General features: G+C 40.2%; 5 protein-coding genes across 9 annotated transcripts in view; 4 read left to right on the top strand and 1 right to left on the bottom strand.

Moving 5' to 3' along the window:
- Positions 1-2125, top strand: part of LOC117487494 (high choriolytic enzyme 1-like) — a 2968-nt gene extending 843 nt beyond the window's left edge. Inside the window, exons 3-10 of the mRNA XM_034136120.1 lie at positions 30-33; positions 139-198; positions 286-441; positions 770-890; positions 973-1151; positions 1531-1612; positions 1807-1931; positions 2021-2125. Of these exons, the coding sequence (XP_033992011.1) occupies positions 30-33; positions 139-198; positions 286-441; positions 770-890; positions 973-1151; positions 1531-1612; positions 1807-1931; positions 2021-2022 (729 nt within the window). The 3' untranslated portion in view covers positions 2023-2125. The remainder of the gene's footprint in view (positions 1-29; positions 34-138; positions 199-285; positions 442-769; positions 891-972; positions 1152-1530; positions 1613-1806; positions 1932-2020) is intronic.
- Positions 2126-22710: 20585 nt separating this feature from the next.
- si:dkey-190g6.2 (coenzyme Q-binding protein COQ10 homolog A, mitochondrial) lies at positions 22711-30434 on the bottom strand. The gene is made up of 5 exons (XM_034136131.1): positions 29750-30434; positions 28077-28220; positions 27250-27442; positions 25428-25529; positions 22711-24190 (listed from the first exon to the last, which is right to left on the bottom strand). Exons 1-5 carry the CDS (start codon positions 29887-29889, stop codon positions 24023-24025), a joined length of 747 nt encoding a protein of 248 aa, XP_033992022.1. The 5' UTR covers positions 29890-30434; the 3' UTR covers positions 22711-24022.
- A 760-nt stretch (positions 30435-31194) lies between these two features.
- ankrd52a (ankyrin repeat domain 52a) lies at positions 31195-75622 on the top strand. Of its 2 annotated transcripts, none has more exons than XM_034136130.1 (30): positions 31195-31380; positions 33263-33346; positions 35365-35443; positions 36639-36709; positions 38701-38901; positions 40301-40388; positions 41340-41482; positions 42041-42199; positions 42780-42992; positions 47475-47553; positions 47630-47744; positions 48706-48788; positions 50461-50578; positions 50676-50744; positions 52195-52335; positions 53553-53615; positions 55477-55588; positions 55696-55767; positions 57011-57212; positions 58332-58419; positions 58528-58645; positions 59774-59993; positions 61049-61136; positions 62873-62956; positions 63396-63541; positions 64057-64139; positions 64311-64393; positions 64589-64680; positions 65807-66063; positions 68353-75622. In XM_034136130.1, exons 1-29 carry the CDS (start codon positions 31354-31356, stop codon positions 66058-66060), a joined length of 3375 nt encoding a protein of 1124 aa, XP_033992021.1. In that variant the 5' UTR covers positions 31195-31353; the 3' UTR covers positions 66061-66063; positions 68353-75622. The 2 variants fall into 2 exon arrangements, with proteins under 2 accessions (XP_033992021.1, XP_033992020.1); XM_034136129.1 differs by having other exon boundaries at positions 42041-42208.
- Positions 75623-79422: 3800 nt separating this feature from the next.
- rnf41 (ring finger protein 41) lies at positions 79423-90131 on the top strand. Of its 4 annotated transcripts, none has more exons than XM_034136135.1 (7): positions 79423-79561; positions 81144-81235; positions 81329-81444; positions 84386-84657; positions 85598-85733; positions 86574-86677; positions 87268-90131. In XM_034136135.1, the coding sequence occupies exons 3-7, from the start codon at positions 81355-81357 to the stop codon at positions 87620-87622; spliced, it is 957 nt and encodes a 318-aa protein (XP_033992026.1). In that variant the 5' UTR covers positions 79423-79561; positions 81144-81235; positions 81329-81354; the 3' UTR covers positions 87623-90131. The 4 variants fall into 4 exon arrangements, with proteins under 4 accessions (XP_033992026.1, XP_033992024.1, XP_033992027.1 ...); XM_034136133.1 differs by having other exon boundaries at positions 81144-81244; XM_034136136.1 differs by having other exon boundaries at positions 79435-79561; positions 81173-81244.
- A 4639-nt stretch (positions 90132-94770) lies between these two features.
- dgkaa (diacylglycerol kinase, alpha a) overlaps positions 94771-135000 on the top strand; it is a 51982-nt gene continuing 11752 nt past the window's right edge. The window contains 11 exon segments of the mRNA XM_034136127.1: positions 94771-94925; positions 109482-109558; positions 112393-112469; positions 118960-119086; positions 122185-122259; positions 122575-122624; positions 122711-122785; positions 125194-125310; positions 132904-133021; positions 133663-133751; positions 133842-133961. Of these exon segments, the coding sequence (XP_033992018.1) occupies positions 109483-109558; positions 112393-112469; positions 118960-119086; positions 122185-122259; positions 122575-122624; positions 122711-122785; positions 125194-125310; positions 132904-133021; positions 133663-133751; positions 133842-133961 (924 nt within the window). The 5' untranslated portion in view covers positions 94771-94925; position 109482.

Raw genomic sequence — 135000 nt, 5'->3', positions numbered from 1 at the left:
TCTCCTCTAATCCCACGCTGAACCTGCAGGCCGGTATGTATCTGCTCTAAAGATCAGACCTCAAGTCTCTACATGCTCAGTTTGTGCTGCTGTGTTTTTACACAAAATACATTTGTGTTGTTGATGTCCTCTCTGCAGAGAAGGAATCAGATGGGCTTTCTGTGTCTGAAATTCTGGAGAGAGCCAACACACATCTGGGTGAGTGTGAGCTGCTGCACCTCCATGCTACTCTTTCCATCAGTCTCTCCTCAGCAGGAGTTTGAGCTGCGGTGTGATGTGTTTCAGTTCGCTCCGACAATGAGCCCATCCTGACTGAGCTGGACATCGCCATCGACAACGAGGCAGAGAGAAACGCCGACCCCTGCACCAGCCGTGGCTGCAAGTGGTTAAAGAGCAGTGATGGAAAGGTCTACGTTCCTTATTCCATCACCAACCACTTCTGTAAGTGTCGCACAGCCAGGCCATCAGACACTCCTCTCATTTCAACTGGAATCACTGTTAATGCTGAACAACTCTCAATAACTACAAGTAGCTCAATTAAAGGGAACATGTTGTGCCGATTTCAGGTTCATTATAAGATTTGATGTTTCTACTAGAAAATGTTTCCATATTTTGTTATCTAAAAAACACATAATGTTCCTCATAGTGTCTGTTGAATAATACCTGCATTATACCTCCGTCTGGAACGCACAGTTTTAGCGATGGATGTCTGTACTTCCTTCACTGTTGGTTTGCAAAAGCTAAGTATTGTGTGCTATGCTCCTCCCAGCCTCCCGCGAGAGGGCCATCATCACCCGTGGACTGGAGTCCTTCTCCTTTCTCTCCTGCATCCGCTTCAGACCCACCCACAGCAACGACCGCGAATGGCTGCAGATCGAGTCCCAGAATGGGTGCGAACATAATAATGTGGTTTGAGACCTGAGCTTTTCCTCACACCTCTGCATGCTCTGACTCAACTCTCACTCTGTCCAGCTGCTGGTCCTACGTCGGCCGTCGTGGTGGAAGGCAGGTGGTGTCTCTGGCCCGCAGCGGATGTCTTTACCACAACACCGTCCAGCACGAGCTGCTCCACGCTCTGGGCTTCAACCACGAGCAGACCCGCTCCGACAGAGACAACTACATCAGAGTCCTGCTGCAGAACGTCGTGTCTGGTAATGGAGCGGTTTGTTCTTCACCATGATGGAAGAAGTTAGAGAGGAGAGTCAGTAAAGCTTGTTTGAGGTTACAGTGGGTCCTCCTAATGGACAAAAAGGAACACAATTCAAGGGACCATAATTACCAACTCATTTATAATGTATTCATTGTAAAGAACAAAGGCTGTTTTTGGCCTCACACATTTGGAAATGTGATATTTTCTTCTGTTTTATATTGTGTTAAACCAGGGTTTCTACAGTTCCTATAACGTCCTAAAGGCATTGAAATACTCTTTCTCCAGCAGCGCGACTCCTTCCGGTCCACAGTCAGTGTGAATTCAAACCACACAAACGTTACTTTAACGTTAAGTAATGTTGTTCTTGTGGTTTATTTTAGGTATGGAGTACAACTTCAACAAGATTGCCACCCTGAACCAGGGCACCCCCTACGACTACAACTCTGTCATGCAGTACTACAGGTGAGAACAAGAAGTCACTTCCTCCCTGCTGCTGTGTGTGTGTGTGTGTGTGTGTGTGTGTGTGTGTGTGTGTGTGTGTGTGTGTGTGTGTGTGTGTGTGTGTGTGTGTGTGTGTGTGTGTGTGTGTGTGTGTGTGTGTGTGTGTGTGTGTGTGTGTGTGTGTCTCACTGTAACTGCTTTCTGTCCTTTTGTAGGACCGCCTTCTCCAAGAATGGCCAGCCCACAATGATCCCCATCCCTAATGCCAACGTGTCCTTTGGCAACGCTAAGGAGATGAGCCGCAATGACATCTCCAGGCTCAACACTCTCTACCAGTGCTGTGAGTTTCCACCAGACCACTTTATCAATCGTGTCTGTATGCTACACACTCACTTTGACCTAATGCAGCTCTTTGTGGTTCTGTTACAGAGGAAGCTGTTCACATGTGCTGATAGATGATCCGAGTCAACAACAGGAGCAGCAGCATCAGCTACAGTCAATCATCATCAATAAAGTTATTTTACTGAGATGAAACCCTTAATCTGTTCTTTTTGAGCCACTTAAAGGGGACCTATCATGCAAAATGCACTTTTGTACGTCTTTTCTACATGAATATGTGTCCCTGGTGTTCCAGGGAACTCACCAAGTGTCAGAAAACACAACCCTCTCTATTTTCCTCCATACCCAAATCTCTAAAAAAGGGGCTGCAACGGATCTGATAAAAACTGATCCAGATTTGAACACTGTCCTGACGTCAGGACGGTGGCGCTACGGCTATTGGGCCAACTCCACCAATCAGGAGGAGACAGCCACGGCCATTGCCGTTCGAAAGCGCTGGAGACGCTGTAGTACATATGCCAGGCCTGTAGGTGGTGCTGTTCTCACTGAATCTGCCCTTACAAACACAGAGCTAGAAATGGTCAAATTGAGCAAAATGAGGCATGGCTAAAATGCATGATCTGTTTGGTATTTTGAAAAAAAAAAAGTATAAATATGCCTTATATAGGTATGGTCCTACACTATATTATTCAAATATAGCATGATAGGTCCATTTTAACAGAGTATTCCTACACTCTGGTACTTTTTTACTTACAAGATCTGAGTACTTCTCCCACCTCCGCACACCTGGTGTGTTAACGTTACTCGTAATTGGGGCAACAGAGCTACGAGTTAAGGGAGTCGAAAAAAGTGACTATATCTTTTGCTCTTTTAATAAATAGTTGAACTTAGAAGTTGTTTGTCTTTCCTGGAATAAAAGAACACGACGTAAGCCCGGTTGCCCCGCCGGTGTGTGGCACGAGCCATTTTGTGTGCGTGCGCGAGCGAGCGCACACTGGTACCGGAGATTGTTGTTGTTAGCATCTGGTGCTAGCTAGCTATGCTAACGGATATGAGCAGCATAGCTCTTAGTCTGACAACACAAGACTGAGAGTCTCAGATAACCTCAGCTCAGTGAACTAAAGGACTCTCTCAGTGTTTAGATAGTTAACTTTAGTCTAAGTTATCTCAGTGGGTCTCAAACGGATTGGTCACCATTAATGTAAACAATTATTTCCGAGGCACACGTTTATATGATCATTATAGTTATAAAATAATAAGAGAATAAATGAAAAACTGTTATGAAATACTATATGACAGTAAAACAAGAATACAGTTTAAAAGGGGAGTGATTTGTAAAATATCCATAAAGAAAAATCTGTTTTCAGTTCTGTTTCATATGGGTGTTGAGAGATGTATCCATAGATCTCCTCATGTTGCTCTCAAAGTGCACCAGATTGATGCTTTTAACTTCAACATTTAAAAAACAAATCCCGGACCCCCCTAGAGGACGCGTGGACCCCCCTAGGGGAGGTTAGGTCCACCACCCACTTACAAAAATAGCACTTCACCCCAGCTTACACCTATATGGCGTGAGCTGATTATCGAGCCTTCATTAGGCGCGTTCACACCAAGTACTTTGCCGTATTTAGTGCCCCGGCACTTATTACCCCAGGGCATTTAGTACAGATCGCGTTCACACCGAATCGCCAGAACGCCGACACCTCCTCATCTCCACCGCTCCCATGTTTTATTTTGTGTTGCCATAAGTTAGTCTCTCGGCGTTTGTGCGCTGGGCGAATGCTAATGCTAATAATGCTAATGCCAGGATAATAAAATGGCGGCTCTACAAAACATTTCAGAGTTGTACGGGGCGTGGTTTGCAATTCGCCCAGCCAATCAGAACTGGGGCACTTTTTCCCCCAGGAAAGTACCATCTCTCAGCAGGCACTAAAAATGGGGGTAAAAGTTCCCGGCATTAAGTGCTCTTTTTGGTGTGAACGCGACATAAGAGGTACTAACGGAACTAAACGGGAAAAGCACGGTGAAAAGTACTCCGGTGTGAACGCGCCTATTGTAACAGTCGCGGGTGCACTGTGTGTGTGCGTGTGGGGAGTGTGTGTGTGTGTGTGTGTGTGTGTGTGTGTGTGTGTGTGTGTGTGTGTGTGTGTGTGTGTGTGTGTGTGTGTGTGTGCGTGTGTGTGTGTGTGTGTGTGTGTGCGTGTGGGGAGTGTTGCAGTAGAACATTCAAATGTAGCACCCTCTATGAAACGTCAAACATCAAGCTACCCCACAGCACCCCCAAAAGAACATCTCTGGCGCCGCCACTGATGTGGACCGGAGGGAGAGGGTGATGATATTATTTCAATTCCAACTTTGGTCATGAAGAATATGTTTCTCTGTTGTCCCCGTTCATAAAGCATAAAACAACAGCATCAGAGCACGGTGCAGAATCTCTAGATGAGTTTACAGTAGTCCCTTGTTCTTATTAAACATCCATGTTGTAGTCCGCTGTATAGAAAACTGTAGTTTCCATAGTTTCCCCACAGCAGCAGACGCACATTTATGACCTCCGCTGGCGCATCATAAACACGTCGGATAGTGAAAGGAGTAGTATGAAGCTGCAGCGTCGGAGGCTGCAGTCCCAGGACCGCACTCATGGGCAATATGGTCTAGCTGCGGCCGCGGCCAGTACACGACACTACACGACACGCCCCCTACACGACACGCCCACCTGACACGACACTACGGTGGCTGAGAGACATTACCGTACATGGCAGATTAAAAGCGAATTGACGAGACTTATTATTGAGATCGTACATGGCAGATTAAAAACGAATTGCAAATGTTATTGTAGCATTTTAAGCAACTATTAGGCAAATAAATTAATAACCTAGTCTATCCGTTTGAGACACAACAGTATAACTTTCAACCCAAATCATTTAGTCAACAAACGGTGGTTTAGTAAACTTTTTTTTAATATATAAAATAGGTATTAATGAGATGATCTATTGATTATGTTTGTCTAACTGCTACACATGTATTTTATACATAAATGTAGATATTTGTGAACATCTAAATATAGTTGTTAAAGGTTTTAAGATATACATAATCACATCATGGGGTCATTAAGGAACAAATTAGGAGGGCCAGTCAGGCCACTAATGAGCTCAATCATTCACATGTATTATTACTTTATAAATTAAAAGTACTAGGGGTCTATTACAAAACCTTTGAAGGAATCACATCAATTAAAATAAATGTATGGCAAGTATGATCAAATTAACATAATGTCAAGATATAGCCAATAGACAATCAACATGCTTTGAATATAAAGGAAGAAGAACAATAAACAGATGAACATTTAGGTTTTATGTGTAAATTGTGAACAAACCATCTTAATACATCTGGCAGTCTAAGACAGCAAACTAAGCTTCTTTAACTGCTGCTTGAACACAGTTTTACCATGGGGTATTTCTAACAAGACCAAAAAGATATACAAGGCTTCCAAAACAGAAGAAACCAACTCAATACAGTATTTTAATTTCCTTCAAAACGACAAAAGCACTAATAAAAACCAAATAACAATAACATAAAGGAAAAGTAATTGAAGTGGTTGCCTGTTGTAAATACCTTGGTATCTGGCTTGATGATTGTCTCTTCTCTTGCGTTCGGTCATACCCCCCTTCCCATACTATTATCGGTCAAAATTGGCCGGTGTGTTTTGCACAGTGATATTTCTGGAACCCCTTATCCCATTTTGATGGTTGACATCTCATTTGAACAGTCAAAGCCAGAATGACAGCAGGGTGAATTTCATTTTATAATTTTGCAATAAGTCAAAGATATGTTTACTGTATATTATAAAAATGCTTGTCATGTAGGCATACTGGAGATGGGAAGGCTTTAGTCAGTGTTGTAGCTGAGATTCTTACCGTTCCAATGATGTATTAATAATAACTTGGATTTATATAGCGCCTTTCATGAGACCCAAGGTCGCTTTAAAAAGAACAGGAGTAGAAACAAACATAACAAAAGGCAGTCAGACAAACAGTTAGACAGACAAAACAAATAGATTTGGGGCCAAAGACCTTGGCAGACTTGAGGGCCCTTTTGAAGGCGTCAAGCGTGGGGATGTTGCAGATCTCCGCAGGGAGAGCGTTCCAGAGAGTGGGGGCTGCCATACTGAAGGCTCTGTCCCCGAAGGATCGCAGGTTGGTGCGGGGGGCCAGAGTCTGAAGACCGCAGGTTCCGGGGTAGGGCATGTGGGAATTGTATTGATTTGATACAAGCAAGCCAGTGTTTCATTGTGTACTTTCAACTACAGTATATGGTCCGGCAAGTTCAGCATTCACTGTGATGAATATACAATAAGACACTGATACCGTTTTCCTCAATGAACATTTATTGAACAGAACATCATGTGGAAAATCAGAGGGGCACTATTCAAGCTGATCTGCTTAAAAAAAAAAAATAACCTTTTAAATTGATCCCAACAGTAAAATCAACATGATTTTAAATAAAAATGTAAGCAGCCAGGATTGACCTGCAGGAGGTTAAAGCCTATTTAAATTGGTAGAGAACATTTTGTGTCTTGATATCTTGTTGAAAAAAAAAAAAAGTGTAACTCCATCTGATTCAGCCAGCTCTACCCTTTTGGTTGACATGTTATGCACAAAACAACCTCTAGATGTCACTGTGGTTCGAACAGAAAGCCCTTCAGCTAGTTTAAATCTTTATATATACGGTCTATGGTTTAAATGTCAGGCCTACAGCATGGCCACAAACCCCATCTAAAAACAGAGGCCTGATTGCATCCACCTGGGTTACTTGGCTCTACCCAATAACTATATATCATTTAACTTTAAACCACACTTAAAATAATAATATAATTATACATATGTGCATGTCAGTATAGCAGCTAATACATGTTTTGTTTTTTTAAAACATTCAAATGTGAAAGACACCTTCAATGAATATTTAAAACTTACACAAAATCAGATTCTTGTAAAAATGCGAGTACATTCCATCTGTCAAGCTAAAATATATACATATATCTTAGCTCTTAGCTTGACATGCTAACTGAACGAGCATGTTCAGTTACCTGTACTCGGTGCGCCATATTGTTTGTCTGTTCTCTGTAAACCTCATGTCTCCTTAAATATCCTTGCGTCAGCGTCAGTGTCGTCAATTCGCTTTTAATCTGCCATGTACGGTAATGTCTCTCAGCCACCGTAGTGTCGTGTCAGGTGGGCGTGTCGTGTAGGGGGCGTGTCGTGTAGTGTCGTGTACTGGCCGCGGCCGCAGCTAGACCCTTCTCCTCATGGGACCGCACTCTCAGGACCCTAGTTGTTTTGCAACATCGCCACCTAGTGAGCAGGAGACATGAATATGAACGACAACGCAGAGAGTGTGAGTAGTGTGAAGTGCTTTTAAAGTTTTATTTGTTTAACATTAATAACAATTCCGGTGTCTTGAAATGAAGTATGATTAGCTAACATTAACTATGATAGTCTTAAGGCAATACAAACAAACATCTGTTAGCTTATGATAGCTTCTAACAGTATTAAAGGCACTAAAAACAATTATTTGTTAGCTATAGCTTTCGGCAAAAGCTAATGCTAATAGCATTAGCTTCATTAGCATATTTGATTATTTGTTTAATGAAACTGTAGCGTGATTTTGGCAAGCCCAACTAGGTGTCCTACATTAATTGTTGATTTAATCACTAATTACAGTAAGAGTGTGAGTAATGTGAATCATGTTGTTTGTTTAAAGTTAACAACTATTCTGGTGTATTCAATTGGACAGCAATACAAGCAACACGTGCTAAATGTCATCTGTTAGCCTATGATGATGACTCGCTGCAAAACCAACTGTTAGCCTTTTTGTTTATTTGTTTAATGAAACCGTATGTTATGGTTATGTTATTTAGCAGAGGCTTTTATCCAAAGTGACTCACAAAAAACATAAAAGAACCATAATTAACATTAGATTATCAATACAAATAGTTACATAGTCAGTTACATTACGTATTACATTTTTAACAGGGTAATTAGTCATCTGTAAACTACTACATTTAAAAAAAGTAAACTTCCCAACCCTGATCATTAATTATAGTCAGCTAATTAATTAAACTTCAAAGGATGACAAAAGCATGTCAATATGATCTGTCTGTCCGCTACATTAAATCAGCAGTAGCCTAATATAAGTTCTGTATTCAGTGTAAATGCTTCTTTAATAGTCATTGTATTACTATTTGAATTCATTGTAAATAATCGTAACTGTGCTGACTGCCTGTTTACTGTTTATCAGACAGTCGCATCATTTTGACATGTTTTGTAATATTGCATGAGGTGTTTTAGTCAGTTATTATGTCGGTCTATTCTGTAGGTTAGAATCTGTCGTGTCAGAATCTAACAATTAGGCCTAATTTATGTCTGTCTGTGAAAGTATTTCAAAATGTTCAGTTTGACCAATTAGGCTCTCTCTTTTTCAAGATGCATATTTCAATCCAAGAGGGGAGATCCTTGCCCGACTTACAACGATGCACTACATGTTGCAAAGTCTTTCACTGCCCGTTCTGTGCCTCAAATGAGTTCCACCCAGCCAAACTGAGCAAGGTCCAAACCCATTTAGAGAGCCACTTCAACCGTGCAGTTCTCCATGAAGGTAAAGTTTGCAAACATTCTCTTGTGAAATGCAAATGGAGTTGCAATGTGTCTGCATTAAAAGCAGCCTGAATGTTATGATCAGTTCCATTTGAGCAATAAATCAAAACAAGTCCTTCTATGATTTGTTTGTGGTGACCAGTGGCGTTTTTCTATGTACAAAAGTGGTGGGGCACAAAAAACTTAGATGTCTATATATAAGCTTCTGCAGTGACGTGCAGTGAGGTTCATGGCTGCTGAGGCACTGGCACTGACTCTTCAGGTTTACAAATATTACATTTTGACCTAAACCAAAATATAATATTATTTTCAAAAGCTTTTTTTGTCTGATGCTCTAAACAGCTCAATAGGCACACACTGTAGACACTAATTAGAAGAACACAGACTAAAACAGCAATGTACAGACGAATCAGATGATTAACCATGATCTTAAAATATATTTTATATATATTTTTTTTTTTTTTTTGCATTTTTTGTAATCATTATTTGTAATACTTTCTGCTGACACTAGGTGGGGCTGTGCCCCACCTGCCCCTAATGACCAGTCGCCACTGGTGGTGACCAGTTACTTGATTCAGATGTTTGGTATTCATAATTTACACTTTAAAATAATATGATCACAAAATAATAATACTACAATTCTATGTTCTTATGTTTAAGGGTATACCATTCACAGATGTGCATTAAATTGCAGACCAGGATTTCATTTCCACTGCTTCTACTGCCAATCAATGCTGACGCGCAAAGCAGACTTCATAAAACACCTGGCTTTGTGCAAGGCGAAGCCCTCCGCCATAACCCCCATCATCCCAGATCCTTCCATCCCCATCATCCCAGATCCTTCCATCCCCATCATCCCAGTTCCATCAATCCCCATCATCCCAGTTCCATCAATCCCCATCATCCCAGATCCTTCCATCCCCATCATCCCAGATCCATCAATCCCCATCATCCCAGATCCTTCCATCCCCATCATCCCAGTTCCATCAATCCCCATCATCCCAGATCCTTCCATCCCCATCATCCCAGTTCCATCAATCCCCATCATCCTAGATCCATCAATCCCCATCATCCCAGATCCAGCCATCTCCATCATCCCAGGGGGAAAGATGCAAAGGGTCCGTGTCGAGCCTGTACTGAAGAAGAAATGTCCCATATGCCATGTTCTCATAAATTAAAAAAATGTGAAAAGGCACATGGAAAGAAAGCACTCTGCCAAACAAAAGGACATAACCGCAAGTTCACACCTACAGAGTGAATGCATAGATCCTGAAAATGGAGTCTATGCTGTCCACAAAGCCTTCCATGGAACAAGTACTCCTCTGCATGTTCAGAATAAAGTGTGGGGAGAAAATCAGCATGTGTCTTGTGAAAACAATGAGTGCCAGGTTAACCTGGAGTTGGCATGGAGGAGTGGAATCAAAGCCTATCAATGTACACATTTAGAATCCATAACCTACTGTTCATCCTATGCCTCCCCTATTGAGCTTGATGAAGAAACTCTAACGGAGATGGTGAACAACAAATGGTTTGGTGAAGATAAAAAGAGACTCTGCCTCGTTCGGCAAAACCTTGACAAATGTAACCACGTCCCTTTATCTGTGTACTCGAAAACTAGAACCCCGAAGACAACTATATATATATCCATATATGAGCCTACTGTTTCATATTACAGTCGATTGGGAAGAGTCATGGTGTCGTACGACACAAAAAAATGTTTGTGGCACTGTCCTTGTGCAAGGACAAAGATATCATGCCCACACAAATACATTGCAAAATGGCACTTATTTCAGACACACCGTGAACTATTCAGGAAAGTCAGAAGCACAGAGGAGGTGGAGTGCCTGAGTACAGCAGCATCAACAGAGGACGAACACAGTCACGATGTGGCTGATCTGGGTGATATACCATATCCACCAAAAGGTGTCGAACAAAATGTTACTTGCTGTTCTGCCAGAACATTTGCGGCTTCCATCAGTGGAAGTGCAATATTCAAGGCACCTCATTCCAGAGGAGATGATGTGCCAGCACTGCCCAGGCAATGTGCCCTTGTGACCCAGTCCTCATTACACATAAGGCCAAAATCCTCACCAAGTCACGTATTGTTAACGGTAGGTCAATGATGTTGATTTATTGATTTCTTATTATAATACACTGTGATAGATTTGTTCTACTTTCAGTAATCATTCAATGTGTTGTAAACTGTCATTTTTGTTTAATCTTTTGATTTCCAGATGTTTCTACCTACTGTAAATCTTGCCATCAATGTGGAGCCCACTCCCGGTACCAAGAGTGGAAAGACGGCATTCACAATTTGAATGACCGGATACTCCTAGATCTCCCTTTATGCCTAACCATAAGGAACATGCTTCAGGTCATTCTTAATCTATTTTAATAGAAGTATAATCTGTGAATTCATCATTTTATTTGGTAAATGTACAACTGAAATTTGACAGTACATTTATTTTGTTTCATTTTGTTTCTCTCTTAGGTCCATACTGCAGTGAGCAGAGTGGTGGAGTATTTGGAATTGACTTCAGGAGAACAGTTCCCCTCAGCTGATACAGTTCTACACGGGTATCTTCACTTCGAAGCCCTTACAGAACATGATTACCAGTATTCTTGTGTGAGCTGTGGTGATCATCCACCAGTGCTCATCATGGACCTCCATAGGAAGGGGGCCTTCCATTTGTCAGGTGAGAATGCTTTCATGGAATAGACTTGTTTAGATCATACTACTACATACTGGATTATCCCCTGTCTTTAGTAAGTGACCTTCCACAACCTCCGGTGGACTTCAATGGAGAGGTTGATATGGAATGTTTTTGGGACGCACTTTCACTGGAAAGGATCGGTCGAGGATTTGTAAAAAGTAATGCAAGACAAGATTAACAAGCAATTAATAAACATTTCACACTTTACAACTAAAGAATTATGTGACGAACAACAAACTAACTAACACGTGTAGATAGATCCATAACCTGTTTACATTTATCAAGATGTCACTTAACTTCAACTCCAAGATGTATTGATATATTTGTGTTTTGATATTTCCAAAGGCCAGCAAAAAAATCCATTTGCAGTACCACCCACTTTACACTTTTGGGCACCATGGATAGGCAAAAATACACGCCGCTCAAACCATGTCCTCAACACAGAATTTGCAAAAGTCCGTCCACAAAAACCAGCTGAGGTCCAGGAAATAACAGTCACAGAAGACCGACTGAGAGAGGAACTGTACAAGCAGAAGGTAAAGACACTATTTATTATATCTTTCTCTTTAGGAGAGATTATTATTTTCCCGGAAAACATGCGGCACCTCACACATTTAATGTATTTTATTGGATAGGTTGAAGTGGTGAGGACATTATGCAGGGAGTGTGGATTGGATTCCACTGACCTCCTCCTGAGATTGTCCAATGAAATGCAGTTAAGACAAACCTACGACAAGGTTTTTCAAAAGATTTGGGCGGCCTCAGGTAAGCTAAATGTGGGAGCTACCGTTTTTGTAAAGTTAAACATACATTGTTTAATGTGATCTCATATCGACTCTGTGGGGATGAAAACATTTTTAGCAGGATAAACTGCGGTTGTCTTTTTCTCATCTCAGGTGGTTGGGTTGTGATCATGTGCCCGTGCAGCATTGTATACAGTATTAAGTGTAACATTCGAGCGGAAAGCCCACGTGACTTCACAGACATCCTGCTTTCTTGGAAACACATGCCAAATATTGTCATATATGACTTTGCACGTGGACTAGCAACACACATGAATCTCAGAGAACCAGAAAAGTTGCCCTTTACACCATTTGAAGGACGGTTACTGGCCCCAACTCCAGATAACATCAAACAAGCGAAAGAGGGAAAACTGAAGGTGTCACTACCTTGGCTGAACTGCAAAAAACTGGTCCCAGACCCTGAATGCCATCCAATAACCGGTTCAGCAGAGCATTATGCTCTGTATGCAGTGGCGTTTTTATATGTACAAAAGTGGTGGGGCACAAAAAACTTAGATGTCTATAAGCTTCTGCAGTGACGTGCAGTGAGGTTCATGGCTGGTGAGGCACTGGCACTGACTCTTCAGGTTTACAAATATTATATTTTGACCTAAACCAAAATATAATATTATTTTCAAAAGCTTTTTTTGTCTGATGCTTCGATTAATTTTAAACAGACAGTTCAACAAAATGATACCCAAAAAATGTAATTTTATCATTTAAATATTGAATTGTTCTCTCTTAGTAAGATCCCATTTTCAATAAAATGGCGGTCTTACCTTGACTTGAAGATGAAGTCCATTTGCCTATCCTTCTGGACAAAAATGTCTATTACTTTTTTGTAAAAGTCCTCCTTATCTTCTTGTAGTTTCAAAAGTCTATCATAAATCTAATCCATAGATTTATGATAAAAAAATTATATAAGTAGGGTAGACATGTGGATGTTATCCGGCTGAACAAAACGTGCATTTATCTAACAGGTACGTTTCCCACAGATCTTATTTTGAGCTATTTTCTAAAATCCTCTGGAGAAATCTCATTGCTTTTTTGTGCTTACTTCCTGGTTTTAGGACGCGTCACTGCAGCTCTCTCGTCTCCTCTTCACACAGCACACTTTTCGCGGCACACGTACTTACAGCCAATCAGCTCTGAATGATTTGAGATGACGTATGGTGGGGATGGTAGCTCCGTGCCCCTCTGGTCATTATTTTTTTGCCACACACATTACATTACAAAATACTCTGAGCATGCGTAGTGTAGTTTTTACAGTCACCGTTGACTTCACAGCGAGAGGAAGGGGCATAATCAAAGGGGGAAAGAGTGATCATGTACTGGCATAATCTTTAGTATGACAGTAGTTACATAGCATATCAGGATTAGGAACTTCTTTCACCTGATGGTTTAGCTTTCTTAAAAATCACTGACATGTATGACTGGTATTGGGTTTTTCTACTTTAGTTTCAGCAGATGCAGTGCCCCCGACAAAAGCCATCGCCGTGCCCCTGACAAAAGCCATCGCCGTGCCCCTGACAAAATCCATCGGCGTGCCCCTGACAGAAGCCATCGCCGTTCCCCAGACAGAAGCCATCGGCGTGCCCCTGAGAGAAGCCATCGCCGTGCCCCTGACAGAAGCCATCGGCGTGCCCCCGACAGAAGCCATCGCCGTGCCCCCGACAGAGGCCCTCAGCTATTCGGCAACAATGAAGCCCTGGGAAAAAGACAGGAATCATATCCAGGACCAACTGGTAAGCTAATTAGTAGAAATATTAATTATTTGTCATAGCACACACTATTATCTGACTAATAGCTGTTATTTGCAGCTCAATTACGTGTTGGACACTGCAAGGCCTGGGTCGGAGATCCTTGTGAAAGAAGGGCACACATGTATCACACGAGAAGAATTCTGGAGCCTGGGGTTGGGAAGAAACATGGACGCTCATGTGAGTACCGGTAGTGAGAAGTTTGTTAATACTAGGATTTCTTTTTTTTTGCTTGTTCATTGATGAGTTTTGATTGTGTGTTGTAGATTGGGAATGCCTGCATGAAATGGATTCACGAAGCAGCTCGGCAACACGTATGTAACGTATATAAAAGACTAAAGCCTAAATTAAGCAGAATAGCTGTAACTACAGTATATTCTGTTATACTTTAGTCTACTTTCAAAGTTGTTGTTTTTTCCAATAGGGCAAAGACATTTATATAGAGGACATGTACATTGTTCCTACATGGAAGAACAGACAAAGCAACATGTTTGCCAACTTTCCGGTAAGTCTATATAAAATAACAAAATATGTATGCGGTCACAAAATTGTATATTTACATAATAACAAGATGTTGTTTCATAAATGTTAGGAGGATATCAACAGGAAAGACTTCTTAGTCTTTCCGGCATGGACCAATGCAAATGGGCCAGGACACTTTGTACTCTGTGTCAGGACATTTTACTGTAACTAAACTGTTTACTGACACTAGTGTCTATAATAATACTGGTAATTAGTTAGTAACAGGTAAACAAAACAAAGACCGACCATAAATGTCAGTCATTTCTCAGTGTTGGTCACAACTTTTGCATCATTTTAAATGTAATGTTTTTGAACATTTTCATGAACTTACACATATTACTGAAGACTATTTCATAATTTGACTCCTTTAAATGTCAACTGTTACCTGTTAATTCATGTGTATTCCAACAGTCAACTACAACTCTACTCCCTGTCCTAATGACTTGTAAACTCTTGTGCATCTCTTTACTCATTACCATATTATAGATCATGAAGCCACTCCGGAGAGAGATGATCTTTTTAGACTCGCAGTACACCTTGCACGAGTCTGGGTTTGGTGATGCTGAGTACAGAGCCATTTTTAGGTCAACAGATGAGACATACTGTTCGCCACGTTCATATGGCACATTACATTTTGGCTACGTTCCTATAGCCTGTACTGGTATGTTTTGGTTCCTAATGTCTCAGTGGTTGTCACATATATCTGTTTGAAATGATTAATATTGCTTTTCTCTGATGTGTGAGCTTTTCTCTGATTTTAGGAAATAATTGCTATCTTTTTAAAGATCTGTTCATGCCGGTATTTTGACAAAGATATGTGGCAGCTACTGTAGACTTATGTGCACAAGTACCAAATAACTTTAACATTATGAATTCCAACATTTCTTTTTGTTAATCTTTACATTTTTGTCTTGTAGAAATCTTGCTCAGCAGATTGATCCAGGGAGCTGGACTGAGAAGACTGGGCATGATATTGCGGTGAATGCACAACAAATATTAATAATAAATCCATAGCTACTGCAAAGATAAATTGCTATTGCCCGTACTCTGCACATCATGTAAACATCATCATGTGACGGAGAAGACTTGGGGTTTATCTATCAGTCATGTATTTAATGTTATCTTTTTTTGTTGTTGTTTTTAGGGCTTGCCACGCCAGAGGCCTGTACTACGAAGCTGGTTCAACTTAACCTGGATATGTTTGAGTTAGCCGGTTGGCCCAATCCAAAACATACGCGCTCTCGCTAAGCTGTACTACGACGCTGGTTATCAAGTGGATCGCTCAAGCCAGCCGTGTCCTATCTAGTTAGGTGCGCGTTCACATGAAAGGGGTGGTATTTGGAGCATTCGACCAATCTCAAACACGGACAAGCGTACTGACAGCGCAGCGTCATACTTCCTGAATGAAAAGTCAACTTTAATATTAGTCAAATATGAAGACGTTAAACTTTAAACATCCATGATTTAAACACTTTATCCAGGATCAAAGCCACATAGCTGCACCTGCAAGGTGAATACAGCTGGTAACAGAGAAAGTGTTTGAATGCGTACATTAACAGGTTTATGAAATCACTGCCCCGTCCAAGACACGATCTGACTTTAATTACATTTGACTCCAGTGTTTCGTCAACTTAATGTGTTGCTTAAAATAATACTTCTGCATACAGTATGTGACACTGTGAGTGTTGCACGGCCAGATACGGCTCAGCTGACTCAGATAAGGAAATATATGATACATTATGATGTGATATGATATGAATGATAATGGGACACATCGACGTCTGCACTCACAGTGCCGCGGACTGTACGTAATGTTACTCTGATCCGGTTACTTATGTCGTGGCAGATATTTAAGTAAGCTTTATTAACGCTAATGTTATAATAGTCAGATTGCTCTGAAGATGGGAGGGGATATTCTATTAATTTTCACGTTCACACAGTCAATTGATTTTTGCCGGCCGTCTTTCCTGCAACGGCAGTTTTTCTGTATTTCCTCTATCCTGTAATATGAATTGATCGCTTTAAACTCCGCACACGGAGCTCTGATTGGTCAGCAGGCGGTGCTTTCACTGAGTTGATCTCTTAGCCTGCAACCAAACCTCCTCCCGAGGAGGTTAGCCGCTCAGCATAAGTTACCATGGAGATCTAGCCCGCTAAAAAGAGAACCAGCGTCGTAGGACCGGAAAGCCAGAGTTTTCCCTGAAGTCAGCCGGCTAAGAGAAAATCCGGCTTCGTAGTACAGGCCTCTGGTCTGTGGAAATGACTGCGGGATTTTTATGCTTATGGTAGGGTATCAGTTGGTACGTTTGCAGGCTTCTGTAAACATTGTAAATATAATGCTTTGTTTTCCATCTTCTTTGTTCCAGTATACTCTATCCATTGTTACAAGCGCCGGGTTTGAATTCCAGGAGGTTAGTTTATGATTTTTTTTTTACCAAAGAAGTAAATGCCTAATTAAAGTGTTGCTTATGTTTCATCATACTGTTCATCTTGAAGAAAAATGATTTATTATGGACATTGTGAATCAAAAAATGTCTTTGTCACTTTCACATTTCATTCAGATGGACATGCCTTTGATTCGGAAGTGGTGGTGTCTTCTTCTCATGGAGCGTTTTGAAATACAAGGGTATGAAAGCCCTTAACAATATGTGTGTTTTAATTTCAGTAACACTTTATTTTGAGGGTCACTTGTAGATTATCTACAATCTCTCAACAAACTCAGTAGCATGTCAATAGAACATCTGTTAGTTATATTAGGTTAACCATCTACAGATCAGTAGACCATCAGTAACAAGAGCTGTAAAACTCTGGATGGCAATATCTGTTGAGATTATTAATGCATATCAATTGTGCACCAATGCCTTAGCCTTTCCCTATGCAATACTTTAGATTACATCTTGTTCTTATTGTTTCAAAGGCATGGCCAAAGGTTTGCCTTCTGGACTCTGGAGGCCAGAAGCTTGCTCAAGGGAACCCTTCAGCCAGTGTTCAGAGTGCCACGACAGAGTGCCACGACAGAGTGCCACGACAGAGTGCCAGAATGGATATCTCCCAGGAGAAGGTGGCCATTGGCATATTGCAGGTATGTATTTACAATTACTTTAGTTTTGACAGTAGAGACAATGTAGCTTGAAAGGATTTCGTATTAAATCGTGTTTTATATCTACAGCTGCCTGAAGTCATAATCCGCAGGATCCTTACGTTTGTCGTTCTTGAGGATGGTGATCCTGCAATCTGCACGCTAGCCCTTACCTGCGAGAGCTTTAAATACATCGTGAGCCAGGGGTCATTCCAAAAGGAAGCCCACTTCAACTGGCTTGACAGTAAGTTTATAAAGTGTCTTTACTTTTGCCTTCTCCTATCCTAGTATTATGAAGTTGATTGACTAAGAGTAAGGTCAGCTAAATTAAGGAAGGTTTTGTTCTTTTTCTGTCTGAATTGTAATTTTCTTATGACATTCTACTTCAGGTGTCGTCAACTGGAATATCTTCACAGAGGGACACAAACAGGAATTTAGGAAGGCCTACCAAATTTCCAGATGCTTTCAGTGTGACAACCTGTATAAGGACGTTGGCACAGGCTACCGGGGAAGTGGACGGCGAGGAACATTACAGGGTTTTTACTGAGAAGAGGGCTTCCCGGGGTACTGCAGCTGGAGCTGTTGTCTGGTGGTTGAGGGAACAGCAGACCCCGCCTCACCCCAGTGAACAATCCACAGTGTGGAAATTGTGCCCAATAAATACAAATGTATTCTGCACTGAAATGCCTCTCGTCAAATTGCATGTTTATCTTTTGCAGCCTGGTGCATAAACACACTAACAGTTGTTTTTGAGTAATCTAGCACCTCTTCAAAGACACATTTGATTTGATTTATTTCGAACGTGTAATACAATAAAAAATATATATATAATAATGAAATGAAACAAGAGAATTATGATACTGTAGAAACATAAGCAGTATCAAATTGATTCAAAGGAGTTTACACTTATTTAACCCCACCCCTTCTCCCAAAAACTAAATGAACAGTTTTGTTTTGTTTTAACAAAATATACTATATATATATCTAAATGTATGTCTACATACAATATACATTTACAATTATAAATAGATTATATCATTATTACTACAATATATATATATATATATATATATATATATATTTATGTTGTAGACAAATATAAAAGACTATCTTTTTACATCTGACATACAAAATACATTTGTTATTAAAAATCAAAAACATATTAACAACAACTTGTTAATAATAATAATTTAATTTCAGTAAGAAAAACATATTTTCATGCATTTTTAGATGGTTAATAACAAGCATTACAATGTCTAAAGAGACTCGCTGTTACGATATCCGATAGGACCCAAACGCAGGACACGGCAGAGTGTTGGAAAAAGGTTTATTGTGAGGTGGAGGAGCGTGGAGAGTAATCCTGTAGGAATGAAGACTGGTGAGTGTGGAGAGTAATCCGGTTGGAATGATGACTGGTGGCGGCAGGTGATGGTAACAAGGCGGCTGGATAGTGATCCTGGAGCATAAGAGAAACAGATGAGAAAAGTATTCCGTGTACAGAGAAATAGTTTTAAATCGGCTAAGAAGGCTGAGAGTTACCACTGGGGTTTAAACAACGATCTGGCGCTGACATGTTGTGGAGCCTCTGCTGATATACCATTAGTAAATGGCTGAATGGGAATCAGGTGTGTAAAGCTGATTGCACCAGGTGGAGATTTGCAGCAGGTGGAGATTGAGCCGGGAGCCAGGAGTGACAGCCACCACGCCCACATAGACAGGGAAAGGGAACACACACTCACAAGGGAGGTGGCTGAAGAGTAGAGCCACCACACTCGCTGTGTATGAGACTCAATACTCGCTGGTTGTACTTGTGCGGTCATCCAATCCGCTAGGTGGCGATGTTGCAAAACAACTAGGGTCCTGAGAGTGCAGCCTCCGACGCTGCAGCTTCATACTATAGAGTGGCGAAGTCACGCCCATCTACTTCCGCCCCATGGGACCTTATTTCGGAAAAATTATGCATTGAAGTCAATGGGGAGAGAAAACTTATCTTTCGATCCCGTTTGAATTGTGCCATGAATTACACATATGATGTTTGTCAATCTTAAAAAATCATTTCCATGTCAAAAAAGTCACAGTTTGTCGTAAAACTGTTGAAATATAAGACTATGAAAAATACGCAACTAGAAAGACTACAAATCCCAGAGTCGCGTAAGTGATGTCACAATTGTTTTCCTCCACCATTCAGATACCTAAGATCAGCGCCATATAGATAGAATCTATCTATATGGCGCTGGCTAAGATAAGATAACTTTAACAAGATGCCTGTGTGCTTAGTACCAGGTTGTTATCATATCAGCAATGGGTCTTGCTCGTTCTTTCGCTTCCCGTCTGATGAAAGGACCAGGAGTACTCTGGATCAAGCTAGCTAGTAGCTAGCACGTTAGTTAGCATTACAGCCTTGTCATTTTTATTAGCCTTAACATGAAGTAACATTAAGTAACCCAAAATGTTAAACAGTAAGAGTAGTAGTCATATTTCGTGAACCCTTTGAATAGTACTGTCACCGGTGTGATCATTCTATAATACACCATTTAAGCCCGGGGAGAAATGCTAACGCTAACGTTAGCATCGGCGATCTTCTCTACTTCATGCTATCTGCACAAATGGTTGACATTAAACATTAAAACGACCAGGCAGTTCAGAGAGAATCAAAGGAAGGCAGGCAGGCAGCTTTGCATGACATTCTTCAGGACGTGTTTCATTGTGGTGATTGTGAGGGTAGTCAATCGTTTTGTTGACAAGACAGTAGTGACGGCCATCTTGGTGACGTGTGTTGTTGACCAGAGATGTAGTTCATTGAGCGTTTCACACAAACAAATGTGTTACTTCACAGTTTTACGACACATTTTTATTTTTTTGACTTGCAAAATTATCTTTTAAATTGACAAACATCATATGTGTAATTCGTGGCACAATTCAAACGGGATCGAAAGATAATCTTTCTCTCTCCATTGACTTCAATACATAATTTTTCCGAAATAAGGTCCCATGGAGGTCCACCGGAAGGGGAGGGACTTCGCTACTCTATTGCATCTGTGTGCGGTGGGCAGGTTCTCTCTCTCTCTCTCTCTCCTCTCTCTCTCTCTCTCTCCTCTCTCTCTCTCTCTCTCTCTCTCTCTCTCTCTCTCTGTCTCTCTCTCTCTCTCTCTCTCTCTCTCTCTCTCTCTCTCTCTCTCTTCTCTCTCTCTCTCTCTCTCTCTCTCTCTCTCTGAAGAGACTGAATTGGTTTAAAGAGAGAAAACATTTTGCCTAAAAGTTGACTAAAATGTAATAATTTTTCATCGACTAAAACTATGAAGGATAAAAAGGACTAAAAGTTGACTAAAACTAATAACCATTTTCGTCTAAAGACTAAGGCTAAATCACCAATAGCTGCCAAAATTAACACTTGTGTGTGTGTGTGTGTGTGTATGTCTGTGTGTGCGTGTGTGTGTGTGTGACATTAACAGTTATAGATTACCCACAAAGACAAGCTGTTACACACGACATGCATCCTGATCAGAGCCACGAAGAAACAGCATTTGACACAGCGAGGACATGAAGGAGAGAGGGTGTGTGTGTGTGTGTGTGTGTGTGTGTGTGTGTTGTATTAATAACTGTCCCACATACCTGCTCCGGTGTCTCCTTTAGCTGTGTCCTCGTCACGGGACTCAGAAGGTCACTAAAACTATAAAGTGTGTTTCCATTCAAACCTTTTCTCTGTCACATCAGCTTCACATGTCAATATATATATGATATGTTTAAGTAAAAGTAGAAGTACTCAGAAACTGTACTTGAGTAGAAGTACTCAGATCATGTACTTGAGTAAAAGTAGAAGTACTCAGATCTTGTACTTGAGTAAAAGTAGAAGTACTCAGATCTTGCACTTGAGTAAAAGTACTCAGATATTGTACTTAAGTAAAAGTAGAAGTACTCAGATCTTGCACTTGAGTAAAGTAGAAGTACTCAGGTCTTGTACTTGAGTAAAAGTAGAAGTACTCAGATCTTGTAGTAAAAGTAGAAGTACTCAGATCTTGCACTTGAGTAAAAGTATAAGTACTCAGATCTTGCACTTGAGTAAAAGTATAAGTACTCAGATCTTGTACTTGAGTAAAAGTAGAAGTACTCAGATCTTGTACTTGAGTAAAAGTACCAGAGTGTAGGAATACTCTGTTACAGTAAAAGTACTGCATTCAAAATGTTCCTCAAGTCAAAGTAGAAAAGTATTCTCATCAAAATATAGTGAAAGTAGCGACAGTAAAAGTAGTCATTGTGCAGATTGGTCCATTTCAGAATAATATATATGATATGTTTTATAATGATTGATCATGAAAGTGTTCTCAAAGCTGGTAAAGGAGCAGCTAGTTTGAATGACTTTGTATACTGCAGGGTAGCTGGTGGATTTACTCCAGGTGGAACTAAAGTCTGATTTAACACTTGATTATATTTCACATCATTCATCCACATCTGTGAAGTAACTAAAGGGATTAAATACATGTAGTGGAGGAGAAGTACACCATTTACCTCTGAACTGTAGTGGAGTAGAAGTACAAAGTAGCATAAAAGGGAAATACTCAGTACAACATGTACCTCTGAACTGAAGTGGAGGACAAGTACAACATGTACCTCTGAACTGAAGTGGAGGACAAGTACAACATGTACCTCTGAACTGTAGTGGAGTAGAAGTACACCATGTACCTCTGAACTGTAGTGGAGGACAAGTACAACATGTACCTCTGAACTGTAGAGGAGTAGAAGTACACAGTAGCACAAAAGTAAAGTACCTCAAAATTGTACTTAAGTAAATGTACTTACTTTACACCACTGCTCCAGAGGCATTATGTAAGCATACTCTATTTAAAGGGTTAAAACTCTTTAAAATATATATATTTTGTATTTAAAATCAGGACTGGAGTTGGTAAGAATATTCAACTCAGTGTATTAGTGAAAAATAATATTATTTTCTACTCAATGAAAGTGAAAACAATATATATATTTATTTCTTTACATGTACTGAGTGAAAGTGGAAAATAATACATATTTTATTTTAAAGCACAAGACGTAAAGGTTTGTGTTGAATTAAATGAAAACACAGAATACATTTCACCAGTTTCTTTATTTAAAGAACACCTAGATATTCCATAATTCCTAAAAATGGCAGATTACAATCTTTTACGAAGCATTTTAAATAGAATATACGAAACGTAAATCCCCCAAATTAAATATATATGTATTTCCCGATCAATGCATCGTCTGCCTCGTGTAGATACATGAAATAAAACACCAGAAAGGAAACCAGACATGAGATATGTTTTATTCTACAGCCCAGCACTTCATCACACAGTACACACAGAAAGTACGAGATAAATATAACATATTTATAGTTTTACAGCGTGTTATCTAGGCAGTGATTATTATTTAATCTGATTATCAATAAAATGTCCAGGATTTTCAGTAAATAGTTATTCGTGATAATTGTGGTAATAATTGCCTTTTTTTCATTTTTTTTATTCAACGAGCAGGCGGTTGTGTTTCGTGGCAAACAAGCAGGAGTTAAATATCAGTGAATTTTTATATATTTTCTAAACCTGTGCGGCTGTGTCGGTGTGCGCTGGGCTGTGAAATAAAGCGTTATTAAATCTGGTAATGTCTCAGAGACCAAAAAATATAATTCCTCACAGCATCAAGAGGAAGCCAGAATAATATACATTCAACTTAATTAGAAGTAACATTTCCCTTCTTCTAAAGTTTAATTTAAATCCTGATAAAACTGTCCGAAAACGACCGCTGATAAATAAATTAAATGGAGTTGTTGTTTTTGCATCAGATTAACTAAAAATGAATAGATTTAGATAATTCAATTAAAGGCAGATTTGAGCAGCAGATAAACGTGGAAACACTCTGAGGAGCAACCGTGCTCATAATTCATCTTCAAGGTCCTTTTCTGCTGGTTAAATCTTTGCTAATGGCTTATTTTCGGGGGGGTTTTTGGACACTTTAAAGCAGGCACTTCTTAATATCTTCTGACATTTCACACACGATCGATGACCTATGACCCGCTGATAAATAGAGAGTCCTTCCAGCGGAGGTAGAGACGCAGTTAAAGGGACGCTTCATTTATTCTGTGACTGATGGGGACACGTTTTCAAAAAGAGAGCGCGGCAGCCATTAGCCCCAAAACAACCTTTAAAGAGTCCCTCAGTGTGTCGTGTCTCTCCTGGGACATGTCTCCATGCTGCAGCACCTCCTCTGTCTGAAACCAGAGCTGCTCTGATTGGTTAGCTGGCCGGCTCTGTTGCGATTGGTTAAACCGCTTAAGAAATGTCCCGCCCCTTTAGCCTATCACGTACAATGCGTTTGAGCGCTAGCCAATAGGAGCGCGAGTAGTGGTCATTACAAAGCTAGCTGCAGCGCTCTCTCATTATTGGACATGTTTTTAAAAATAAAATCGTCCCCCCTTTGAGACACAGAAAGATGGTTTAATCCAGATTGAAGAGACCCTTTATCAGAGTATTTTAATGAGGCGGGGGGTTTCAGGAGTTGGATGTAAGTCTTCTAAAGCAGCATCATGCAGGTGGAGGTGGTGGGGGGGGGGGGCTCTGATCACGTCTGGTGCACCTCGTGGAACATCAGCTCTCGGGGGATGCGCGTCTCGGGGCCGTACAGTGTTCCCGCCCGACGCTCGAACGCCGCCACGTTCTGCTTCACCGACTCGTCGAAGAACATGGTGGCCAGCTGAGAGTGGAGCAGGGAGCGGAACTCAAAGGAAATCTGCATCAGAACAGAGGGGGGGGAGGGGGGGAGAGAGGGGGGGGGTGGGGAGAGAGGGGGGGGGGGGGATCATTACAATGTGTTTAGAGTAACTACAAGCAGAGAGAGAGGCGGGACCAGTGATCGTGCTGTTATGTTAAATGTTTGTTTCTCATGCATTGTGTCTTGTGTTGATGTTACACACGGAGCTGCTGTGATGCAAGGAGCATGTCAGACCTGATCTGACCCAGAGTCAGAACTGAACACGGAGAAGTTCAGTTACTATGCTCCAAACATCTGGAACAACTTGCAGGTCCGCTGCAACTCTTACTACTTTTAGATCCAGGCTGAAGACTTTTCTGTTTGCCGCTGCTTTTAATTGATTGACTTTCATTCATGTACCTGTTATTCATGTTCTATTATCTTTGCTTTGAAATGAGCCATTTTATAATATGTTTCTTAATGCTCTGAATGTCTTTCATTTTTTATAAAGCCCCTTTATAAATAAACTTGTCTTGCCTAAAGAGTTATCGTATCGTATCCGGGCAGATCTGTTAGAAATATGCAAACCCACAAACGTAGAGATGAGATCCCTAAATAAAAGTCCTGATGGAAGGAGATGTAGGAAATATATTTAAAACTGCTTTTCATGAACTACTTAAACAATTAGATGTATTCAAAGATTTGTATTTTGTTTATTTCACTTCTTTTTGTATATTTGCAGATTTCCAAATCGTCGTTATTTGCAAATCTTTATTTGAACCCTCGTGTGAACCCTGTTTTTCACTCTGACCCCGTTGCTGCTACAAATGCCTGACTCTCCCCATGGGGATCAATAAAGTTCCATCTTATCTTATCTCAAATGAAATGCAATGATTATTGTTATTGATACCTACTTTACAGAGGTGAGATATTTGGTTCATGTGATGTTAACTGTCGAGTGGGAACTAAGTATTTTTGTTAGTAAGTGTTTGTGTTTCTCTTGTTATCCTACGATGCTGTGATGTGTGGCTGTGAATAAGAACATATGAAGGACAGACCATCTATTTCTATTTCTTTAGAAAGGGGCAGGTCATATCAGATTATTTTCTTCTCCCAGCTGCTTTTCGGTCAACGGTGTGTTCATAGAGACATGTTTTCTAAATATTAGTTCTACATGAAGTTGTGCATACCATGAACGGAACAAATACAAATGAAATGAAATGTGGAGATCGTCCTCTAACGCTCGTTGAGAAAGCACTTAGGGGGGTTCACTCACAGAAAAGTCTACGGTGCAGGTTCGGGGGTATCCGGGGATCCCAGGGCTGAAGCGCCAGATGGTCTCCAGATGATTGAACAGCTTTCCGTCTGTGCACACCGCCTGGAGGACAGAGAGAGGGGGGGGGGGGGGGGGGAGGGGTCAGGGGTCAGAAGTGAGACGCTGATTCAGAGTCTTTGTTTATTCAGGGGGGAATTAGGGTTTTGTGAAAGCTGCTGTATTTTAGAATGAAATAAAATAAACATGTGTTAAAAAGTAAGGCAAGAATGTGCAATATTTTTTTCCTACAAAATATTCAAGAAAAAGACACATTTAGTAAAATATTAAAAAAAAGAACAAAAGAAGTTAAAAACGTCAATAAAATAGTCAAATTAAATACTTTAAAATTAAATAAAGATTTTTTTGAGACATAAAAGTAAATGTTCAATAAAAGACAAAAATAAATAGAATTTCTTTTTAAAATCCTAAGAAGTTAAAGTAAGAATGTGCAATACAAATATTCTAAAACAAATGAGGGATGCAGCGATACATCGACGCTGGCTGTCTTTGACGAAGCATGCGTTAGGACTTCTTACAAATATGCAGTTATTTTGGCCGGTTTGGATCAAACTGTTTCTATACAATTAAAGCAAACGGTAACATGGTTCATACTAGGGATTAGGGCTGCGCGATATATCGTGTTGTGGCGATAATCGCGTTATGCGCAGGACGTGCGATATTGACATCGACGTGCGATTTTTTAGTTTTAGTTGTTCGGTCTATAAAAAGGTCAGAAAATAGTGCCGTCACAATTTCCCTAAAGTTGAAGGTGATGTCTTTAAAATGACTTGCTCTGTCAAAGATATTCTCTTTAATGTGATATAAAACCGAGGAAAGCCGGATCTCCATATCTGAGAGGCCGCTAACAGCATTTGAAGAATATGAGAAGAGATCATTTTTCTGTCAATTGTTTAGCCGACTTATTGAATCAGATCTACAAAAATGTCCCAAAAATGTGTCATATGTGAGAAAAATGTTTGAGGACGTGCGATATGAAGTAGGCAAATGAACTCAAACACGTCATGTTACATTTTGCTGCTTGCTACAAAAGGAAAAGTCGCGCGGCTCTCATGTCAGCGGTTCTTGAGTGAGTGACATGCCGGCTCTGCATGCACAGCTAACCACCAATCACAACCCTTCTTGATCAGATCACAGCAGGATAACCGAGATAGCTCAGCTTGTTGCTCTGATGACTTAAGATCCAGAAGTCCGTGACTAAAATCCTTCATCCGGTTAAATATTGTTAAAAAAAAATACCAATTATATAGCATTAAAATTCAAGAAAGGACGGTTTGGGACAAAAAAACTGTCTTTTCTTCAATTCCTGTATTTTTTCATATCGCAGAAAATAACGCAATGTCAGTTTTTTCCAATATCGTGCAGCCTTACTAGGGATGCACGATACATCCGTGTACATTCACCTTTTTCCACCATCGGCACATCGGTAAATAAGGTGACATGCTCCGATGGCAGTCGCCGATGTTTACGTTTTGCTCGGTGAGCGGGAGACGTCGCGTTGTAGATCGGTGCATCCCTAGGGTTTATATATTTTATTAAGTTTCTATATATACATGTCTCTCTTCTATATAGACTATTCTTGCACTATTTCTATTGTATTTATTTGTATTTACTTGCACTATTGTATCTGTGTTATTGTGTCGCTCTGTTGGAGGAGGAGCCTGTGACCTCAGAGCTTCATTGTCATAACCACACCGTAGCTCTGCACACGGCACTGAAAGCCTTGAACCTTGAAGCAGCAGCGGTGTTGTTCTGCAGGACTCACCTTGACCAGGTGCGGCCTCACGTTGGTGATCATGGAGGTGTAGCGCTCCACCACGGGGGGGAAGCCCACCTCCAGCTGAGCCTTGGCGTGCCCCGCTCTCTTCATGACGGTCGTGGACTTCTTGCACCACGGGACGAAGTGTTTGTAGTCGTCCACGTTGGCCACCACGTCGTACATCTCCTGCATCGAGAAGCTGAGGAGTGCACAATAGGATTCAAATATATATAACTTTATTTATACAGGTCTTTAGATACACACAAATATAAACAATAACAGAAGTCGATAAACAATGGATGGAATAAAACAAGAATCAAAAATGTTAATATATAAATAAAATAAGAATAATAAGGAATTAAAAAATATAAAAAAATAAGGACAAAACAATAAATAAAATAAGAATAAAATAAATAATATATAAAATAATAAATAAATAATATAATAAAAAAATAAGAATAATAACAAAATAAAAATAAGAATAAAATAAATAAAACAATAATAAAATAAATAAATAAAATAAGAATCATATGGAATTAAAATATATAAAAAAATAAGGACAAAACAATAAATAAAATAAGAATAAAATAAATAAATAATATATAAAATAATAAATAAATAATATAATAAAAAAATAAGAATAATAACTAAATAAAAATAAGAATAAAATATATAAAACAATAATAAAATAAGAATAACAAAATAATAAAACAAATAAATAATACAATAATTAAAAAAATAAATAATTAAAAATAAGAATTAAAAAAAGGACTAACATAGTAATCAATACCCCTCAATTTAAATGAGTAATAACGTCGTTGTGGATGAATTACCCGAGTATCCTGCGCTCTGAGTACTCCTTCCTCTTGTTGGTGAAGCTGAGGAAGTTTCTACTCGGAGGAACCGTCGTCATCGTGTCCTGAAAGCAAAGCATTCTGGGAGTTCTGGTCATCAGAATGCCGCATGACGACAGGTGTCTGAAAGGTGAGAGGAAACGTCCCGTTAGATTCACTCTGGAAAGAGGGAGTCTCTGCGACAACAACAACAACAACACACACAGCTTCCAGAGACTGAAAGCAGAGGACAATCATAGCCGTGTGTGTGTGTGTGTGTGTGTGTGTGTGTGTGTGTGTGTGTGTGTGTGTGTGTGTGTGTGTGTGTGTGTGTGTGTGTGTGTGTGTGTGTGTGTGTGTGTGTGTGTGTGTGTGTGTGTGTTGGAGGTTTCTGAGTTCTCTTATGAACGGTGAAAGCTTTGTCCCCTGACTAAATCACAAGAGCAGGATCCTGTGTTTACTCCACCTTTCCATTTCTACGGTGAATCCACAGGTGCAGGCATGAGGTATTTCTGTGTTGTTTTCTAAAGGCAGCCTATCTCTGGTGCAATCAGCCTTTCAATGATAACGTGATGTGATGATAAGGTCTGTCTCTAATATATGAGACAGTGGACTGGGGAAATAAGACATGTGAAGCCAGTTAGAGCTTTAACGCTGAGGGGTTTGCTCAGTGTGGGGTATGTTCTTTAGGTAAGGTGTCCCATTTCACACGTCTCCAATATGTCTTATGATTGTATTTCTATGGACGTTTTCCTCTGTTTTCCGGCATGTAGACCACAGACTAGTCAACAATAACTCAGCGCAGGCCTCGTTGAGATGTACCACCATATGTATTTGAATCCCTGAACCCTACACCCTCAGAGTTTCCTTTTCATGTCTTTAGACAGTGATATCTTTACGGTAGCTATTTAGCATTTCATTCACATCACTAGATTAGCATGTGAGATCCCAAGATAGCCCTCGGACATCTCACAGTGTTTACATTCAGAATAAAGGTGACCCTTTTCCATGACCGGCTGCAAGTACTGTACTTCAGTAAAGATATTAAGGTACTTGTACTTTCACTTCACTACATTTATTTGACATATTTAGTTACTTTGCAGATCAAAGTACAAAATACATACATTACATAATCCTATATTATTAAAGGTTAAGCTACCCAGCTGTAGATACAGTAATTCAAATAAACCCTAACTTGATATGTATGGTGTTTAAATGGGCCATTCTGCAAAACGAGTACTTTTACTTTTGATACTTTAACTATATTTTGATGATAATACTTTTCTACTTTTACTTGAGGAACATTTTGAATGCAGGACTTTTACTGAAACAGAGTATTCCTACACTCTGGTACTTCTACTTTTACTCAAGTACAAGATCTGGGTACTTCTACTTTTACTCAAGTACATGATCTGAGTACTTCTACTTTTACTCAAGAACAAGACCTGAGTACTTCTACTTTTACTCAAGTACATGATCTGAATACTCCTCTCCCCTCTGATCAGTTTACACCTTATTGATATTTAACTCCTTTAAAGACAGTCTCCTTATTTCTTTAGGCAGAGAATTCTCCACACTAGCTTTTGACCATTTTCTCACATGACTGGTTGAGTGTGTCCAAAGATAGCCCTCACAGATCAGACTTTAGGTGACCCTTGGCCGGCTTCAGTTACCTGATGCTCTGTCTCAGGCCTCCTCTTGGTCCCCCTGCTGAGAGCACTGACCGGGGGGAGCCCACCGAGGCGATCTGCAGGAAGTCACTGAAGGTCCGCACCCCCATGGGGAACCTCCGGGCTCCTGCCGAGGCTGCCATCCAACCAGCCGGGAGAAGGAGCTGCTGGGACCGGGGTTCAGAGGACCGGAGACCGGGTTTCAGAGGACCGGAGACCGGGGTTCAGAGGACCGGAGACCAGGCGAAGGAGCTGCTGAGACCGGGGTTGTGATCACCTGAATCCGGGGTTTGAGAGCCTCTCACACCGGTCCAACTAAACCGGGAGTGCAAACACTCTGCTTCTTCCGGTGTAATAGTTCCCACGTTAGTCACTAATCCCGACCGACCAGAATAACATGTTATTTATTGATTACCGTAACTATGCGTCGCTTCTATAGCCGTTGCGTTGCTAACGTTAGCTCGCCGTTAGCATTGTTTCATAACGAGTCCTTACTAAACGCAACCTTCCGCGGCGCTTTGTCTGTCCCTTTTTTTAAACGGCAACGCTCACATCCCTCCGCGTTTGGAGAAATAGTTCTCTATAAAGTTGAATTAATGGGTGATTTTTTGAGGTTTCGGTTGTTGTTAAACACCGCCCGGCCGAGAACGACCTTCTGATTAAACCAGAGCCGGTGGGACAGACTGTTCTTCTTATTCGTCTTCGTCTTCTTTGGTGTTTATTGGCGGTTGGCAAACCAACGTGTAGGTGCATTATCGCCACCAACTGGACTGGAGTGTGGACAGACTATGCAGACAATAATAAACAAAAGAAAGAAAAGAAAAAATAACTAAACCTCTAGAATAGATTATTTTAAATTGACCAATTTCTCTTAGAAATGTAATAATCTCACAATTTATATTGCCTGATGTTTTCGACAGACTGTTCTTCTGGCAGTTGGTCAAAACAGTCCCCCCTTGTGGACTGGAGAGGAACCGCTTCTTCTTATTTTGTTTTAATGGCGGTTCCCTTGCAGTACCTCCTCCCTCCACACGGGGGTCGTTCCCCTGGAATACCACCTCCTTCCACATTGCAGTACCTCCTCCGTCCACACGGGGGGCGTTCCCCTGCAGTACCTCCACCCTCCACACTGTAGTACCTCCTCCCTCCACGCGGGGCGGTCCCCCTGCAGTACCTCCTCCCTCCACACGGGGGCCATTCCCCTGGAGTACCTCCTCCCTCCACACGGGGCGGTCCCCCTGCAGTACCTCCTCCCTCCACACGGGGGCCATTCCCCTGGAGTACCTCCTCCCTCCACACGGGGCGGTCCCCCTGCAGTACCTCCTCCCTCCACACTGCAGTACCTCCTCTCTCCACACTGCAGTACCTCCTCCCTCCACAGGGGGCGGCCTCTCCGCTCAGCTCCCCGGCCCCGCCACGCCTGTAGGCGGACCTTCAGATCCGTCAGACCACAGACCGGACTATCGACAACAACACTGACACATCGGAGCGCATTTCTGTTCGCAGCCGGCTATGGGTGTAGTCTATCCGCGGACTCAGTAGCTCCGCCGGTAAAACCTGCAGGTTTCCTCCTCATGAAGGAGCTCCGTCCCGGCTGAGTTTGGGAGATGGGAGTCCAAAACATCGCAGACCAGGTACAGGCTATTTCCTGGAGCAGTGTTTGTGGCGCAGGCTATTTGCTGGAACAGCGTCTGCTATAACAGTGTTTGCTGGAAACAGTGTTTGTGCTGTGGCGCAGTCTATTTCCTGGAACAGTGTTTGTGCTGGAACTGTTTTATGGTGCAGGCTACTTGCTGGAACAGTGTTTGCTGGAACAGTGTTTGTGGCGCAGTCTATTTGCTGGAACACTCCTGCTCTTCAACATACAACGTCTAATACACGAACCGAGCAGTTTCATGTTCACCTTATTGGAAGTGCATGCTTATTAAATAGGAATCACACTGTTACCATCCCCCATTAATTAGATTGTTGTCACATGAACTAATATAATCTGCTGCTCTAGTCGAGGCCCAGCTCTGGGGCTCAGCTGCAGCCTGTATAGAAGACAAGGCCGCAGCCAGGGCTCCGTCTATTACCTGGAGAGAAAAACAAGAATCGGCTGCTTAACGCTACATCAAACCTGCTAAATGCATTAATTAACTGAACTATAGCATATTTAACCATTGCATTAAAGAGTTAAATGCTGCAGCTGAAATGTAACCTGCTTAGATTAACTGTATGTTATGAAACGTTATTATCAGGCTTTAAAATACACTTTTAGTTAAAGTACTGATTGTGCAGAATGGCCCATTTCAGATTAACAAATATAACATGTTTGTATTATTATTATTGTTAATGCATTAATGTCAAGGTTGCACAAGGTAAAGATGGGGATTATTTAAATACAATACATGACATTATAGCAAATTACTTGCTATACTGCTGGGTAGCTTAACCTATAATAATGCATAATGATTCATCGGTTGATTTATATTCTGTATTTTAAATCCATACCTGCAAATCGGCAAATAACTACATTTAAAAAATAAATGTATTGGAGTAAAAAGTGAAATATCGTGTGTATTCAAGTATAAAGCACAACGTGAATTGTATGCAACGTAACTTAGCAGGTGTTTCTCATTAACAGTTGTTTTTATTCAGTTCTTAAGCAGAATACATAGAATACCTTTCAAAGTGTACATCCACAACCCAGACCCTAAACCCCACAGCTCGTCATCAGCACACACACACACTGCTTGTCAACATACATAGGCTCCATTATGCACATATTTGGGAAGTATTTAACCTCATGCACCGCTACACGTAGAAGTCATGCATTTCAACCCTAACCTAAATCAAAGTATGTTTACTCTTGCAGTAAAATGATCCCAGTCAGTGTTTATTATCATGTATGTTACTGATGCATTCATGTGTGTTGCATGTCACTGCTGTAGACGTGCTGACTCCTGTATGTATGTAGGGTGGTTTAATCTGCAGCATCACATGTTAGTAGTGTCCTCCTGTGAGAAACGCCTCTCTGTCAGAATACAGCCTGTGTTGAGACTGAACGCTGCTCCATGTGGACTTTGGGGACAGAAGGCAGTCCTGAACCAGAAGATAGTTTCCTGCGTTTAGCTTTAAGGACGTCTAGAAGATTGCATTTATTAAATATTAACGGATGATAAGAGAGGCAGAGATGTAGTGAGCGGATCATTTCATAATCCAACTAACTCCAGATATCATTGAGAGCAATCCTCCTCCTCCTCTGTGTTTATTGTCAGATGTAAAACCAGCTTTAGAGTTAAGTGGATAAAAAGCTAATTGACTTCATTTTATCGCCTTTTATTGACTAATATATATTGATATAAACTCCCCATTAGTGGCGGATGATTGAACAGCCATCAGTGCATCATTGGTCCGGTCTCACACATCCCAAACTTTGTCACATGATCACAGTAAACAGGAAGTAGGTAACCTAAGGGACTCTTGATCTGGAGGGAGTCAAAGTGAAAGTAAATCTCTCTTCCTGTGTTTCAGCCTCCTCTGGTCCAGGCTGTCTTCAATCGTAATGCTGAAGAAGTTCAACTACTATTGCACAAAAAGGAGGATGTCAATGCACTGGTACGTATCACGCACTCTTTCAGGTGCACTGGTACGTATCACGCACTGGTACGTATCACGCGCTGGTACGTATCACGCGCTCGTTCAGATGCACTGGTACGTATCACGCGCTGGTACGTATCACGCGCTGGTACGTATCACGCACTGGTACGTATCACGCACTGGTACGTATCACGCACTGGTTCGTATCACGCGCTCGTTCAGGTGCACTGGTACGTATCACGCACTGGTACGTATCACGCACTCTTTCAGATGCACTGGTACGTATCACGCGCTGGTTCGTATCACGCGCTCGTTCAGATGCACTGGTACGTATCACGCGCTCGTTCAGGTGCACTGGTACGTATCACGCGCTCGTTCAGATGCACTGGTACGTATCACGCGCTCGTTCAGGTGCACTGGTACGTATCACGCGCTCGTTCAGGTGCACTGGTACGTGTCACGCGCTCGTTCAGATGCACTGGTACGTATCACGCGCTCGTTCAGGTGCACTGGTACGTATCACGCGCTCTTTCAGATGCACTGGTACGTATCACTCGCTCGTTCAGGTGCACTGGTTCGTATCACGCACTGGTACGTATCACGCGCTCTTTCAGATGCACTGGTACGTATCACGCGCTCTTTCAGATGCACTGGTACGTATCACGCACTGGTACGTATCATGCGCTCTTTCAGATGCACTGGTACATATCACGCGCTCGTTCAGGTGCACTGGTACGTATCACGCGCTGGTTCAGATGCACTGGTACGTATCACACCGCAGTACTTTTCCCACAAAGGTTCATCAGAACTCTTTAGTTCTGATGAACTAAGTACAGATCGCGTTCACACCGGAATAAGTCCCTGGGGGAGGATTAGGCGATTCCCAGCAGCTTCTACTGAAGCCTTCCGAGTAAATCGCCAGAACGCCGACACCCCCTCAGTCTCTCTGCGTTTGTGCGCTGGGCGAATGCTAATGCTAATAATGCTAATACGAGGATAATAAAATGGCGGCTTCACAAAACCTTTTGGGAGTTTTACGGGGCGTGGTTTGCAATCCGCCCAGCCAATCAGACATAGGAACCTTTTTCTCCCACGAAAGTGCCTGCTCTCTAGCAGGGACTGAAAAGGGGGTAAAAAGGTTCTCATTGACACATTTTTAGTTCCGGCTCTTTTTGGTGTGAACGCGACATTTCGGAACTATATCGGAACTAAAGTGGGAAAAGTACTGCGGTGTGAACGCGCCTTAAAGGGGACCTATCATGGTATATTTAAATGATATATTGTAGCGCCATACCTATCTAAGGTATATTTATACGTTTCTGTTTTCAAAATACCAAACAGATTATGCATTTTAGCCATGCCTCATTTTGCTCAATTTGCACTTTTTTTTAGCTCTGCTCTGCAAGGGCAGATTCTGTGAGAACAGCACCACTTACAGGCCTGGCATATGTACTACAGCGTCTCCAGGGCTTTCGAGCGGCAATGGCCGTGGCTGTCTCCTCCTGATTGGTGGAGTTGGCCCAATAGCCGTAGCGCCACCGTCCTGACGTCAGGACAGTGTTCAAATCTGGATCAGTTTTTATCAGATCCGTTGCAGCCCCTTTTTTAGAGATTTGGGTATGGAGGAAAATAGAGAGGGTTGTGTTTTCTGACACTTGGCGAGTTCCCTGGAACACCGGGGACACATATTCATGTATACAAGACGTACACAAGTGCATTTTGCATGATAGGTCCCCTTTAAGTTGGCGTGACGTTGAAGTCGTGCTGCTGGACTCGCCTGTCGTTCCTTTATAGCATAACGTTAGCATTTTGCTTCTGGCCATTAGATTTATGATTAGAACATTATAAAAGTAGGGTAGACATGTGGAGATTATCCGACTGAACAAAACGTGCATTTATCAAACAGGTTCGTTTCCCACAGTTTTCCAAAGTCCTCTGGAGAGATCCCGTTGCTCTTTGTGGAGGGAACCAGCAGCTTCCTTCAGGGTCGAACTACAAAAACAACTCCTAGATTTTCTACTTTTTCTATCCCGCAGGACCAAGAGCGGCGTACGCCACTGCATGCTGCTGCCTGCGTGGGGGACGTCCATATAATGGACCTCCTCATCGAATCAGGTGAGCGCGCTGAATTCAGAAATGATGCTTTAAATCCTCCGTGTTTAACTGTCTAGTAGTGTCAGCTAGGGCTGTGCGATTATGGCAAAAATCATAATCACGATTTTTTGGGTCAATAATTGATATCACGATTATTAAATACGATAATCCATTTACTTTGAAAACATCCATTTATTGAAAAATAAAATTGGAACAGTATGTTTTTAACAGTTGATTACCCTGAACTTTAAGTATAATTCAACTGAAAAACCAATAAAAAAAAATATTTAAAAAAATAATAATTACATTTCTTTCTTTTTTTAATAAAAATAATAATCGTTTTATTTCGATTACGTTGTTTTCGTAATCGTTGCAGGCCAAAATCGTAATCGAGATTAAAATACGATTAATTGCACAGCCCTAGTGTCAGTCCTAAAGTGTTTATTCAGAATCAGAATATCTTTACTCGTCCCACAGAGGTGACGTTTACATTAGTTACAGCAAGTAAAGAGCCAAAGACAGCTTCGTGTTGATTAGGAAGCACGCATACACATATTAAATAATATTAAAGCAGTAATTATCTACATTAGAAAAGCTGGAAACAGTATTTTCTGACGATATTGCTTCAATTAAATTAAATTAAAGAATTGTCTACAGAATTGACTTCTCTGGTTGCTTATGTAAAAACCTGTGAGTTCTCTGTGAGTAGACGAACATAACGAGTCAAATGTCTCGTAGATGTTCATGTTAGTGACTAATTCTGATTCTTTAAAACAGGACGGATTCACACAGATTAGAGATTAATACAATTAAAGATACAATTACAATGATATACATTAAGTCACTTTTAAAATAAGAAATTAATGAAATGAACATATATACATATTATAATTTTTATTTCAGTTTCGTTGTACAAACATTTTCACACTTTTGTCAAACGTACAAGAAGTCATACATATAAAAGTCGAGAAATATATATATATAAAGAAAAAACATACGGACAAACGAATAAGTAAATATAATTTTAAAAAGTATAATTACATTTAAAAAAATATATAATAATAAAAAAGGTAAAAAAAAGATAGTTAAACAAATAAAATTACTTTAAAAATAATAATAAATTAATACAAAATGTATAAAAGATATCATATATATACATATCATAGCGTCCTATCTGACTTCTGACCCCTTGTTAACGTTGCTCCTCTGTCTCCAGGTGCCACTGTAAATGCTAAAGACCACGTTTGGTTGACCCCGCTGCACAGAGCGGCCGCTTCCAGGAATGAAGTAAGAAATCCTGTCGTTATGTTACTGTCGTGTCAAATGATCATTTAATCATTTCAAACATACAGTCTGATACTCTGTTAACTTGTATGTGTAGTCGTGTATGTGTTCAACAGAGACGTGTGTTAAGGGTTGACATTTCAGGAAGTGTAGAAGGTGGATTTGCAAATGGTTAAGGACTGTCTTCTGTTTTAATGATGGGATGCAGGACCAGCTGTTTCCTCTCATGAATATACAGAGAGACTGTTCCTGCATTTCAGATCCATGTCTCTTGTGTATTGACTTTCTTTATTACTTTATTAAATATAACAAAAGAAAAACTTTGTCCACGAATCATTTCTCAGTTTCTCTGAAGAATTTCCTCCACAGTTACAAAGTGCTGACTGCAGCAGATCTGTGTTGAAGGTCCCCTATCATGCAGAATCCTCTTCTTCATGTCTCTTCTTCATCAACATGTGTCCCCTCTTCTTCATGTCTCTTCTACATCAACATGTGTCCCCTCTTCTTCATGTCTCTTCTTCATCAACATGTGTCCCCTCTTCTTCATGTCTCTTCTTCATCAACATGTGTCCCCTCTTCTTCATGTCTCTTCTTCATCAACATGTGTCCCCTCTTCTTCATGTCTCTTCTACATCAACATGTGTCCCCTCTTCTTCATGTCTCTTCTACATCAACATGTGTCCCCTCTTCTTCATGTCTCTTCTTCATCAACATGTGTCCCCTCTTCTTCATGTCTCTTCTTCATCACCATGTGTCCCCTCTTCTTCATGTCTCTTCTTCATCAACATGTGTCTCCTCTTCTTCATGTCTCTTCTACATCAACATGTGTCCCCTCTTCATGTCTCTTCTTCATCAACATGTGTCCCCTCTTCTTCATGTCTCTTCTACATCAACACGTGTCCCCTCTTCTCCATGTCTCTTCTTCATCAACATGTGTCCCCTCTTCTTCATGTCTCTTCTACATCAACATGTGTCCCCTCTTCTTCATGTCTCTTCATCAGCATGTGTCCCCTCTTCTTCATGTCTCTTCTTCATCAACATGTGTCCCCTCTTCTTCATGTCTCTTCTTCATCAACATGTGTCCCCTCTTCTTCATGTCTCTTCTTCATCAACACGTGTCCCCTCTTCTTCATGTCTCTTCTACATCAACATGTGTCCCCTCTTCTTCATGTCTCTTCTACATCAACATGTGTCCCCTCTTCTTCATGTCTCTTCTTCATCAGCATGTGTCCCCTCTTCTTCATGTCTCTTCTTCATCAACATGTGTCCCCTCTTCTTCATGTCTCTTCTTCATCACCATGTGTCCCCTCTTCTTCATGTCTCTTCATCAACATGTGTCCCCTCTTCTTCATGTCTCTTCTTCATCAACATGTGTCCCCTCTTCTTCATGTCTCTTCTTCATCACCATGTGTCCCCTCTTCTTCATGTCTCTTCATCAACATGTGTCCCCTCTTCTTCATGTCTCTTCTTCATCAACATGTGTCCCCTCTTCTTCATGTCTCTTCTTCATCAACATGTGTCCCCTCTGTGGAAAGAGACTCTGAAAGTTTCAGGAACAAAGATTCTCTCTCTTTTTGATCCATTTCTATAAAAACCTGTCTGAAAATGAGCTGATCAGATTTTGGCCACTTGATGATGTCATAACGATGTTTAGTCTTGTGTAACCATTAGCCAATCAGCAACCAAGGTAACCCCCCCCCCCCCTTATCACCTGAATCTCCTCCTAGAGCACCATTGAGTTCTTTGTAACCAAATCTCTCTCAGAGGGGCGTGGGGAGGGGCTCCTTATTTTCATCTAAAGTAACAGACAGAGAATCAGCACTTTGGAAACAGGGCTGAAACAGAGGGGATTATGGGTAATGCTGCAATGATCTGTTTGGTGTTTCAGCCAATCAGAGACAGGCTCTGGATATATCTGAGACCTGTGATATATTGATGAGAAACAGTATAATAGGTGACCTTTAACCTCCTGCTGCTCTCTTCCTGTTACCCAGAGGGCCGTTGGGCTGCTGCTGCGTCGCGGTGCTGAAGCGACGGCGCGGGATAAGTTCTGGCAGACTCCGCTGCACGTGGCGGCCGCTAACCGCTCGACACGCTGCGCTGAGGCGCTGCTCGCCACGCTCAGCAACCTCAACATGGCCGACAGATACGGGAGGACGCCGCTGCACCACGCCGCGCAGAGCGGGTTCATGGAGGTCAGGAAACACATGTACACTATTTCAATCAAACAGGATGAATCAGGGTTACATTACATTCAAGATTTCATAACACCAAGGGATGAATTGGCAACAAAATTGGACTTAAATGAGATAAAACCAATTCATACTTCCAACTAATCTTTTCAAAACAACCAAACACCGACCAGACCTCCCCTTCACATCAATGATGAGACCCTCTATGCTTCCTGTAGATATTAAACTGCTCTTTTCACTACACTGTTAGTGTACAGTTTTATTATTATTGTGCTGGTATTACTCTTTGTTTACGACCGTTACGTCCACAATAAGGTCTAGGGCAGTGGTTCCCAACCTGTGGGCCTCGGCCCCCTAGTGGTCCTCAAAGGCATTGCAAGTGGGCCGCCAAATTATTTAAATGTATTTAAATTTTGTACAGGCTAAAGACACACACATGGACATAACAATAACATATAGGAGATGATATTCCCATCTCAGACCAAAACAGAAGAAATAAAGATACAGTCAGTAGGATCACTTCAACTTTTCACAAACAGAAATAGGTTGACAACCAAAATAATAATTTTTTCCAAAATAAATTTTATTTTTAATCTACTCTTCAAACACCTTAAATGAAGATTACTCCTTGATTGACTTTTAAAAATATGTATTTTAGCCAGAAGAATAGTTCTATTTATTAACTGTGTGCGGTCTTCATCTAAAAGCCAAAATAACATATTAAAGGGTGTAAATGTAAATTCAATAATTGCCGCCAAATAATTTGCAAAACATGATTTGTGTGGAAACATTTTCATTATTAAGATTTTTTTTTTTTTTTTAACCTCTTTTCCTTTCTCTTTCTCGATCCTCCTTAGCAACGGTCCTTACAGTCCTTAGCAATGGTCATTACAGTCCTTAGCAACGGTCATTACAGTCCTTAGCAACGGTCATTACAGTCCTTGGCAACGGTCATTCCAGTCCTTGACAGCGGTCTGTTCTACTGGATTAACAACGTGTCACATGTTCTGAATCGACCAATCAGAACTTTATTTAGCCTCCGTATTGTTGATGGTTGAATACGGGGCGCGATAATGTTTTTGATTCTTATGTGGGCCCTGAGCTGGAAAAGGTTGGGAGCCGCTGATCTAGGGAAAACTGGAGACTGTCACATACAACAACCAATACTATTAAACACATTTTTACACTAAAGTATTATCTTATTCTCACTACACTATGAATAGTTTTATTTTTTATCTTATTCTAAAAATAGAATCTGGCATCTTGACTCAAATATCAGCTCAAACACACAGAGCAGACGTGCAACATGTGCACATATCAACCTTATTTAATCAGTATGTCCTTAAAATGAGACCTTAATGAGTGATTTCTTTTCTCTAAATGTGTGTTATTTGTCCCACAGATGGTGAAGCTGCTGCTGAACAAAGGGGCCAACCTGAGCGCCATCGATAAGAAGGAGAGACAGCCCATCCATTGTGCTGCTTACTTGGGTGAGACAGTCTCTCTTACTGCCAAAACTGCACAAAAAAACACATTTTATTGTGAAAAATCTGAAAAAAGCTCCTTTTGTTTGAGACGAGTCTGACTCATAAGAGGGGCGACAACACGGCCAAGTCCTGACGTAATGAAACGAGAAACAATGAGACCGACTGTTGGCTCGTAAACACTGTGGACTTATTGCTTTAAAGGTCCCCTATTATACTGTTTTTCATCACTATAGTACAGGTCTCAAATATATATACAGAGCCTGTCTCTGATTGGCTGAAACACCAAACAGATCATTGCAGCATTACCCATAATCCCCTCTGTTTCAGCTCTGTTTCAAAAGTGCTGATTCTCTGTCTGTAGCTTTAAATGCTAATGAACTGCTGCTGGCCACGCCCCTCTGAGAGATGATTGGTTTAAAAAGAACTCAATGGTGCTCTAGGAGGAGATTCAGGTGGTGCTTATTGGCTAATGGAAGAAGTGGATTTTGCAGAATAGTGTACCTTTTCATTTTGATTTCAGTTTCGTTGTACAAACATTTTCAGACTTTTGTCAAAAGTCTATGGAAAAAAAATATATATATATAACATTTAAAAAAAAAAGATAATTAATTAAATTATATAAAAAAATTATAACACATGAATAAACATTGTGGTGTGTGTGTGTGTGGTGTGTGTGTGTGGTGTGTGTGTGTGTGTGTGTGTGTGTGTGTGTGTGTGTGTGTGTGTGTGTGTGTGTGTGTGTGTGTGTGTGTGTGTGTGTGTGTGTGTGTGTGTGTGTGTGTGTGTGTGTGTGTGTGTGTGTGTGTGTGTGTGTGTGTGTGTGTGTGTGTAGTGTGTGTGTGTGTGTGTGTGTGTGTGTGTGTGTGTGTGTGTGTGTGTGTGTGTGTGTGTGTGTGTGTGTGTGTGTGTGTGTGTGTGTGTGTGTGTGTGTGTGTGTGTGTGTGTGTGTTGCAGGGCATTCGGAGGTGGTGAAGCTGCTGGTGTCTCGCTCTGCAGATAAGAGCTGTAAGGATAAGCAGGGCTACACTCCTCTGCACGCTGCTGCTGCCAGCGGACACCTGGACATCGTGAAGTACCTGCTGAGGATGGGCACAGAGGTGAGACACTCGCTATGAAATAATGTTTAAAACTAGCTATGTTATCTGTTTCATAAAACCAGCAGCCTGAGGGACTTTATTTCACTCTCTGTGGCCTCGTAAGGCATTTGATTACATCATATTTCTCAATGCTTAAATATCGTCTCTAACTCAAGTGATATTGAATATGTTCCATGTGGCCCGGCCCTCACACTAGAGGCGGTTAATAGGAATCTGATTACTTGATATATACCGAAAAAGATTGACTTTACAGTTTTGTTATTGCATTACAGTTTTCATATGATAATTACAAATAGAATAAATAACTGTGTTTAGGATTTTGTGTCTTTTAATATCTCACTATTTTGTTGTGTTTTAAAGTCTGCATTTCAGTAAACTATTTGTCTTTACCCACTAAGTCCTTCTAGGCTCATACCTGATGATTACGTAATATTTTTCAATGATTAACCCTTTAATATCGTCTCTAAATCAAGTGATATTGAATATGCTCCATGTGGCCCGGCCCTCACACTGGAGGCGGTTTTTCTGATAGGACAGTTTTGATTTGAACATGGACAGATTGGTGCGGTGTCGGATGTGTTTGGGGAGAGAGCTGCAGAGGGGGGTGGAGGAGGAGGCTCCGCCCCCCCGGGCCCGTCGCTCGGCCCCGTGAGGTGGAGACAGGAAGTGAGCGTCAGAGGAGCGAAGGCAGCAGGAAGGAGTGTGGTGGTGGAGCAGGTGGGCGAGGTAATAAGAACTGCATACTGTGATGGAAACTTCTGCTGAAGCAATGGAGACGAAACTCAGAGAGACACGGGGAGAGAGCAGGAACTATGAGTGAAATGAAATCGGGTATTCACACCATGGATGTTTAATAAGAACTGGATACAGCGTCGGACAAAACCTGCTGACTTTTAGACGAGGAAATGAATTTACTCATATCTTATGTCAGAAAAGTACAAAACACTGTGCAAATAGCTGGTAAAACCATAACCAGAGTTTTCCCTTTATGACGTCACTTTCTTGCAAACACAAATCAGGTGACCTTAGGACGTAAACAAGAGGGTAGTTTAGTTTGTCGTGTCAACTACAATAAACAGTAAATGGGGCAGCTTTAGCCAACATTGCTAATTTCCAGCTGTTGTCCCCGACCAGATGATAATAGACACCTTTTTAAAATCACAACACATCAACAGCATTAGTTATAAAGAAAGGATGAAAGACAAGGCTCCGATCATCTGTGTGTTAGTAGAGAAGACCTGTTCCCCCTGAGGTCTTCCTGTCTGATCTGGTGTGTCTCTCTGTGTGTGTCCTTCAGATCGACGAGCCGAACGGCTTCGGGAACACGGCGCTGCACGTGGCGTGCTACACGGGGCAGGAGGCGGTGGCCAACGAGCTGGTGAACCACGGGGCCAACGTGAACCAGCCCAACCGCTGCGGGTACACCCCCCTGCACCTGGCCGCCGTCTCCACCAACGGAGCGCTGTGTCTGGAGCTGCTGGTCAACAACGGGGCCGACGTCAACCAGCAGGTAGGAAACTGTGATGGATCCGAAACCTTAGACACTCGAGACATAACAAGTTATAACAAAAATAGAAACACAGACACACCGCTGATTGAAGGATTTATTATATTGTTGTACAACAGTATACGAGCCAGAATACTTGCGTCAAGTCCGCTAAGAGTATGTGTCTGTCTGAAGAAGAACAGAATCTTAAAGGTTTACACAACACTACCTTTGGACCTTTTACAATCACATGTTACACCCTATGCTCAATAACACGCTGATAACAGACGTGTGCACATTCATGGTACAAATGTCTCTTAGAGGTTCAAACTGAGAAAAAGTGCACAAATTACTGACTCTTTTTCTGGGATAAGTACAGCCGCACCATTTGGAAAATTGCGATATGTTTTCACGATTTAACCTGTTAAGCCCGAGAGACCGGGGTACTGCCGTAACATCTTGCAGGAAACAGTGTCTGAGGGCATGTTCATTTAATAAACTATGAATGTTTTATATCCATGTAACGGGAAGAAACTCATCTAACTGATCATCTTTATTTTTTTTTTCAAAAGAAAACCCACAATGCTAACACTGAGCCTCTGAATTAGCAACGAGCGAAAAATGCTAACACCTTACTGCACCGAAAATCACTCATAAAACCTTATTATTTATCTTTTCACCACATCCAACACATCGTTTCACATCGTGAGGTGACACAGAATCGATGGGTACCCTCATTATCACTGAATTATACGGATTTGCGACGTTATAAGCAAAAACAGACAACAAAACGGGTGACGCTCGGTAGCTAGAAATGCTAACATTTTTACCTTGGCTCTGTAGTCTCTCCAAAGTGGTCTTCAATGGCATTAAAACGATAAAAACGCTGCTGAAGTTAATCCATAGGTTAATCCAATGTGTCTGTGTCCCTTTGAAATGATTTCTGATAATCCATGATCAATAAAACGGATAATCCATGCCTTTCCGTTTCTAGATATCAGAGCTAGAGTGTAGCTTCACTCTAATGCAAAATTACATGCGCAAAGCCCCCACCTTTTTGTTTTACAACGAGTGTGTGTGGGGGACTCCCCCTTCGATTCTATTGTCTCTAACGGTCAGAAAGAGGTGTCAACCATCAAAATCGAGCAAGGGGGGCCAGAGATATGGAAAATCCACCCAAATGACCCCAGAAGTGGTTTCTTTTTTGCTAAATCTCTCTGAAAAGGTCAAATGTCACTTGTTTTGCATCAATCTTGATACAGGGTACTTATCATATGTTGTACTTTGGATTCCTAAAGCTTTTAGTCTACTAACCCATCATCCAAGGGTAGTTTTCACTATAAGTAAAAAAATATTTTTGGACGGACACTATAATTTACAGTTTTTTTACTATGTAAAATCTGAATTTTCTTTAAAATAAAAAACATCTATATTGATTCTGACTTTTTTACATCCAACTCACAGGTTTATCATTACTTTGAGAATAAAGATTATTAATTTAACCCTTTCAGAAGGGAAGATATGGTCATTTGTTCTGGGAATGTCATTTTCGAGCCTGAGACCTGAAAAACAGGCTCAGAGCTTAACAGGTTAAGTGAATGCTAATTAAAACAAATATTATCATTTTAGAATATATTGAAATGATTATCCTCTTATTTGGCGATAATATGTGTACAATGCTGTGTTGACACATAACTCACTTACTTGTGCAAGTTTGACTGTGGGATCATTTGAGTTTAAAAAACATGAATTGTTATCTGTTGCAAACATGCAGAAACAGACTTAGGATAATTATAGGTTGTCAAACCCGCCTCCTTCACCGTGGGCTTAGCAGCTTTCTTAAGCTTAATCAAATAAATCTCACTAAGCATGGAATACTAATGTCCTCTGAATAAACTCCAGATTAAATAACTTGATTAAATATTCTGGCCTGAGAAGGATATGGCACAAAGACCTTGGTAGTGAGAGTAGAGAGGATCTATGACAGGATGTAGGTTTGGCTACAAGGGATGCGAGAAGCAAGTTTATCCATTATGAAATTGTGCATAGATATTATTTTACAGCCCTGAAATAGTTTAAAATGGGCTTAAATCCAGATTCTCCAGATGGCCAGTCCGCCCCTGCTCACTAACTGAGTCTCTTCTCGGTCATTGTAGACCGAAGGCTTCTCGTTGTACGCCGTCCCGTTCAAATGACAATCACATTTCCATGCTCGCGCCTGGGCCGGGGGGGAGGGGTTACAAGGCTCGCGTCTTGTGCTGCATTCACTTGCACTCGGACATTAGGCAAAGCAAGTTTATTTATATAGCACTTTTCAGCACGCGACAATTCAAAGTGCTTTACAAAACAAATGAAAATACTTTTTATGAATAAATACAGTAAAAACACATTTATATAATGGCATTTTATAACAGGCATTACAAAGCAAAGATAATAAAATAATAAAAATAAACACCACAGGTATACAATACATGTTTAAAAGGCATACTGTAGTTCGAATATGAGCAGCTCAATTAAAAGCAGCGGCAAAGAGATATGTTTTTAGTCTCGATTTAAAAATGGTAAGCGTTTCTGCGGACGTGCACGATTTGGGTAGTTTGTTCCAGAGTGTCGGGCATAATAGCTAAATGCTGCCTCTCCATGATTTGTTGTTACCCTCGGAACCGATAGCAGACCCGTCCCAGAGGGGTTTTCTCTCATAAATGTCCGAAAAAAAAAACGTTTCTTTGAAAACAAAGCTAATTTTTCGGGCCAAGTATTATTGCTGGCGGGCCAACAATGTCCCGTGGGCCGCCTGTTGCCGACCCATGCTCTATGGCAGGGGTGTCAAACTCAATTTCATCACGGGCCACATTAGCATCATGGTTGCACTCAAAGGGCCGGTTGTAACTTTAAGACTATATAAAAATACATATATAAATATTTAATATATAAAATAATGTATTATATTACATTATTGCCTCTGCATTGGGTTATTATCGGTCTACGTCTGAAAGCAGAAGTCTAGGGCAAATAATTGCAAGTCTCTTCAGTAAGAATGTCACAAAATGATTTAAAAAGAAAAGCCACATTCTGGAAAAACTAAAAAAAATAAGTAACATTTTGGAAAAAAAAGTGAAATTTTGAAAAAAATGTGAAATTTTGAAAAAAAAGTGAAATTTTGAGGAAAAAAATGTAATTCTGAGAAAAAGGCAAATTCTAAGAAAAAATGCATATTTTGAAGAAAGAAATGCATATTTTGAAGAAAAAAAATGCATATTTTGAAGAAAAAAAATCAAATTCTGTGAACAAATTTGAGATGCATTGTGGGACATGTAGTTTATGGGCAACGTGCTTCTGTAAAGTAGCATGTAACCGTATAATAAACATATTATATTCTTTGCAAGCTCTTATGGGGCCACAGAAAATGAAGTCGCGGGCCGGATTTGGCCCCCGGGCCTTGAGTTTGACACCCCTGCTGTATGGGATTGCCCAATGGTACTGCCTTTTTGGAAGGTGGTATCAACAAAGCCTTGAAGGGTGCTGCCTTTGAGTTGGATGCCTTTGGTTAGGGTTAGGGATGCCAGAAACTGACCATGACCAAAATCGAAGATCGGACAGCCCTGGCGAATATTAATCGATTAATCGCCACCCCCCCTCCCCCTCCCCCCTCCCGGGAGGAGGAAAAAAAAAACACTGACAAATGGTATTCCGTTGTTTTCTTTTACTGGAACGTGTACATGGTACAAAAGGGCTCTTCAGGTAGAACAGTATTAATAATAGCATCATTGAAATAAATTAAATAAATAGCCTACTTTATGTGTATGTATGTATGGGTGTAGGCGAGAGCGCAGCCGGTTAAGGATTAGTCCTGCCGCCGAAAAAACCCTTTCCGAGGGCACAGAGCACTGCGGAGCCCCTCAGCTAAATTAACCGCACTCTTCATCTCCCATTCACTATCGATATAATGGCAGGTTATGGTAAAATAGGATTTAGTTGTAAGTGCCGTCCACCCGTCGGTGGTTATCGACACCTTTGAGACAGTTGATAAGAGTACGGCCCGGGACCCTGTAATCTGGTTCCACGCTTGCCATAAACTCAAGGAAACCGCCTCCTTCCACGACGGAGGGGGCGGGGCGGGGTCGGTGTGTACCAGGCTGCAGCAGCAGTCTGCACTCTGCGCTGCTGGCTTCCTCCAAGTTTACAGTAAAACAAACTGGTGGTGTGATCAATGGTCATTTACAATTATTAATACTATTACTATTATTAGCATTAGTCTATATTTTGGTTGAAACCAAACCAGGAAAAAAAAGAAAAACATAAATATTAATAAAAAAATATATTAATAAAATCGATTTTTAAAAATAATATTCGATTATGGAGACTGTAACGAATAATCGAATAATCGAATAATCGCTGGCATCCCTAGTTAGGGTTATGTTTGTTCTGCATTTATGTATAAAATATGAAAAATGTAATAAAAATCTTAAAGACCAAAGAAACATGATTTTATATTCTGTCTTTCAGAGCAAAAAAGGGAAGAGCCCCCTGCACATGGCGGCCATTCACGGACGCTTCACACGCTCCCAGATCCTCATCCAGAACGGTAAGCATCACTGAGACGAGAGGAGATGAGGCCGCCTCTTTCAGCTGCTCTCTAAACGCTCTCTGCTCTCCGTCAGGCGGGGAGATCGACTGCGTGGACAAGTACGGCAATACTCCTCTCCACGTTGCTGCTAAGTACGGCCATGAGCTCCTGATCAGCACTCTGATGACCAACGGAGCAGACACGGCCAGGTAGAGAAAACACCTGAGCTGATGGCACTGAATAGTAACATGAGGGTGGACAAGGAAAAGAAACATAGCATTTAAAGGTCACAGAGGGGATTATGGGTAATGCTGCAATGATCTGTTTGGTGTTTCAGCCAATCAGAGACAGGCTCTGTATATATCTGAGACCTGTGATATATTGATGAAAGACAGTATGATAGGGGACCTTTAAAACACAGATGCATTAATGGGAGTGGTCTAAGTGTGTTAGTTTGACATATTTCTGCACAGGGTTAAGGTTATCCAGAAGGAAGCTAACGATGAACCGCTGTGGACATATTTTACACACCTGAACATTAAAAAAAAATTGAAGTGCACTCACATTTTTGAATATTTACATTGATTTATCTTCCTCACGTTTATAGTGTAATGCAAGTGAGCAACCTGAACATAGGACCAATGAAAAGGCACATTGTTATATGCATGTAAAGACAGCTCTTTCTGACGAGGAACTAAAGCCCATTTCATCTTCAAAAGCCACCCGTCTCCATTGACACCTCAATCTCTTAATGAGTTCTCTGTGTTGTGTGATGTTTAAAAGTGGCGCTCAGTCACACAGCGCTGAAAATATTCCAAATATTCAGTTCCTCGTCAGAAAGAGCTGTCTTTACATGCATATAACAATACGACGTTTGAGACACAAGTGCCGTTTCATTGGTCCTACTTTCATGTTGTATTACACTATAGACTGAACAACTATAAATGTGAGGAAGATGGAGCGATGAGAATATTCCTAAATTAAAGCACACTTCAACTATTATAGATTTCCAGGTGTGTAAGATACGTCTACAGCGGTTCATCGTTAGCCTCCTGTCTGTTTCTACGAGCTGCATCTACTCCAAACTAACTGTCGTGTACGTCTCGTGCTATAAGACAGTTGAAATGGTTTTTACTGTAATAACATTTTAATGTGCCGTGTTTGTTCCAGACGTGGGATCCATGGGATGTTCCCTTTGCACTTAGCGGTGCTCTACGGGTTTTCAGACTGCTGTCGCAAGTTACTCTCCTCAGGTTGGTCTTTGGTATCATCATCTATGCTTTTATATACAGTTGGACGTCGTGGAGGAAACTGATAAATGATTCATGGATGAAGTTTGTCTTTTGCTATATTTAATAAAGTAATAAAGAAAGTCAATAAACAAGTGACATGGATCTGAAATGCAGGAACAGAGCAGCTTCATCCTCAGAGGAGAGAGAAGTTCTGCTGACAGTCTCTCTGAGGAAACAGCTGCTCCTCCATCCCATCATTAAACCAGAAAACAGCCCTTAAAGGTGGGGTAGGTCATTTTGGAGAAACCGGCTCGAGATCGCTAGAATTTGAAAATACACAACCGGAAGAAATCTGCCACTTCCTCACAGAGCCCCTCCTCCAACACACACGAACACACACATGACCAATGAGGGCACGAGATAAGTGTGTGCACAGATGGAAGGCTGACAGGCAGGTAGGCCATCCAGTTATTTTAGCCGGGCCGGCTCAGATGATTGGTCGTGCTTTTTACAGTACTACAGCTTCCACAGATGATATTTTTTATGGATTTATTGTCAAAGCACTTCAGATATTCATTGCTATCGGGATGTTAAGAGCATTCCATGGAATATAACAAAAAGTGTATCTCGAGCCGGTTTCTCAAACTTACCTACCCTACAATTCACTTCAGAAACACTTTTTGTTATATTCCATGGAATGCTCTTAACATCCTGATAGCAATGAATATCTGAAGTGCTTTGACAATAAATCCATAAAAAATGTCATCTGTGGAAGCCGTAGTACTGTAAAAAGCACGACCAATCATCTGAGCCGGCCCGGCTAAAATAACTGGATGGCCTACCTGCCTGTCAGCCTTCCATCTGTGCACAAACGTATCTCGTGCCCTCATTGGTCATGTGTGCGTTCGTGTGTGTTGGAGGAGGGGCTCTGTGAGGAAGTGGCAGATTTTCTCTGGTTGTGTATTTTCAAATTCTAGCGCACTCGAGCCGGTTTCTCAAACTTACCTACCCTACCTTTAACCATTTGCAAATCCACCTTTTACACTTCCTGAAATGTAGAAATCCTTAACACATGTGTCTCAGTTAAACACATACAAGACTACAAATACAATTGAACAGAGTAAAAGGCAATCAGAGTATAAGACTATATGTTTTAAAGCAGAGGTGTCCAAACATTTTTCACTGAGGGCCACGTACAGAAATATCAGAAGGGCTGGGCCGCTCCCTAGAGGAGAGGTTTATTGCCTAAATGTAGGTAAATGATTCTTGATACTTGGACATTCTTCACAGCGTACATCCCAGCTCTCCATAGGGTTAGTTTATCTTGTTGGCAGCTCATTCCTTCAAACAGAAGCTTCAGATTGCTGATAAAAAAGCAAATATGAAAGGTTGATTTCAAGCTTGTTATGTAAATAAGTCATTCGGCTTTTCAAACTAACATTTGTTTTAAAATGTTTCCAAAATGAATTGACTGATTTTATTGGAAAAGTGGGCCTTTTAGTTTGAATACTGTGTAATATATTTGTACGTATATATTTAAGAAGTACAATATATGACAAGCGCAAGTTTCATTTGTGGGCCATATTCAGAATTAGCTGGGAGCCGATTCAAAATGGACACCCCTGATTTAAATGATTGTGATAATTTGACAGGACTATCTGCTCACGCCAGCTGTTCCTCCTCCTCCCTGCAGGTCAGCTGTACAGTATCGTTTCCTCCATGAGTAAGGAGCACGTTCTCTCCGCTGGGTTTGACATAAACACCCCCGATAACTTTGGGAGGACCTGTCTACACGCTGCTGCCTCCGGAGGGTGAGACGCACCGGCTGATCTGGATCATAAAAGACCCTAAATGTGGTGGTGGTGGTGGTATCACATCCGTAACCCTGATTTCCTTTTGTCTTCACAGAAATGTTGAATGTCTGAACTTGCTCTTAAGTAGCGGGACCGACTTGAATAAGAGGGACGTAATGGGAAGGTGAGTTTATCGATGTGTGACTCTTTAAAGTAGAGACACTACATACTGATATACACCTGAACATCAGCAGGAGAGGACTCTTTAAAGTAGAGACACTACTTACTGATATACACCTGAACATCAGCAGGAGAGGACTCTTTAAAGTAGAGACACTACATACTGATATACACCTGAACATCAGCAGGAGAGGACTCTTTAAAGTAGAGACACTACATACTGATATACACCTGAACATCAGCAGGAGAGGACTCTTTAAAGTAGAGACACTACATACTGATATACACCTGAACATCAGCAGGAGAGGACTCTTTAAAGTAGAGACACTACATACTGATATACACCTGAACATCAGCAGGAGAGGACTCTTTAAAGTATAGACACTACATACTGATATACACCTGAACATCAGCAGGAGAGGACTCTTTAAAGTAGAGACACTACATACTGATATACACCTGAACATCAGCAGGAGAGGACTCTTTAAAGTAGAGACACTACATACTGATATACACCTGAACATCAGCAGGAGAGGACTCTTTAAAGTAGAGACACTACATACTGATATACACCTGAACATCAGCAGGAGAGGACTCTTTAAAGTATAGACACTACATACTGATATACACCTGAACATCAGCAGGAGAGGACTCTTTAAAGTAGAGACACTACATACTGATATACACCTGAACATCAGCAGGAGAGGACTCTTTAAAGTAGAGACACTACATACTGATATACACCTGCACATCAGCAGGAGAGGACTCTTTAAAGTAGAGACACTACATACTGATATGCACCTGAACATCAGCAGGAGAGGACTCTTTAAAGTAGAGACACTACATACTGATATACACCTGAACATCAGCAGGAGAGGACTCTTTAAAGTAGAGACACTACATACTGATATACACCTGAACATCAGCAGGAGAGGACTCTTTAAAGTATAGACACTACATACTGATATACACCTGAACATCAGCAGGAGAGGACTCTTTAAAGTAGAGACACTACATACTGATATACACCTGAACATCAGCAGGAGAGGACTCTTTAAAGTAGAGACACTACATACTGATATACACCTGAATATCAGCAGGAGAGGACTCTTTAAAGTAGAGACACTACATACTGATATACACCTGAATATCAGCAGGAGAGGACTCTTTAAAGTAGAGACACTACATACTGATATACACCTGAACATCAGCAGGAGAGGACTCTTTAAAGCAGTGAAGAGGAACATAATCACGGCATGGTGACAGTTCTGCCTTCCAGCTGTGAAAACGCATTCATTCTAAGAACAGAATATTTAACAAAGAAACGTCACATTGCGGTGCACATAATTAAGCCAGAGACACATAGTGACACTTTAGCGTTCTTACACAGTGTGTCTGTAACATGACTGTTTCCTCCCCCCTCCTCCCCCTCCCTCCCCCTCCTCCCCCCTCAGGACCCCGTTGCACTATGCTGCTGCTAACGGGAGGTACCAGTGCACCGTGACGCTGGTGAGCGCCGGAGCTGAGGTGAACGAGCCGGACCAGACGGGCTGCACCCCGCTGCACTACTCCGCCGCCTCGCAGGCCTTCAGCAGGTAACACACCTCTTCAGTTTCTCCATTAGCTCCAGCGTTAGTGTTAGGAAAGTCTCACTCGTCACCGGCTTGAGCTTCAATCTCAGGATCCATGTATCTCTGATCCTCTCCAGAATGGAAGGAGTCAAAATCTAAAAAAATCAGACTTTTTCTCAAAATCTCAAAAATCTGACTTTTACACACAAATCTAAAAAATGCTGACTTTTCTCAAAAAATATGAATTTTTCTCAAAAATCTCAAAACATTTGACTTTTTCACAAAAATCTCAAAAAATTGACTTTTTCTCAAAATCTCAAAATGTTGACTTTTTCTCAAAATCTCAAAATTCTGACTTTTTCTCAAAAATCTCAAAAATCTGACTTTTTCTGAATACTTCAAAATGTTAATAATCACTGGTCCCCGGCTTGAGCTTCAATCTCAGGATCCATGTATCTGTGATCCTCTCCAGAATGGAAGTAGTCATCACATCCAGAGCATCAACTAGTTCCTGAACAGTGTCCTTCACATGCTGATATCCAAGAGAGGGAGTTACACAGTCACAAGATGGAGGAATAGAAAGCAGTATTCAATGTTTACTTCAGATTAGCTCCACGTCAGAAATGAGCATGCTTGTCATATGTCTATCTCCATAGAGGCTGAATCATCATGTTAATCACATAGCTATCATATGCCTCAAACAGTCCTGATGCTCTTCTAGGTAATCACACATCCTGTCATGTACACAGCTACAGTTGGGATACCTTTGTTATCATGTTACTCTCATGTTGGAAGAGGACGTTCAGGATTCTCCCAACAGTTAGCGTTGGTTATTCTTATTTGATTTATTTAGAACGTGTAAAACAATAATAATGAAATGAAACAAGAGAATTATGATACTGTTCAAACTTAAGCAAATTGATAAACCCAAATATTATGGACTTACATCCGAGAAGGAGTGTGAAGAAGTTTACAATTATTTAATCCACCCCTTCTCCCAAAAACTAAATGCATGTCTACGTACAATATACATTTACAAATAGATCATTATTACTACAATATATATATATTATTCTTTTACGTTGTGTGTGTTATTTGATAAGACAAATATAAAAGCCTATCTAAAGGTTTACTCTCTCTTTTCTGAAGGCGTTACGTCGACTCGGGCCTTTTTATATTTTTTCTTGTTGCACTGACCTTGAGAACGTTTATTGAATCAAAGCTTTTCTTCTTCTTTTCAGAGTTGATCGGCATTTTTCTGCAAACCATCAGAACGATGAGGACGAAGCCAAGGAGTCGTACTTGTGAGTTTGTTTCTCGTTTATATAGTCTTTCTTCTCGTGCTTCAGCATGCTCACGAATTCTGGTCACAACACCATCTCCACTAAAGCAGCAGACGGACACTATCTGTCATTAACCAGTACAGATACATCTTTAAAAACCTAAGCTTACATGTGCCACGGCTAGACGATAGGGTGAAATCTAAATTATTTAAATTAAAGTATTTAGCAGCGGTTCCCAACCTTTTCCAACTCAGGGCCCGCTTAAGAATCAAAACATTTTTCGCGGCCCACATTCAACCATAAACAATATGGAGGCTAAATAAAGTTCTGATTGGTCAATTCAGAACATGTGACACGTTGTTAATCCAGTAGAACAGACCGCTGTCAAGGACTGTAACAGGGTGTCCGCGGGGTCTTAAAAAGTATTAAAAGTTGATAAATCAATTTAGCGAAAATGAAGGCTATTAAAAAGTATTAAACAGCATTTTCCAAAGTATTACGTATATAAATTGGTCCAAATGGTTGGAAGATAAGGAGGTAGGACAATCAATACTGTGTATATAGTCAATGTGAGGTAAAGTGTGTCGCCAATGTAATCGGTTAAAACTCAAAATGGCGATGAGGTCTTAAAATGTATGGAAAGGGTCTTAAAAAAGGTCTTAAAAGGTGTTACATTTGACTTCAGGATTCCTGCATAGACCCTGTGGAATGACCGTTGCTAAGGACTGTAATGACCGTTTCTAAGGACTGTAATGACCGTTGCTAAGGACTGTAATGACCGTTGCTAAGGACTGTAATGACCGTTGCTAAGGACTGTAATGACCGTTGCTAAGGACTGTAATGACCGTTGCTAAGGACTGTAATGACCGCTGTCAAGGACTGTAATGACCGTTGCTAAGGACTGTAAGGACCGTTGCTAAGGACTGTAATGACCGTTTCTAAGGACTGTAATGACCGTTGCTAAGGACTGTAATGACCGTTGCTAAGGACTGTAATGACCGTTGCTAAGGACTGTAAGGACCGTTGCTAAGGAGGATCGAGAAAGGAAAAGAGGTTAAAATAAAAAAGTCTTAATAATGAAAATGTTTCCACACAAATCATAATGTTTTGCAAATTATTTGGCGGCAAATATTGAATTTACATTTACACCCTTTAATATGTTATTTGGGCTTTTAGATGAAGACCGCACACAGTTAATAAATACAACTATTCTTCTGGATAAAATATATATTTCTAAAAGTCAATCAAGTAGTAATCTTAATTTAAGGTGTTTGAAGAGTAGATTACAAATACAATTTCTTAAGGAAAAAAGTATTGCCACAAAAATCAAGGGGTGCCTTTTAAAAAGAATTATTTGGCGGCCCACTTGCAATGCCTTCGCGGACCACTAGAGGGCCGCGACCCACAGGTTGGGAACCGCTGACTTATAACAATTACTTATTTAATCATTTATTGGGAAAACTGTTAACATAAAACCAGAGAGAGCCACTAGAGGGCAGGAGGGATTTTATAACGGCAGCTTGAGAGTCCTGCGAAAAAGTACTGGGTCTAAATTAGAAGTTAAAATCCACTTCCTTTCTATTTCACCCCCTAACGACTAACGATCCAAGGTTAAAGCTGTGCCCGAAGACCCCCTGCTGTGAAAGCTTCCAGTCTTAATCAATAGTGTTTTATTGTCAGAGTTTATAGATTATTTATCTTCACGGCCTACTGTATATTTTCTACTTTTTAATACTGATTTAATTCTATTTTGAGATGTTTAAACTCGAGTATTGTTTATTTCTACACTCTTTAATTTCTACTCATGTGCAATGCCTTGTTTAGTTGAGTTGTTTACCTCCTATCTCATCTTAATCCTCGCTCTTTCTTTCGTCTTCATCAGCTGCTTGGAGCACCTCCTGGATAACGGAGCGGATCCGTCCATGGTGAACTCTAAGGGTTACAGCGCCGTTCACTACGCAGCGTATCACGGGAACAAGCAGAACCTGGAGCTGGTGGGTTTTAATGTCATGATATAAACACTAACTCACACACACCATGGCTACTGCTATCGGTAAACATGGGGTAAGTTATGATGACTGATGATGGTATTGTGTTTCAGCTCCTGGAGATGTCCTTCAACGCACTCGGAGACATAGAGAGCAGTATTCCAGTCAGTCCTCTGCACCTCGCTGTAAGTCTTTCTCACTTGAGTCAGATGCTGCCTTCAGGGTCCAACACAGAAATACTATCTCCGGTATAATTATTTGTTCACAACACTTTGCTGCTGCTGGTGTTTTTATTTTCTATAAAATGTCTTGTCTGTGTTGAACAAGAAAACTAATACAAATATTTTGAAAAGAGAATACCTTTATTACAGCACAGTGTGCGAAAAAGCACACGTCCGATCGATCGGAGCATCCCTAATATCTGAGACCTCAAGTGTGCGAAAAAGCAAACGAGCCATTTTTTTTTGTGTCAAGTAATACAAGACAGAATGATATGATGATCTCCGCGCTACGGGTGCTCCGTGCATGATGCATGCAGTGACATGTAATATCCAAGGATTAGAGACGGTTGGGTGCTGCTGTTTTGAGCATTGTTATTTATTTATGATTACCTTTAGGCTCAGCAAAGATTTGATGTCAGCTGCTGCTGTCTTTAGTTAACACTGAAATAGAGCCCTGCTGTTTTGTTCGGGCTTTTTCTTTAAATACAATTTTCAAATGCTGATGGTGAAATGGTGTGTTCAGGTAACAAGGAAAAACATTGAAATCAATTCTGTCAGAAAACAGTGGATTAAGGGCTTGAAAGGGGACCCTACCATTTATGTACTGATGGGCCTGAAAAGGGGTCAAATCATTTTAGAAAAGAAAAAACAGGCATGTCCAGATCGGACAAGTGAAAAATGTATTCGGACAAGTAAATTGCCAAACTCACTTGTCCATGGACAAGTACTCTCTAAAATATTGTTCTTACACTGCAGCGGAAAAGATCCAAAGCCAGCTTAATGCTAACTAAGAAGCATGCATGAAAACATATGAAAGATAACAACAATTTACAAGAATTACACAATTGACAAAATACACATCCTGTAACAGTTCTGAAGATGTAGCAGCCAGCTATATATTTTGACCACTTTATGATGTCACCTTATCACCTGAATCTCCTCCTAGAGCACCATTGAGTTCTTTGTAACCAAATCTCTCTCAGAGGGGCGTGGGGAGGGGCTCCTTATTTTCATCTAAAGTAACAGACAGAGAATCAGCACTTTGGAAACAGGGCTGAAACAGAGGGGATTATGGGTAATGCTGCAATGATCTGTTTGGTGTTTCAGCCAATCAGAGACAGGCTCTGTATATATCTGGACCTGTGATATACTGATGAAGAAGAGGATACTAGAGGACCTTTAACAACCTTCTCCCCTCCCCCCTCAGGCTGATAAGGGTCACTGGCAGGCGCTGCGTGTCCTCACGGAGACGGCAGCGTACGTGGACATGCAGGACGCCGCCGGGCGCTCTGTCCTCTACCTGGCGGCGCAGAAAGGGTTCCCGCGCTGCGTGGAAGTGCTGCTGGCTCAGGGAGCGTCCTGTCTGCTCAACGACACACAGCTCATGTGGACGCCCATCCACGTCGCAGGTATCCCCCGAGAGATTCAGATACATTTGATGTTTATAGTGCTCCAAGACGCTTATATAGCACTTTTCATACAGCACTTACAGCTCAACGTGCTTTACAACATGACACATAAGTAAAAAATAAACAAGAAATTCCCCTCAGATTATTTGTTAAGAACTTTAAAAGGTACATGCAGCAAAATATAACATGTTATCAGGTTAATAGACACAAGGAGGTCAACTGTATGATAATAATTGTGTTATCATACATTTGTGTTGCGGATTGTAGAAATTCTGCTCTCAACTGTTCTCTGTTTTTATTTCAACTTAGGAAAATATCTTTGTGTTTGAACCGAGAAAAGACATTTAAAGAACAGAGATGGACATTTGCTCAATTCTCAGGCATTTTTCATGCAGTCTCTAGTAGGGCTGCACGATATTGGAAAAAACTGACATTGCGATATTTTCTCCCTGCGATATGAAGAAATACAGGAATTGAAGAAAAGACAGTTTTTTTGTCCCAAACCGTCCTCTCTTGAACTTTAATGCTATATAATTGTTGTTGTTTTTTTAACGATATTTAACCGGATGAAGGATTTTAGTCACAGACTTCTGGATCTTAAGTCATCAGAGCAACAAGCTGGGCTAGCTCGGTTATCCTGCTGTGATCTGCAGGGCTCTTACGGTCATTAAAAACCTGGAAAAGTCATGGAAATTCAAAATGCAAATTCCAGGCCCTGGAAAAGTTATGGAAAAAAATATTTTTCCCAAAGTTTTGGAAAACTCATGGAAATGTAACTAAAGTTGCATCAAATATAATTTATATTTTATCTAATCGCCGAAATAGTAATACTATAATGATAATAAATACTGTATCGTATAGTAACGTGAAATGGCATTTAACTGACGAGGTGTTTTGCTGGTGAGAGATTTTAGTTGCTTTAGCGTGTTGAAGCTAGTTAGCCTATTGGATTTGTTTCAGATAGGCACGACATGTTTCATGCTATTTGTGATGCTATTTTCTGACCTTTTAAACACCGGCAGCGGAGACAGTAATGAAAGTAATTGTTAGTTTTCCCTCTAATTTACTGTAAAAGTAGATTTATACATTATTAATCCTCATTGCTTTGTCCCACACCAGCTTCTAACGGTCACTCAGACTGCCTGCGGATGATGATCGATTACGGGGAGGAGGGGGACCTCACCAACGTGGCGGACAAATTTGGCCAGTGAGTAATTTCTTTTTGAAAAGCATGACTTCATTGAGCCGAAAGCTGATTTTACCAATGTCCTACACACCTAAAACCCCGTCCTAATGGTCTCTTCTGTCCCTTCAGGACCCCTCTGATGCTCGCCGTCCTGGGGGGTCACACTGACTGCGTCCACTTCCTGTTGGAGAAAGGAGCTCTGCCCGACGCCAAGGACAAGAGAGGCAGCACGGCCCTGCACAGAGGGGTGGGTACATACGTCTGAAATGCTCCTTGCATCACAGCAGCTCCATGTGTAACATCAACAGACAAATACATGAACAACAAACATGGAACATAACAGCAGGATCAGTGAGAGATGCTCAGAGCCTTCAGCGTGCATCTGATCGACTGGAGCACAAAGGATGCTTCAGGCTGACCTTAGTGTATCTCCATCAGATGGTAGCGGTCCATATTCTCTGTCAGAGCATGCTGTGGGTCCCTGGTGATGGCTGTCGAGGTAGCATCGATGTGTTTCACACTCATTCTCTCTACTAAACAAAGTAGTGTAGATAAGCTCGGTCATTAAAGGTAGAGTAGGTACGTTTGAGAAACCGGCTCGAGATCGCTAGAATTTGAAAATACACAACCGGAGAAAATCTGCCACTTCCTCACAGAGCCCCTCCTCCAACACACACGAACGCGCACATGACCAATGAGGGCACGAGATAAGTTTGTGCACAGATGGAAGGCTGACAGGCAGGTAGGCCATCCAGTTATTTTAGCCGGGCCGGCTCAAATGATTGGTCGTGCTTTTTACAGTATTACGGCTTCCACAGATGATATTTATTAATGGATTTATTGTCAAAGCACTTCAGATATTCATTGCTATCAGGATGTTAAGAGCATTCCATGGAATATAACAAAAAGTGTATCTCGAGCCGGTTTCTCAAACTTACCTACCCCACCTTTAAGCCCCTGCCTGGTGATTAAAGAGTGTTCATTAGGTTTCTGTGCATGTTATCGTAAGCATCTGGACTCGTAAGCAAATGTATGACTTCACTGAGAATATGGGATTTAGATTTTTTTCTCACCACTTTGTTCTCAGAGAGAATCCCCAAAATCTTGTTTCTTGGACAGTTAGAACGTCAAGTCCTGATATTTAAAAATGGATAATTGAAATATAATATAATTCTTAATCTAAGAATACGAAATCCCTTTTATAGAAAGCAGCCTGGAACTTATTAAAGCTGCCGTTAACTTATCTCCATAAAGTAAATCAGAATCAGGTTTATCACCAGGTAGGTTGGCACGTCCGAGGAATTTGACACAAAAATAATCAAATCAGAGGTTATAATCGTGCGTGTGTGTGTGTGTGTGTGTGTGTGTGTGTTAGGCGGTGTTGGGGCACGATGACTGTGTGTGTGCGCTGCTGCAGCACAAAGCGTCCTCAGTGTGTCGGGACGTGCAGGGCCGCACGCCGCTGCATTACGCCTCCTCACGAGGACACACGGAGATCCTGGCTGCGCTGGTGCAGGCCGCCATGACCACCGGCACTCAGAACAACCTGCTGGACGACAAGCAGTACACCCCCCTCCACTGGGCCGCGTACAAAGGTGAGGCTGAAACTCATCCATTTGGATTTACTGGCACTATTTTTATTTTGTATATATTTTATTGAACATTAAAAATACAAAATATACAATTACAGAATAAGAAAGGTACAGAAACATACTATTTATTTATATTTATTAGAGACAGACACACACACTCTCAGACAGGTGTGTATTACCTTGCACTATCTGACAGGTGTGTATTACCTTACACTCTCAGACAGGTGTGTATTACCTTGCACTCTCAGACAGGTGTGTATTACCTTACACTATCTGACAGGTGTGTATTACCTTACACTATCTGACAGGTGTGTATTACCTTGCACTCTCAGACAGGTGTGTATTACCTTGCACTCTCAGACGGGTGTGTATTACCTTGCACTATCAGACAGGTGTGTATTACCTTGCACTCTCAGACGGGTGTGTATTACCTTGCACTCTCAGACGGGTGTGTATTACCTTACACTATCAGACAGGTGTGTATTACCTTGCACTCTCAGACAGGTGTGTATTACCTTGCACTATCAGACAGGTGTGTATTACCTTGCACTATCAGACAGGTGTGTATTACCTTGCACTATCAGACAGGTGTGTATTACCTTGCACTATCAGACAGGTGTGTATTACCTTACACTATCAGACGGGTGTGTGTTACCTTGCACTATCAGACAGGTGTGTATTACCTTGCACTATCAGACAGGTGTGTATTACCTTACACTATCAGACGGGTGTGTATTACCTTGCACTATCAGACAGGTGTGTATTACCTTGCACTATCAGACAGGTGTGTATTACCTTGCACTATCAGACAGGTGTGTATTACCTTACACTATCAGACAGGTGTGTATTACCTTGCACTATCAGACAGGTGTGTATTACCTTACACTATCAGACAGGTGTGTATTACCTTGCACTATCAGACAGGTGTGTATTACCTTGCACTATCAGACAGGTGTGTATTACCTTGCACTATCAGACAGGTGTGTATTACCTTGCACTCTCAGACAGGTGTGTATTATATGAAGATGTCTGCTGACGCTGTGTGTTTTTATTCTCAGGGCATGAAGACTGTTTGGAGGTTTTACTTGAATTTAAAACATTAATCCATGAAGAGGGAAACTCGTTCACCCCCCTGCACTGTGCTCTGTGAGTATGCATCCATTACTCTCTCAAAATATATGACGTAGACATTGCACCCGCTGCCTGTCTTATTTTAGCACCAAGAGAAGATGGAAGTTATTTGATAATCAATGTTTTGTAATGAACACGCGTCAAAAAGAGTTTAGTCTGTGTACGCTGTTAATTACAGTTCTCAGGCAAGTTTATTTGTACAGCACAATTCAACACGAGGTTCAAAGGTGCTTCACAACGACATGAAAAAACATGAGAGACTTTAACCTGTTACGCACGGCCCCCCCGGTACCGGGCGGATAAACGCGTCATTTGCAGGAAACAACGTCTAAGGAATCTTAATATTTAATAAACTATGAATGTTTTATATCCATGTAACGGGAAGAAACTCAGCTTACTGATCTTTTTAATTTAAATTCTCCAAAAAAAACCCACAATGCTAACACTCAGCCTCTGAATTAGCCACGAGCGAAAAAATGTAACCTAACTCTGCACCTAAACTCACTCTAACTCCCTTATTACTTATCCTAGATGCACAGCCAACCACTCGTTTTGCATCAGCTGGAGACACTGAATCTAGTGGTGCCCACTTCAACACTCAGTGATAAACATTTGCGACGCTATAAAGGAAAGCGTACATCATAACATGTGGAGCTAGGTAGCTAGAAACGCTAACATGGCTTACCTTGGTCAAAACTGGTCTTCAATGGCATTAAAACGATAAAAAAACGATGCTGCAGTTAATCCATAGGTTAATCCAATGTGTCTGTGTCCTCTTTGAAATGATTTCTGATAATCCATAAGCAATAAAACTGCTTTTTAGTTTCCAGATGCCAGAGCTGGAGATCGGTCCACTCTGATACAAATGTACATGCGCGCAGCCCCCACCTTTTCTCTTCACAACGTGTGTGTGTGGGAGCCTCCCCCTTCGATTGTATTGGCTCTAACGGTCAGAAAGAGGTGTCAACCATCAAAATCGACCAAGGGGGGCCAGAGATATGGAGAAAAAAACATTTTCACCCAAATCACCTCAGAGGTGGTTTTAGCTAAACCTCTCTAAAAAGGTCAAATGTCACTTGTTTTGCATCAATCTTGATACAGGGTACTTATTATATGTTGTACTTTGGATTCCTAAAGCTTTTAGTCTACTAACCCATCATCCAAGGGTAGTTTTCACTATCTGTAAAAAAGAATTTTTGGACGGACACTATAATTTACAGTTTTTTACTATGTAAAATCTGAATTTTCTTTAAAATAAAAAACATCTATATTGATTCTGACACTTCTACATCCAACTCACAGATGTAACCTTCCTTTGATAAAATAAATTATTCATATAACCCTTTTAGAAGTTAAGTTGTGATTTGTTTTGGGCATGTCATTTTCGAGCCTGAAACATGAAAAACAGGCTTGGTGCTTAACAGGTTAACAGATAATGCAAGAGCAACATATAAAAATACATTCAAACATAGAAGTAAAAACTGTCTTTAGAAAGGAACTAAAATAACTTCTATAGAATATTACAGGTATAAAGAACAAGAATAGAAGTCACAGTGCCGTGTGAGATATGAACAGATGTTTGATAAAAGTCTTCAGGCTGGATTTGAAAGAAGAGAGAATGACATATGGAGTACACAAAGAGAGAAAGACAATCTGAAGGTCGCACCTAGTAAATATGAACATGTGGCCTCTCTACAGTTTGTATGTTCAGATTAAATCATCACGTTATAACCCCGGTGTGTTTCCTTCAGGATGAACGGACACAGCGGCGCTGCAGAGCGGCTGCTGGAGACAGCGGGGGTTCACATGATTAACACCAGAGATGCCAAAGGAAGGTGAGGCACGTTCACTCTGGGGTTCAGAGAGTCCTGATAACTGGACTCCATACGTCCAGCATGTAACCCCTCACACACATTCACTCTGGGGTTCAGAAAGTCCTGATAACTGGACTCCATACGTCCAGCGTGTAACCCCTCAAACACATTCACTCAGGGGTTCAGAAAGTCCTGATAACTGGACTCCATACGTCCAGCGTGTAACCCCTCAAACACATTCACTCTGGGGTTCAGAAAGTCCTGATAACTGGACTCCATACGTCCAGCATGTAACCCCTCACACACATTCATTAAGAGGCAGAGGCTGCTACACAAGGTGCCTCACATTCACACACTGTTGGGGTTCAGTGTCTTGCCCCAGGATACATCCTCCACAGTGCTGTGTGCCTTCAGCTGTGTTTCTGAGCACCCTCTCTCTTCCCCCCCCCCCCCCCTCCAGGACCCCCCTGCATGCGGCTGCGTTTGCTGAGGACGTGGCAGGCCTCCAGCTGGTGCTCCGTCACGGCTCAGAGATCAACGCTGTGGACGCCAGCGGCTGCTCCGCCCTGATGGTGGCGGCCGACAAGGGGCACAGCGGCACCGTGGGTGAGTCTCTGAAAGGCTGGATGGGTCCCCTCTTCTTCATGTCTCTTCTTCATCAACATGTGTCCCCTCTTCTTCATGTCTCTTCTACATCAACATGTGTCCCCTCTTCTTCATGTCTCTTCTACATCAACATGTGTCCCCTCTTCTTCATGTCTCTTCTTCATCAACATGTGTCCCCTCTTCTTCATGTCTCTTCTACATCAACATGTGTCCCCTCTTCTTCATGTCTCTTCTACATCAACATGTGTCCCCTCTTCTTCATGTTTCTTCTTCATCAACATGTGTCCCCTCTTCTTCATGTCTCTTCTACATCAGCATGTGTCCCCTCTTCTTCATGTCTCTTCTACATCAACATGTGTCCCCTCTTCTTCATGTCTCTTCTACATCAACATGTGTCCCCTCTTCTTCATGTCTCTTCTACATCAACATGTGTCCCCTCTTCTTCATGTCTCTTCTACATCAACATTTCACGCGCATGCTCCACGAGCACCCGCTAAATGTCTTTGTGTCCTCAGCGACCCTCCTCCATCGGGCCAAGGCTGACCTGACGCTGCTAGACGAGAACAAGAACACTGCCCTGCACCTGGCCTGCAGCAAGGTACACTCACACTCTCACACACACACACACACACACACACACACTCACACTCACACTCACACACACACACTCACACTCACACTCACACACTCACACACACTAACTACACATCATAATCCTCCCTGATAGACAGCAGCTCATGCCTCTCTCTCTCCCTGTGCTCCTCCTCAGGCTCATGAGATGTGCGCCCTGCTGATCCTCGGGGAGATCCACAGCCCGACGCTCATCAACGCCACCAACAGCACTCTGCAGATGTGAGGGCGCTTTTAAGATATCAATAAACAAATGGACGTTTTGGGGGATTGTCTATAAAGGCATCTTCAGGCGTTTAAAGCTCTGCAGGCCACGGCTTCATGTTTAAGTTATCTATAGGATTCATATGTTGCATATTTCCAGTTGAAGGTATTCTTCACATGTTGTTAATGTGTATTTCTCTCTCTCTCTCTCAGGCCTCTGCACCTGGCAGCTCGTAACGGTTTGGCCACGGTGGTGCAGGCGCTGCTGAGCAGAGGAGCCACGGTGCTCGCTGTGGATGAAGAAGGTGAGGACTCTTCATCCTGTATTTCAACTCGGACAAAAAACGTGGCACATTTGTGTTTTTGTATCTGTTTCTGAAGCTGCAGCGTGTTTCTCTTAGTGTTTTGGGCTGTAGTAACGTGTTAGCACCTGTCGGCAGAGATGGCAAAAGTACACACATCCTTTACTCAAGTAGAAGTACACACATCCTTTACTCAAGTAGAAGTACAGATACTTGTGTTTAAAAACACTCTTGTAAAAGTAGAAGTACTGACTAAACTTCTTTACTCAAGTCAAAGTAAAGAGGCTTTGAAATGTACTTCAGTAAAAAGTACCCATAACTAGCAGCTGTTTTAAAGAGTACCTGACCTCCCTTTATATTAATAGAACAATAATGTCATTGTTAGCTAATGAATGTTTCCATGCTGAACAACGGCAACATGACAACGTTTCCATTGGTCCCTCTTCTTTAGAGAAGACCAGGAAATGATGGATACACGGATCGTGTTCAAATCAATAGGCACGCAATGACTCTAAATAATAATGATCACGCCACCAAACACACATTCAAACTAAAGGAACCAGCCTGTTTGGAAAATGAGAGAAGTAGAAAGTACAGGTATTTGGGTTCAACATGTAAGAAGTAGAAAGTACAGGTATTTGGGTTCAACATGTAAGAAGTAGAAAGTACAGGTATTTGTGTTCAACATGTAAGAAGTAGAAAGTACAGGTATTTGTGTTCAACATGTAAGAAGTAGAAAGTACAGGTATTTGGGTTCAACATGTAAGAAGTAGAAAGTACAGGTATTTGTGTTCAACATGTAAGAAGTAGAAAGTACAGGTATTTGTGTTCAACATGTAAGAAGTAGAAAGTACAGGTATTTGTGTTCAACATGTAAGAAGTAGAAAGTACAGGTATTTGGGTTCAACATGTAAGAAGTAGAAAGTACAGGTATTTGAGTTCAAAATGTAAGAAGTCAAAGTAAAAAGTGGTCAGAAAAATAAGTATTGGAGTAAAGTACTGATACCAGAAACATGTACTTAAGTACAGTAAGGAAGTATTTGTACTCCACTCCTCGGACACCATAGAGTCTCTTCAGATGAAGTGAAAGCTGGATGTCATGTGACCTCTGCTGTGTTCCCCCCCTCAGGCCACACCCCCGCTCTGGCCTGCGCTCCCAACAAGGACGTGGCGGACTGCCTGGCTCTGATCCTCTCCACCATGAAGCCTTTCCCCCCGCGGGACCCCTCCTCCTCCTGCTCCTGCGGCCCCCCCAGCGTGACCCCCTCCCCGGGGCTGAACCTGCTGAAGCACTGCGGCATCACGGCCTCCTGCGCCCCGCTGCCCTCCAACGGCCTCCACAACGGCTTCGTGAAGGAGCTGGACGGCTGCCTGTCTGAGTGAGAGACCCCCCCCCCCCCCCCCCAAACACCCCTCAGCCAGCTGCTAACACCACCACCACCACCACCACCCTTTAACCCAGAGGACCAGGAACCACACGTCTGTTCTGTGTGTGTGTGTGTGTGTGTGTGTGTGTGTGTGTGTGTGTGGTCTTCTCTTGAGGTGCAGTCAAACCTAATATGCAATTGGATCCATTCCTCCATCCTGTCGTGTAAAGCGCTCTACAAGGTCACGCAGATCCAAATCAAACACACAATCTGGCCGTTTAAAGAATAATTTAACCCTTTAAAAACCATAATAATTATATAATCTTAAAGCATGGGATACACATCGCAGTATCAAACACCATATCATGTACCGCTGTGACCTTGTAGAGGAACCTTCCCTAAAGAATGATCACAGACTTCCTGTTTGATTATTTCTCCTTTTCCTCGATTTTTCTTTTTTTAAATATCCGTTAGATTTTTATGAAGGAAACACACAAGGGAAAAAAAAAAATCTAAATTCTCAAAGAGTGCTTGTGTACTACAGTACAAACCGGAACGTTCTGGAAAAAGGGTCACGATTTAATTCCATAGTGTACTTTAAAAAAACTAAAAACGGCATTTTAGGACAATTTGGTGAACGCTGCTGAATCCACACATGCCGACTTCCTGTTTTAAAGATGCTACGTGTTTGTTAAAGCTAAGTTTCTAAGCGTATAACTTATGACCAAAGTTGATCAACACTATTATGGCTATAAATTATTTATTTGAGATAAAGTGTACTGTACAGAGAAAGACAATAGATCTCGATATACCTCGTCAATCGTTTTAGCAGCTGCTCGTTCACCAGGGTCGAGGAGAAGCCGTAGGATAGAGACCGAGGCCTTTGACTTTAGAGGAAGGCTTTATAGTGATATCTGCCAACAACACCTCATCAAACATCGTTTAGCACAGAACGTGAACAAGCCATTTCAAGTTATTTCCCATCTCGTTTCAACAGTGTTTCAGAGGCGGCCTAAAAGAGGCGTCAGATTTCTGCGTGGAGCTTTGAAAACGAGTCTTAACCATGTCTTCGTGGTCAATTCAAAACAGATAGAGAGTAATGTCTGCTACGTTTTTATTGGGCAGTTTTCAAGCAATATTTTATTTCTTTTGGCCGTTTTCTTTTTGTTATGAATAGACAATCACTGTCACAAAGGGCTTTTTGTTTCCCTGGAATGTGTTTTTCTTTTTCTTATCTCATGAAATAATTAACCTAAAGACAGACCGAATGGCTCGGTGTGTGTGCCGGGCATTTTACTGTCGGTGTCAACGCGAAATGCACTGGATGGCCTTTTTCCGGCGTCTCATGAAATGCCTTTTTGACCCATGCCTTCCTAACACATCGTTTCAGTTGGAGCCCTGAGGATCTCACACACACACACACACACACACACACACCTTTTTACAGCGTTGTTGCACCCGTAGACAAAACTCAAAAAGCCGGCGTATTAATTGAATATGTCCGTGACAGGGAGCTGCGTTCCCTCCCAGAGGCGAGACAGGGCTGAACGGATGGGATCTTCGCTGAGGCCAAAGCCTGTTTTTAGATTTCAGGAATAGCAGAAATCCAAATATGTGCTTTTTTTCTCTTTTTTTTTCCCGTCGTCTCCTCATCCCATTTTCTTCTGGTACTAAAGATGATTGTATCGGACCACTAGAGCTGTCAGTTTGTGACTTTATATATATGCTATTTGTTTGTTTGAACCATGTGCTGGTGGTTAGATGACACTGATTCAGATCCGCCGGTAATGAAGAGGCACAATCTGCAAACATGAGGCGACTGGATGAGAGACGAGGACCTAGGGGACGAGGACCTAGGGGACGAGGACCTAGGGGAAGACCCCGCCATTTATTCAAAACTGAAGTCCATTTTTAGAGCAGAAACCGGCTTCGTTTACATGCACAAAATGATCTGTTTCATGCACTCATTACAGGACAAGACGATGGAGGAAGCTACGTTTGAATTATTATTATGAAAAGAACATGTTTAAAAAATGAAGAAAATAGTTGCTATGAATATAAATATACAAAAAACCAGTAAAAATGACTTTATTCTCAAAAAGCTAAATAAGTCTTTCCTCTCTTCTTCAAGCCCCGCCCTATGGACATACCAACCACCTTGTTAAAAAGGCTGCTGCTAATCTCCACGTGTGTTTCTCCTTCAGACCCAGACATTTCTCTTGGGCTTGCATTTCACAATTAAACCGGCACAAGAAGCGTCTAAACGTGTCCCCTAAACGCCCCTAAAAGCTGAGTGATATCCGCATCTCATTGGAAGATGCACCAAGGCTTGATTTTTTTAATATCCTAACATAATATATGCTCGATGTAATCCTCATCCGTGTGATATTTGTGTGCATGTAAACGCAGTCAGTGTCGTGGATTTGCTGCTGAAATGAAATGAAATGATCCCGAGCCTTTTTGGGGTCTCTTGAACAAAAATTAAAATTCAGTTATATTATTATAGTTATTATTATTAACGTTAGAGATAGAGTACATGTGTTTTTGTTTTGTAATCTCAGGATCTGTGCTGAAGCAGCAAGGCAGAATTTATTAACCAATCAGATCGCAGCATTTTTGTGATGGGATGTTCCATAATTTAATTTGTTTGTTTTTTGAAACCCAAATCCCACAGCACTTAATGATTAGATAGTGAAGCACGCACTTTAGTACATTCAGGTTCTAAGTGTGCAACATGGAGCATATGTCAGTGTGTACTTGTGTTTACATGCGTGTGTGTGTTGCTGCTGAATACAGGAAGGAAGGGTCGAGCGTTGAAATCGTACTCAAACGATGCATTATTTAAAAAACGATAGACAAAAAAAAACCACTGCCCTCTTTTCTTTTCTCTGAGTTATATTTCAGGGCCCAAAGTGACACGGTGACGTTACCCAGCCTACTGGTTCTAACAAGTCACTCAAACAAATCTCTCTGCAGCTACACACCCTTTGGTTGGTCCACAGTATTCTTAGACATGCTTTTTTTATTTGTGTGAGTGATTGTGCATGGAGCTAGATCATGGTTTTGTAAAGATTAGGGTTTTTAAAATGTCAGAACATACGAAGTTGTCAGATCAAGTATGACATGCTTCTTGAAGCAGACTTTGAACATACGGACGGGAAACATGCTCATGACCCTCTCTCTCAAAGCAGAGCATGTAACCGAAGCTGAAATCTGCATTTTTCTGATATTGTCCTGTATGCAAATTCACGATGAATCATATTTGATAATGTTCTGGTTGTTGCAGCTCTGGTAACGGATAAGCTAAACGGAGCATCTACCTGGTGAAGCAATGACAGGTCCAACTGTAGCAATAGAGAGAGTGTGTGTTACCGTGTGCAGCACAAACCTTGCACTGCCAGCCGTTCAGGCCACTTCAGAAGATCAGAGCATACATGCCAATGGAAGATTTCTAACAACGCTAAGATGTTCTGATAATAATAATAATGATGTTTGGTCACAAGTGAAGGCCTGTTTGCCAAAATGCATGGAGAGGTGGACGAGCGGAGAGCCTCTCTTTATTAAAGCAGCAAAGGGTTTATGCATTAGCCGTTTACAGTCCAATCTGAGCCATGTGACTGACGTGAATGTAGGGTCCGTTCAGTTGTCGCTCTCCATTTGTACGCGTAGATATGACGCAGGTAGCAACAAACTCTCTACATATGTATACGTAGTAGTCTTCCTGCATTGATATCCTTGTTTTGTGTTGGAGAATCGGCCTGCCGGTGTGTAATATTCGATATATTGTGTAGCGTACAAGGTGAACAAGTTAATATTCATCCATTCCATTGAGATTGCCTTACAGTAAAGAGGGACACACAGTAGATCACACACTCGTCGTTTTAATAGCCTATATTTGACAAAAATGCACCTAAGCTACACCCATTTAGTGCCATAGAAACCTTTATTTGCCTTTAGACATAAATCATACTCACATGGTCAGTAAATATTCAGAAGTAGGCAGGATTATCTGTGTTTGGAGCCGCATGTTTTTCCACCAGTTATTATTATTATATTAGTCAAAACTATATCAATATTTGCATGGGATATTAAAATGCAAGTGTTCTGTTGAAAATGGTAGAAGTCAGTTGTATAATTTGACTTTTTGTAATCCCTTTTGGTATTGGCAAAGCAATCCCTTGGTTGCGTGTGTGTGTGTGTGTGTGTGTGTGTGTGTGTAATGAGATATTGTGTGAGAAAAAAATAGTTGATGTCCAAAAAAAGCATGGTATAGAATTGATTTGCCTCAAACGGATGTCTCCGCACTGTGTGAGAGGGTTAGGGCCACATGAGAGAAACATTTTGAGATGTAAAAAAAAATTGAGTTCTGAAATTAAAGTCAAAATTCTGAATAAAGTTGAAATTCTGGAAAAGTCACATTTTTGAAAAAGTCACATTTTCGATGAAAAAATCCTGAAAAGTCAAATTTCTGAAAAAAAAAATTCTGGGAGAAGTTGAAATTCTGTGAAAAGAGTAAAAATAGAAATAGATGTTTTTAAAATTATGAAAAAAGTCAAGATTCTGAAAAAAACATGGAAAAGTCAAAAATCTCACGAAAGTCAAAAATTGTGGGAAAAGTGGAAATTCAGTGAAAAAGTTAAAATTCTAAAATAATGTTAAAGTTATGCGAAGTAAACATTCTGATGAGAGAGAGAAAAAAAAAATCTTAAAAGTCAAATTTCTGAGAAAATTCCCAATTCTGGGAAAACAGTAAAAATTCTGAAAAACTGTGAAAAGTAACATTTCTGGGAAAAAAGTTAAAAATTCACTTTTGCTCGCATGTCAACCATTTTCCTCATGTGTCCAAAACCCTCTTCCTTACGGTTCTTACTTGAAGTAAAACGGCAAATTTCAATTCAACTCTCTGATCCACTGTTGAGCCTTTTGCCTTAAAAAGCTGAAAAATAAAATGACCTGGCAGTAAGCGTGCGTCACCTGTGGAGCTCTGCTACTCGTTGGATTGTTAAATAATACAAATTAATGTTTGGGTGTGAGGAGGGTTCGACGGTTGCCGGTGGTGCAGAGATTGTTAAGGATTTCGCCATATTTGCCACTGAATGAATGCATTTCACTCGTTAAACAATCAAAGTGGGCTCCTCCGTCATCCGGGGCCTCGGGGGTTAAAGTGGTGTACCTCAAACACAGAAAAAATAGAGAAATAGTCTGGAATTGTTGCTTATTGTACAGCTATGCTAACAAAGAGTTATCTCTCGTGGTCCAGTGTGTAAACCCTGCGTAACCCAGCCGACATCAGAGAGCTGTTAGATTAGTTTCGTGGGGGCGTCGCGCCTCTTCTTATCGGACCTGCAGTTTTTTTTACCTCATCGGTGATGTTGCTGATTTCTCTCGTGACTTTTCAATATATGCATGTCGGAAATGTAAAAACAACGAACCCTTTTTTTCCCTTTTGTAGACCGTGTTTCTCTTCATTGCAGCCCACAGAGGTCACACAGGGTGAAGGTAGCTATAAAACTTTACCTCTGGAAGTCAGAAAGACACTGAATTCGACTGTATGGCTAACGCTAGTTCGACCGCCTTCCCTTCCCGTTCATCCCCCACCAGGAGTGTGACACACGGAGCACAGCGGTTGGCATGGTGCCTTTTTATTCGTTACTACCGAAAGGTACGGTCTTCCATTCGTATTTCCCAGAAGCCTTATAATGGGAACAGGAAATGACACTGACTACAGGCTCCCCCCCCTCTCTCTGATCTGAACTCGCGCATAGCTGATGCGACTTCTATGTTTTTGGTCACGTTATATAGGGCACATCTACACATTTGAATGGATGGGGGGGGTATAATACAAAAAGCACAAATCCAAAGAAGGCACCAAATTTAGGGTTTGATTGTCATAAAAAAACACACTAACTGTAGAGCGACCGGCGTCAGAGCTCCTTCTGATTGTTCCTCTTCACCCCAGATCAAAGTGTAGGCAGAGTGTGTGTCGTGACTGCAGAATGTACACTCCACGTGTTCCCTGTTGTTAGACTGACGGTAGTAGCGGTGTTGCTAACGGTGTGATCATACTAATAACACAAGTGACGTAACCTTCGTTGTCATTTTAAAGGCATGGATCTCTCTCTCAAGCTGACCTCGTTTTTGTTTTGTGGAAAAATAGACAAAAGATCAAAAAGTGCAATAACCTTTTGTTTATCGTTGCTTCCTTTGAGAAATATTTAATATTCTGTTTAACACCAAAAGTCCCTGTCTGTAGCACATGAAGGATCTGGTGTGTGTGTGTGTGTGTGTGTGTGTGTGTGTAGAGGCGGCGTTTGATCGTGTGTGTGTGTTTGCTATTTCATCTGAAAACTGTGATTATAATATCGGACTTTTAAGAAGCTGCCTGCTCAGAGGAAGGACTGTGCACAAGTTGACTGATAGATTTGAGTAGGTGCGTTTGTTTTTGGACGTTGATGGTATTGTAGTTCTGCTTATAGCCGGTTCATTTGCATGTGTAGACGTGAATATGCATCCTCCTCCTCCTCCTCCTTGAATGAAAAATATTTAGACCTGCTGTCAGTGACGTGTGCGGATACAAGGAAATATGAAATGCCTTATATTTGTTTTCAGTGTCGAGCATTAAGGGTTCTTACCGTGTCCCTCCCTTCTCAGCGTGTAGCCTAAAGCGTGTACAGATAAGACGCTCTGGATATTTCTATCTACTGTATAGCCTGTGTGTGTGTTTTCTGATGTGTTTCCTGGAGGTCCTGTGATTGTGGTTTTAGAGAAAAAAACATTCCCCTTTTTGAAAGTGCCGTTTGTTTTTCACCAGCAGAGGAGGGGAACATGTAAAACAAACACTTTCCGGTGTGTTACTGTCGCGCTGAATGACACGAGGGATTTGTGCAGGTGAAATAATAATAATAAGGCAGCAATCTTCTGACGCAGCACCTTACAGACTTCTTCTTGTTCTTCTGGGGAAATAGTCCCACGTTACTCTAACGCAGAGCCATATCAGACCATTTGTCCCTTAGGAGCCCCCTTTTGAATGTGCTATTAGGAATAGCCTACTGTAGGAAAGGATTCTGCATGTTCTGTGACTTGTGTTAGTAGCCGGGTCGTCCCTTTTCATGTGTTTTTATGTTTAGTCCGCTTCACTGTAGACGGTGCCACCTCATTGCAACTCACAAGCTATTAAACAATCCTCACAACTGGACTGAGAGCAGCCTTAAATCATCATCAAGATAATAAAGGGTTGCCTGTTTTTACTTTGAGTGGGGGGGTTTAAAAAAAAGGGGGGAGGGGCTGAATCGGGGCACGTGATGAGTTACAATCAGTTTCACAGTGCACCTTCACTGAAGAGAAAACATTTCAAATTGAGACTTGGCTCGTCCGACCTACATTCCAAAGTTTTAATTTCTCCGCCGATCAAGGATTCTTTTTTTGTGTTTTGTGAATGAAGTGCGACGTCGATGACAGGGTTCCCTACTTTTTAACGCTGATTACCTCATTTACAAATCTGCAAATATCCTGTGTGTAATAATGGAGTCGATGCCATCACCAGCACCTGTGATGACGACAGGACCAACGGAGTTAGGAACAACAGCGTAGAGTCGGCCAGGCGGGAGACTTCGGGTTCAGACGACAGTTATACAATTATTTTGTGAGGCCGCTAAGATGACTTCAATATCCACCGCTGCTGCACCAGTCTGCACCCAGAGGCGTAGAGAGGGGGGGGGGGTGCTTATTTGAGATTTTGTGGTCAAATATATGGCGGCGTATTAGGGTCTTTGGAGGTGAGATCATAATTATAGATTGGGGTGATATTAGAAATAAGCTCGGGTTAGAATTATGTACAATTTTGAAGATAACATTTGTCAAATACACGACAAAAAAAACGGATAAATTACTATTAAAAGGCAGACTCAGATTAAAGTTATTGTCACGAAAGATTTCTGTGATTAATATCGTATATGCACAATAAGATTTACGATAATCTCTGAGAATAATATCTACTTTTTACGATAAAAGTCTTAACTTTAAGATAAAAGTAGTAAAAATGTACGATAAAAAACGAATAAATTACTATTAAAAAAGGCAGATATTTTCTGACTCAGATTAAAGTTATTTTGGCACGAAAAACATCTGTGATTAATATCGTTAATGCACAACAAAATGTACGATAATCTCTGAGATTAAAATCTACTTTTTTAGATAAAAGTCTTACATTTTAAAAGAAAAAATTCGTTTTTCTGTTGGAAAAAACATGGATATTTTCTGATAGTCATAATATTTAGAGAAACAAAAACTCACAAATCTATGAGAAGAATATTAAATATACCCTTAGATAATAGTCATAAATACAAACTCATGAAAGTCTGAAAAATATTTTTAAAAGGTGTTTTTCTCGTAAATCTGTGAGTTTTATTTTGATGTTTTTATGACTTCAATCTCATCACCACCCGTCTCCCCTCTCTCCCTAATTTCAAGTATTATCATTCTTACCTCTAAAGCCACTAATACGCCATCGTACAGATCGATATCCCGCGTTATTGAACTAAAGGAAATCTCCTAACGGCAGACTGGACGGCGGCCGCTGGCGTTTCTCCACGTTAGCATCACTTGCTGTTTTTCAGTAGCATTTCTCCTACCTCCATGTTTTTTGAGTATCGTTTGTCTCTCCACCTAATAATACAAAAATATTCACAGTACGGGATAACAGATTTATCATAAGCAATGGTAGTTAAAAACATAAAGTGTGCTTGGTTGTGCTGTATGTGTATATGTCTTATTTGACGTTGATTCAAAAAAAAAATATTTATGAGAAGCATTTATACGACAAAATACCACTGGAATGTGAAGCCAGACAATGTTATGATGCAGATTATGATGATAGTCTATCCCCTTTAACATTCAGAGGAGTTTTATTTCACCATGCATTGGCTTTTATTTGTATTTCTTTGCTTTCCTCTTACTGCCCTGTGTAGTTTGCATTACTCCGACGTTTACAGCTTCACCGTCGCTCCCTCGCAGCTGTAAAAGAAACGAATAACTAAACTGGTGGATTTGTATTTCTGTACGATGCCTTTCAACACATCTGTCCACTCAAAACCAAATTTTACAGGCGTCCGTCTCACTGCCCCCTTCAGTGTAACAGTGAGGGGTGGGGGGAGGGGGGGGCAGGAGGTGAAAGGTTTGAGGTTTACGACCCCCCCCCCCCCCCCCCATTTAACCCCTTAATCCAGAACAACCCCCACCCTCTTCCTGAAACCTCAAGCCGTTCATGATTTTTATTTAATTTTCATTTCTTTCTTCTCGACAATGCAATCCTGAAAGCACTTTGCCTTGTTATTCCTTTGTGTGAACATGTGAATGATGATTTGTTACAACAATGTTAAATATGTAAAAGATCATTCACTGTTTTGGAAAAACCTGCATCTGTCTTTCTGACGTTAAAAGAAAAGGAAAAAAAAACAATTTAGTGACATTAAAAACCTGAATCTATTTTATAAAATGTTTGCTGCAGCCAATTGGTCTCGTCATTCAGTATTGTGGCTTAGGGTTGTTTGTGTTCAATAAAGTGCTATTGCTAAATATTCTGTCTGCTGTCTCTCTCCGTTATTCATACATACACTGATTCTGTTGATCATTACAGACGCCCTGTTCTTCTTTGGGGGTTCTCTCTGTCCGGTGCACGTGTCCCAACAGTCAATTCAATACGTAGATATTTAATAACGTTGATTTCCAAAACAACCAAAACCTTTCGTCTCCAAGGTTCCTTTTAAACATTTCTCTAACAGTGCATGACATTAGTAGTGTAATACTGAACGCTGTGTATTTTACTGCACTGTACATGAAGAAGCTCAACTAAGAAAATCTGAAAAACACTCAAATTTGAGTAAAAGTCAAAATTCTGAGAACATTTTTAATTCTGAAGTCAATTTCTGAAAAAAATCAAAACTTCTGAGAAAATTATCTGAAAAAAGTCAAAAATCTGGAAGAAATTCAAAAAACTGATTCTGTTGATCATTACAGACGCCCTGTTCTTCTTTTGGGGGTTCTCCCTGTCCGGTACATGTGTCCCAACAGTCAATTCAATACGTAGATATTTAATAACGTTGATTTCCAAAACAACCAAAACCTTTCGTCTCCAAGGTTCCTTTTAAACATTTCTCTAACAGTGCATGACATCAGTAGTGTAATACTGAACGCTGTGTATTTTACTGCACTGTACATGAAGAAGCTCAACTAGGGACAAAGATCAAAATAACATAAATACAATAGTCAAAATTCAGAAAAAGTCGAAAATATACAAAAACCTAAAAAAAAACACTCAAAATTACGAAAAAGTCAACATTCTGAGAAAAATGTTTTGATAAAAGTCTAAATTCTTAGAAAAAATTCTGAGATTTTTTTTTAATTCTGAAGTCAATTTCTGAAAAAAATCTAAATTCTTTAAAAATCGAAATTCTGAGAAAATAATCTGAAAAGATCTGAAGAAAGTCAAAAATCTGATTCTGTTGATCATTACAGACGCCCTGTTCTTTGGGGGTTCTCCCTGTCCGGTGCACGTGTCCCAACAGTCAATTCAATACGTAGATATTTAATAACGTTGATTTCCAAAACAACCAAAACCTTTCGTCTCCAAGGTTCCTTTTAAACATTTCTCTAACAGTGCATTATATAAGTCGTGTTTTTTTAGACTTCATCATTATTCATAGTCTACTAGAGCTGAAAGTTGAAAGCTGAGACCTAGACAAATAAAAGACAGCAATCTGAGAAAAAAAGTCAAACATCCGAAACGAAATTTGAAAGTCAAAATCTGAAAAAAGTCAAATTCTGAGAAAAAGGAAAAAGTCTGAGAAAAAAAAATATATTCTGAAAGACGGTACATTTTTTCCCAACAGTCAAATTAAATAAAGTAAATATTTACCAACATTCAAAACAACCAAAACCTTTCGTCTCCAATGTACGTTTTAACATTTCTCTAACTGTATTACATAAGTCGTGTTTCTTTTCTACTGAAAGCTGTACGGAATTCAGAAACATTTTCAAAATTCAGAGAAAAAGTCAAAATCATGAACACGTTTAAAAGTTTTGAAAGAAAAAGTCAAAACTGAGAAAAGTCAGAATTCTGATGAAAAATTCTGAAAAAGCAAATAATAATTTTGGACATTTTTGGGTGTCGGAAACGCACAGGTGTGAGAAGGTAGCTTGACGGTTGCCGGTGGTACAATGCACAGCTTACATTTGTATATAAATATATATTTTTTAACATGTGAAATAATGTTTGGGCCCACTGCTTTGTGTAGAGCAGGGGGGTCAAACTCTAATACACAGTGGGCCAAAATAAAAAAAATGGGTACTAGTCGAGGGCCGGACTGGTTCAATGTTTATTGCAAAACGTATTGAAATGAACTTATTGCACATATTAAACCTGGAACTAACAAAGCTTAAATGATTGCCTATAAAAACAACATTAAATAATCAGTTGCATTCATTTCTTATGGCTTTTCCAGAGTCATTTCTTATGATTACATTTCTCCACAGGCCAACAACAGCTTCAAAAAAACTATTTCCCTCAAAGAACAAACCAAACATGCCCTGTTGTCGTGAGAGAAAAAGTGCAGAAGGAAACATCCATGTAAACTCAGGCCCAATCCCAAACCACTCCCTCGACCCTACCCCTCCGTGGCGGAGTGAACTCCGTCTGTAGCCACACTCGCAGCTGAATGAGGCTCCCTCCTGTCAGATGGAGGGAGTAAATACAGCGGCAAGCTTTGGGACAAACTCCCCTCTCTCCGGCAGAAACAGGAAATGCCGTAACTGTATGTAACAACGGTTTCAAATCAGCATCTCTTAGACAAAAAAATGTAAATTAATAACTCAAATAAAACTCCAAACATCTTTCATTGTGTTACTTATTTGTAAAGCTCTTTTAGTTTTAAACCTGATGTTTATAAGCTTCTTAGTTTTTGCAACAGTCTGTAAATATACACAACTTTATAATAAAATGCACACATTTACCTTTATCTAGACTAAACACAGGTATGATCCTAAGTTAAAAAAATATGAGGTTATCATGAGGTTGTTAACATCGCAGTTTATCAGTGGATGTTTGCTGGAACTACTTGTAAACAGCGAGTTTCCTGACGGACACACACAGCGTGACTCCGGTCAGGTAGAGACCGGTCTCAAGTCAGCACCGATGCAGACTCGCTGTTTGAGGGCTTGATAGCCCACTCCCCCTCCACACCGCTCCACACTTGTTGGTTTGGAACAGCACTTAATGTGGCGGACCCTCCGCACGAACGCGCAAACGGAGGGGTAGTGTGTAGGGGTAGGGTGTAGGGGGCGGTTTGGGATTGGGCCTCAGTGTGCTGCTCTGTGATGCTAGTTCAAGCCAGATACTTGGCATCTCATCTTGGGTGCAAGGTCATCAATGTTTGGAGTCAGGCTCTGAGCTGAGGAGACCCTCAGGATGGAGTGAAGGTGTGCGTGCAATATACCGGAGGGCCAGATCTAATAGTAATTAGAAATTATCCTGCGGGCCGAAATTAAATCCACCAAGGGCCTGATTTGGCCCCCGGGCCTTGAGTTTGACACGTGTGGTGTAGAGAATCACCCTTAAAGTGGACCTATCATGCTATATATCCTGACGTCAGGACAGTGTTCAAATCTGGATCAGTTTTTATCAGATCCGTTGCAGCCCCTTTTTTAGAGATTTGGGTATGGAGGAAAATAGAGAGGGTTGTGTTTTCTGACACTTGGTGAGTTCCCTGGAACACCGGGGACACATATTCATGTAGAAAAGACGTACAAAAGTGCATTTTGCATGATAGGTCCCCTTTAAAAAAATATATGTATCAAACGCTTCACCCTGCACGTCCACTATCATAATATAGGACGAAACATAAAGGAGCGTTACATCCTGAGGTCACAGAAACCACCTGCAGTAGATGCTGCTGGTTTTAAATGAACCTGTGGCTGGAGCTGGATTCATCATCAGAACCACATGACGCTGCTGTCCCTGCAGTAAAGATGGTGACTCATGTTTTCAATGTGTTTCTGCTTCTGTTCAGCCATATTACAACTCTCTTTCTGCATGCAGGGAATCCCAACAGTGCCTGGCTGAAGAGGAGGCCACATTTCATACCTGATGTGTTGGACATTCATTAATAAATGAAGTTGGTGTTCTTTTTCCCTCTAATTTTTTTTGTATTTATCATTTTGAAATTAAACATTGTTCATGTCATAAATACTGACATTCCACTGGCTTATAAATACATATTTTAGCCCTTTTTTGGAGCAAAACAAATACAGTTATTTATTTATTTTTTACGGACCAATAAAATAAATGCTCCTACTCTTTTACGTCATGACGTCATCCCCCGCACGCCTCGGTGCCAACGTCACGACGGTCACGACACAGCGGTGTAGGATGTAGCTCAGGACGTGGCTAACGAGCTACTAGTTACAGTAGGACGTCAGGAAAATCAAAAACCTCTGGATTAGGATCTGTTTCACTACATGTTCAAGTAGGTATACCATTCCGTAATGATGTGTTCCCCTAAGGTGGCGGGTTGTGATGAGACATTTGTCGGTGTAGTTTCCTCAGAATGAGCTCTGTCTAGTTAGCTCGATGCTAACATCCAGAGGAAATCTAGTTAGCATGCGTTAGCTCGATGCTAACATCTATAGGAAACTAACGGGTATCTGGTTAACAGGAGTTAGCTCGATGCTAACATCCATAGGAAATCAACGGCTATCTGTTAGCATGTGTTAGCTTGATGGTAACATCCAGAGCAAACCCAGTTAGCAAGCGTGAATCAGACTCAGAATACCTTTGATTATTTCCACAGCGGCGAAATGTACTGTGTGGCATAGCAGGTTAAAAAAAGGCCAGCATATTAAAGTATTGCCCCCATACAAATACGTTTCTGGACATCTATGAAAATATGTATAGCACCGTACAGTGTTTATATTGCACATTGCACAATATTTCAACAGTTAGCTGCATTTAATTAATTACCAGGAAACTGCACTGACACCGGTCAAAGTCAAACAGAAGGGTGTTACATCGAGATGACTCCACTTTAGCTTATTATTAACATAAAGGCACTGAAATATAGTGAAATGTGTCACAGAATCACATCATAGACGTGGCTAACGTTAGCATTGGTGGTTAGCATGTGTGCATGCAGAGCGCGATAGATGTGCAGCCAGGTGTGTGTCTGAAACCAGGTCAGCTGTATATGAATATATATATTTATACACACAGTCTCCTGTCAGCAGGAGGTGGTGCACATGTTGGGGTGTTAGAGGGTTAACCACCTACTCTCTGGACTCGGTGTGTTCACTGTAAGGCTCAAACCCTTTTCATTCATCTAGTAATTACACTAAATGTACTTTTTAAATAGCATGTCCCTCTCGGTTTAGCTTCCTGTAAGGTCATCCCGGTAAAGTAAGTAAATACTGTAAATACTGCTATATTTTACTGTATTTTTTTAACATATTTTAATGCTATTATAGTTTTCTTAAAATAGTTTTCTATCTGTGTTTTTAATTTTACTTTTACTTTTATGTATCCACAACACCAAATCAAATTCCTCGTACGTGTCAACCTACCTGGTGATAAACCTGTTTCTGATTCAAAGGTGTGTTGTCATTTGATATTTATTCCTGTAACTGTCTGTGTTTCTTCTCTTGTGGGTTAATGAAGCATAACTCACCTCTTAGTGTCAGCCATGGGAGGATCTTTTTTAACAACCCCACCAGGCACAGCTGACCAAATGTCACGTAATAACAGGTGTACCAAACAGAAAGCGACTCAAAATGACCAGAACGAGAATTACACAGACTACAAAGACACCAAATAGCATCAAGGACATGCGTTACTGCAAATACAAACCATAAAGAAACATACATGCAAATAAAGAGACCAAATGACCACCAACAGCTCTGTGTCTTGGTGGGGCATGGCTGTCTCTGTCCTAAAATCTGAAATCCCGCACCGAGGAAACATTATTATTATGACTTATAATCTTTCCTAGCCATCAACTATCCAATACTGTTTTTTAAAACTAAATAATTAATGTGAATATACTTTCTTTTTTGCAGGAGGGGTGTGTGTCTCTTATCCCGGACAGATTGTTTCTGCCTGATGTCGCAGTTTTACCTCCAGAGCTGAATGGAAGCATTTCAGGCCTTTTGTGAGTGAGGTAGGCTCCGCGTGTTTGTGTATTCTATAAGTGTTGATATTTACAGTCACACACAGATGTCTAAATATCACCTGTGTGTTTCAGGAGGCTGTGTATCCCAGGTATGTACCATGGGGTACGACATTACGAGGTTCCAAGGGGAGGTGGATGAAGACCTGCTGTGCCCCATCTGCAGTGGAGTGCTGGAAGAACCAGTGCAGGTCAGTTTAAGATAAGAAGTACTTTATTCATCCCAATTTGGGACGTGTTTGCGTGAAAGCAGCGGTGTCCAAACCTTTTTTCACCGAGGGCCACATACAGAAAAACATACGAAGGGCTGGAGATATATTACCTCATAAGTTAAAGGGGACCTATCATGCAAAATGCACCTTTGTACGTCTTTTCTACATGAATATGTGTCCCCGGTGTTCCAGGGAACTCACCAAGTGTCAGAAAACACAACCTTCTCTATTTTCCTCCATACCCAAATCTCTAAAAAAGGGGCTGCAACGGATCTGATAAAAACTGATCTAGATTTGAACACTGTCAGGACGGTGGCGCTACGGCTATTGGGCCAACTCCACCAATCAGGAGGAGACAGCCACGGCCATTGCCGTTCGAAAGCGCTGGAGACGCTGTAGTACATATGCCAGGCCTGTAGGTGGTGCTGTTCTCACTGAATCTGCCCTTGCTAAAACAGAGCTAGAAATTGTCAAATTGAGCGAAATGAGGCATGGCTAAAATGCATGATCTGTTTGGTATTTTGAAAAGAAAAAAGTATAAATATGCCTTATATAGGTATGGTCCTACACTATATTATTCAAATATAGCATGATAGGTCCACTTTAAGTTGGAAAAAAGCTCTCCAGAGAGTTTCAGTTATTTTGTTGGCAGCTCCTTAAAACAGAAGCCTCAGATTGATTATCACAAGAGGAAATATGAAGGTTTATTTCAAGCTAGATATGGAAATAAGTCATTGGGCTTTTTTCTTATCAACTTAGAAAATGTTTCCAACTTGAATTGACTGAATGTATTTGAAAGGTGGGCTTATTAACACATGAATACTGTGTAATATATTTGAACATATATATTTAAGAAGTACAATATAAGACAAGCAGACGTTTCCTTTGTGGGCCATATTCCACGATACTTTCTTAATTAGCTGAGGGCCGATTCAAAATGTCCCGCGGGCCGTAGTTTGGACACCCCTGCGTTAGAGGGTGTGTGTGTGTGTGTGTGTGTGTGTGTGTGTGTGTGTGTGTGTGTGTGTGTGTGTGTGTGTGTGTGTGTGTGTGTGTGTGTGTGTGTGTGTGTGTGTGTGTGTTGTGTGTGTGTGTTGTGTGTGTGTGTGTGTGTGTGTGTGTGTGTGTGTGTGTGTGTGTGTGTGTGTGTGTGTGTGTGTGTGTGTGTGTGTGTGTGTGTGTGTGTGTGTGTGTGTGTGTGTGTGTGTGTGTGTGTGTGTGTGTGTGTGTGTGTGTGTGTGTGTGTGTGTGTGTGTGTGTGTGTGTGTGTGTGTGTGTGTGTGTGTGTGTGTGTGTGTGTGGTGTGTGTGTGTGTGTGTGTGTGTGTGTGTGTGTGTGTGTGTGTGTGTGTGTGTGTGTGTGTGTGTGTGTGTGTGTGTGTGTGTGTGTGTGTCACCTGCAGTAGAAGCAGACAGGAGCACCAGCTGTGGATCTACTTTACACACTCATACTATATGAAGGATATCTCCCCCTCTCTCCCTTCCTCTTCCATCTGAAGCTAAAGACACCAGAGATGCTTTTCTGCCTCGTCAGTTTCTTTGTGATATTTTTAGATTTCAGTGTTTTTTGAAGGGTTTGTTTGAATCCCTCTGAACCACAAAACAACTCAAACTCCTCAATTTATGGAGGCAGCGACCAGCAAGTTAAAAACATGTATTTTTACTGCTTTAATCTAAAAGAATATCAAACTTATTTTTCTGAAATTTAACGTATTTTTCCAATTAATACCAAGCCATTTCCCCCTAGTTCATTTCCAACAGAAAATAGTTCAAAACTGTATTATGTTTTCTTATCTTCTATCTTATTTTCTTGCAGATGTTTCCTTTTTAATCTCAGAGAATATTAGCATTTTTTTTATTGTTATTTAGTGACATATGTTTCTGGCAAATTAACGACGTGATGACGCCAGAATATATTCATTTTTTAAAACTTTTTAATTTTTTCTCTCTGAAATGATTTATTTTTCTATTTAATATTAACTATTTCTTTCCCTTGAATTTTTAAAGTACATTTCAAAGCCTCTTTACTTCTACTTGAGTAAAGAAGTTTAATCAGTACTTCTACTTTCACCAGAGTATTTTTAAACACCAGTATCTGTACTTCTACTTGAGTAAAGGATGTGTGTACTTCTACTTGAGTAAAGGATGTGTACTTCTACTTGAGTAAAGGATGTGTGTACTTCTACTTGAGTAAAGGATGTGTGTACTTCTACTTGAGTAAAGGATGTGTGTACTTCTACTTGAGTAAAGGATGTGTGTACTTCTACTTGAGTAAAGGATGTGTGTACTTCTACTTGAGTAAAGGATGTGTACTTCTACTTGAGTAAAGGATGTGTGTACTTCTACTTGAGTAAAGGATGTGTGTACTTCTACTTGAGTAAAGGATGTGTGTACTTCTACTTGAGTAAAGGATGTGTACTTCTACTTGAGTAAAGGATGTGTGTACTTCTACTTGAGTAAAGGATGTGTGTACTTCTACTTGAGTAAAGGATGTGTGTACTTCTACTTGAGTAAAGGATGTGTGTACTTCTACTTGAGTAAAGGATGTGTGTACTTCTACTTGAGTAAAGGATGTGTACTTCTACTTGAGTAAAGGATGTGTGTACTTCTACTTGAGTAAAGGATGCGTGTACTTCTACTTGAGTAAAGGATGTGTGTACTTCTACTTGAGTAAAGGATGGGTGTACTTCTTGAGTAAAGGATGTGTGTACTTCTACTTGAGTAAAGGATGTGTGTACTTCTACTTGAGTAAAGGATGTGTGTACTTCTACTTGAGTAAAGGATGTGTGTACTTCTACTTGAGTAAAGGATGTGTGTACTTCTACCCTCTCTGGTTCCTCATACAAACACACTAAAAAACAAAACTCTGGTCTCTCTGTTGTTCTAACGATGGTCTCTCTCTCTCTCCCCCCCCCCCCCAGGCTCCTCACTGCGAGCATGCCTTCTGTAACGCCTGTATAACCCAGTGGTTTGCGCAGCAGCAGATATGCCCCGTGGACCGCACCGTGGTGACGCTGGCTCACCTGCGGCCCGTGCCCCGCATCATGCGTAACATGCTGTCCAAACTGCAGATCAGCTGCGACAACGCGGGCTTCGGCTGCGGCGCCACGCTGCGTCTGGACCAGCTGACGTCACACCTCAAAGACTGCCAGCACAACCCCAAGAGACCCGTGAGCTGCGAGGAGGGCTGCGGGTGAGGAGAGATCACTGCACTCGCACTGAGGGGGCATGGTTAGGGGTTAAAGGTCACCTATTGTGGAAAATGCACTTTTTGTATGTCTCTCCTACATCAACATGTGTCCCCTCTTCTTCATGTCTCTTCTACATCAACATGTGTCCCCTCTTCTTCATGTCTCTTCTACATCAACATGTGTCCCCTCTTCTTCATGTCTCTTCTACATCAACATGTGTCCCCTCTTCTTCATGTCTCTTCTTCATCAACATGTGTCCCCTCTTCTTCATGTCTCTTCTACATCAACATGTGTCCCCTCTTCTTCATGTCTCTTCTACATCAACATGTGTCCCCTCTTCTTCATGTCTCTTCTACATCAACATGTGTCCCCTCTTCTTCATGTCTCTTCTACATCAACATGTGTCCCCTCTTCTTCATGTCTTCATGTCTCTTCTACATCAACATGTGTCCCCTCTTCTTCATGTCTCTTCTTCATCAACATGTGTCCCCTCTTCTTCATGTCTCTTCTACATCAACATGTGTCCCCTCTTCTTCATGTCTCTTCTTCATCAACATGTGTCCCCTCTTCTTCATGTCTCTTCTACATCAACATATGTCTTCTAGCACCATTGAGTTCTTTGTAACCAAATGTCTCTCAGAGGGGCGTGGGGAGGGGCTCCTTATTTTCATCTAAAGTAACAGACAGAGAATCAGCACTTTGGAAACAGGGCTGAAACAGAGGGGATTATGGGTAATGCTGCAATGATCTGTTTGGTGTTTCAGCCAATCAGAGACAGGTTCTGTATATATCTGAGACCTGTGATATATTGATGAGAAACAGTATAACAGGTGACCTTTACCAGAGATGGAGGTACCATATATCCACTGTGTCCCGGTAGAGATGATGGAAGTTCACTTCTTGAACAGTCTGATATTGAACCCTGTGTTCCTCCTCCTTCAGGCTGGAGATGCCCAAAGACGAGGTTCCTAACCACAACTGCATCAAACACTTACGGACGGTGGTCGGTCAGCAGCAGACCAGGATCTCAGACCTGGAGAAGACCGTGACGGAGCACAAACACCAGCTGGGGGAGCAGGTGAGCACACCAGGGAACATATATATATCTTTTACAATTTGCATTACATTAAAGATTTCATAACACCAAGAAATTAATTGGCAACAAAATTTGACTTAAAGGGGACCTATCATGCAAAATGCACTTTTGTACGTCTTTTCTACATGAATATGTGTCCCCGGTGTTCCAGGGAACTCACCAAGTGTCAGAAAACACAACCCTCTCTATTTTCCTCCATACCCAAATCTCTAAAAAAGGGGCTGCAACGGATCTGATAAAAACTGATCCAGATTTGAACACTGTCCTGACGTCAGGACGGTGGCGCTACGGCTATTGGGCCAACTCCACCAATCAGGAGGAGACAGCCACGGCCATTGCCGTTCGAAAGCGCTGGAGACGCTGTAGTACATATGCCAGGCCTGTAGATGGTGCTGTTCTCACAGAATCAGCCCTTGCTAATCCAGAGCTAAAAAATTTCAAATGTCAAAAAAAGTATAAATATGCCTTATATAGGTATGGTCCTACACTATATTATTCAAATATAGCATGATAGGTCCACTTTAATTGAGATAGTACCAATTAATATTTCATCCCCACTCATTTTTTCAAAACAAACAAACATACACTAACCAATATTATATTTGCACGTTTTTGAACAGCCAGTTTTGGATATCATCCCACGTTTTTTAAAATGTTATAACCATTCCAAACGGCCTGTATGAGGAAGTCACTCTCAGTAAAACATTTTAGACATTTATCGGAGGAGCTTGTCATTTTTTCATTGTTTTAAATGTACTATTTCTAGCTTGAGTTCCTTCAGTGAGATGCCTCCTCTCTGAACTCGATGCTGTTGTCTTTCAGAAGCGGGACATCCAGCTGCTGAAGGCGTACATGAGGGCGATCCGCAGCGCCAACCCCAACCTGCAGAACCTGGAGGAGAGCATAGAGTACAACGAGATCCTGGAGTGAGTCTTCGCACCGCGCCCTCTCTCTCTCTCTGGGGGTTATTCTCAAGTTCACTGTCAGGGAGCGGAGGGCGAGGCAGAGTGCCTTTTAGCGACAGGAAATAGTGTTTGACTTTTTTATCTTTGCAAGTTTTTTATTTGTAAATGTGTGACGTGCACATTTATGACTTTATAACCAAGAAAATATTAAAAATGTTCATCATAACGTTATCATTTATGAATTTTAATGTCTTACTGTGATAAAAATACACATTTAATCAATAATATTAATCATTTCTCCCCTTAAATTTCCCTGAAAATAGTTTTTCTTTGTAAATATCCAAGTTTCTTTCTTACAAATGTATCCCTCATCTTCCTCCTCGAAGATAATATCTAAGTTATTTCTTGTTAAAATATAGCATTAATCTGAATATGACATTTCTTACTATTGAATATGAACCCTAACCCTTTCCCCCTGAATTTACCCTTCAAATCTTCCTGAAAATAATGTTATAATTCTTTTTTTTGTTGCAAATATCCAATTTTTTTTCTTGCAAATGTCTCCCTAACTCCCTCGTCTTCCTCCCCCTCTTCCTCCCCCTCCCCCTCAGGTGGGTGAACTCCATGCAGCCGGCGCGGGTCACTCGTTGGGGGGGGATGATCTCCACTCCGGACGCCGTGCTGCAGGCGGTCATCAAGCGCTCTCTGATCGACAGCGGCTGCCCGCTCTCCATCGTCAACGACCTGATCGAGAACGCCCACGAGAGGAACTGGCCTCAGGGCCTCGCCACGCTGGAGACGCGGCAGATGAACCGGCGATACTACGAGAACTACGTGGCCAAGCGGATCCCCGGGAAGCAGGCGGTGGTGGTGATGGCCTGCGAGAACCAGCACATGGGCGAAGACATGATCCTGGAGCCCGGACTCGTCATGATCTTCGCTCACGGAGTCGAGGAGATCTTATAATGAAGACGACGAATTCCTGATCTGAATCCTGGCTGATTTTAACCCCTTCCTGTCGTGTTCGGTTCTCTCCTCGCTTCACTGTGGTGTTCCCGGGGGGGGGGGTTTTATCAGCTCTTACAGTAACACAGAAAACACTTATCATGACCAAATGGTATCCAACGCCCTTAGACAGTGCCGCACGACTGGTTTACAGTGCCGTGGACAGTCCCCATTAATCGACTGTCACAAAAAGCACTCACTGGAGCAGCTAGTTTCCAGATGTTGTCCCCGGCCAGATGATAAAAGACAGCTTTTTAAAATCACAACACGTCGACAGCATTAGTTATAAAGAAAACGGTGTGTTTGAACTGATCTTACATTAACACAGAAACCACTAATCGTGACCAAATGTTATTCAACTCCCTTCAGTGTCTCAGACGGCTGGTTACATGAGTAACTGCAGAGGATGCACACTGAAGATGTGTTCCAAAATGATCATGGTTGTTGATTTGTGGATGTATCTGCTGGAGGAACATAACAGTCTAGTTTCCAGATCAGAGAGTCTTATCGTGAACCCAGAGAGGTTGAGGACCCCGACGTTTTATCTTCTAAATGTACAGTACGGGTCCCCAGCACATAGAAGCTGCCGGATGCTAACTTGCATATGTTGGGCAATTTGTATAAGTTGTGTTAATTATAGCCTATGGTGGACAATAGTTAAAAAATGTCTTGGAGTAGTTTTGGGGGTTCTTGAGGATGTCGACTCAATTTCTAACATTTTTACGATCACGAATGGCAGTTTTAACCAGAAAGTAGACATATTAGTGCACTGATGTGATGAATTTGGGGTCGATTTTAAGTTTTAGGAGACTCGAAACTGCCATTTATGATCCTTAACATGTCAGACATTGATAAAGCATCCTCAATAACATCTCAAGTCACTCCAAAACTTGTCCAAATCATCCAAGACATGTTTTAGCCATTGTGTGAATATGGTAGTTAAGCAAATTGGCCGACATATGAGAAGCTGCTGGATGCTAACTTGCATATGTTGGGCAATTTGTATAAGTAGCACAAGTTGTGTTAATTATAACCTATGGTGGACAATAGTTAAAAAATGTCTTGGACAATTTTGGAAGGGTTTTATGGGTTCTTGAGGATGTCGACTCAATTTCTAACATTTTTAGGATCATTAAGGGCAGTTTTAACCAGAAAGTGGACATGTGTGCACCTGGTGGGCTGATGATCATGCATTTTGCTTCAATTTTGTAATTTTAGGGGACTCCTCAATAACCTCTCAAGTCACTCCAAAACTGTCCAAATCATCCGAGACATGTTTTAGCCATTGTGTGAATATGGTAGTTAAGCAAATTGGCCGACATATGCAGGTTAGCATCCGGCAGTTTCTATGTGCTGGGGACGTGTGCTATACATTTCCATCATAACGCTTTGTGGCACACACTGCTGGAGACTGGACTATAATTCAGGGTTACCCATTCATTCCTATGGGCGCATTTTTAAACCGGGAACATCGCAGGTGTAACAAAGACCGTGTTGATCGGCCGTGTTGGAATGCCTGCTGTGGAGGAAGTCACGCGGCCTCGAAGAGATCAAATGTTAAACACTATATTAACGATGGAAGTAGATCCGAACACGACGGGGGGGTTTAACGTAACGAGGCTCTGCTCAGCTTCATGCCTTTGCCTTAAAGAAGGACACACTATGAACCTGACTGAAAGAAAAGACTGGTCCCTGACGACAGGCGATGTTTACAAGGTTTGTATGTTGGTGCATTGTTTGATCTGATTGTCCTCATTATATAGTAATAAGCTTGAAAAAGAAACCCCAGTTGAATGCGCTCAGTTGTATAAATGCTTGTAAATACAAATACTATATTGAATTCTAAATGTCTCTCCTTCCTCTCTGTATAATGCGTTTCTGTGAGTCGGCGTTTTTTTCCCGCGGGACGATGACTCGAAGGTTTTTTTTTTCTCGCGCTCGCTTCAGTTTCCTGTGCATATCTCACCACAGGACGTCTGAGTTTAGATTGTCTGAACCTCCTGGTGCCATTTGTTTTATTTATTGTGTTGCCTTTTACACACACATGCTTGAAGATGTGATGTCTGGAAATCTGCCTTTCGGTGCATTTGAAGTTCAGGAGGACGAAGACATGAGGATCTGTGTTTTTCTTTGTGGCCTCAGATTGTAAATATGGTCTGTTCTTTGGGTCCAGTGGATGTTAAATTTGAAGTTTAACATTTCTGATGAGTTTGATTTGACAAATGGTAATCATGATTCACTTTATATCGACTCCTCACGTCACTACCGAGCGTCAGAGACTTGTCAAGTATTTGTAAAATCACTCTAAAGGCTTTCTGGGAGTTCAACTCTGCTGTGTTTAAAGTAAACAGGAAGTTTGTTTTGTGCCCTTTTTATTTTTTAATATTTCCCCCTCTTAATGTTTCTGTTTGTTTTGTGTCTGTTATGTACCGTGTTGTACAGACAAAGTAATAAAACATGTCAAACTTCACTCAAAAGGATGCGTTTTTCTTGCCTATAATAATTAAAATGCAGTTCCTTGTTCTCCCACCGCGTGTCATCAGAGATCTGCGGATGAAACCCCATGCGAGAGAACAAGAGAATATTCTTATCAAGTCTTGATAAAAGAAATGTCACGAATTTGCAAGACAAAAAACTCAATTTTACCAAAAATAACTAGATTTTTCCTCTTAGTTATGAAGTTGTATTGCTGTTCATTGTCTACAGTACAATCTGACTTTTTATGCTCATAAATGTCAGGGAATAATTTCGCCCTACATGTTTACCTCTCGCCCTCTGACACAGATGCCCTAACCCTTGAGCAGCCGCTATCTCCCTGAAGGAGGGGCTGCCCTAGCAAGTTGTTGTTGTTGCCAGTTTGTGACCGGGCAGCTCTCGGTCAGAGATAGTCATTGTTGTGGGACACCTGGAACACATCCTTCTCGGGGTGTAGATGACCTCGAGCCATAAGACAACAAATGTGATTCAGTGTCCTCAGCTGTTTAGTCTATCTATTGAAGAATGTTGATTATTACACTCTGAACTAGTTCAAACCTGGAGCTATAGGAGGGCTCTTCAGAATTGATTGTGGCATCTCAACCGTGTGGTCAGATCGTGGCTCTATGACATGTCTTGTGAATTCTCCGGCCGAAACTCCAAATAAACCGTCAGTGTTTGCCATCAAAGCTCCAGCTCTCCTCGTGTCTCTCTCTGAGTCCTGACTCCATCAAAGCTCCAGCTCTCCTCGTGTCTCTTTGAGTCCTGACTCCATCAAAGCTCCAGCTCTCCTCGTGTCTCTCTGAGTCCTGACTCCATCAGAGCTCCAGCTGTCCTCGTGTCTCTCTGAGTCCTGACTCCATCAAAGCTCCAGCTCTCCTCGTGTCTCTTTGAGTCCTGACTCCATCAAAGCTCCAGCTCTCCTCGTGTCTCTCTGAGTCCTGTCTCCATCAGAGCTCCAGCTCTCCTCGTGTCTCTCTGAGTCCTGACTCCATCAAAGCTCCAGCTCTCCTCATGTCTCTCTCTGAGTCCTGACTCCATCAAAGCTCCAGCTCTCCTCGTGTCTTTCTGAGTCCTGACTCCATCAGAGCTCCAGCTCTCCTCGTGTCTCTCTCTGAGTCCTGACTCCATCAGAGCTCCAGCTCTCCTCGTGTCTCTCTGAGTCCTGTCTCCATCAGAGCTCCAGCTCTCCTCGTGTCTCTCTGAGTCCTGACTCCATCAAAGCTCCAGCTCTCCTCGTGTCTCTCTGAGTCCTGACTCCATCAGAGCTCCAGCTCTCCTCGTGTCTCTTTGAGTCCTGACTCCATCAAAGCTCCAGCTCTCCTCGTGTCTCTCTCTGAGTCCTGACTCCATCAGAGCTCCAGCTCTCCTCGTGTCTCTCTGAGTCCTGACTCCATCAAAGCTCCAGCTCTCCTCGTGTCTCTCTGAGTCCTGACTCCATCAAAGCTCCAGCTCTCCTCGTGTCTCTCTGAGTCCTGACTCCATCAAAGCTCCAGCTCTCCTTGTGTCTCTCTGAGTCCTGACTCCATCAAAGCTCCAGCTCTCCTCGTGTCTCTCTGAGTCCTGACTCCATCAGAGCTCCAGCTCTCCTCGTGTCTCTCTGAGTCCTGACTCCATCAAAGCTCCAGCTCTCCTCGTGTCTCTCTGAGTCCTGACTCCATCAAAGCTCCAGCTCTCCTCGTGTCTCTCTGAGTCCTGACTCCATCAAAGCTCCAGCTCTCCTCGTGTCTCTCTGAGTCCTGACTCCATCAAAGCTCCAGCTCTCCTCGTGAGTCTCTGAGTCCTGACTCCATCAAAGCTCCAGCTCTCCTCGTGTCTCTTTGAGTCCTGACTCCATCAAAGCTCCAGCTCTCCTCGTGTCTCTCTGAGTCCTGACTCCAATTGCTTCAGAAGTTTCCCCCACAAAAAATGTTTGGAAAAAAAGAAAAAAACTTGGAAGAAATACATTTGTGTAAAAAGGGTTAGGGTTAATATTCTTTAGGAGTAAAACAAATTAATTTGTAAATTAACAAGGAAATATTTAGAATATTATACTCTGTTATAAAGTCATACATTTGTAGGAATTTTTTTTTTAATAAGTCACATTTACAAAATAATTTAACAGTAAAATACTTGATTTAACAGGAAAAAAAACACACATTTCAAGACAGAAATGTAAGTATAAGTCTCTGATATAAAACCATACATTTGCTCAATAAAGAACACTAATTTACAAGAATATAATATTTAACAACAAAAAATGTAAATAAAAAAAACCCTTATGAACACTATTGAATATTCTCTTAAAGTCTTTTTTAAATTACGTCATAGCGCTTCATAGCGGGATAAGTGGGGAGGAGAGGCATGGAGGTTAATTAATTTACCCACAATCCCCTGCTCCTCCTCATGTTTCCTGTCTGTTGATCACTGGGATCTGAAATCAATGACTGCTGCTCTGATGCACACATTGTAATTATTATGGGATGTGATGGAGGCTAGAATGTGTTTAAGGGATAAAATGACAAACACAGAATATAAAATGCGCAAGGCGAGTTTATTTATATAGCACATTTCAAAGTGGTGACAGAATGACCCTTATAGAGTACTGCATTATTTTATATGTGACGATAGGAGTTCCTCACGTTGCATTCATCATGTTTTTATGAAACGTCCCCTTTCCCAATGTTTGACTCAACACAGAGAAACTTAAAAATAAAAACAACAATTAACACATTTATTTTCTTTCGCCAGTAACAGAAAAAAAATATGAAAACATGAAAACGTCAATTATTCTGTAAGTAATTATAATGACAAGGTATCTTTAAATAATTTAAAGTAAAGTCATGTTAAGAGCCTTAATCATTATTTTGAGAATTAAGTAATTGTTATGATATATTAAGTCAATTGTTATGATATATTAAGTAATTATGTTATATTAAGTAATTGTTATGATGTATTAAGTCATTGTTATGATATATTAAGTAATTGTTATGTTATATTAAGTCATTGTTATGATATATTAAGTCATTGTTATGATATATTAAGTAATTGTTATGATATATTAAGTCATTGCATGGAGATACTAAGTCATAATTTCAGTAATTTTGTCTTTATTTTGAGATATGTAGTAATTGTCATGATATTTTGAGGGGTTATGACATTTTAAGTAATTTATTAAGATTTTAAGTCACTTTTATGGAGATACTAAGTCATCATTTAAGTGATTTTTATGATCATTTAAGTGATTATTTCGATATTTTAAGTCATTTATTAAGATTTTAAGTCACTTTATGGGCTATTAAGTAATTGCATAGAGATACTAAGTCATTTAAGTGACTTAGTCTTTATTTTGAGATATGTAGTAATTGTCATGATATTTTAAGTGGTTATTTAGAGATTTTAAGTCATTTATTAAGATATTAAGTAATTGTTATGTTAAGTCATTGTATAGAGATACTAAGTCATAATTTAAGAAATGTTGTCTTTATTTTGAGATTTGTAGTAATTGTCATGATATTTTAAGTGGTTATTTAGAGATTTTAAGTCATTTATTAAGATGTTAAGTCACTTTTATGGAGATAGTAAGTCACAATTTAAGCGACTTGGTCTTTATTTTGAGATATCAAGTAATTTTTATGATCATTTAAGTGCTTATATCGAGATGTTAAGTCATTTTTAAGAGATATTAAGTCACTTTTATGGGCTATTAAGTCATTGCATAGAGATACTAAGTCATAATTTCAGTAATTTTGTCTTTATTTTGAGATATGTAGTAATTGTCATGATATTTTGAGGGGTTATACGACATTTTAAGTCATTTATTAAGATTTCAAGTCACTTTTATGGAGATACTAAGTCATAATTTAAGTGACTTAGTCTTTATTTTGAGAGATAAAGTCATTTTTATGATCATTTAAGTGATTATTTAGATATTTTAAGTCATTTATTAAGATTTTAAGTCACTTTATGGGCTATTAAGTCATTGCATAGAGATACTAAGTCATAATTTAAGTGACTTAGTCTTTATTTTGAGATATGTAGTAATTGTCATGATATTTTAAGTGGTTATTTAGAGATTTTAAGTCATTTATTAAGATATTAAGTAATTGTTATGTTAAGTCATTGTATAGAGATACTAAGTCATAATTTAAGTAATTTTGTCTTTATTTTGAGATTCGTAGTAATTGTCATGATATTTTAAGTGGTTATTTAGAGATTTTAAGTCATTTATTAAGATTTTAAGTCACTTTTACAGAGATAGTAAGTCACAATTTAAGCGACTTGGTCTTTATTTTGAGATATCAAGTAATTTTTATGATCATTTAAGTGCTTATATCGAGATTTTAAGTCATTTTTAAGATATATTAAGTCACTTTTATGGGCTATTAAGTCATTGCATAGAGATACTAAGTCATAATTTAAGTAATTTAGTCTTTATTTTGAGATATGTAGTAATTGTCATGATATTTTAAGTGATTATTACGAGATTTTAAGTCCTTTATTACAATTTTAAGTCACTTTTAAGGGATATTAATTCATTGTATAGAGATAATAAGTCATTATTGTGTCATAATTCAGATAAAAAGTGTAATTTTCCTCCTCTCTTGTTGTCCTGTGTGATAATCCCATTTTGCACATATCGCCCCTCTCTGCGGGCTGAGAGGCGGATCGTGGCCGGCAGAGGGCCTCTGTGCTCGGCCTCCTCCCTCCTCACTCCCCGCTGATCCTCCTCCATTTAAAGTTAACGGACTCCGCGTTAGAGAGAGGCTTTCTGTCCGGCAGCAGAGGAGCTCACAGCAGGCGACTCAAGGTAAAAACACACACATTACGGGCTGTATCATGTGGGGAAAGTTCTGCGGATTGATCCCCGCTGCACAGGGAGGCTCGCGGATGAATTCCTCGGGTTGTTTTTCAGCTTTAGAGTTAAATCAGAGAGGCAGCATGAGGCTCGTGCAGGACCCAGAACTGCAGAGTGTCTCACAGCTCTTTTGAATGTTGGTGCTGTTCTCTTTTTAACACTCACTTCCCTGTGCAGTGCGGGGAAACCCTCTGTGGATATTTACAGAACCAGCTGTCAGACTGCTGGAGGTTCAGGGTGTGACTGTGAGCTCACTCTGCTTCCCATTTCATGTGTTTATGGTGCGAGTTGGACAGGATCTGATCTGAGTTTACTGCAGGATGTGGAGCACAGTTTACTGGGTAGATCCTGCACAGTGTGAGGCTGCTGCTGGAGCTCATTGTTAACCCAAAGCATGAGAAATGACTTTAGGAGTAACAGATTATTCATTCATTGCAGCCCTAGATTTCATGTTTTATAGTTGTCTGATTATTTCCTTCATGTCAGAAAATATTGAAAAATGTCCATCTCAGTTTCTCAAAGCCCAAGCTATCTTAAATGTCTTGTTCTGTCAGTCCAAACCCCACATTTTAACTTTATTTGGATCTAAGACAGAGAAAAGCAGGACATGTCCAGACTTGAGAGGCTGAGAAAAGCATTTAGAGACATTTTTGCATCACAAATGACAAAGCCGGAGAATTCAGGGCGTGAGAACACTTTGTTTATTCCCCGTTTAATGTGTTGTTAGTGGGACGGGATCTTATCTGGGGCTTTTTATCCCAGCTGCACACACAGGTTTGTGGGTAAATCGTGCTCGGTGTGGCGGTGCTGCTGGAGCTCATTGTTTACCCAAAGCTCCTCTTAACACTTCATTTCACTGCAAATGCGTGAATGTGGCTCCCAGCCCTCATGCTAAATAACTGTTCCAACTAACCCTGCAGGAAAGTCTCTTTGTGTTTTGTGGTTAACTTTGACTTCATCACCACTTTTTATGTTTATTTACAGTTTCTGTGCTGCAGGTTTTTATAAAAGCTGGTGGTTTTGTATCTGCTTTCTCGCCTGCATGGAGAGGCTCAGATAATCAATGCTTCAGCGGGTCAGGCTGCACAGTTAATGTTTACAGGAGAGCAGAATGTTATCAGGGCTATTACTCTGTAATGCTTCGTGTTTCTGTGTGACATGATCAGAGAACATGGCATGAAGACCTTTCTGACTTTTTACTTCTCTAAACACAGCAGTACATGGAAACTATTCCGGAACATTTCTCAGATTTGAGCTCATTGTTTTTGTTCAGAACTTTATTTATTTACATGCACGGTACACAAAGACACTATGTCTTTCATGGACATTAATAGGACCTAGATCTTCATTTGGATAAACCTGATCATTCAAATACTGCCCTTCCCTCAACATGAATGAGTTGACCGTACAATACCTCTATTGTTAGCTTGACAACAAAAATTCATATAGAAATTTGATGAATTGAATCAAATTAAATAAATAAATAAAATAGGGAGGTGCAGCTCTTGGATCGCCTGAAATAATGTTGACCATGTGTAATAAAAGCTGTAACATCGATGTGATTTTCTCCATCATATAAACATATTTCTAACCTATTATCTCTCCATTGCATTATGCTGGGGGGGGGGGGGCTTCAACAAGGAGGCTGTTATCACGTACGGTTTCCTTACGGGGACAATAAAGTATATCGTATCGTATCGTATTCTGTAAATCTGTTAGCAACAAAATCAATGATCCTATTTCTATCAGAAACATCACTGGGCGGTTTACCGAGTGAATACAGAGCTGGATCCAGAGCACTGGTTTGATCAACTTTGAACGTCCTTCCAGAAGTCCCAGAGTATATGAGGGAAGCGACCACAGCTCCTCCAGCACAGATCAGAATATATTTCTATATTGTGAAGTGATGGATGGAGTGGGACAATTACAAAAGAGGATTAGGGCCACATGTGAACAAATAAGTGAGATCAATAATTGTTTTTAGAAAGTAACAATTCTGAGATTTTCAGATAAGAAATACAACTTTTCTTTCTCAGTATTCTGACTTTAATCTCAGAACAAAACATTCATTTGTTTTGGTTCTGAGATTAAAGTCAGACCACTTTTCTCTTTAAAGTCAGAAAAGGTCTGATTTGCATAAAAAAAGCACAAATAAATAAAAAATCCTGTATTATTTTTCTAAATCAGACTCTAGTTTTCCCTTCTCTTACATTAAAGAAATCCTGTGCGGATATTCATCATGTTGCAGATAATAGGAAATCGCCAAAGCAACATATTGTGTTTTTCAATTGTGTAAAAGTGTGAAAGTGCTGTTGCCCTAACACCACTTAAATTCTCCTATAGTCACACACTCACATTTCACAGATAATTCACATCTCATATAACACACACCAGTCCTCTGCAGAGCCTGATGTTCTGAGACGAGAGCAGAGAGTCCTGTGTGATTGCTTTTCTGATAGAGGGCTTGAAAAATGTGACATTACATTTCATCTTGAGCTGTGTGTGTGTGTGTGTGTGTGTGTGTGTGTGTGGTGTGTTGTGTGTGTGTGTGTGTGTGTGTGTGTGTGTGTGTGTGTGTGTGTGTGTGTGTGTGTGTGTGTGTGTGTGTGTGTGTGTGTGTGTGTGTGTGTGTGTGTGTGTGTGTGTGTGTGTGTGTGTGGTGTGTGTGTGTGTGTGTGTGTGTGTGTGTGTGTGTGTGTGTGTGTGTGTGTGTGTGTGTGTGTGTGTGTGTGTGTGTGTGTGTGTGTGTGTGTCACAGGTCTAAGCAGGTCTCAGGTTGTCTCTCCTCCTCCACAGCGATTATATAACTCAGGTCTGAACTCCGCGATGATGCAGCGTGCCTCGCCCACATTTTCCAAGAAACGGTGATTCATGCCGTGGTGAAAGTCTTCTCTTGTTTTCCTCTGTGTGTCTCAGTCTGATTCACACTCTGTGTTTGTATAAGTCCTGCAGAGTTTGCATGTTTCGTAAGACATTAGCATACAGAGGAGAAGGGGAAGCCCATTGACTGTCTCAGTATTTCCTTTATCTATCTAAGACAGTTTAATCTAAACTGTAAGAACATATTGAAAAATGTTGAACTCAGTTTCTCAGAGTCCAAGTATGTGTTTCTATGTCTAAAGATAGTCACTTTTATTAAGATATAAAGCAGTAAATCTCCATAATTAAAAGGCCAAAACTGCATTTAATGACACTTTAGTTTATAGAAACGACTGGACTGTCAGAAAATAACCCAAAAATATTCACTTTATTTGGATTTCAAACAGAGAAAAGCAGCAAATCTCAAGATTTGAGAGAAATATTCTAATTTCTGGAGTCAGAATATATTGTCTTCTTCTCATACAATTAACTTAAGATGATAAATGATCAAAATAGTTGACTAGGGTTTACTAATCCTCATAAATGCAGTATCTTGAGGATTGTCTGACATGGATTACATAATGAATCTAGAAAATAAACTGCAGATTAAGATATTGAAATGATCACTAAAACCTATTCCATATCGTTCATCCAGCACCATGCACAACACCGTCTCTGTATGTCAGGCTGTTTTCTGCAGATGTACGTCACATTGCCCTGCTCACAGCTCAGCGTTATGAACTGAAGTGACGATGTTAAACTCTGAGGGGGAAGTGGTGGTTTCTGCAGCTCGAGATGCAGAAATGTTTTCCCCGCGGCTGTGCAAAGGCCTGTGTGCACGGTGACCTCGTCTGCAAACACACCATTTATAGCAAGGGAGTTTTCCCGTGGTCCTGCAGGGAGTCACAGCCCTGTGCCGAATGCTTTCAGAGGAGGTCAAAGCGGGGGAGGAGGTGAGGGACACTCTGCTACCCCCCCCCCCCCACCCCCCCTCCTCCCACCAGCTGATGGAGGGAAACTCTTTCCATAACAACACAAGCATGTCCGTCCTCCTCTGCAGAGCTGATGCAGTTTCAGGAGGAACACATCGTCAGACTCTGCTTTAAAACAAACACTGACGCGTGTTTTCCAACCACAGAGAGACTGTCGGTGCAAAACAGCAGATTTCTTTGAAACAAAACTGAGGGGAAGAGTACCCAATATGACCTCTATAATCATAGACATATGCTGAAAAGTCTTTTAACTTTGCTATATATATTAAAAAGGGAAATATTCTGCTCATTATCAGGCGTATATCAGTATGTAGTGTCTCTACTTTAAAGAGTCCTCTCCTGCTGATGTTCAGGTGTATATCAGTATGTAGTGTCTCTACTTTAAAGAGTCCTCTCCTGCTGGTGTTCAGGTGTATATCAGTATGTAGTGTCTCTACTTTAAAGAGTCCTCTCCTGCTGATGTTCAGGTGTATATCAGTATGTAGTGTCTCTACTTTAAAGAGTCCTCTCCTGCTGATGTTCAGGTGTATATCAGTATGTAGTGTCTCTACTTTAAAGAGTCCTCTCCTGCTGATGTTCAGGTGTATATCAGTATGTAGTGTCTCTACTTTAAAGAGTCCTCTCCTGCTGATGTTCAGGTGTATATCAGTATGTAGTGTCTCTACTTTAAAGAGTCCTCTCCTGCTGATGTTCAGGTGTATATCAGTATGTAGTGTCTCTACTTTAAAGAGTCCTCTCCTGCCGATGTTCAGGTGTATATCAGTATATAGTGTCTCTACTTTAAAGAGTCCTCTCCTGCTGATGTTCAGGTGTATATCAGTATGTAGTGTCTCTACTTTAAAGAGTCCTCTCCTGCTGATGTTCAGGTGTATATCAGTATGTAGTGTCTTTACTTTAATTGCTTATGTCTATTTAAATACTCTTATTCATAATATTTTATTTTTTATTTTTTATTTGAGCAACTTTGACAAAACCTATTTTCCCCCATAATAAAAAAAAACCTCTTTTAGAAAACGTTTTTGTTAAGAACAAGCAATAAAACAACTCTAGATGAGGTAAAATAATGCCAATCATAAGTACCCTTACATAAGTAAATAACTTAGTCTGATAACTCCTGTATTTCTTTTCTCTACAATGAAAAATGATTTCCGTGACTGGAGGCGTGGGCGGTGTGACAGCTTGCACAAACATTAGCCTGCATGGAGAAAGGTCATCTCTGAGTACCTTGAAATGAGGAGAGTGCTTTATGGCTGGAGACAGTTTTACGTCATAATTAAACAAGGAAAATGCCAACTAAAGCGTTGTTTCACTGTGTGTTTATAAAGGGAGTTTCTCTTCAGTATTTCAGAAGTAGGCGAGTGTCAGATGTTTTTTAGAGTTTATGGGGGCGTAGACGGTGCTTTCACAAGCTGTTGTTACGTGAGGTTTATCATTTAACGGGAGGGTTTTGATGTTTGGAAGTGGATTAAACCACTATAGTAGATGCAGTTTTTAGAAACAACAGCATGCAAATGCATACTTTGTCAGATGCACAACAACTAAAGCATAGTTGTTGGCAATTAAAGTCCCTGGCTATATGCTATATTCATAATATTGTAACCATATTTACCTGTCTGTCAGACAGACCATCATCTATGCTCTCTTCATAGCCACCAGACTCCATTGACAAAAAGAGTGATTTTATCTTGCAGAACACAAGGGTTGCTAATCTACCGTTGCGTTGATTGTTTACTCAGTTTGTGTTATGGTGTGACCCATGTGTATTCAAACTAACCCTTTGAAACGACAAAAACTCACAAGAACAGAAACTTACTAACAGATGGAGTCAGACCAGCATCTACCAACAGGAAATTATAGAGGTGAAAATATTAAAAATAGGGTCCATTTAAAATTAGTTTTTTAGATGGCCTTGCTATTTCCGGTTGAATTAAGTGTTTCGTGAGAATGCTGGATTTTATTGTCAGACAGCCTCAAATTAACTTTAAATAGTTCATTTCTGTTGTGAACACAATTCAAATTACTTTACAGAAACTGTGCTATTTATGTATTCATTAATTGGTAAGAAAACGTTTTCATTCACTGCTTTGTTGACGGGTGAACTAGCTAGCCTTTTTGGGATGTTTGCTACCACTCAATTAGTTAATGTAATGTACCACAAATAAGACAATCATTAGCTAGCTTGTTTACAAGTTTGCTAGTCATTTTCTGGAATCAGTATCTAGCATGGTGGAAATTAGTAAGATAGCTGGGAAGCTAGCTAACTAGCCAGCCGCTAAATTAGTAAAATTCACAAGTCAATGTATAGCCTACCTTTATTATGTTATTCTATTTTTTTTTTCTACACAAAGGATGCACAGACACATATTTTAAAGCTATGTTGAAATCAGCCAGAGGAGAGCTAGTTATTGTTAGCTGTTTGCTGTTTGTAGCTGTTAGCTGTTTGCTGTTAGCTGTTCACTGTAAACTGTTAGCTGTTAGCTGTTCACTGTAAGCTGTTAACTTTTAGCTGTTAGCTGTTTGCCGTCAACTGTTAGCTGTTTGCCGTCAACTGTTAGCTGTTAACTGCTAGCTGTTAGCTGTTAACTGTTAGCTGTTAGCTGTTTGCTGTTAACTGTTAGCTGTTTGCTGTTAACTGTTAGTTGTTAACTGTTAGCTGTTTGCTGTTAACTTTTAGCTGTTAACTGTTAGCTTTTAGCTGTTAACTGTTAGCTTTTAGCTGTTAACTGTTAGCTTGACTGTTAGCTGTTAGCTGTTTGCTGTTAACTGTTTGCTGTTAATTTTTTAGCTGTTAGCTGTTAATTGTTAGCTGTTTGCTGTTAACTGTTTGCTGTTTGCTGTTAGCTGTTAGCGGATAGTGGAGCACTTATCCATTGAGTGAACTGTGTTAATTCCGCCCTTGACCACTGTAGTAGGCCTACATGTTAGCTTCCTGCTGTGTCAACCCAGTCTCACGGCATTTCGTGTTATTAGTCACGAAATTAATTTAATCTATTGATTCGTGTTCACCAACACGATTTTCACCTTTTTTTCGTGTCACACAGAACGATTTTAAATGCAATGTATTTCTATTGGTAGTATGTTTCGTGCCTGCAACACGTCTTTTTGTCCGGTCGGGTCTTGGAAGACCAGAAGCTGTGTGGTTCATAAAAACATTTTCTTACTCAATATCTTACCCTAAGCCTAACCCTATCCCTTTTATTTTAAATTGTATAATGTCTGAGTTTTTTTGCCGTCAGTGAGGAAAAGAAATGGCTCAGAGCCTCAGAATACTGACATCTGTATTTTATGTCATCTTTTTTAGATTCTAATTTGTTATTATTTGGTGCAGGCACGAAACATACTACCAATATAAATACATTGCTTCTAAAATCGTTCTGTGTCTTTTTATCTCGTTTTCCTTCTAATTTGTTATTATTTACATTGCTTTTAAAATCGTTCTGTGTGACACGAAAAAAATGGCGAAATCGTGTTGGTGAACACGAATCAATAGATTAATTTCGTGACTATAACACGAAATGCCGTGAGACTGTGTTGGCTGTGTCTACAGACTGCAGCTACTGTAAGTCATTCACTGTAGAAGTACCTCATACAACCCCACTTCCAAACATCCAAACCCCCCCTTTTGATTTATCCTCACTGCCGGCTGGAGCTGCTGTTCTGCACCATTTATTCTGCACTGATTATGTGGAGGGACATTTTGCACACACAGAATTACCCCTCAGCTGTCTGTCAGCAAGACGAATCACCCTGGCTCCTGTTAGCTTCACACTTAAATCTCTCTAATGCATAAACAACAGAGTAAATGTTCCTGTACCGGAACATAAACAGCTCCCTCATCAACCCGGCACCAAGAGCCAGGTCTCATGCTCGGTATTAAGTCTTAGCAAGCTTTAGACATTCCTCAAACCACCTGAAATATTCATACTTGTGCCAGGAAAGCTCATTAAGACGCCGTTTTCTAATCTCCACCCCGAGTTGATATTGCGTCTGTAAGTGCCGGGGAAACCTCTTCCTGTTCTGATTCCCTCTCTGCAGCGTGCACGGAAATCATTATCTAATCAGGAAGTGAGGAATCACATTACTCTGAGATATTGCTGACAATAATGATGATACTCAGGGAGAGAAAATAGACATGATGATGCTGCTAATGACGTAACACACAATGCAATTAATTCACAAACAGTTAAAAATACATGTACAATCAGACAGAATGGAGATGTGTGAAATAATATAAAGCTATCTGAAGCTTGAGAGAGAGAGACACTCAACTGGAGAATATACGATCTCATACTGTACGTCTTAAATTGGAGAGAGTTCATGTATTTTACAGAAACAATACTCTGTAAAAAACACCAACTCACCCTTAAACTTATCTAACCCTTACTACTAAATGCTGATATATACTATTAGTAAGAAGATGTAAGATATGATGAACAGAATGATTAGTTTAGAAGCAATTGAGTGAATTCAGACTTTTTCTATTTGTAAAATATGCCAGATCCATAGGCGTCATTCACACTGGGGACGCTGGGAACATGCTACTACCACTTTGCATTAGGATCATTTGTTTAAAATGTTCTAAAAATAACATGCACAAAGAATTGTATGCTTTGAGAAGAGAGGTGTATTTGCACAAGAGAACATGTACAATCTGAGGACTGTGCACACTTTGGAACTGCAACACGTTTTATATAAGAAGATAAGCAGTTGTTGGGCCCGTTTTGCAGCAACATAGCATAGTTACTGCACTAGTTGTCTAAAAAAGTACTGTAAGCGTATGTATGTAGATATTATTTTTCGGGGCGAGATTACTGCAGTGTTTATTTCTTAAATAAAAAAAAAAATTCCCCACCTTGGCCAGATCTGCTCACTCTATTTTCACTATATCTCTCACGAAAAATGCAATATTCAATATATGCTCTGTATATCTACACAACTCTACAAACTGTGCTCATTTTGACCGGTTCAAGTCTACTATTGCTTTATTACTCAACCTCTTGTAAACAACACTTATCTAAAACAAGAGTTGTGAGTTTCAGTACTTTTACTTTAAAGTAAAGACACGACTGATATACACCTGAACATCAGCAGGAGAGGACTCTTTAAAGTAGAGACACTACATACTGATATACACCTGAACATCAGCAGGAGAGGAGTCTTTAAAGTAGAGACACTACATACTGATATACACCTGAACATCAGCAGGAGAGGACTCTTTAAAGTAGAGACACTACATACTGATATACACCTGAACATCAGCAGGAGAGGACTCTTTAAAGTAGAGACACTACATACTGATATACACCTGAACATCAGCAGGAGAGGACTCTTTAAAGTAGAGGCACTACATACTGATATACACCTGAACATCAGCAGGAGAGGACTCTTTAAAGTAGAGACACTACATACTGATATACACCTGAACATCAGCAGGAGAGGACTCTTTAAAGTAGAGACACTACATACTGATATACACCTGAACATCAGCAGGAGAGGACTCTTTAAAGTAGAGACACTACATACTGATATACACCTGAACATCAGCAGGAGAGGACTCTTTAAAGTAGGAGACACTACATACTGATATACACCTGAACATCAGCAGGAGAGGACTCTTTAAAGTAGAGACACTACATACTGATATACACCTGAACATCAGCAGGAGAGGACTCTTTAAAGTAGAGACACTACATACTGATATACACCTGAACATCAGCAGGAGAGGACTCTTTAAAGTAGAGACACTACATACTGATATACACCTGAACATCAGCAGGAGAGGACTCTTTAAAGTAGAGACACTACATACTGATATACACCTGAACATCAGCAGGAGAGGACTCTTTAAAGTAGAGACACTACATACTGATATACACCTGAACATCAGCAGGAGAGGACTCTTTAAAGTAGAGACACTACATACTGATATACACCTGAACATGAGCAGGAGAGGACTCTTTAAAGTAGAGACACTACATACTGATATACACCTGAACATCAGCAGGAGAGGACTCTTTAAAGTAGAGACACTACATACTGATATACACCTGAACATCAGGAGGAGAGGACTCTTTAAAGTAGAGACACTACATACTGATATACACCTGAACATCAGCAGGAGAGGACTCTTTAAAGTAGAGACACTACATACTGATATACACCTGAACATCAGCAGGAGAGGACTCTTTAAAGTAGAGACACAACATACTGATATACACCTGAACATCAGCAGGAGAGGACTCTTTAAGTAGAGACACTATATACTGATATACACCTGAACATCAGCAGGAGAGGACTCTTTAAAGTAGAGACACTACATACTGATATACACCTGAACATCAGCAGGAGAGGACTCTTTAAAAGTAGAGACACTACATACTGATATACACCTGAACATCAGCAGGAGAGGACTCTTTAAAGTAGAGACACTACATACTGATATACACCTGAACATCAGCAGGAGAGGACTCTTTAAAGTAGAGACACTACATACTGATATACACCTGAACATCAGCAGGAGAGGACTCTTTAAAGTAGTGACAGGGTGCATTTTACTGCTTATTAACTCAGAACCGTCCTTTTCTATAAATGTAAGAATGTGTATTTTAACTTTTAAAAATATCACATTGTATCACAAATATTTCCTCATACTTCTAAGAACAACGAGCAGCGAACAGAAAAGCTTGTTTGTGTTTATTCTGTTGTGTTTGTGTGTTTTTCTGTGTGTTCGCAGCGCAGCCTGCAAAGGTCACATGTCCTGCTGGCGGACATAATTGCTTTACATATTGATTATCAACTGCATTAGGCATTATATACGTTTCTCATCGATCTATCCCTGTGTTTCTTTTTGCAACGTTTTACCGGCATGCGTCTAAACACGAGGCAACCTTTCCATTAACTCTTTCCTTACTGATGAATGCATTGTACATTTATTCATCGGGGGAATCTCCTTCCTGTTTGCTTCTGATGGATGCGTGCATAATGTGCTGGGAACAGATGTGTATCCACAACCTGCAGGACTGGTTTTTCAGAGCCACAACACGCTGCTTTTTCTGTCACATTCAAATGTTACGTTTGCTTCCGGGCTGCTCTGACATTTAGGTCTGCTGCTTGTGTTGCAGGGGAAGTCCCTTCACAACACACTTTGTTTTCTTTGACCGCTCTGCAGGAGCTATTGCTTATTTCAACACTTCAGTGCACATTGTTGTCTTGCACTAAACCCCCATTATGTGATGTGGTTTCTGATCGAGATGCACGCCTAATGGGTGCAGATAATCCCCGGTCATTTAGCCTGGCATACTTTGTACCAGACTTTTGGCCCAGTTTAGTGGATAATAACTTGAGAGATTTAAAATAAATGCAGTATAAAGACAGTTTTTAGAGCTTATGATTAATAGATTGACAGAAACTTAAATGCAACCTATTTTGATTAATTGTTATAGTCTTTTTTTCTTGTTGAAATGTCTCTAAAATAAGCTTTTCTTTGTTTTATATCGTATAATAAAGTGAACATCTGTGGGTTTTTCAGACAAAACAAGAAGAGATTTGCTGCTTTTCCTGTTTCATAATAAAGTGAGCATTTGAGTTGTTTGTGCTGACAAAACAAAACATTTAAAGACATGACCTTGCACTTCAGAAACTGACATTTGATCCAGCAAACTATTTTAACAGTGCGCGAAACATGTATTTCTATAAAGCTATCCTGAAGGTTGCAGCTGCAGTTCCAACACAGTCTCGCGGCATTTTGTGTTATAGTCACGAAATTAATCTATTGATTCGTGTTCACCAACACGATTTCGCCATTTTTTTCGTGTCCCACAGAACGATTTTAAAAGCAATGTAAATAATAACAAATTAGAAGGAAAAAGACATTTAAAAAAATACAGATTTCAGTATTCTGACACAGAACGATTTTAGAAGCAATGTATTTATATTGGTAGTATGTTTCGTGCCTGCACCAAATAATAACAAATTAGAAGGAAAAAAAGATGACATAAAATACAGATGTCAGTATTCTGAGGCTCTGAGACATTTCTTTTCCTCACTGACGGCAAAAAAACTCAGACATTATACAATTTAAAATAAAAGGGATAGGGTTAGGCTTAGGGTAAGATATTGAGTAAGAACATGTTTTTATGAACCACACAGCTTCTGGTCTTCCAAGACCCGACCGGACAAAAAGACGTGTTGCAGGCACGAAACATACTACCAATAGAAATACATTGCATTTAAAATCGTTCTGTGTGACACGAAAAAAATGTGAAAATCGTGTTGGTGAACACGAATCAATAGATTAAATTAATTTCGTGACTAATAACACGAAATGCCGTGAGACTGGGTTGGCAGTTCAGAGCAGAAGAGTTTGTATATTAATGTAATGAATTCAGAGAAAGAATAACTATTTAAAGTCAGATAAGTAAAGGCCGTGCTCTGTGCGTTTCATTTTGAACAAGAAGCAGTCTTATGTTGATGCAAATACATGCTAACACAAACAAAACATTGAAGTATTTTGTGTATTTCAATGTTTAATTAAACCAAATCATTTATCTTCTAGAACATCATTTGCAGATTATTTGATGATGACTATAATCATTTGTTTCCTGCCAGTGAATCTGTATTTCAGAGCATGCAATGAAGTAATTAAATCCACCGCAGTGATGCATAATGGTTGTGGCGAGCCATGACAGCTTTTATAATAATGCATTACGGTCACAAAGAGTTTTGTGCTCCTCTGCTTTCTGTTGTCCATGTGTTCCTCTCAGAAGCTTTTTCACACAGCGAGATGGGACACGTTATCTTTTGCTTGCAGTCGTGCTTTTATGTTTCACAAAGAAAGGACATGTTTTATTTAACACATAAAAGCTGTCTCACAGTGCAAGAGAATAGCTTTTGAATCACTCAGAACAAAGACGTTAAATATTTGTGTGCAGAATAATAAGAGTGAGTTGAAATCGAGTTGAAAGAATACACAATGAAAGAGTCTCTACTTTAAAGAGTCCTCTCCTGCTGATGTTCAGGTGTATATCAGTATGTAGTGTCTCTACTTTAAAGAGTCCTCTCCTGCTGATGTTCAGGTGTATATCAGTATGTAGTGTCTCTACTTTAAAGAGTCCTCTCCTGCTGATGTTCAGGTGTATATCAGTATGTAGTGTCTCTACTTTAAAGAGTCCTCTCCTGCTGATGTTCAGGTGTATATCAGTATGTAGTGTCTCTACTTTAAAGAGTCCTCTCCTGCTGATGTTCAGGTGTATATCAGTATGTAGTGTCTCTACTTTAAAGAGTCCTCTCCTGCTGATGTTCAGGTGTATATCAGGATGTAGTGTCTCTACTTTAAAGAGTCCTCTCCTGCTGATGTCCAGGTGTATATCACTATGTAGTGTATCTACTTTAAAGAGTCCTCTCCTGCTGATGTCCAGGTGTATATCAGTATGTAGTGTCTCTACTTTAAAGAGTCCTCTCCTGCTGATGTTCAGGTGTATATCAGTATGTAGTGTCTCTACTTTAAAGAGTCCTCTCCTGCTGATGTTCAGGTGTATATCAGTATGTAGTGTCTCTACTTTAAAGAGTCCTCTCCTGCTGATGTTCAGGTGTATATCAGTATGTAGTGTCTCTACTTTAAAGAGTCCTCTCCTGATGATGTTCAGGTGTATATCAGTATGTAGTGTCTCTACTTTAAAGAGTCCTCTCCTGCTGATGTTCAGGTGTATATCAGTATGTAGTGTCTCTACTTTAAAGAGTCCTCTCCTGCTGATGTTCAGGTGTATATCAGTATGTAGTGTCTCTACTTTAAGAGTCCTCTCCTGCTGATGTTCAGGTGTATATCAGTATGTAGTGTCTCTACTTTAAAGAGTCCTCTCCTGCTGATGTCCAGGTGTATATCAGTATGGAGTGTCTCTACTTTAAAGAGTCCTCTCCTGCTGATGTTCAGGTGTATATCAGTATGTAGTGTCTCTACTTTAAAGAGTCCTCTCCTGCTGATGTTCAGGTGTATATCAGTATGTAGTGTCTCTACTTTAAAGAGTCCTCTCCTGCTGATGTCCAGGTGTATATCAGTATGTAGTGTCTCTACTTTAAAGAGTCCTCTCCTGCTGATGTCAGTATGCATCAATATATGATTGGTTGATCAAACTGTCAATCCAAACGTCCGCTCTCATTCAGTGTAACAGGGTATTCTACCCAGAGACCCAGAAGAACATCTGATTGGTTGCATTTTACACAAAACCACTGAAATGCGTCGTGCATGGACCGAGAAGGACAAACAAATCAACGTAACACTGTAATATTTCAGATCAACGTAACTCAGATACCATTCTCATTTATTCATTTTATTTACATTTTATAAAATGATGTTCATATAATTAATTAGATTGTTTTGTGTTATCTGAGTGTTCCAGGGTCTCTCTGAAGGCCCGGACGGTTCACCTCTGATATAACCCATGCCTCATGTTCTCCTGAATGAATGTTTGCTTCTGTGCAGACGCTGCTCTGTTCTGTTTCCTCTCGTCTCTCGGTGTTTCGATGTGTTCACTCCACACTTCAGAGGGTTTTTCTTCACACAGCGAGATGGGAGATGCTATCTTTTGCTCGCAGTCGTGCTTTTATGTTTCACAAAGCGTCCTGTTACTCACCCACCTCCTCTTTTCTTTCGCTTCGGCAGCATGTCCTCCCCCACGCACCCAGAGGTGAAGGAACTGAACCCCGTCGACTTCATCCAGCTCCAGCACTACATCGAGTGTGAGTACAGACACAGCTTTCTCTCCACTTCCACTTCCACCACACACACACACACACACACACACACACACACACACACACGCACACGCGCACGCGCACACGCACACGCACACGCACACGCACACGCACACGCACACGCACACACACACACACACACACACACCAGATGAATCATGGTGGAGTCAGACATGTTAGGGATGTCGTGATGAACGGGTGGAAGTGAAGTATTTATATCATGCTCGTAATACACATAATAATCCAGCGTCTCTTAAATCGTGATCTTATTAAATTATACATCTCATAACCTGTCAGGGAAAGTCATCATTTAGTCATTTTCTTTTGATAATAAGTCATTTTCTTGGGAAACTAAGCCATTAATTGTGGAGAGATGTTAGATACAGTAGGTGGTGGGAAATGGGTGCTTTTTATGATTTTTTTTGTATCTCATGATTCGATTCAGTAAATGAACGTGTTAATTATAATATCTACTCCAATCTGATGAGTGCTAACAGAAGCAGGGTAAGCAAGGAGTAAAGTGTGGATTAGATTATGTCGTTTTTATATTTTAAATACCCCAAAAAGAGCTGCTGACAGAAAACGCTCACACACACAGTCAAGCTCACACACACTACTTTACGAACACATAGGTTCACCTGCTGAATTAAACACAGAACAAATGAAGCAGGCAGTAGGCGTATAGTTTCACACTGACAGTATTAGAGAACAGAACAGCTGACAGAGAAGAGAGAACATCTGATCCTTTACAACAAACACTATCTGCTAGTTTTTTAACTGTAAGGGCATACAGTGTTTTGTATCCTGATTACCCGTTGCAAGTAATCCATTACTCCCAGATGGGGTGACCAGGTGCCAACACGCCACATGTGGGACAAAGAGGACGTTTGTGCGGGACAATGCGGGACGTGTTACTGCGTTGCTAAGAGTCTATCTAACCCTTAAGAATAAACATTTAGATTAAACTACTAGCTTATAAATATTAATAACAACGCTTACGGTTACACAAACTATGCAAGTGAAGGAATTAATTATATCTGTTTTGAATGGAATTAACATAACAAGCTATTATGATCAGAAAGAAATGACCGGAGCTAGTTCACAGTCTGCTGACCTGCTTAACGTTCATTCAATCAGCTGCTGGTCCCTCATCTCTTGCCAGGCGTTAGAGTTTCTGTGCAGTGTCGCTTCAACACATATTCACCTCCATGCGCAATTTAAAACAAAATCTGGCAAATCCGACAATAACTCTCTGGGAATCTCCCTCCACCGGCTCACCCATAAATACATTTCTCTGTTGATTGATTGGCATCTGACTCAGCTACTGGTGATAGCTCTCTTGTTTTCACAACGCCTTTGGATAAAAGCCACGTTTTAGACGGGCGACTGTCAATCAAATGTGGGACATCGGCTAAATGTGTGGGACAGATGATGAGAATGCTGTGCAGACACCTGGTCACCCTGCTCCCAAAGCCTTATCACTGTCTATCAGTCGCGATATCTCGCTCATTTTGGAGGAAAAACATGTCCTAAAAACCTCTAATCTTGCATAACTCCATGTGCGGTGTGCAGAGGTGGGAAGTAGTGGAGTACAAATACTTTGTTGCTGTACTTAAGTACATGTTTCTGGTATCAGTACTTTACTCCACTACTTATTTTTCTGACCACTTTTTACTTTCTACTTCTTACATGTTGAACCCAAATACCTGTACTTTCTACTTCTTACATGTTGAACACAAATACCTGTACTTTCTACTTCTTACATGTTGAACTCAAATACCTGTACTTTCTACTTCTTACATGTTGAACACAAATACCTGTACTTTCTACTTCTTACACTTTGAACACAAATACCTGTACTTTCTACTTCTTACATGTTGAACTCAAATACCTGTACTTTCTACTTCTTACATGTTGAACACAAATACCTGTACTTTCTACTTCTTACATGTTGAACACAAATACCTGTACTTTCTACTTCTTACATGTTGAACACAAATACCTGTACTTTCTACTTCTCACATGTTGAACACAAATACCTGTACTTTCTACTTCTTACATGTTGAACACAAATACCTGTACTTTCTACTTCTTACATGTTGAACACAAACACCTGTACTTTCTACTTCTTACATGTTGAACACAAATACCTGTACTTTCTACTTCTTACATGTTGAACTCAAATACCTGTACTTTCTACTTCTTACACGTTGAACACAAATACCTGTACTTTCTACTTCTCACATGTTGAACACAAATACCTGTACTTTCTACTTCTTACATGTTGAACACAAATACCTGTACTTTCTACTTCTTACATGTTGAACACAAATACCTGTACTTTCTACTTCTTACATGTTGAACACAAATACCTGTACTTTCTACTTCTCACATTTCCCAAACAGGCTGGTTCCTTTAGTTTGAATGTGTGTTTGGTGGCGTGATCATTATTATTTAGAGTCATTGCGTGCCTATTGATTTGAACACGATCCGTGTATCCATCATTTCCTGGTCTTCTCTAAAGAAGAGGGACCAATGAAAACGTTGTCATGTTGCCGTTGTTCAGCATGGAAACATTCATTAGCTAACAATGACATTATTGTTCTAGTAATATAAAGGGAGGTCAGGTACTCTTTAAAACAGCTGCTAGTTATGGGTACTTTTTACTGAAGTACATTTCAAAGCCCTCTTTACTTTGACTTAGTATTTGTACTTCTACTTGAGTAAAGGATGTGTGTACTTCTACTTGAGTAAAGGATGTGTGTACTGTATCTCTGCAGTGTGTACTTATACTCTCTGCGTGTGTCTCTGCCGCCCAGATTGCCGTCTGAAGGTGAAAGACGTCCTGAGGGAGTTCGATGCAGACGGCCGGCTGGCGAGCCATCGACACGGAGAGGTGAGGCGATCCACATATCACTTCACTGAGTTATCGCCTCTGGCGTTAATGAGACACGAGCGTTTGATTCATGCACATTGAGAGCGCTTGTTAATTGTCCTGCGCTGATGAATTAGATTCAGACGGCATCAGTCATGTTGAAGAGCTGTCTGAGAGGAATGTCTCCAGATGTAAATGACCGGGTGCTTTTTGCCCACGCAGCATCAGCTCTACTGGAGAAACACTCTCTGTTCTGTGCACTCAGGACTCAGGAGAGCACATACTGTCAGAGAGGAGAATCACACGGAGAAAGGATCAGAGCTGGAAGAATACTAGAAAAAAACCTATTAAAGGTATTATCAATGACTTAGTATTGCATCATAATGACTAATATCTTGAGATAATTACTTAAAATTGTATATTAATGACTTAATATCTCAAAATGATGACTCGGTGTCTCAAAATAATACCTTATTATCTTAAAATAATGCCTTAATATCCCAAATAATGACTTAGTATCTCCTAATAATGACTTAGTATCTCCTAATAATGACTTAGTATCTTAAATAATGACTTAGTATCTCAAAATAATGACTTAGTATCTCATAATAATGACTTAGTATCTTAAAATAATGACTTAATATCTTGAAATAAGGACTTAATATCTCATAATAATGACATAGTTTCTTAAAATAATGACTTAGTATCTCATAAGAATGACTTAGTATCTTAAATAATGACTTAGTATCTTAAATAATGACTTAGTATCTCAAAATAATGACTTAGTATCTTAAAATAATGACTTAATATCTTGAAATAAGGACTTAATATCTCATAATAATGACATAGTTTCTTAAAATAATGACTTAGTATCTCCTAATAATGACTTAGTATCTCCTAATAATGACTTAGTATCTCATAATAATGTCCTAGTATCTTAAATAATGACTTAGTATCTTAAAATAATGACTTAATATCTTGAAATAAGGACTTAATATCTCATAATAATGACATAGTTTCTTAAAATAATGACTTAGTATCTCCTAATAATGACTTAGTATCTTCTAATAATGACTTAGTATCTCAATAAAGGTCTTAGTATCTCCTAATAATGACTTAGTATCTCAATAAAGGTCTTAGTATCTCATAATAATCACTTAGTATCTCATAATAATGACTTAGTATCTCTAAATAATGACTTAGTATCTCTAAATAATGACTTAGTATCTCTAAATAATGACTTAGTATCTCCTAATAATGACTTAGTATCTCCTAATAATGACTTAGTATCTCTAAATAATGACTTAGTATCTCAATAAAGGTCTTAGTATCTCCTAATAATGACTTAGTATCTCCTAATAATGACTTAGTATCTCCTAATAATGACTTAGTATCTCCTAATAATGACTTAGTATCTCTAAATAATGACTTAGTATCTCCTAATAATGACTTAGTATCTCAAATAATGACTTAGTATCTCTAAATAATGACTTAGTATCTCATAATAATGACTTAGTATCTCCTAATAATGACTTAGTATCTCTAAATAATGACTTAGTATCTCAATAAAGGTCTTAGTATCTCCTAATAATGACTTAGTATCTCCTAATAATGACTTAGTATCTCCTAATAATGACTTAGTATCTCCTAATAATGACTTAGTATCTCTAATAATGACTTAGTATCTCCTAATAAGGACTTAATATCTCTAAATAATTACTTAGTATCTCCTAATAATGACTTAGTATCTCCTAATAATGACTTAGTATCTCTAAATAATGACTTAGTATCTCCTAATAATGACTTAGTATCTCATAATAATGACTTAGTATCTCCTAATAATGACTTAGTATCTCTAAATAATGACTTAGTATCTCCTAATAAGGACTTAGTATCTCTAAATAATGACTTAGTATCTCCTAATAATGACTTAGTATCTCTAAATAATGACTTAGTATCTCCTAATAATGACTTAGTATCTCATAATAATGACTTAGTATCTCTAAATAATTACTTAGTATCTCTAAATAATGACTTAGTATCTCCTAATAATGACTTAGTATCTCCTAATAATGACTTAGTATCTCCTAATAATGACTTAGTATCTCCTAATAATTACTTAGTATCTCCTAATAATGACTTAGTATCTCCTAATAATGACTTAGTATCTCCTAATAATGACTTAGTATCTCCTAATAATGACTTAGTATCTCTAAATAATTACTTAGTATCTCATAATAAGGACTTAATAATAATGCAGCATCAGCTCTGAAGGAGAAAGTCTCCTCTCTATTCTGTGGAGTCAGGAGAGGGAGAGGGAATCCTGATGATCGACTGCTACTGTCTGATCAATAACTGGAAGAGATGCTTTATGTGATGGGAGATCACATACTGTCATAAAGTACAGGAGAATGGCTTTTCAATCACACGGGGAAATGTGGTGCAGCATAATAACCAGAGGTGGAAGAATACTTCATTAAATGGAAACACCTCAATGGCTTCTTATTGCATGATAAGGACTAAGTAATGAATCTTAAAATAATAACGTATCTCAAAAATAAGGACTTTAAATCTCCAAATAATGACTTATTAACTTAAAATCATTACCTAGTATCTTGAAATAATGACTTAGTATCTCAAAATAACGACTTAGTATCTCAAAATAATGACTTAGTTTCAGAAAATAATGACTTAGTTTCAGAAAATAATGACTCAATCTCTTAAATAATGACTTAGTATCTCAAAATAATGACTTAGTATCTCTAAATAATGACTTAGTATCTGAAAATAATGACTTAGTTTCAGAAAATAATGACTTAATCTCTTAAATAATGATTTAATATCTCTAAATAATGACTTAATATCTAAAAATAATTACTCAATATCTCAAAATAATGACTTAGTATCTCCTAATAATAATTTAATATACCGAATAATGACTTAGCATCTTAAAAAAAGGTCTTAATGACTCAAAATAATGACTTAGTTTCTCAAAATGGTGTCCTCTGGGGGCATTATTTTTATTATTATTATTATTATTATTATTATTATTATATATGTATTTCTGGGGCAGTCTGTCTCAACATAGAGATGGAATAATGTCAGCAAGAAATGTGTTTATGGTTCATCTTCCCCGAGGATCAGTTTGCTTTTCGCCCTGCAGCGCGACATCATGAGAGGAGACAGATGGACAGAAATCCTCATTTAGACGCTTTTTTATTTATTTATTTGTGTTTTTGTGTCATTGAAAATCCTTTTGCAACCACTCCAACTTTGTGAATTGGATTAATTGTGTGTGAGAGCTTTTGGAAGCTTTTAAACTCAGAGTGGATGCTCTTAAACTTCATGACTGTAACGCTCATGTGTTTGTTTTCTGAGAGAATGACACGTCAAATATACAAGATTTCACACGGCGGCAACTTCCCTTATTCTCAGAAGAGATAACACACACACACACACACACACACACACACACACACACACACACAGACACACACACACACACACACACACCACACCACCACACACACAGACACACACCAGACACACCAGACACACCACACACACCACACACACACACACACACACACACACACACACACCACACACACACACACACACATACACCCCCACACACACACACACACACATACACACAACACATACACACACAACACACACAACACATACACTGACACACAAACACACACACATACACACACACACACACACAGCACATCTCACACACACACATACACCCCCCACACACCACACACACACACAATACAACCCCCACACACACACACACACACACACACCACACACACACACACACACACACAATACCAGCCACCCCCACACACACACACACACACACACACACACACACACACACACACACACACGACACACACACACACACATACAACCCCCACACACCACACATACGACCCCCCCACACACACACACACACACACACACACACACACACACACACACACACATACACCCCACACATCACACACCACACACACACACACACACACACACACACACACACACACACACACACTGATAGTTCAAACATTGAATTTGTCTAGTCATGAGATTATATCATGTCAGGATTATATAGGCCAAAATAATTGCCAAATATCACTTAAAATAATGACTAACTGTAGTATCTCAAAGTAAATATCTCAAAATGATGACTTATTATCTTAAATGATGACTTAATATCTCATAATAAGGAAATGACTGCCGGATCTTTCTGTTTCATCACAAGGCAACGGTTTCATGTTATTTCCTTTTAGTCTCTAGACAGATTCTAAAAGCCGATATTTGCAGTTTTCCTGTTAATGGAGATTCACCACAATGAGCTCACTGTAAACAACAACACCACAATGAGCTCAGTGTAAACAACAACACCACAATGAGCTCAGTGTAAACAACAACACCACAATGAGCTCAGTGTAAACAACAACACCACAATGAGCTCACTCTCCAGAGATGGGAAGTAGTGCAGTACAAATACTTCCTTACTGTACTTTCTACTTCTTACATGTTGAACACAAATACCTGTACTTTCTACTTCTTACATGTTGAACACAAATACCTGTACTTTCTACTTCTTACATGTTGAACTCAAATACCTGTACTTTGGGTTCTACTTCTTACATGTTGAACACAAATACCTGTACTTTCTACTTCTTACATGTTGAACACAAATACCTGTACTTTCTACTTCTTACATGTTGAACACAAATACCTGTACTTTCTACTTCTTACATGTTGAACACAAATACCTGTACTTTCTACTTCTTACATGTTGAACCCAAATACCTGTACTTTCTACTTCTTACATGTTGAACCCAAATACCTGTACTTTCTACTTCTTACATGTTGAACCCAAATACCTGTACTTTCTACTTCTTACATGTTGAACCCAAATACCTGTACTTTCTACTTCTTACATGTTGAACACAAATACCTGTACTTTCTACTTCTTACATGTTGAACCCAAATACCTGTACTTTCTACTTCTTACATTTCCCAAACAGGCTGGTTCCTTTAGTTTGAATGTGTGTTTGGTGGCGTGATCATTATTATTTAGAGTCATTGCGTGCCTATTGATTTGAACACGATCCGTGTATCCATCATTTCCAGAGGCCTGTACTACGAAGCTGGATGTTCTCTTAGCCGCTGATTTCAGGGAAAACTTGGGCTTTCCGGTCCTACGACGCTGGTTCTCTTTTTAGCGGGCTAGATCTCCATGGTAACTTATGCTGAGCGGCTAACCTCCTCGGGAGGAGGTTTGGTTGCAGGCTAAGAGATCAACTCAGTGAAAGCACCGCCTGCTGACCAATCAGAGCTCCGTGTGCGGAGTTTAAAGCGATCAAGTCATATTACAGGATAGAGGAAATACAGAAAAACTGCCGTTGCAGGAAAGACGGCCGGCAAAAATCAACTGACTGTGTGAACGTGAAAATTAATAGAATATCCCCTCCCATCTTCAGAGCAATCTGACTATTATAACATTAGCGTTAAGAAAGCTTACTTAAATATCTGCCACGACATAAGTAACCGGATCAGAGTAACATTACGTACAGTCCGCGGCACTGTGAGTGCAGACGTCGATGTGTCCCATTATCATTCATATCATATCACATCATAATGTATCATATATTTCCTTATCTGAGTCAGCTGAGCCGGATCTGGCCGTGCAACACTCACAGTGTCACATACTGTATGCAGAAGTATTATTTTAAGCAACACATTAAGTTGACGAAACACTCGAGTCAAATGTAATTAAAGTCAGATCGTGTCTTAGACGGGGCAGTGATTTCATAAACCTGTTAATGTACGCATTCAAACACTTTTTCTGTTACCAGCTGTATTCACCTTGCAGGTGCAGCTATGTGGCTTTGATCCTGGATAAAGTGTTTAAGTCATGGATGTTTAAAGTTTAACTTCTTCATATTTGACTAATATTAAAGTTCACTTTTCATTCAGGAAGTATGACGCTGCGCTGTCAGTACGCTTGTCCATGTTTGTGATTGGTCGAATGCTCCAAATACCACCCCTTTCATGTGAACGCGCACCTAACTAGATAGGACACGGCGGCTTGAGCGATCCACTTGATAACCAGCGTCGTAGTACAGCTTAGCGAGAGAGCGTATGTTTTGGATTGGGCCAACCGGCTAACTCAAACATATCCAGGTTAAGTTGAACCAGCTTCGTAGTACAGGCCTCTGGTCTTCTCTAAAGAAGAGGGACCAATGGAAACGTTGTCATGTTGCCGTTGTTCAGCATGGAAACATTCATTAGCTAACAATGACATTATTGTTCTATTAATATAAAGGGAGGTCAGGTACTCTTTAAAACAGCTGCTAGTTATGGGTACTTTTTACTGAAGTACATTTCAAAGCCTCTTTACTTTTACTTGAGTAAAGGATGTGTGTACTTTTGCCAGCTCTGCTCAGAGTAAACAACAACACATGTCTTCCCGCTGCAGTGCATCGACGAGGAGGGCTTCCGTCTGTTTCTGAAAACCTACTTGGAGGTGGAGGACTTTCCTGTGGATCTCTGCCAGAGACTCTTCCTCTCCTTCCAGAACTCTGAGCCTGGGAAGGAGGACGCCAGTGAGACACACACACACACACACACACACACACACACACACACACACACACACACACACACACACACACACACACACACACACACACACATACACACACATACACACACACACACACACACACACACACACACACACACACACACACACACACACACATGCCCTTATCATTTTACACCATGGCCTATTTGGCGTCCCCTGATTTACCCCCGAGTGTGTTGAGTGTGTGTGTGTGTGTGTGTGTTGAGTGTGTATGTGTGTGTGTGTGTGTTGAGTGTGTATGTGTGTGTGTGTGTTGAGTGTGTATGTGTGTGTGTGTGTGTTGAGTGTGTATGTGTGTGTGTGTGTGTGAGGAGTGTGTGCAGATTTCACAGTAACCAGAGTCCTCATAGATGTTGAAACTAAGTCATTATTTTGAGACACTAAGTCATTTTGTAAAGATACTATGTGCTTATTTTGGGATACTAACTCGTACTTTTTAGATATTAAGGCGTTGTTTTTAGGGTAGTCATTATTTTGAGATAATAAGACATTATTTTGAGATAGTGTGTGTGGAGTGTGTGTGAGGAGTGTGTGTGAGGAGTGTGTGTGAGGAGTGTGTGTGAGGAGTGTGTGTGCAGATTTCACAGTAACCACAGTCTCTTTTCTGCAGAGAAATTCTTCCTCAGAGATTATGAAAAATGTCATTATTATGAGATTTTAGTATCTCAACAGAAATTACAAAGTAAGTCAACATTTTTGGAAATGTAGACATTATTTTGAGACAGTAAGTCATCATTTTAAGATATTAAGTAGTTGTTTTGAGATAATAAATACTTTTTCAAAAATATTCAGTCATTTTCTGAGAAACTAAGTAATTATTTTAAGATATGAAGTCGTTATTTTGAGATATTGTGAGGAGTGTGTGTTTGTGTGTGGAGTGTGTGTTTGTGTGTGGAGTGTGTGTAAGTGGAGTGTGTGTAAGTGGAGTGTGTGTAAGTGGAGTGTGTGTAAGTGGAGTGTGTGTAAGTGGAGTGTGTGTAAGTGTTCCTCAGAGATGATGAAAAATGTCATTATTATGAGATTTGAAGTCATTGTTTTTAGATATATCATTTTTTTATATATAGTATCTCAACAAAAATGACATATTAAGTCAATACTTTTAGGTAAAGCGTCATTAATTTTTGATACTAAGTAATTATTATGAGATACTAATTCATAATTTTAAGATATTTACTCAGTATTTTGAGATAATGTGAGAAGTGTGTGTGAGGAGTGTGTGAGGAGTGTGTGTGACAAGTGAGTGTGTGTGAAGACAGTGTGTGAGGAGTGTGTGTGTGAAGACAGTGTGTGTGGAGTGTGTGTGGAGTGTGTGTGAAGACAGTGTGTGTGAAGACAGTGTGTGTGGAGTGTGTGTGAAGACAGTGTGTGAGGAGTGTGTGAGGAGTGTGTGTGACAAGTGAGTGTGTGTGAAGACAGTGTGTGAGGAGTGTGTGTGTGAAGACAGTGTGTGTGGAGAGTGTGTGTGAAGACAGTGTGTGTGAAGACAGTGTGTGTGGAGTGTGTGTGAAGACAGTGTGTGAGGAGTGTGTGTGGAGTGTGTGTGGAGACAGTGTGTGAGGAGTGTGTGTGGAGTGTGTGTGAAGACAGTGTGTGAGGAGTGTGTGTGGAGTGTGTGTGGAGACAGTGTGTGTGTGTGTGTGTGGAGTGTGTGTGAAGACAGTGTGTGAGGAGTGTGTGTGGAGACAGTGTGTGTGAAGACAGTGTGTGAGGAGTGTGTGTGTGAAGACAGTGTGTGTGAAGACAGTGTGTGTGGAGAGTGTGTGTGAAGACAGTGTGTGTGAAGACAGTGTGTGTGGAGTGTGTGTGAAGACAGTGTGTGAGGAGTGTGTGTGGAGACAGTGTGTGAGGAGTGTGTGTGGAGTGTGTGTGAAGACAGTGTGTGAGGAGTGTGTGAGGAGTGTGTGTGACAAGTGAGTGTGTGTGAAGACAGTGTGTGAGGAGTGTGTGTGTGAAGACAGTGTGTGTGGAGAGTGTGTGTGAAGACAGTGTGTGTGAAGACAGTGTGTGTGGAGTGTGTGTGAAGACAGTGTGTGAGGAGTGTGTGTGGAGTGTGTGTGGAGACAGTGTGTGAGGAGTGTGTGTGGAGTGTGTGTGAAGACAGTGTGTGAGGAGTGTGTGTGGAGTGTGTGTGGAGACAGTGTGTGAGGAGTGTGTGTGGAGTGTGTGTGAAGACAGTGTGTGAGGAGTGTGTGTGGAGACAGTGTGTGTGAAGACAGTGTGTGAGGAGTGTGTGTGTGAAGACAGTGTGTGTGAAGACAGTGTGTGTGGAGAGTGTGTGTGAAGACAGTGTGTGTGAAGACAGTGTGTGTGGAGTGTGTGTGAAGACAGTGTGTGAGGAGTGTGTGTGGAGACAGTGTGTGAGGAGTGTGTGTGGAGTGTGTGTGAAGACAGTGTGTGAGGAGTGTGTGTGGAGTGTGTGTGGAGACAGTGTGTGAGGAGTGTGTGTGGAGTGTGTGTGAAGACAGTGTGTGAGGAGTGTGTGTGGAGACAGTGTGTGTGGAGACAGTGTGTGAAGACAGTGTGTGAAGACAGTGTGTGAGGAGTGTGTGTGAAGACAGTGTGTGTGGAGTGTGTGTGTGAAGACAGTGTGTGTGGAGTGTGTGTGAAGACAGTGTGTGAGGAGTGTGTGTGAAGACAGTGTGCGTGGAGACAGTGTGTGGAGACAGTGTGTGTGGAGTGTGTGTGGAGACAGTGTGTGAGGAGTGTGTGTGGAGACAGTATGTGAGGAGTGTGTGTGAAGACAGTGTGTGAGGAGTGTGTGTGGAGACAGTGTGTGAGGAGTGTGTGTGAAGACAGTGTGTGAGGAGTGTGTGTGAAGACAGTGTGCGTGGAGACAGTGTGTGGAGACAGTGTGTGTGGAGTGTGTGTGGAGACAGTGTGTGAGGAGTGTGTGTGGAGACAGTATGTGAGGAGTGTGTGTGAAGACAGTGTGTGAGGAGTGTGTGTGGAGACAGTGTGTGAGGAGTGTGTGTGGAGACAGTGTGTGAGGAGTGTGTGTGGAGACAGTGTGTGAGGAGTGTGTTCAGGTCTCTCAGTAACAGCCTCTCTTCTCTGCAGAGGAAGTCTTCCTGAAAGATGTTTCGTGTTATTTCTCTCTGCTGGAGGACGGGCAGCCGAGAGACAAGCTGGAGTGTGAGGACTTATCTTATCTTGTCCTTAATAATGTGATTTGTTCCACTTAAATGTCCCTTTTCAATAATGACCATACAGTATTGCCTAAACTTTGTACAATTGGACATCTATACATAAATATACACGTGTTATTTACGCTATGTATTCATACACATTTTGAACAGCAGGTTTTATTTACAAGACAAGAATACACTTTTTGAACATGAACTAGAAAATGTATTTGACCAGTAGAGGAGTGTGTTATTGATTATTGTGCAGGGTAACGCTGAGAATAAACTTATATAATACATAAATAATAACCTTTTCTGTCTTTAGTCGCTTTCAAGCTGTACGACAGGGACGGTAACGGCGTCCTCGACAGCTCGGTACGTTAGAGAACATTTTTTGTAGGTGTTTTTAATTTGTATAATTCGAGGCGTAATACTAAAAATAAGTGTTTTTGTTGCGACAGGAAGTGGACAGGATCATAGCTCAGATGATGCACGCTGCAGACTATCTGGGATGGGATGTTTCAGAGCTGAGGCCGGTGAGTGCCAACACACTGAACTCTGATGTAAACGTCAATACAAACACAACAAACAGACATGCAGCTCAGTCATTTGAGATACTGAGGCATTTATTTAAGATACTAAGTCATTATCTAAGATACTAAGTCATTATTTTAAGATACTAAGTCATTATTTTAAGATACTAAGTCATTATTTAAGATACTAAGTCATTATTAGGAGATACTAAGTCATTATTATGAGATACTAAGTCATTATTTAAGATACTAAGTCATTATTTAAGATACTAAGTCATTATTTTAAGATACTAAGTCATTATTATAAGATACTAAGTCATTATAATGAGATACTAAGTGATTATTATAAGATACTAAGTCATTATTTAAGATACTAAGTCATTATTATAAGATACTAAGTCATTATTATGAGATACTAAGTCATTATCTGAGATACTAAGTCATTATTTAAGATACTAAGTCATTATTTAAGATACTAAGTCATTATTTTAAGATACTAAGTCATTATTATAAGATACTAAGTCATTATAATGAGATACTAAGTCATTATTATAAGATACTAAGTCATTATTATGAGATACTATGTCATTATAATGAGATACTAAGTCATTATTAGGAGATACTAAGTCATTATTATGAGATACTAAGTCATTATTTAAGATACTAAGTCATTATTTAAGATACTAAGTCATTATTTTAAGATACTAAGTCATTATAATGAGATACTAAGTGATTATTATAAGATACTAAGTCATTATTTAAGATATTAAGTCATTATTTAAGATACTAAGTCATTATTTAAGATACTAAGTCATTATCTGAGATACTAAGTCATTATTTTAAGATACTAAGTCATTATTTAAGATACTAAGTCATTATTATGAGATACTAAGTCATTATTTAAGATACTAAGTCATTATTATGAGATACTAAGTCATTATTTAAGATACTAAGTCATTATTTAAGATACTAAGTCATTATTTTAAGATACTAAGTCATTATTATAAGATACTAAGTCATTATAATGAGATACTAAGTGATTATTATAAGATACTAAGTCATTATTTAAGATACTAAGTCATTATTATAAGATACTAAGTCATTATTATGAGATACTAAGTCATTATTTAAGATATTAAGTCATTATTTAAGATACTAAGTCATTATTTTAAGATACTAAGTCATTATTTACGAGATACTAAGTAATTATTATGAGATACTAAGTCATTATTTTGAGATACTAAGTCATTATTATGAGATACTAAGTCATTATTATGAGATACTAAGTCATTATTATGAGATACTAAGTCATTATTTAGAGATACTAAGTCATTATTATGAGATACTAAGTCATTATTTAAGATACTAAGTCATTATTAGGAGATACTAAGTCATTATTATGAGATACTATGTCATTATTAGGAGATACTAAGTCATTATTATGAGATACTATGTCATTATTAGGAGATACTAAGTCATTATTATGAGATACTAAGTCCTTATTATGAGATACTAAGTCATTATTATGAGATACTAAGTCATTATTATGAGATACTAAGTCATTATTTAGAGATACTAAGTCATTATTATGAGATACTAAGTCATTATTAAGATACTAAGTCATTATTAGGAGATACTAAGTCATTATTATGAGATACTATGTCATTATTAGGAGATACTAAGTCCTTATTATGAGATACTAAGTCATTATTAGGAGATACTAAGTCATTATTATGAGATACTAAGTAATTATTATGAGATACTAAGTCATTATTATGAGATACTAAGTCCTTATTATGCGATACTAAGTCCTTATTATGAGATACTAAGTCATTATTTGAGATACTAAGTCATTATTTAAGATACTAAGTCATCATAATGAGATACTAAGTCATTATTTGAGATACTAAGTCATTATTTAAGATACTAAGTCATCATAATGAGATACTAAGTCATTATTTGAGATACTAAGTCATTATTTAAGATACTAAGTCATCATAATGAGATACTAAGTCATTATTTGAGATACTAAGTCATTATTTAAGATACTAAGTCATCATAATGAGATACTAAGTCATTATTATGAGATATTAAGTTATTATTATGAGATAAAAACTCATTATTTTGAGATGCTACGATGCTAACCCACTGACTGTTGATAAAGAGTTTTGGAGTTACGGTAAAGGATCCGTCTCTACTTCCTTGTTCCTTGAACGTAAACAGAAATAGGAACTTTAACCCCGCGCCTCTAACAGTAAAGATATACATTTGTTTGCTCAACATATACAGTTTATGGCGGCGCTGGTGAATCATTGTCTGAGGGTTGGAATGAAGATAAGCTTCTCTGCAGCTCCTAACCTTCCCATGCACGCTATCGTTCTGAGTGACACGGTGCTTGTTGTGTTTCTCAGGTTCTGAAGGACATGATGACGGCGATCGATGCCGACAGCAGCGGCACAGTGTCTCTGGACGAGTGGGTGGCGGGCGGCATGAACAACGTGCCTCTGCTGGTGCTGCTGGGGCTCAAGGTACCTCAGACAGGAAGCACACAAACATCATGGACACAGAAATCATATCTTCCGGATCTGGAAAAGCCCCAAAACACTTTAATGAAATTTGGAAAATCGTGAGAATTTAGCGAAAAAGCCACCGTATATATTTTTTTTAAACATTTATTAGAACAAGTTCCTTGACAGTGAGTCTCACACAACGTGGTACAGATACAATATCATACTGTTATATACAAATATATATATATAATATTATCAAAAAAGTACAATATATAATAGTAATTATCAACAAAGCACAAGAAATATAAAAAATATATAGTCCAATTAGAGGCTTACCAAATACCTTACAGCAGGTGACCATTTCTCTAAATACACTTCCATCTTGAGTTGTAGCTTCGTTGTTACATTTTCAATACAGTTTACAAAAAGCCACCGTATTTTATTGTGTTTTTCAAATAACACTTACCGAATCTTCTATGAAAAACATTTCACATTACGTATCATCACTTCAGGAACATAGTGACAGGCTATTGGCTAGCGCTCCAACACATTGTACATGATGACATCTCTAAGCAGGTTGACCAATCACAACAGAGCCGAACAGCTAACCAATCAGAGCAGACTGGGCTCTGGTTTCAGACAGAGGGTGAAAAGAGGTGCTGCAGCACAGACAGTATGAGAAGAATAAAGAGCTTTTTGAACATTAGAGCATGGAGACATGTAGAGACACTATATACTGATATACACCTGAACATCAGCAGGAGAGGACTCTTTAAAGTAGAGACACTACATACTGATATACACCTGAACATCAGCAGGAGAGGACTCTTTAAAGTAGAGACACTACATACTGATATACACCTGAACATCAGCAGGAGAGGACTTTTTAAAGTAGAGACACTACATACTGATATACACCTGAACATCAGCAGGAGAGGACTCTTTAAAGTAGAGACACTACATACTGATATACACCTGAACATCAGCAGGAGAGGACTCTTTAAAGTAGAGACACTACATACTGATATACACCTGAACATCAGCAGGAGAGGACTCTTTAAAGTAGAGACACTACATACTGATATGCACCTGAACATCAGCAGGAGAGGACTCTTTAAAGTAGAGACACTACATACTGATATACACCTGAACATCAGCAGGAGAGGACTCTTTAAAGTAGAGACACTACATACTGATATACACCTGAACATCAGCAGGAGAGGACTCTTTAAAGTAGAGACACTACATACTGATATACACCTGAACATCAGCAGGAGAGGAGTCTTTAAAGTAGAGACACTACATACTGATATACACCTGAACATCAGCAGGAGAGGACTCTTTAAAGTAGAGACACTACATACTGATATACACCTGAACATCAGCAGGAGAGGACTCTTTAAAGTAGAGACACTACATACTGATATACACCTGAACATCAGCAGGAGAGGACTCTTTAAAGTAGAGACACTACATACTGATATACACCTGAACATCAGCAGGAGAGGACTCTTTAAAGTAGAGACACTACATACTGATATACACATGGACATCAGCAGGAGAGGACTCTTTAAAGTAGAGACACTACATACTGATAAACACCTGAACATCAGCAGGAGAGGACTCTTTAAAGTAGAGACACTACATACTGATATACACCTGAACATCAGCAGGAGAGGACTCTTTAAAGTAGAGACACGACATACTGATATACACCTGAACATCAGCTGGAGAGGACTCTTTAAAGTAGAGACACTACATACTGATATACACCTGAACATCAGCAGGAGAGGACTCTTTAAAGTAGAGACACTACATACTGATATACACCTGAACATCAGCAGGAGAGGACTCTTTAAAGTAGAGACACTACATGCTGATATACACCTGAACAACAGCAGGAGAGGACTCTTTAAAGTAGAGACACTACATACTGATATACACCTGAACATCAGCAGGAGAGGACTCTTTAAAGTAGAGACACTACATACTGATATACACCTGAACATCAGCAGGAGAGGACTCTTTAAAGTAGAGACACTACATACTGATATACACCTGAACATCAGCTGGAGAGGACTCTTTAAAGTAGAGACACTACATACTGATATACACCTGAACATCAGCAGGAGAGGACTCTTTAAAGTAGAGACACTACATACTGATATACACATGGACATCAGCAGGAGAGGACTCTTTAAAGTAGAGACACTACATACTGATATACACCTGAACATCAGCTGGAGAGGACTCTTTAAAGTAGAGACACTACATACTGATATACACCTGAACATCAGCAGGAGAGGACTCTTTAAAGTAGAGACACTACATACTGATATACACCTGAACATCAGCAGGAGAGGACTCTTTAAAGTAGAGACATAACATACTGATATACACCTGAACATCAGCAGGAGAGGACTCTTTAAAGTAGAGACACTACATACTGATATACACCTGAACATCAGCAGGAGAGGACTCTTTAAAGTAGAGACACGACATACTGATATACACCTGAACATCAGCAGGAGAGGACTCTTTAAAGTAGAGACACTACATACTGATATACACCTGAACATCAGCAGGAGAGGACTCTTTAAAGTAGAGACACTACATACTGATATACACCTGAACATCAGCAGGAGAGGACTCTTTAAAGTAGAGACACTATACTGATATACACCTGAACATCAGCAGGAGAGGACTCTTAAAGTAGAGACAACTACATACTGATATACACCTGAACATCAGCAGGAGAGGACTCTTTAAAGTAGAGACACTACATACTGATATACACCTGAACATCAGCAGGAGAGGACTCTTTAAAGTAGAGACATAACATACTGATAAACACCTGAACATCAGCAGGAGAGGACTCTTTAAAGTAGAGACACTACATACTGATATACACCTGCACATCAGCAGGAGAGTACTCTTTAAAGTAGAGAAACTACATACTGATATACACCTGAACATCAGCAGGAGAGGACTCTTTAAAGTAGAGACACTACATACTGATATACACCTGAACATCAGCAGGAGAGGACTCTTTAAAGTAGAGACACTACATACTGATATACACCTGAACATCAGCAGGAGAGGACTCTTTAAAGTAGAGACACTACATACTGATATACACCTGAACATCAGCAGGAGAGGACTCTTTAAAGAAGAGACACTACATACTGATATACACCTGAACATCAGCAGGAGAGGACTCTTTAAAGTAGAGACACTACATACTGATATACACCTGAACATCAGCAGGAGAGGACTCTTTAAAGAAGAGACACTACATACTGATATACACCTGGAGACATGTCCCAGGAGAGACCGTTAAACACCTGAACTTTTGAAAGAGCATCCAGAACATTCATCTGTTTATATATATCAATATTCCAAGTACTTGCTGTGTTATTGTGTTGCTCTGTTGGAGGAGCCTGTGACCTCAGATTGTCATTGATATATCTCCACTGTAGCTATGTACACATGACAATAAACACCTTGAACCTTGAGTCTAGATGAGGTGGGGAAGTTTCATGGTGATATCTTTTAGTTGAATATGCTCTCCTTCTCGCCTGCACTGCACAAAACACTTCAAATATGCACTCAATATTGAACTAATCAATGTTTTTGGCCAAATGAAAGTGCCTGAAGGCTGCAGCCTCCTGTAAGTACGTTATTAAATGTGGGCCAGGATCCTGCAGAGTAAATGGAAACCATAAAGCTCTCTGACGCTGCAGCGCTGAGAAAAAAGGACATTACCACACCCTGCAGCGCTGAGTCAGCAGAAATGTAGAAGGGCGGAGAGAGGCAGCGTTTCACAAGAGCTGTACAAACACAACGTGTACCACCTGCTGTAAAGACATGTAATATATCTGAGAGAAACACGCCGGGTCCTGCACGACTTCACGGAGAATATCTGTGACCTTCAAAGGACCTTTAATATAACATTCATAGTTTACTGTAAATGTTGTTTATTGTGTGAAAATACAATACTTGTGGCAGAAAGAGATCCTTTAATTAAGTGAGTATATCAACACAGCAACGTCCTAACAAATACTACGTAAATGTATATAAGTATACGCAGCAAAGTGTAGTTTCAAGTATTTTATAAACGTCATCATTAGATCAACGTTTATGGACTTTTACCTAAATGATTAGTGAAATAATCAGAGATGGAAGAAGTACTCAGATCATGTACTTGAGTAGAAGTAGAAGTACTCAGATCGCGTACTTGAGTAGAAGTAGAAGTACTCAGATCGCATACTTGAGTAGAAGTAGAAGTACTCAGATCGCGTACTTGAGTAAAAGTAGAAGTACTCAGACCGCGTACTTGAGTAAAAGTAGAAGTACTCAAATATTGTACCTGAGTCAAAGTAGAAGTACTCAGATCTTGTACTTGAGTAGAAGTAGAAGTACTCAGATCTTGTATTTGAGTAGAAGTAGAAGTACTCAGATCTTGTATTTGAGTAGAAGTAGAAGTACTCAGATCGCGTACTTGAGTAGAAGTAGAAGTACTCAGATCGCGTACTTGAGTAAAAGTAGAAGTACTCAGACCGCGTACTTGAGTAAAAGTAGAAGTACTCAGATATTGTACCTGAGTCAAAGTAGAAGTACTCAGATCGCGTACTTGAGTAAAAGTAGAAGTACTCAGATCTTGTATTTGAGTAGAAGTAGAAGTACTCAGATCGCGTACTTGAGTAAAAGTAGAAGTACTCAGACCGCGTACTTGAGTAAAAGTAGAAGTACTCAAATATTGTACCTGAGTCAAAGTAGAAGTACTCAGATCTTGTACTTGAGTAAAAGTAGAAGTACTCAGATCTTGTACTTGAGTAAAAGTAGAAGTACTCAGATCGCGTACTTGAGTAAAAGTAGAAGTACTCAGATCTTGTACTTGAGTAAAAGTAGAAGTACTCAGATCTTGTACTTGAGTAAAAGTAGAAGTACTCAGATCTTGTACTTGAGTAAAAGTAGAAGTACTCAGGTCTTGTACTTGAGTAAAAGTAGAAGTACTCAGATCTTGTACTTGAGTAAAAGTAGAAGTACTCAGATCTTGTACTTGAGTAAAAGTAGAAGTACTCAGATCTCGTACTTGAGTAAAAGTAGAAGTACTCAGAACTTGTACTTGAGTAAAAGTAGAAGTACTCAGATCTTGTACTTGAGTGAAAGTAGAAGTACTCAGATCTTGTACTTGAGTAAAAGTAGAAGTACCAGAGTGTAGGAATACTCTGTTACAGTAAAAGTCCTGCATTCAAAATGTTCCTCAAGTGAAAGTAGAAAAGTATTCTCATCAAAATATAGTTAAAGTAGCGACAGTAAAAGTAGTCATTGTGCAGATTGGTCCATTTCAGAATAATATATATGATATGTTTTATAATGATTGATCATGAAAGTGTTCTCAAAGCTGGTAAAGGTGCAGCTAGTTTGAATGACTTTGTATACTGCAGGGTAGCTTGTGGATTTACTCCAGGTGGAACTAAAGTCTGATTTAACACTTGGTTATATTTCACATCATTCATCCACATCTGTGAAGTAACTAAAGGTATTAAATACATGTAGTGGAGTACAAGTACACCATGTACGTCTGAACTGTATTGGAGTAGAAGTACACAGTAGCCTAACATTGAGATACTAAAGTAAAGTACAAGTACCTCAACATTGTATACTGAACTACACCACTAGAGTGAATGTACTGAGTGTCACAGCTTTCTGTGTGTTCCCTCTCTTCAAACTGAAGGCTCTGTAATCAAACCCAGCTTCACAGCTCACTGTCTATCAGTGAGCTGTGAAGCTGGAGAGGAACTCATTGTACCCTCAGAGTTTTCTTAATGTGTCTGATTATTCAAATGATTTCTGAATACAAGTCTGAACAAGAAGTACCACCAAGAAATCTGCAGACACAAGTTAAAGAAGTCCTGCTGAGAGAGGAGGAGAGGCACACCCTTTAAGGATCTGTCATGTGATCATGTACATGTTGTGCACACTGCAGGTGAATAGGGTGAACATTTTAACTGACAGATATCACCATGAAACTCGCCCACTTTATTCCTGACATTAACACGATCATCTTTGACATTACAAGTTTTCTGACATGTTGTGTTCAACATATGCAAATGAGGGGTTATGTTATGCTAATCTAGTGAAATAAACTCCTGAGTGAGGATTGTGGATGTTTTCTTTGCACTAGTCTGAATAAAGACATGTTATAGAAGCTAAAAACCCCAAATCTCTCACTTTAATGTGTCTGTATATCTGTATGCAAAGCAGCTCAGTAGTGTGTTAATGTGTCAGGAATGTAAAAGCCTCGCTCTGTGGTCTGAATAGTCAGATATCAACATGAAACTCGCCCACTTCATTCCTGACATTAACACAATTATCTTTGACATTACAAGTTTTCTGACATGTTGTGTTTAAATATGCAAATGAGGCTTTATGTAATGGCAACTTTAGGTGAATTTAGGAGAAATCTGCAGACACAAAAAGACACAGTTAGTGAAATAAACTCCTGAATGTGGAGTTTTCTCCCACTAGTCTGAATAAAGACATGTCATAGGAGCTGAGTAACCCCACATCTCTCACTGTAATGTGTCTGTATGTAAAGCAGCTAAGTCGTGTGTTAATGTGTCAGGAATGTAAAAGCCTCGTTCTGCCGCTCTGTGGTCTGAAACCGAACAATGCCAGGGACTTCCCCCTCCGGCTATTTCCAGACCCTGCTGCACATTTGAAGCCCCGGGTGCATGACCCCCCCCCCCCTCCCCCCTCCTGCAGAAAGTGATGCATCGTGTCAGGAATAAAAACATTTGAGTGTGTAATCCGGGGATAAGCGCCCGCCGCCCTGCAAACACATCATAAAAAGACTAAAAACAACCTTTAATCTTGTGTGGAGAACTTGAGATTACAGTATAATATCCTGCCGCTGCGCCGTGTGTCTATATATAGATATATATATATAGATATATATGTTTTAATATTCAACAGTGCAATACATCACTGCTGTATTACACTGGGCATTCATTAGTAGTGTTATAAGTACTAACACATCATTATAAATATTGTACTATTTACATATTTATTGTTGCGATACAATGTGCACATTATTGCTTTTTTATATATATTTCTTTTCAGTTTTTGCAGACTTTTTTACTACAACTATTTAACATTTGCATTTCTTGATTTATTTTTTTATTTTATTTGAATATTATTTCATTGCACATTTTTTATTTGACTTTTTATAATTATATATATTTATTATTATATTTTATTTGTTTGTTTATTGCACAATTTGACTTTTTATCGATGTCAATATTTTTATTTTATTATATTTTAATTCGTTATTGCACATTTTTTCTTTAACCTCTAATATTTATATACTTTTTTAATTACTTTATAATAGTTTTCTACTGCACATTTTTACCCTAACTTCTTATTATTTATTTTATTTTAAATAAAAAAAACTATTAAATACAAAAAAAAATACAATTAATAAAATAAAAAAAAATCTGTTAAATTAAATTAGAAGAAAAATAAATATAAAATACCAAAAAAAAGCACAATAAAACCATGAAGTGATTGTGAAGCGTCACCTGAGTGTTTGTGTGCTCCCTGCAGATGACGCAGCAGGACGGGCAGCACCTCTGGAGGATGAAACACTTTAATAAACCCGTCTACTGCAACGTGTGTCAGAGCATGCTGCTGGGCATCAGGAAGCAGGGGCTGTGCTGCACCTGTGAGTCCCTGAACGCACCATGAGAGGGCGACGCTGCGTACAATAGTTATCAAAAACATTTCATAATCATTTACCTATGAGTCAAAGCAATTTGATATCATTTAAGTATCACTTTATATGTCAGCTTCAGTCCGGTTTACAACTTCCAAATGATTACTTTTCTGAATTTTTGTCTCATATATTCCAGTTTCTTTAAAAAATGCCACTGTTTTTGATTTTTTTTAAAAGGCAATAATGTTCTGTGAATACAAGGGGGGATTTCTATATGTTTTCAGTGTGAGTTATGTCACTTATTGACAACATTGATTTAGATTTATGTTATATATGTGCAGGAAAACCAGAGAAAATGCATGTTTTTGTCCCATAAGTCAAGAAAAACTGGTGAAAAGAAGTGAAAAGTTACATTTAAAAATAGAAATTATACTATATTTAATACATAGAAAGCAGGATTCATGCTGTAATGGCTGTGGGATTAATAAAATGCTGTTTTAATGGGTTTACACACGTTATTATTATTATTTATTATGAAAGGATCTGGCGTGTCACTTGCAAATCATTGAAAAAAAAGCAAATTGTAAAAAGCTGAAGATGATGCATTAGACTTAAATGTATAATAATGTGACCGTGTGTTGTGTTTCCAGGCTGTAAATACACGGTGCACGGCCGCTGTGCCAACAGGAACCCGGCGCCCTGCACACGGACCTATGTGAAGTCCAAGAAAGAAACCGGGGTATAAAAACGTTCTCCGTCGAATTAAAACACGTTCCTCTGTCTGAGCTGATTTTAATGTTACATCTCAAATATTCTTCTCACTTCTCAGGTTCCTGCTCACGACTGGGTGAGTGGGAACTGCGACTCGAGGAAGTGTGAGAAATGCCAGAAGAAGATCAAGAGCCTGCAGGGACTGACGGGGAAACACTGTGTGTGGTGCCACAGCATGGTGAGAAGTACAGTGAGCAATAAGAGGAGACGCTCATTCTGGGTATCAGTCACTACAGGTCCCCAATCATACTGTTCTTCATCAATATATCACAGGTCTCAGATATATACAGAACCTGTCTCTGATTGGCTGAAACACCAAACAGATCATTGCAGCATTACCCATAATCCCCTCTGTTTCAGCCCTGTTTCCAAAGTGCTGATTCGCTGTCTGTTACTTTAGATGAAAATAAGGAGCCCCTCCCCACGCCCCTCTGAGAGAGATTTGGTTACAAAGAACACATTAGCCGCTTTCACACTAAGTACTTTGCCGTACTTAGTGCCAGCACTTAGTGGCCAGCACCCCCATTGCACTAAGTACAGATCACGTTCACACGGGAATAAGTTCCCTGAGGGAAGATTACGCAAATGAAGCCGCTGACGTCACTTCTTCTTCTGCTTTGGGTTTACTGGCAGGCCGCAAACCACTTCACGGCGTATACATTACATTACATTACATTACATGTTAGACGCTTTTATCCAAAGCGACTTATATACTCAATACTGTGGACAATCCCCACAGGATCAATTTGGGGTGAAGTGTCTCAGGGACACAACGACATGCTGACTGCAGTGGGGTTTGAACCTGTGCTCCCTTGATCCGAACACCAACGCTCTATCCACTGCACCACACGCCTCCCGTATACTGCCACCCGAAGTCCCCGAGATCCCCTTAGTTGGGGTCTTTCTTCAGTAGAAGCCTTCCGAGTAAATCGCCAGAACGCCGACACCTCCTCATCTCCACCGCTCCCATGTTTTGTGTTGTTGTTACCTTGGTTGCTGATTGGCTAATGGTTACACAAGACAACACATGTTGATGTAGAAGAGACATGAAGAAGAGGGGACACATGTTGATGTAGAAGAGACATGAAGAAGAGGGGACACATGTTGATGAAGAAGAGACATGAAGAAGAGGGGACACATGTTGATGAAGAAGAGACATGAAGAAGAGGGGACACATGTTGATGTAGAAGAGACATGAAGAAGAGGGGACACATGTT

The sequence above is a fragment of the Trematomus bernacchii genome, unplaced genomic scaffold (genome assembly GCF_902827165.1).
Source record: "Trematomus bernacchii unplaced genomic scaffold, fTreBer1.1, whole genome shotgun sequence".
Lineage (NCBI taxonomy): Eukaryota > Metazoa > Chordata > Actinopteri > Perciformes > Nototheniidae > Trematomus > Trematomus bernacchii.
The sequence above is the reverse complement of the archived record's forward strand: the minus strand, read 5'-3'. Positions and strand labels throughout refer to the sequence as shown.

What these genes read in the sequence shown, in the direction of transcription:
- si:dkey-190g6.2 (XM_034136131.1), bottom strand. Translation starts at nt 29,889, where the DNA reads ATGGCAGCCTCGGCAGGAGCCCGGAGGTTCCCCATGGGGGTGCGGACC. An exon ending in TGAGGCCGCACCTGGTCAAG is followed by an intron (nt 25,530 to 27,249) that starts GTGAGTCCTGCA and finishes TCTGTCCTCCAG; the next exon opens with GCGGTGTGCACAGACGGAAA. An exon ending in CCTGCACCGTAGACTTTTCT is followed by an intron (nt 24,191 to 25,427) that starts GTGAGTGAACCC and finishes GTTCTGATGCAG; the next exon opens with ATTTCCTTTGAGTTCCGCTC.
- ankrd52a (XM_034136129.1), top strand. Translation starts at nt 31,354, where the DNA reads ATGGGAGTCCAAAACATCGCAGACCAG. An exon ending in CCAGATCCTCATCCAGAACG is followed by an intron (nt 47,554 to 47,629) that starts GTAAGCATCACT and finishes GCTCTCCGTCAG; the next exon opens with GCGGGGAGATCGACTGCGTG. An exon ending in ACAAGCAGAACCTGGAGCTG is followed by an intron (nt 55,589 to 55,695) that starts GTGGGTTTTAAT and finishes ATTGTGTTTCAG; the next exon opens with CTCCTGGAGATGTCCTTCAA.
- rnf41 (XM_034136135.1), top strand. Translation starts at nt 81,355, where the DNA reads ATGGGGTACGACATTACGAGGTTCCAAGGGGAGGTGGATGAAGACCTG. An exon ending in AACACCAGCTGGGGGAGCAG is followed by an intron (nt 85,734 to 86,573) that starts GTGAGCACACCA and finishes GTTGTCTTTCAG; the next exon opens with AAGCGGGACATCCAGCTGCT. An exon ending in GAGTACAACGAGATCCTGGA is followed by an intron (nt 86,678 to 87,267) that starts GTGAGTCTTCGC and finishes CCTCCCCCTCAG; the next exon opens with GTGGGTGAACTCCATGCAGC.